Source organism: Brassica napus, chromosome C5 (genome assembly GCF_020379485.1).
Source record: "Brassica napus cultivar Da-Ae chromosome C5, Da-Ae, whole genome shotgun sequence".
Lineage (NCBI taxonomy): Eukaryota > Viridiplantae > Streptophyta > Magnoliopsida > Brassicales > Brassicaceae > Brassica > Brassica napus.
Window position 1 is genome coordinate 14,894,101 of NC_063448.1, and position 131,711 is coordinate 15,025,811.

General features: G+C 36.7%; 11 protein-coding genes across 14 annotated transcripts; 8 read left to right on the forward strand and 3 right to left on the reverse strand.

Annotated features, from left to right (window-relative positions):
- The first annotated feature begins 6,165 nt into the window (after positions 1-6,165).
- Positions 6,166-10,620, forward strand: LOC106401925 (multicopper oxidase LPR1). Its single transcript, XM_013842540.3, has 4 exons — positions 6,166-6,637; positions 8,206-9,330; positions 9,896-10,231; positions 10,322-10,620. Exons 1-4 carry the CDS (start codon positions 6,407-6,409, stop codon positions 10,373-10,375), a joined length of 1,746 nt encoding a protein of 581 aa, XP_013697994.3. The 5' UTR covers positions 6,166-6,406; the 3' UTR covers positions 10,376-10,620.
- A 13,089-nt stretch (positions 10,621-23,709) lies between these two features.
- LOC106401083 (U-box domain-containing protein 11-like) lies at positions 23,710-26,402 on the forward strand. Its single transcript, XM_013841522.3, has 4 exons — positions 23,710-24,238; positions 24,407-24,523; positions 24,623-25,003; positions 25,077-26,402. The coding sequence occupies exons 1-4, from the start codon at positions 23,957-23,959 to the stop codon at positions 26,121-26,123; spliced, it is 1,827 nt and encodes a 608-aa protein (XP_013696976.2). The 5' UTR covers positions 23,710-23,956; the 3' UTR covers positions 26,124-26,402.
- A 1,368-nt stretch (positions 26,403-27,770) lies between these two features.
- Positions 27,771-29,078, forward strand: LOC106401085 (glyceraldehyde-3-phosphate dehydrogenase, testis-specific-like). Its single transcript, XM_048758961.1, has one exon. The coding sequence runs from the start codon at positions 28,337-28,339 to the stop codon at positions 28,769-28,771; it is 435 nt and encodes a 144-aa protein (XP_048614918.1). The 5' UTR covers positions 27,771-28,336; the 3' UTR covers positions 28,772-29,078.
- A 13,337-nt stretch (positions 29,079-42,415) lies between these two features.
- On the reverse strand, positions 42,416-48,191 carry LOC106401441 (probable sulfate transporter 3.3). Of its 3 annotated transcripts, none has more exons than XM_048758963.1 (12): positions 47,786-48,191; positions 47,594-47,642; positions 47,279-47,486; positions 46,352-46,523; positions 46,201-46,266; positions 45,689-45,802; positions 45,482-45,598; positions 44,775-45,379; positions 44,304-44,389; positions 44,121-44,197; positions 43,841-44,044; positions 42,416-43,097 (listed from the first exon to the last, which is right to left on the reverse strand). In XM_048758963.1, exons 1-11 carry the CDS (start codon positions 48,032-48,034, stop codon positions 43,889-43,891), a joined length of 1,899 nt encoding a protein of 632 aa, XP_048614920.1. In that variant the 5' UTR covers positions 48,035-48,191; the 3' UTR covers positions 42,416-43,097; positions 43,841-43,888. The 3 variants fall into 3 exon arrangements, with proteins under 3 accessions (XP_048614920.1, XP_048614921.1, XP_048614919.1); XM_048758964.1 differs by lacking the exon at positions 42,416-43,097 and adding an exon at positions 43,611-43,715; XM_048758962.1 differs by lacking the exon at positions 42,416-43,097 and having other exon boundaries at positions 43,695-44,044.
- Positions 42,622-43,217, forward strand: LOC106401442 (nematocyst expressed protein 4). Its single transcript, XM_013841959.3, has one exon. It carries the CDS (start codon positions 42,622-42,624, stop codon positions 43,111-43,113), a length of 492 nt encoding a protein of 163 aa, XP_013697413.2. The 3' UTR covers positions 43,114-43,217.
- Positions 48,192-71,997: 23,806 nt separating the features above from the next.
- LOC106448429 lies at positions 71,998-73,173 on the reverse strand. Its single transcript, XM_048757247.1, has 2 exons — positions 72,550-73,173; positions 71,998-72,501 (listed from the first exon to the last, which is right to left on the reverse strand). The coding sequence occupies exons 1-2, from the start codon at positions 73,171-73,173 to the stop codon at positions 71,998-72,000; spliced, it is 1,128 nt and encodes a 375-aa protein (XP_048613204.1).
- Positions 73,174-77,663: 4,490 nt separating this feature from the next.
- Positions 77,664-78,322, forward strand: LOC106399810 (10 kDa chaperonin, mitochondrial). The gene is made up of 3 exons (XM_013840262.3): positions 77,664-77,836; positions 77,907-78,046; positions 78,131-78,322. Exons 1-3 carry the CDS (start codon positions 77,732-77,734, stop codon positions 78,177-78,179), a joined length of 294 nt encoding a protein of 97 aa, XP_013695716.2. The 5' UTR covers positions 77,664-77,731; the 3' UTR covers positions 78,180-78,322.
- Positions 78,323-99,887: 21,565 nt separating this feature from the next.
- Positions 99,888-100,949, forward strand: LOC106401579 (MLP-like protein 31). The gene is made up of 3 exons (XM_048758965.1): positions 99,888-100,313; positions 100,493-100,617; positions 100,703-100,949. The coding sequence occupies exons 1-2, from the start codon at positions 100,043-100,045 to the stop codon at positions 100,603-100,605; spliced, it is 384 nt and encodes a 127-aa protein (XP_048614922.1). The 5' UTR covers positions 99,888-100,042; the 3' UTR covers positions 100,606-100,617; positions 100,703-100,949.
- A 1,165-nt stretch (positions 100,950-102,114) lies between these two features.
- Positions 102,115-103,179, reverse strand: LOC106401580 (protein C2-DOMAIN ABA-RELATED 8). 2 transcript variants are annotated; one of them, XM_013842118.3, is made up of 3 exons: positions 102,834-103,172; positions 102,651-102,746; positions 102,115-102,576 (listed from the first exon to the last, which is right to left on the reverse strand). In XM_013842118.3, the coding sequence occupies exons 1-3, from the start codon at positions 102,942-102,944 to the stop codon at positions 102,301-102,303; spliced, it is 483 nt and encodes a 160-aa protein (XP_013697572.2). In that variant the 5' UTR covers positions 102,945-103,172; the 3' UTR covers positions 102,115-102,300. The 2 variants fall into 2 exon arrangements, with proteins under 2 accessions (XP_013697572.2, XP_022559365.1); XM_022703644.2 differs by lacking the exon at positions 102,651-102,746 and having other exon boundaries at positions 102,834-103,179.
- A 1,291-nt stretch (positions 103,180-104,470) lies between these two features.
- Positions 104,471-105,600, forward strand: BNAC05G50380D (uncharacterized protein At4g22758). Its single transcript, XM_013842120.3, has 2 exons — positions 104,471-105,174; positions 105,270-105,600. The coding sequence occupies exons 1-2, from the start codon at positions 104,946-104,948 to the stop codon at positions 105,455-105,457; spliced, it is 417 nt and encodes a 138-aa protein (XP_013697574.2). The 5' UTR covers positions 104,471-104,945; the 3' UTR covers positions 105,458-105,600.
- An 18,754-nt stretch (positions 105,601-124,354) lies between these two features.
- On the forward strand, positions 124,355-127,643 carry BNAC05G18480D. The gene is made up of 10 exons (XM_013842590.3): positions 124,355-124,987; positions 125,063-125,200; positions 125,346-125,534; positions 125,735-125,872; positions 125,961-126,079; positions 126,166-126,298; positions 126,385-126,514; positions 126,588-126,667; positions 126,763-126,903; positions 126,996-127,643. Exons 1-10 carry the CDS (start codon positions 124,361-124,363, stop codon positions 127,260-127,262), a joined length of 1,962 nt encoding a protein of 653 aa, XP_013698044.2. The 5' UTR covers positions 124,355-124,360; the 3' UTR covers positions 127,263-127,643.
- The last annotated feature ends 4,068 nt before the right edge of the window (positions 127,644-131,711 follow it).

A 131,711-nucleotide genomic window follows, 5' to 3' on the forward strand; every position in this document is an offset into this window, starting at 1 on the left:
TTTGAACTTCTAAATCACATTCCTGAGTCTGAGGATCTTGCCAAGATAAGGATGTTTGATTCCATGTAATCTTTTTTTACCAGCTTATTGCTATCTCCCCCTAATGTTGGATGTTCGGATTCATCAAAGTGACAATCCGCATACCTGGCCTTAAATAAATCACCCATAGTTGGCTCATAATCATTGGAGAATTATATTCAACATATATCCCCATCCTCCTTTGAGGTCCCATCTTTGTTCTCTGTGGTGGAGCAATTGGTACATAGACGGCACAGCCAAATATCTTAAGATGGGATATGTCTGGCTCATGACCCATAAGCAATTGTGATGGGAATATTTATGTTCACTAGACGGTCTGATACGAATCCGTTCGGCCACGTGCAAGACCGCGTGTCCCCAAGCTGTGGTCGAATGCTTAGACCTCATAAGCAATGGTCTAGCTATTAGTTGAATTTGTTTTATGAATGATTCGGCCAAGCCGTTTTGTGTATGTACATGTGCCACGGAGTGTTCCACACTTACCCCCATGGACATACAGTAATCATTAAACGCTTGGGACGTGAACTCACCAGCATTGGTCTCTATCATTCCGACCTTCGCATAGTAAAAGGCCAGTAGAGAGCGCATGTATAGACTCTAAGACTTTCTTATAGCCTTGGCCGATCTCTATGATCTGAAGGAACTCTTTGTTTCCTTCTCCCTTAGTCTCAATATGAAAGCCATTCATTCGAATGTCTTTAAAGCTCAATAGGCTTCTCTTAGAGCTGGGTGAATACAATGCATCAGATATCTCTAGATGCGTACCCTTAGGCAACAGGATGTTAGCCTGGCCGCGCCCTCTATGAGACTGGCTATACCCGGAATGATACTTTAGAGACTTCACATAAAAACTTTCATTCATTAATAAAATAAGTTCAAAGCAATCAAAACATAGAAAACATAAAGCAAAGAACACGAAAACATAGATGTCGAATTCAACTTCATTCTTTTAAACAATCTGAAGTTTCATTATCCATAAGATTGTCTCGTTCATGATTAAAATCATCTTCACCATCTTGATAAGTCATATGAGCTTCAGGATTCTTCCCTTTCAAACTCTCTTGGTAGAGGTCAACGAGATGTTTCGGAGTCCTACATGTCTTAGCCCAATGATTATCCATACCACATCTATGGCACACGGATTTGGTCGAGTTTTGTGGCTTGAAAGATGTACCACGGCCTCGGCCATGTCCACGGCCTCCATAGGAGCCACGGCCATATGAGTTGTCTTCCCCTCGACCAAACGAGTTTTGGTCTCGACCACCACGTCTATGCCATTTTCCACGACCACGGTTGTGTTGGCTATCACTCTGGACATGGTTCGACTCTTTCTTAGCCTCTACGGTCGCATGTGCCTCAGGTAATGGTGTTGTTCCAGGAGGTCTCAATTCACTGTTCCTCATCAACAGTTCATTGTTCTCCTCGGCGAGCAAGATACAAGAGATCAGATTAACATAAGTAGAGAAGCCTTTCTCACGGTACTGTTGTTGTAACAACACATTGCTTGTGTGGAAGGTGGAAAAGGTTTTCTCAAGCATATCTTTATCCGTTATATCCTCACCACACAGGTTCAATTTTGAAACTATTTTAAACAGGGCCGAGTTATACTCGTCCACGGACTTGAAGTCCTGGATTCTGGGATTCCTCCAATTATACATAGCCTTTGGTAATAACACCGTTCTCTGGTGATCATATCTCGTTTTCAACTCTGTCCAAAGGTCTAGAGGATAGATTCTCAATAGTCAAAAACTGATCTTTGAGACTCTCAATAAGATGATGGCGTATAATCAATATAGCTCTATATCTATCTTTCTCACTTTCATTATTGCCCTCGGTGATACATTCACCGAGTCCCTTGGATTTCAGGATGATCTTAGCATCAAGTGTCCATTGCAAGTATTTATCTCCAGAGAGATTTAGGGCAGCAAAATCCAAGTTGTTGATTTTCGACATCTAAAATTATAAGTTTCATTCTTAGAATTTATAATGTTCTTATGATGCATACTAGACAATCAGATATGCAAATTGGTCACACGACCAAACGGATATGATGCATTCAGTTCATACGATTATGCATGCATGTTATGTTAACAAGTCGCACGGCCAAACAATCTGAACATGCATGATGCAAGGCATGCCGCACGACCAAGGGTATGATCAATCTTATCAAACGGTTTCTATATGTTCATAATGCAATCGTTTATACATCTTAGCAAACTGGTTTCTAAGTGATCATGAAACATGAAACCTCAATCAAACAATCAAGCAATGCATCAAAAAGTTAATTACTATCATCCTAACGGATCATATTCAAGATTAATCAGTCAATGCAATTAGGGTTTCAATATGAACAAGCCGGTCAGGTTAAGTCTTTAAACAAGATGAGATCAACTTAAACCTAGGCGATTTCTTTAACCTTAATTCATTCAATTGGATCATCAATTCAAACAACCAAATTCAAGTATGAGATTAATCAATCCTAGCAATCGGTTATATGTGATCAAATTCAGATTCAAAATATTCAATCACATAAACAATCAAATTCAATTTCGATTTTAGGGTTTGCATGGTATGCAATCTGCATACGAGCGGCTAGGCTTTAGGGTATTAGGGTTTCGATTTTAGATCAAGCAATAAGATTCAATTTTGGCTATTAGGGATCGGATATATTGCCTTAGGGTTTTGGTTATTAGGTTTAATAATACCTTAACCTCAAGACGGGTTGAATAGACCACCGAATAAAGAAGAGCCGCGAACGGATTGTTGGCTGATCGTCGCGGGCTGGAACTGATCGTTGCGGGCTGGAACTGATCGTTGCTGAGATCGCGAGCTGAGATCGTCGAGTCGCGAATGGGTTGTTGTCTGTCGCGAACGGATTGACGCTGAGACGGGTCGCGAACGTGCTGGCTATCGAGCTTAGTATCGAGATGAGTCGCGAACGGTATCAGGTCGCGAACAGGCTGTGTGTCAAGCTAAGACGGTCTCTGTCGAGAGCTGGAACAGACTGAGGTCTCGAGCTGGGATCGGGAACGCTTTAGATATGGGGTTTTAGGTTCTCGATCGGATTAGGGTTCGTCGTCGAGTTAAGGGTTTATCGCCGTTAGGGTTTAGGGTTTCTGAGTCGGGATTTAGCTTAGGATTCTTAGAGTAATCGTGCTGATAACGTGTTGTGAAACTAGAGAATAGAATCTGTAAGTTTCTGTTTCTATCTTATTCATAAACATAAGGAGTCCTTTATATATAGGGAGTTACATCATCATAGAATAATGGAAAGACTAAAGAAAGAAAATACAAATATGGAAAGAGTACAAATCATAAACCAATAGATAAAAGGAAACTAGGGTTTGGCGACTCTCTCTCTAGCATTGGGCCGGTTATGGACCGGGCCGGTTATGGACATCCACTATATGATTTATAACATGTTTATATATTTCGATAACCACACAAGATTCCTTAACCAGGTGACAAAAACATGCAAACAAAATCGCAAAGAGATGTATCATACTCTGTTTATTTTTGTGATAGAGTGGGGAGAAGATTTATCATTTACTTACGCTTTAGAGATGTACCCTAAGCTCTGGGGTTTAATGTTAATACTGATTTTGATCTATCTAGGCTAGCTACCACATTCCCACATTTTTGTTCACTAATCAAACTTCAGTGTGGCTATTCAGTATCGGCCAAGCAGCTGTTTTAGGCGCCATACTAGACTAAATATTAAAGGACGCCATGATTTGTAAAATATGCATGTATCCCAGTGGTTGTACATCATTCTATTGACCGGTAGGTACCGGGTTCGAATAAGGATGGGCCGGGTCTGTGGCTATTCAATATATCACCATACCAAACACAGAAATAAGTGGTTGTGTTTTTTCTTTTGATAAGAATTGGTTGTGTTTCATGCTTTGATCGTTCGTGATTACGTTTGAGTTAAGAGTATATCTTGTTCCAAATGGGTTAACAAATAACAACTTTAGCCTTTTGAAATTCCATAAAAGCTCACTTCTATTCACAGCCACAACCACAACATCCATTGAACCAGATTTGATTTGCCCATCATGATCGCACGTCGAGTGAATAGAAGAAAGTAAACAAACTATTTTTTTGTAAAAGAATTAGTCTTAACTAAGAGCTAAATGCAAATGGTATAGAACCTACAATTTGTGTGTTGAATTAATTGATTCCTTAATTACGACAACAATCTAAGACTTTAGAGTCCGAATGGTAACGTGCATGATAACTACAGAACAACTGCGGTGCAGTGCGTTTTTAATAGTGACAAAAACATGTAGAAATTTTTGTTACTATTAACGACATAGCGGGTCAGTGCAGTCCGTCACCGGTCACCATTCAAAGTCTTAATCTACACACCAAATAGTCATAGTTGAATGGTCCAATCACTTTCAGATTCGGTGATAAGTTGATATATCTCACTTTATTGGGTCTACTTTCTATTAGAAAAAGTAAACATGGATTAAATAAGTATTAGCCAGAGAATTCTCCTTAATGCGTCGATATATGTTTTAGACAAAATCTCTCACAAATGGTTTGAAATAAAATGCCTAATCGATATATGAAAACCAAAAACTTTTAGCGAGGCAGGACTTTACAAGTCTACAACAAAGTATCAAAGAAACATTTGGTAGGTGCAATAACTTTACTTGATGTTCGGTCTTTTTGCTTGCTAATGTTAATATTATAATGTGGTTTGTGCATTATTGTGGATTACCAAATACTTACATGAGATGAAGAATCCACGTAAGAAATTAGGATAGTGGACCCATTTCTCAAATTCCTTTCACACTTCAGCTCCTACCTTTTGCGACACACCAGCCGTGACATGTTCACCTTTATTTTCTTATCATCCGATTTTGTTTTATGAATTTTCAAAGTCATCGACGACCTACTTCTCTGCTTGTGTGTTAGTTTCTTATAAAATATTTATTAAGATCATTTCATGTGTTGGAACGACCCGCATCAATATTTAAGTAACTGCAGAATGCGTATTCTTTCTTTTTTTGACATGGCAGATTCATATTCAATGAGCCACTACTATATAATGTTATGAGAAAATATGAAAAATGATTATGTAGGTGACTCCAGCAAAAAAATGTTAGCTAAAGTCCTCTGAGCATAAATATACGTTTGAACAATTTTGTGTAAATTATACCTTTTCATGATGAAACCTAATTTTCAAACACTTTTTGTAATAGTCTATAGTTTGTAGATAGATATAAAAACGGATTTAGTATAGCTTCCGGTCCCTTGATGCAATTAGGTGCTTTGCTAACAGGTCTGGGATACTTTTTTCAAACGCTTTAATTGAATAATGGAGGATACAAAATAACGAAAGAAAGGAGGATACAAAACACGCCTGGGATACTATAACTTTTGAATTCATAAAATAAAATAAAATTTAAGAGATGTTAGTGTGCCATTGTTTCATTATTTTAAAAGGTTTATGATACTCTAAGTCTCTAACCAAGTAATAATCTTAGTTATGTCCCAAATTTTAGCAAAAAAACAAAAATCTTAGTTATGTTTGCCACGTCATGTTCTAAATGAAATTTGCTTATACTTATTGCTACTTTTTGCATGTTCTCATCAATGTTCCCTCGCTTTCTATGTTCTTATAACAATGCCAATCCTCATGCCATTGTATTTGTAATTGTATATACGTCGCCTAGTAGCTTTTTCACCTGTGAACCCCACATGAACATAAATATCAGTATTATAAAATAAAATATATTTATATATCTATTTAAAATCACAATCTGATTTCTTACAAACTAATTGCTAATTGCTAACCGACAAACAAATTAAGGAGTTTAAGATCTATCGTCGATTACAAGACTCATAGTTATACATACTAATCAACCTATCTACCTACCTCGAAGAGTATGCCAAGCTATAAAGACGAGTCTTCGAGTTAGGCTCTCATTTGTCTTCGAGCTTCTTTTTATATCTCACTAGTCATTAAGCTCTGCATATTATACGCAATTCTCATTAAATGTATACTTCTAAAAATCCGGTATTAAATACTAAAAGAGTGTGAAATGAAATCTCATAAAGACAGACAAGAAAACCCAAAATAAACATATTGAAAAGAAAGGTAATTGAATAATTAAAAATGAAATGCCATCTGCACATCATGCAAAAAAGTTACACAAAACTAGATTGATTGTTGTATAAAATGAAAGATCCTATACTGTTTAAAAAGACTCTCAGGGGTGTGAACCAAAGCCCACCACGTTCTCTCAAAAACACACACACTCCTATATATATCTATGTAATCTAATGATAAAAAGTTAGTTTCTCTGTCTCGAAGTTAATAATTCACTCACACAATTAACTTGAGTTGTCAGAAATGGACTCTATGTTGTGTCGGAGGGGGATGAACATAGCCATGGTGCTAATACTAACGTTGACGTGGCTCGGTGGCAGTTGCGGGGAGTTCGAGGAACAATTATTCGAAGTTGGGAAGCTAAAGATGTTCGTTGATGAGCTCCCAGATATGCCAAGGCTCCACGGCTTTCACTCTGTTTATGGCGTCCTCAAACCCATTTCTCTTCAAATCGGCATGTTCTACACCAAATGGGTATTCTTCTTTTTCTCATTCAGTATCTTTTTTTCCATAGTAGAATAATCGAATTAGATTCTTCTGGATTGGTGGTAGAATCATCATAGTCACCTGTTTACGGGCTAGTCGTTGGTAAAATGATACTGAAGTAAAATTTTCTAGAATATGCACGTTTATTAAGAATTTAATAAATATTTATAATTTAATTTATTTTTTACTTTATTATACACTTTCCAATAACTTTCCACTAATGAAATTTAATCAATTCAAATATTCTCAATTAATGTTCCTCAAAAGTATAAAAAAATATCTTAACAATATAGAAAATCTATCTTTGTGGAACAACAAAAAAATCTAAAACATTTTACTTTCAGGAACGGAGGCAGTAAAGATTCTTTTACTTGTATACTCTTGTCCTCAATTATTATCTCTCTTTATACCTTTATTGGCAATAAAAAGACATAATGAGCGTCGACCTACTTCTCACGAAACCACATATGTATTTTTATTGAATAAAACTTAGTTTCACCCCTAGGATGAACTTTTAAATTCACTCTATTCTTAATGATCAATTATAATGTCATATAGATTAGTAATTAAAAAACATTAAAATAAATAAAAAATAGCTAAAAAAATAAATATGCTAATTTTAACGACGCTAACGCCGCTACCGAAACCCTAAACCATAAATTTTAAATTTTAAACCGTATACCCTAAATTCTAAACTCAAATCCAAACTCCTAAACCTAAACCCTATATCCTAAACTCTAATCCTAAACCCTAAACCCAAATTATATACCTTAAACCAACAAATAAGACTATAAACCTAAACCCTATACCCTAAACCAAAGTCTTAGACCCTAAACTCAAACCGTAAACCTTAACCCAAACCCTATAACATCTAAGTTTGGGGTTTGGGTTTAGGGTTTACCGTTTGGGTTTTAGGTCTAGGATTTGGGTTTAGGGTATAGAGTTTGGGTTTGGGATTTACGGTTTGGGTTTAGGATTTACCGTTTGGATAAGGTTTTGGGTTTAGGGTATATAATTTGGGTTTAAGGTTTACGGTTTGGGTTTAGGGTCTAGGACTTGGGTTTAGGGTATAAAGTTTAGGTTTATAGTCTAGTTTTTGGGTTTAGGGTATATAATTTGGGTTTAGGGTATAGGATTAGGGTTTAGCGTATAGGGTTTGGGTTTAGGGGTTTGGATTTGGGTTTAGAATTTAGGGTATAAGGTTTCGAATTTAAGATTTAGGGTTTAGGGTTTAGCTGGAAGCGTTAGCGTCGTTAAAATTAGCATTTTTATTTTTTGTAGCTATTTTTTATTTAATTTAATATTTTTTAATTAATAATCTATGTGTCACTTTGATTGGTTCTAAAGGATGAGGTGAATTTAAAGGTGCCCTGTCCATTTTTATTTACTAAAACATTTATTTTTAACAAAAAAAATAGAGAAACTTAAGAAACTAAATAATGTAAATCATATGGCTACGAGCCTACGAGTACAATGAAACGTAATTTGATAACTAATTAAAAACAATTGAAGGCACTATGTAAATTGTTCTAAATTTTATATTTTTATGAAAACAGAAATTCCACAGAGATTTGCCTCCCACACCTGTATTTGCATACGGTACATCGCGAAGAAGTGCAACAGTCCCTGGTCCCACGATCGAAGCTGTCTATGGAGTAGACACGTACGTGACATGGCGAAACCACCTCCCTTCATCTCACATCCTCCCTCTGGATCTCACAATCTCCCCGGCTGCCCCGAAACACGGCGGAATCCCCACGGTGGTTCACTTACACGGCGGAATCCACGAACCATCAAGCGATGGAAACGCTGACGCATGGTTCACTGCCGGTTTCAGAGAAACAGGACCCAAATGGACCAAAACGACTATGCATTACGAGAACATGCAGCAGCCTGGTAACATGTGGTACCACGACCACGCCATGGGTTTGACCCGAGTCAACCTTCTCGCTGGTTTGGTAGGCGCGTACATTCTCCGCCACGACACCGTCGAAGCTCCTCTCCGGCTACCCACCGGCAACGAGTTTGACCGGCCGTTGGTCGTTTTCGACCGTAGCTTCCGTAAGGACGGTTCCATTTACATGAACGCCACCGGGAACAACCCGTCGATACATCCGCAATGGCAACCGGAATACTTCGGCGACGCAATCATCGTTAACGGAAAGGCATGGCCGGGATTATCCGTCCGGCGCCGGAGATACAGGTTCCGCATCATTAATGCCAGCAACGCTAGGTTTTTCAGGTTCTTCTTCTCCAACGGTCTCGACTTCGTGGTCGTTGGTTCCGACTCGGCGTATTTGTTTAAACCGGTCACGACCAAGTGGGTTCTCTTGTCCCCGTCGGAAATAGTAGATGTTGTCGTCGATTTTTCGAGATCACCGTCGCGTACGGCGGTGCTCGCCAACGACGCGCCGTATCCTTACCCTGGTGGTGATCCGGTCAACGAAGAAAGCGGAAAGGTTATGAAATTTATAATCAGCGATGAGTATGAGGCTGACACGTGGACTATTCCGAAGAAGCTCATTAACTATCCGTCAGCTGACGTGTTAAATGCCGTGCTGACTCGGTCTATATCTATGTACGAATACGTTAGTGACTCGGACGAGCCAACTCATTTGTACGTCAACGGCTTACCCTACGATGCTCCGGTGACGGAAACTCCAAAAGCAGGAACCACCGAGGTACTACTGATTAACTTATATATTCCCCTAAAAAATGTTGTAAGAAAACTATTTCACAAAATACTAAGTAGTAATAAAAATTATAAACTTCAAAAATTGAATTGAATTTATTAAATTATATTAGTTTAGTATTATTCCCTTTATTTCAAAATAGTTGATCTTTTGGTTCATTGCGCAAGAATTAAAACATACATTTTTAATTAGAAAATATCATTAAAAATATAAATAAAAACTAATTCAACCAATAATAAAAAAAAAGTATAAAACATAATTGATCACATAGTTTTCAACAACACTAAAATTAATATAGATATACCACCAAGACATCATGTATTTTAAAACATCAAAAACTTTTCAAAACATCATCTATTTTGGAACAGGGAGAGTATTGATTATAGAAAATAATGTATTTATGAGAAAATATTATTGTGTGTTTTTAATATATGTAAAAGATAAAAAAAAATATCAATACGAAACATAGAGAGTGATTAATAGTCCTATTTAAAATTTACTACGTAAGATTAATAGTCTTTTTATTTTAATACTAATATTTGTGAAACTCAAGGTGTGGGAAGTGATTAACTTGACGGAGGATAACCATCCGTTACACATTCATCTTGGACTGTTTAAAGTGGTGGAGCAAACGGCGTTACTAGCGACAGGATTGGAGGAGTTTAAGGGGTGTATGACAAAATACAATGACGCCGTCAGGTGCCAAATTAGCAAATACGCACGTGGAAAAAAGACGGCGGTGACGGCGCACGAGAGGGGTTGGAAGAACGTGTTCAAGATGATGCCAGGACATGTTACGAGGATACTGGTTCGGTTCTCTTATATCCACAGTAACGCATCTTACCCGTTCGACCCGACCCAAGAACCCGGCTACGTCTACCATTGTCACGTAAGTGGGAGTTTTGAATCGTTATTGCCAAATTGGTAATCGTTATTAGAAAATTGGTTTTAAGAAACAACATAATGTTTTGCATTGTAGATATTGGACCATGAGGACAATATGATGATGAGGCCGCTTAAAGTCATCAAGTGATATATGTCAACAAAGTCTAATGGACTCACCACGAGGTTTTTGTGGTGCAGTGTAACTCTTCAGAAGACAAAAACAAAACATACATGATATGGGACTAAATCATAAAAAGAAACCCATTGATAATGTAATATAATATTTACTTTTACTAATCCTTGTGTAATATTTCTCGTGTCTCCGTTTGAGTTCTTAAATAAGCTTTCTTTGAAACAGCTAAGTTCCAATAAAAATATCAACTTTAAGAAGTATATGCGAGACCAATGAGCAATGAGGCAAAAACAACTCTATAGTCTTTATACAACTCTTAAGCTGAGAGGAGATTTGATAGCGCTAAGTACGAAAGACTAACCAGAAAATAGATTTAAAAGCCTAAACCAAAACCAATTTTAAAAGCCCAAGTTATAACGCACCAATATAATCCGAAGTCAGAGCCATGATTTCAAGTTATGTACGACCTAAAACAAAATTAACTTGAAATCAACACTAAAGTAGCTCGAACACACACACGATTATAAAGAACTTGCTCTCTTTATTGAATGCCTTAGAAAATATGCTCAAAACTAAAACACTCCTCTATCGTTATATCAATACCACAACTCGGTATGTATATATATATTAGAGTAGATTTCCTTTTCCTAATAGTTATAGATAACTCCTAAGACTACTAGGTTTATCTTAAGCTTGTCTTATCCTTATCCAACTTGATAAAGGATATCTTGAGCTTCAAGCTATCAAAGCTTACCCAACATTCTCCTTCTTGAGCTTTGAATCCTTCTTAGACAAGTCTTGAACTCCTATCAAGTCTCTCATCTCAACGAACATGATTCTTGCCAAAGCTTTCGTGAGGATGTCGGCCTTTTGTAATGTTCCTGGTACATGCTCGACGTCGACGAGCTCTCTCTCAATGCATTCTCGAATGAAATGGTACCGTTTATGTATGTGCTTGCTCTTGCCGTGAAAAACAGGGTTCTTGGTAAGCTCTATAGCCGACTTGTTATCAATCTTGATAAGGACTCTTTCTACCTTCCAGCCCGTGATCTCGCTTAGAAGGTCTTGGAGCCATATGGCCTGGCGTGCTGCTTCAGTTGCGGCCATAAACTCTGCCTCGCACGATGAGAGTGCAACTGTGTTCTGTTTCTGTGAACACCAAGTGATCGGTGAGGTTCCAAAGTAAAACATGTGACCCGTGGTGCTTCTTCCATCGTCTTGGTCTATGTTGTGACTGCTATCACTATAGCCAGTCAGTTTCTTTGTCCCTTCTCGTTTGTATTTTAGCCCATATGCAGAAGTTCCTTGTAGATATCTCATAATTTGCTTCATGATGTCGCCATGTGACTTTCGAGGCCTTTGCATGTAACGACTAGCCACACTGACTGAGAACGCAAGGTCCGGTCGTGTGTGAAGTAAATATCGTAAACATCCCACGTTTCTTCTGTATTTCGTTGCGTCTATCTCTTCTTCTTCTTCAGCTTTTGAAACCTTCAGACCAAACTCCATTGGTATCTTGGTCGCATTACATGTTTCTAAGCCGACTTCTTGTAGAACCTTTCTTGCGTATGCTTCTTGCTTAAGTTCTATTCCATCATTACCTTGATGAACTTCTATCCCAAGATAATAGGTGAGCTTCCCTAGGTCAGACATCTCAAACTTCGATGACATCCCTTTCTTGAACTCATTTATAGTATTGATGCTGTTTCCGGTTATAAAAAGATCGTCTACGTATATCGCAACGATAAGGATCGCATCCTTTTGTTCTTTGCGGTACACGGCATTCTCCTTTGAGCATCGAGTGAACTTCATTCCTTTTAGCACTTGATCTAGCTTAGTATTCCAAGCTCGTGGAGCTTGTTTTAACCCATATAAAGCTTTTGATAACTTGTAGACCTTCTTCTCCTTGCCTTTAGTTTCAAAACCTTCAGGCTGTTCAACGTACACATCTTCCTTTAGCTCACCGTATAGGAAAGCTGTCTTGACGTCTAAGTGATGGATTTGCCACCCGTGTGACGCTGCTAGAGCACTTAGAAGTCTTATGGTTTCAAGTCTTGCAACCGGTGCGAAAACTTCATCGTAGTCGAGGCCTGATTCTTGTACGTACCCTTTAGCTACAAGCCTAGCTTTAAACTTCTTGATAGTACCATCAGCATTCCTTTTGATTTTGAAAATCCACTTGAGACCAATTACCTTAGCTCCTATCGGTCTATCAACAAGATACCATGTCTTGTTCTTGTTGATTGAGTCTATTTCTTCTCCACAAGCATCAGTCCACTTTGACCACCCTTTTGCTTCTCGGTAGGTCCTTGGTTCGTCGTTTATGGACAGAAGAAGACTCTCGATGTCTAGTTCTGCTTGTAGAACATAATCATCTAGGTACCGAGGTTTGTTGCTTTGTCGTGTTGATTGCCGTGTTGGTTGTTGTTGAGGTTGAGGTTGAACATCTTGATCAATATCGTTCTCTTGATCTTCGTTTTGTTCATTGTGCTGATCGTTGTTCTCTTGTTGTTGATCTTCACCATCGTTGATCACAACCGGTCCTTGTCCTGCATCAATGACTTCTCCCCACTTCATCTGGAACATGCCTGGATCTCGCGTTGCCCCAGTGTCTTTATTCCAATTCCAGCCTTTCTTTTCATCAAACACGACATCACGGTTTACTACAATTCTTCGTGTTTCCGGATTGTAAAGCCTATAAGCTTTGGATCCTGGCTCTGTTCCAAGATGAACCAAAACCAACGATCTGTCGTCTAGCTTCTTGAGCATTGCACTGTCTATCTTTGCATATGCTAAGCAACCGAAAACCCTTATATGGTTTAGGTTTGGTTTCTTTATCCGCAAGCTTTCGTATGGCGTCATGTTCTTAAGAGCTCTCGTTGGTACTCTGTTGATAATATAGGTTGAATGTCGAACTGCTTCGCCCCATAGGTAGTTTGGTACCTTCATTGCCTTAAGGATGCTCCGTGTCATCTCCATCAACGTCCTGTTCCTCCTTTCCACCACACCGTTTTGCTGTGGTGTGTATGGTGCCGTAAGGTGTCTTTTGATGCCGTTGTTGTCGCAGAAATCTTTGAACTCTAATGACGTGAACTCACCTCCTCGATCAGTTCTTAGAGTCATGATTCTTGTGTTTAGATCTCTCTCCACTAGCTCTTTAAACGCCTTGAATCTACTGAATGCATCGCTCTTTTCTTTCATCAAGATAGACCACATGTATCTCGAGAAGTCGTCTATTATCACAAATATGTATTTGTTATTTGCGATGGTAGATGGCGTAATAGGGCCACACAGATCAGCATGTAGTAGTTCCAATGGTTTTGAAGCTCGGAATGTAGCTGATTTTGGGAAGGTTTGTCGAGTTTGCTTGCCCACCAAGCAAGACTCGCAAAGTCTTTTCTCGTCTTCTATCTTAGGTAAACCTTGCACCATCTCTTGTTGGGACATCAACTTTATTGTTTTAAAGCTTACATGTCCTAACCTTGCATGCCACTTCCACGTTTCATCTTCTAGCTTTAGATTTAGGCACATAGGCTTGCCGATCTTGAGTTTTATCTTGTACAATCTGTTTAGTGATCTGGTTACTTTAACCAATAATCTCCCGTTTGGATCGTGTACCGTTAGGTAGTCTAGTCTCATCCTTACGTCGCATCCCACTTCCGTAGCTTGTCCTAGACTTAGGATGTTGCTCTTGAGATGTCCTAGACGTAGCGAATCATCTCCAAATTTCACTTTGCCTTTGATATTGCGATTAAGTTCTGAAAAATATGACACATTCCCTGTCATATGATTACTGGCTCCGTTGTCTAAGTACCAAATATCTTCTTCTCCTTTCTTGGTTTCGTATTTCTTTGGCACCAAGTTTTCTTCGTTTAAAAATACAATCTCGTGCATGTAAAGGGATGGATCAGCTTCTTCTGTCTCCACTTTGTTTGCCTCTTGTATCTTTTGGAGTCTCTCAGGACATACGGATGCAAAGTGGCCATTCTTATCACATCGGAAACAAACAATCTTTGATCTGTCCTTCTTCTCCTTTTCTTGACTTTGAGTTTGATTATTTGTTGTGTCTTGTGAGTTTCCTCTGCCCCTTCCTCGTCCTCTGTATCCTCTTCCTCCACGACCACGGCCTCTTCCTCGAGCTCCATTGTTTTGATATGAATCTGAATATAAGAGCTTTCCTTGTGTATCTTGATCGTCATCAAGAATTCTTTCTTCATAAGCTTTCAATCTCCCGATTATATCTTCAAACGGAGTAGTATTTAAATCCAAAACTTGCTCGAGAGATGCTGTGATCTGTATGTACTTGCTCCTTGGTAGACTATTTAAGAATTTCTTCACTAGAATATTTTCTTCAATGATCTTTCCAAGTGCCGCTGATTTAGACGCCATCTCTGATAACTTCCCCGAGAAGCTATCTATTGTGTCTGAATCTTTCATCTTGATCCTGTCGAACTCAGTCATGAGGGTTTGTAGACGTGCTTCTTTGACACGATCAGCTCCTACGTTGCGTGCTTTGACCGCGTCCCATATCCCTTTGGAAGTCTCTTGCTCGCCAACTTGCAGTATCATAGACTCCGGGATTGCTTGAAACAATAAGCCAATTGCGATATTGTTCTTGTCTATATCCTCCATACCAGGTTCGATGGTTTCCCAAACCTTATAGATCTTCAATAAGACTTTCATCCTCATGCTCCATACCGTATAGTTTGTAGCGTTCAGTATGGGGCATTGGATTGTTGGTGGTGTAAATTCCTTAGTGCGTATAATGGTGTTGTCGTCTCCCATGATTGTAACCTAACGCTCTGATACCAAATAAAGTAGCTCGAACACACACACGATTATAAAGAACTTGCTCTCTTTATTGAATGCCTTAGAAAATATGCTCAAAACTAAAACACTCCTCTATCGTTATATCAATACCACAACTCGGTATGTATATATATATTAGAGTAGATTTCCTTTTCCTAATAGTTATAGATAACTCCTAAGACTACTAGGTTTATCTTAAGCTTGTCTTATCCTTATCCAACTTGATAAAGGATATCTTGAGCTTCAAGCTATCAAAGCTTACCCAACAAACACGTCTCATTAGCACAGAAACTTATACATATTGATCTACTACAGTATACAAACTAAAATATTAAATAAGTAGAGGACATGGTATGTTCGAGTTGGCAAGTAGGACTGTAGGGTCTATTGCAAGTTGTTCACCGTGCTTCATGGAATATCTATGTGCTGGAGCAGACACAACGCATTCTTATGTGTCTAACCTAGATATTTTCCAGCTTCATTAAATATTTCTTGTTGTCATTTGTCCATTATTGGTTCTTTCTGTGTGTCTTTGATAGCTTTTGGGACGTGAGTTTATTATTGCATTTAATATGGTCTGTCATCGGGGAGAGGAAGTGATCATGGATTCTTCCCGAACTGCTTGATGAGTGACTCGTTGTTGTTTTAAGCGACTGTACATATTTGTACGAAGTTGAGTACTACTATTTATATAGTCAGTTGAGTACTACTATTTATATAGTCATCTGGGTTTTATGTTTAACAAAATATGAACCCGTTGCGTTAACAAGATATGAACCCGTAGCGTTGCAACGGTTTTGTTTGATATTTTAATTTAATAAAAACCATAAAATAATAAATCATTTTATTATAGTATTATGATTTTTTTTTGCATACGTTGTTTGAGATTTATAATATAATTTTATACATAAAACTCGTTTTCACACAAAAGTTCAAGTTAATATTTGTATTTTATAATCATGGTGCATAGATGAGTTGTTATAAACTTTATATTAAGGATTAGAAAAAAATACTATACATAAACATTTAAATTGAACACAATCCGAAATAAAAAAATGTAAAGTAAAAAGAAATGAAAGTTAAATACACCAATCGAATCAATGACAACATTATACATGTTCTTCTTATCTACTAATTTAATGTTTTATTAAATAAGTCATTAAAATTTTATTTTGCTAGGATTTAAAAAAAAAGAAAACAATCTATTTTATAAATATTCTTTTACAATTTTGTTTTAGATTTTAGAAAAGGTAAATTATTGTCATATAACCTATTACAATTATTTTCTCTTTAGAATTTCAGAAAAAATATATTGCTATAAAATAATTATTATAAAATAAATTGCTATTTTTACAATTCGTATCAATACTAATTTTACACTTCTTTTGTTAACTAAATAATTTTTAGTATCATGTTTATCATCAAACACTCCCTTAAAAATATTATCAAATAAATTTTTACAATTCTCTTTTGGTTAGGACTTAAAAATATTATACAAATTTATTTTGGTTAGGATTTTTTTTATAAAAAGAAAAACAGCTATCAAATATTATTTTACAGTTTTGTATGATTTTAGAAAAGGAAATTAATATTACATAATCTTTTACAATTATATTTTGTCTAGGATTTAAAAAAAAATAAAATTTCTATCAAATCACTATTTCCAGTTAATATTAACTATTTTCAAAAGTTGCAATTTTCAAAATTCGTTTTTTTCAATATCACTAATATTTTTACAATTTTTCTTGTTAATTAAATAATTGTTACTGTCATGTTTATCATTAAATTTTTGAAGTAAAAATTACTATTAAATAAAATTTTGCAATTCTCTCTGGTCACGATTTAAAAAAAATCTTAATTGATTAAGATTATAAAATAATTTTCTTTTAGAAATCTATTTTATTTAAGAATTTAGGAAAATAAGAAGTTATTTTCACATAATGGAAGTTTTTATTGACACATTCACAATCTAATTTTTTAATTGACACATATCACAACCATATCAGGTGAAATATTTGAAGTTAATTTTGGTTTATATTTTTTAACACAAAATTATTAAAAAGTAAAGTCAGTTAATTATAAGAAAAATAAGATTACTTTTACATTTTTCATTTTATTTAGACTTTTAAAAAGGAAATTAATTATTTTATTTCTTTTAAATTTTTATACAACTATTTTATTTTTAACAGAAAAATAATGTTTAATTATTTTTATATTTTGTCTTATAAATGCAAACACATATTTATCATATTCACATATACTCATGTACGATAATAACATCAAAATTAAAAGTTATGCTAATATCATAAGATGTAGTAAGGATAATAAAAAGTTGAGTTGTATCAAGAAATGAAAAGAAAATACTCAGGTAATAATTTTCATGTAAATACTATTGTGTTTTGTAAAAATAATATGTGTAAGCTTAAACCTAAATATAGATGTGAAATATTTGTAGCTATTTTTTCTCATAATTTTTTTACATACAATTATCTATTAAAAAGAAAGTTATTTACTTATAAGAAAATATTAAGAGTACTTTTACAATTCTCTTTTGATTAGGAATTAAAAAAATATGATACAAATCTCTTTTGTATAGGATTTTTTTTTTTTTTAAGAGAAAGAACTATCAAATTTTTTTTTACAGTTTTTACGGTGTTAGAAAAGAAAATTAAAATTACATAATACTTTATAATTATTTTTTTCTAGGATTTAGAAAATAAAATTACTATCAAATAATTATTTCCAGCAAATATTAACAATTTTTAAAAGTTGATATTTTCAAAAAACAATTTTCTCAAAATCACTAATATTTTTAATTAAATATTTTTAGTATCGTGTTTATCATTAAATTTTAAAAATAAAAATACTTTTACAATTCTCTTTGGTGAGGATTTAAAAGGAAAAAAAAAATCTTATTTGGTTAAGATTAAAAAAGGAAAAAAAATATTTTTCAAATTTCTTTTATTTAGGATTTTAGGAAAAAAAATTATTTTCACATAATGATAGATTTTATTAATACATACACAATTTAATTTTTTTTTTACAAATGTCACAATCATATCGGGTGAAATATTTGAAGGTATTTTTGGTTTATAGTTTTTTAACACAAAATTATCTATTAATAAAGTTAGTTATTTATAAGAATTAAGATTACTTTTAATTTTTTTAAGAAAGGAAAATTGCAACTATAATTCGTTTTTGTTTAAAATTTTTATACAACTAATATATTTTCAATAAAACATTTATGTTTAGTTAATTATATATTGTGTCTTATACATACAAATATATATTCCTCATATTCACACATACTTTTGTACGACAAAATATCATAATTAAAAAAACTTATGTTAGCATCATAAGATGTAATAAGGATGATAAAAAATTGAGTTGTTTAAAGAAATTAAAAGAAAATACTCAGATAATATTTTTCTTGTAATACTATTTTTGTGAAAATAATATGAGGAAACTTCAACCTAAATATAGATGTGAAAATAATATTTATTTTGGTTTATATTTTTGTAGCATACATTTATCTGTTAAAAAGGAAAGTTAGTTACTTACATGAAAATAATAAGAGTACTTTTACATTTTTATGTTCTTAGGTTTTAAAAAAGGAATATCACTTATTTTATAGTTAGTTTTTCTATTTGATTTTTATTAAATAATTTCTTGTACTTTTAGGATTTTATAATTCGTTTTTATTTATGATTTTTTTTAAAAGTAATATTTTCTCTTATAATCTCTTATAAAATATTTTTAAAAGACTATAAAAAGAACCATAAAAATATAATTGTAAAAGACTTTGTAATAATAATTTTCTTTTTCTAAACTCCTAAAAAGAACAATAAACTATATTTTTGTAATAATTTTCCTTTTCTAATGTCCAAAAAAATGTAATAATAATTTTCTTTTTAAAAATATTTTTAAATCCTAATAAAAGAGAATTGTAACATATATTTGACATATGTCACAATCTTAATAAATTAATTGACATATGTCGCGATCATGTTGATTAGCAACTTTGAAAAACCAAGATTTATATAATAAGATTCTTGTAAAAGCATCAAATTCATGTAATATTTTTCCAATTCTTATATATGTGAACTTTTGTATTATAGGGTACTTTTAAGAGTACTTAAGAGTTCCGTTTCGGTTTCCAAATCTTTCTTATTAACATATAAGCGATGAAGTAGACTATGTAAACATTTGTTTTGGGTGAACAATTTATTTCTCCACGAAAATTACCTTATAGCATCAGATCCCCACCAAATTATATCATTGTGTCAAATCTTTATGGATTTAAAATTATAAATTTATTTATCCCCAAATTATGTTGTAAATTGATTTCTCCCCAAACTGATAGTTCGAAATTTAATTGTCCATAAACCATAGTTTTAATCGGTTTACTATTAACCGATCAATTAAAGCAATGAAAATCTCAAACTAATTTTTATTTAAAAAAAAAACTGATTCACAGACAAAAAAAAGTGATTCCCACCATTTTTTTTTTGATTATCAACATATGTACATATGTTGATAAAAGCTGTGTACTTTTGTTTTCTAAACAAAATATCACTACTCTTTTAAGCTTATGTGAACTGTGGGAGGAGGTGAATTTGAAAGCGGTGGATGAGTGGCGAACTGCTATAAATGAGTTATTCCTCGCAGATTGTGGAGGGAAGAGGGCTAGTGCCTAGTGGTGACTGGTGAGAAAGTAAGAAGTCGTTGGTGTTGTCCGGAAGCTATGGCTGATTGGTGTTGAGAGAGAGATGGACGTACAATATATAAAAACAATTTTTTGGCAATTTTAATTCATTTTTTTCTGATGAATCTGCTTTAAAAAAATAGGCTTTCTTGTGTTTAATTGGTTTAAAATTAGTGGGTTAATAGAAAACCAATTAAAACCATGGTCTATGGACAATTAAGTTTTGAACTATCGATTTGGGGAGAAATCAATTTTCAATTTATAATTTGGAGAGAAATACGTTTACAATTTAAAATTCATGGAGTTTTAGGATGAGGTCATAGTTTGGTGGGGATCTGATGCTATACGATTTTCGTTGACAAATAGATCGTTCACCTTTTTTTTGCATCAATAGTAGATAATGTTATCTAATACTCCATCCGTTTCAAAATAATACATGTTTTAGAATTTCAACATTTTTTAATAAAACATATTAAAGCTTAGTTATAAATGCATAATTTTTTGTAATTTTATATTTCCTATATTTTTTAACCAATAAGATTTTAAAAAGTGCAATTAATATTTTTGAACTTTACAATTTTTCATTATTAGTTGACAAAAATTGTATCGGAAATATAAAAAATGTATTTTTTTAAACAATTTTTTTTTAAAATATGTAACTTTTTGAAACGAAGGGAATAATATTAAAAAGTAAGTAAACCTTAATAGAAAGAAGTAGTATTGTCCAGGACTACACATCAATTAGTAGTACTAACAAATGTTGTAAAATTATATAGGACTAGTGTGGTATTGGTTTTAAGGTAAAAACTAGATTTGGACCCGCGTAACCGCGCAGATGTTTGTTTTCACTTTTCTATACATAAATTATTGTTTTAGAACATAAGTGTATATATTTTTAACGTTAACCGTATACTTAAATATTTATATAACTATTTCAAATACAATAATTTTATAATTTACATGTTATAATTAATCAATTGTTTAAAACCGTATGTATTTGTCACTTCTTATTATATTTTTATCTTATTGTATTTGCATTTAATTATTAAATAAATTAATATATTCATGAGAAAACATATTTGAAAATTATTTTGTATTTAATTTATGCTAAATTATGACCCGTCTTTCAAAGCTGGATTTCTTTTTACAAATATTTTTTATGCTTATTCATTTTAGATAATATATTATTGTATATACAAAAGTCTAAATGTGTTAATTTTTAGACATGTATTATATAATTTGCTAATTTTAAGTCGTTCTATCGTCAATATTATATTTTTGCATGTGAATTATTTTCAACCAAATATATAAGATTCCTGAAATATGAAATAACAAATGCTTATAAAAAAAGATGAAATAATAATATACCAGAAGATATATACGGATGTACCTGTCACTAGTGTTGTCGATATATTACCATTCATATATTGACTTGAATATTTCATGTTGTTAACGAGAAACATATAATAAATAAAAACAGAGATTCAACAGAAGTGATTAGAGTTCAAACCCCGGGGTTCAACCAACGTTGCTAAAAAGTCGTGACACCCGATTTGATCTGTCCCCAAATCCTTATTAATAATGAACAATGAGAAATAGTAATAATGAAGGGTGTTGCTGGCGTGCGATAAATTCTTGAACGTCAAAGTTTGCCAAACCCATTAAGATCGAATCCGTTTGGAAACAAATCAAAGCGATTTTCAGGAAAAAAAAATCAAAGCGAGATAACAAAGTTCATGAATCTATTTTAAAATTACGTATTCTTAAGTTTTTATTTTGCTCAGCAAATAAACTAATAAAGAGTTTCCCCCTCAGAATCGAAGAACTTATCAACGTATTCTTGAGTTTACACCTTTTATACGAAAATAGAGATACATTTCTAAAAAAAAGGATGAATTAGAATTTAAAGAATCTCGAAAAGAAAACATACCATTCAATGATCGATAACAACATAATCTTTTAATATTTCATGATGGCTTCCGGCCAGAACAAACAGTTAACTAATTTGTGACATATTCAAGGTCCATGTATTTATTAGATTGACCCATTCTGTTTATATATTATTAAAACCCCATTAGAATTTAATATTTATATATAAAAATACAGATGATAATATATAGTCGGCTTTACAACGAAGCATGAAAAGAAAATGTTATGGTGCTCGATCACTCTTATGTATAATTAAAGCGTGTGGTTCATTTCCATTATATGTTTTGGTTGCATTACAAACCATAATATTCCAAAGCCAACTGTATCCTCCTCCTTGTCGTCTTCTTCTCCTACATCTCCCACCGCCAATCTCGCTTTCTTTAATTCTTTTTCAACATTTATTTATCTACTGATCATTTCTTTTCACGTAATAATAAATAGAGTTTTTGCATGGAATAATGATGAGAATATGAATAAATAAGAAAATAACAAAGCAAGTTCTTATCCAAAAGAGTGAATATCGAAAAACTGGACGATTTTATCAGCATTATCTACGTTGTCATTAATTTTTTTGAACGTGTTATTACAAATAAGTAGTTATCTAAAAATACATTCAATAAAATAAAGAGTTAAAGCTCCGAGGTTTTTTCATCTCAGTTTTTAACCAAATACATTTTTAATACAAATTTTAACTGTCATTTTACTTTTATCATGTAACTAAATTTGATTTAAGCTGAACAAAATATAGAATAAAAATGTGTGGAATAAAAAAATGTACTTGATTATATGAAAATACCAGTTCTAATAATAGAACAATCATAAATTATTCTTAAAATTCTTTTAGAATAAATGGGAAGAAAGCATTTTTATAAAACTTTGAGCAAAAATGTAGAAGAATGAGTGATATGAGTGGAATACTTAATTTTATTTTATTTTAATTAGTAAATATATTTTATTTATATTCTATTTATTTTATCCTAACTACTCCTATTTTTTTTTTGTCGTCTATAATTTTATTAAACAAAATCAATATACACAGAAGGCCTAAAGAAAGGACAAAATAAAACAAACAACACAAAGTTCATAGAAAGGGCAAACATAAAAAGACCACGAAGCCAGCAAAAAAAAACCCAATGGGAAGTAGATGGATCAGCTCGACCTAATCCACACGTTGCAAGTTTAGCGTGTGAGGAACACGTGCCCGACGGTCGAGGCGCCACCAAACTTCGCCGGCCGGAAAGTCATCAGCGGAGTCTCTAATCGACATGTTTCACCGGAAACGTACCGGAAACATGAACCCGGAGTCAAAGACAGCGCCAATAACGAGAAGAAAGGTTGCACATCATCGACATAACATACCTTCGCCGGAAGCTCACAAACCACCAGAAACTGGAGGCAAGCTTCGCTTAAATGAACCTCTTAATCCCGAGACCATTGATTGTTGTCGATTTAGAAGGACAGATGTTTGCTTTATAAAAGAGATTCAATTGCATGTCTTCAATCACATGAGGATTGGTGACAAAATGAATCAAAAAACCTCAGCGAAGATCAGAAAACTTGAAAATAAATCCGGGATGAACCCGGAGCCAAGCCGGCCGAAACCACCGGAGAAAAAGGTGGCTCGCCAGAGTCAAAAACCGGTGACTACATCCTGAAAAAGGTTGAGCCCCAGAGTCGAAAGCCGACCAACCATCCCTGACGAAGCTGACAGCTGTCGGAAAAGGTCCCGACGGATGGGAAGTCGATCGCCGTAACGAACCGGCTGTCAAAACAAAGTCACCGACTCTCATTTCAATCTCTCTGTGAAAGATATGAAAGAGAGAACAGAGAGAGGAGAGAGAGTCACTCAACTACTCCTGTTTCATTCCTTTTCATATTATTTATTTCCTTTCATTTTATTCAGCATATTTGTATTTTCTATAATGTTACAAAAAAATATATTGTATTTTCTATAAAAAAATGGTTTCCAGTTAGATATAGACCTAGGCCCAGCAAAACGGTGCCGTAATAGCGACATCTCTCCTTCACAAATGGTCGCATGGATACATAAGAGCGACGTGAGTCGCTTCTCTGAGTAGAGAGCGAATCCCCAAGTTGATTTATTATCATTATTATTATATTTATTTCCCGTTAGACGGAGGCTTAACGGCGTAATGGCCGGAGTAAACGTCTCACCCGCCTCTCTGCTCGAGCTTATAGCCGAGATTGCTGAGATTCCAATCAACGCCGGCGTGTTCAAGAAGGATTGCGCGGATCTCACTCGGCGAGTCTGTCTCTTGACGCATTTGGTAGAAGAGATCAGAGACTCCAAGCCGATCGATTCCGCCGCTGCTTCTTCGTCGGAGAATGACTGGTGGTCTGATCTTGTCGTGGGGCTTCAAGCCGCGAAGCGTCTTCTCTCCTCCGCCACTCGATTCCAAGCTCGAGACTCCTCTGTAAGCATAATCTAACGATTCATGGAATCAAGCTATTAATTCTCAGATTCAAATGTTCAAATCGTTAGTTCGATGTAGCTTACTTGGTTTAGTATCGGTTTAAATTAAATTTAAATCACTGGTTATCTCTGGTTTGGCTAAACGGTTATTTTTATTCGGTTTAAAAAGGATGGTGCTGTGAAGAGAATCTCATTCCAGCTCCAATGCATTACATGGAAGCTGGAGAAAGCGTTAAGCAATCTACCTTACGACCTATATGACATCTCTGACGAAGTTGGAGAACAGGTGAACAAACATTCATTGAAAGAGATGATTTTTTTTTTTTTTGCTAGTGATTATGGAATGCTTCAAGGTTGTTTTTTTGTGTGTCTGTGTATCCATCAGGTGGAGCTAGCGAGATCGCAGCTGAGAAGAGCTATGCAGAGATATGGTTCATTGAACTCTAACAAGTTCTTGACTGGCTTATCTGAGCCCATGGAGAGAGATGCGTTTAGCAATGTAAAGATCAAAGCTGAGGAAGAAAAGCTTGAGGGTATTTCGGAAACAGTTCCTTTTGGTGAGGCGAAGAAGCAGCTGAGGAAAAGCTCTTCCATTTCTTTGGCGTTTTACTTGTCCAAAGATGCTGATACGGATAGGTTAGACAAAATGGTCACCAAGAACACTGATGAGTCGAAGAAGTCTGATAAACTCACGATTCCGGTTGATTTTCTGTGTCCTGTGTCTCTGGAACTGATGAAGGATCCTGTTATTGTCGCCACAGGACAGGTCTGGTTTCAAGATTTATTGTACTTTACTTACTTTTGTTTGGTTATTGATAGTTTTGTCTCTTCAATGGCAGACTTACGAGAGGGCGTACATACAGAGATGGATCGACTGTGGGAACTTAACATGTCCAAAGACTCAGCAGAAACTCGAGAACTTTACGCTTACTCCAAACTACGTTCTCAGAAGCTTGATCTCTCGCTGGTGCACTGAACACAACATTGAGCAACCCGCAGGTTACATCAACGGCAGGTCAAGAAACAGAGGAGACATGTCAGTGATCAAGGCATTGGTTCACAAACTCTCGAGCCGGTCAGTAGAGGAACGCAGGAACGCTGTTTCTGAAATCAGGTGTCTGTCCAAGAGAAGCACAGACAATCGCATTCTGATCGCTGAAGCAGGAGCAATCCCTGTTTTGGTGAACCTTTTAACCTCAGAAGACGTCGCCACGCAGGAGAACGCAATCACTTGCGTTCTCAACCTCTCTATCTATGACAACAACAAGGAGCTGATAATGTTTGCTGGTGCAGTTACTTCAATAGTTCAAGTCCTTAGAGCCGGAACCATGGAAGCTAGAGAAAATGCTGCAGCTACACTCTTTAGCCTTTCGTTAGCCGATGAGAACAAGATCATAATAGGCGGATCCGGTGCGATACCTGCCTTGGTTGATCTGCTTGAGAACGGGACTCCTAGAGGGAAGAAAGACGCAGCGACCGCATTGTTCAACCTCTGCATTTATCAGGGAAACAAAGGCAGAGCGGTAAGAGCCGGTATAGTGCCTGCATTGGTTAAAATGCTAAGTGACTCGAGCAGCCACAGGATGGTTGATGAAGCTCTGACTATACTCTCGGTCCTTGCAAGTAACCTAGACGCTAAAGCAGCGATTGTAAAAGCGAATACTTTGCCTGCATTGATAGGTATTCTCCAGACGGGTCAAGCTAGAAACAGAGAGAACGCAGCGGCGATATTGCTTTCGCTGTGTAAGAGAGACACTGAGAAGCTGGTGTCGATAGGTAGACTCGGTGCAGTTGTGCCATTGATGGATCTATCGAACAACGGAACAGAGAGAGGCAAGAGGAAAGCTACGTCATTGTTAGAGCTTCTTCGTAAAGCTTGCCAATAATAATTAGTGGGTCTGATAAAAAAAAATAAAAAAGGTTCGTCAAGCTCTCATTTTTTCATGAAAAGTTTGCTGGCTATTTATTCAATTATTATGTTAATATTTTGTTTCATTTGATTTGATTTTTTGGATATTAATTCCATTTGTGGAATCGAATCTGGAGATGGTGAGCTAAAAGGGTTTTCGAGAATCGAACTCTTTTTTTGCTTGTTGTGTATTTATTTGGTTATATTTGTAATAAAATTTGGGAATAATAACTAATAAGCATTGAATTGATTGTTATTTGTGTTTCTGGTTCATGAATTTCCATTTTTGGTTGCTCTTTAAATTCAACGTGAGTTGGGTTGTTGCCCTTCTGGACCAGCTTACTTGGGACAGAAGCAACAGTTGTAAATAGATTATTTAACTTAATTATTGGTTCAATGCCAAAGTTGGTTGATTGCTTCGGTAGGCAAGTAGAGGACCACATGTGCATGTCCTAATAAACCGGCGTGCTTACTGGAAGCTCTGGAGGTACCAAAACTTTCAAACAACATTACCTCATAAATTTCTATATTTAACAAAAACGTTCATGAAAATTCAATGATTGTTGTGACATTAGATTTGACTTATTTGGATTTCTTAAAACAAGATAACTTAAAGATATGGACCCAACTCTAAAGATATGATCTCTACCCCTTACTTTAGTTGACTACATCTGAACTATCATATGATAGTATTCATTTGAGGAGAATATAAACAGTTCAGAATTACCTCTACACTCACAACACATACACAAGACATCAATTCCAACATACTCAATGACTCAAGAGGCAAGAAACTGCATACTTGTCAAGATGTTTCAGCAGTTTGTAAAGGAGCTTCTTTATGCAAACAAGTTTAATGACATAAACTTCTATACGAGACCGGTTTACATACAAACAACAACTTCTGTACAAAACCGGTCTACAGACGACATTAAACCAACGTAAATGTCGGCTCAGTGATGCCCCAATAATAGTTCTTCTGTTCTTCGCATTATAAACTTATTAGCTACGGTTACGACATTTTTTAATCTAATGTCCATATTACATAGGCCCGCCATTTTGATTCAATAATTAAACTTATAGGACTTCTATTACCGGCTAAGCCTAATAACGCTATATGCATAACCGAGATCCGGTTAGAACAGCTCTTACTTTTCGCCTTTGGAATCCAACTTTGTCAAATTGTAATGTATTCTTTGAACCGGCATCTAAATAATGTATCCATTCAGAATGATTGCTGATCTTTTTAATCAAATCTTTGGACTAATAGACTCATCAGATTCTCCTTTGCATGTTCCACGGCCACCAAAACGAGTTTACTCCTGTAATATATATACGCTGTTAAATTTCCTGTCACGAATTATTCTTCAATCATACGAAAGCATTTATCCAACCTTTCTCCTTCTTACGAAAATATTTTCTGCTATCTTCTCTTTATGTAAATGAACAACTAAAGCTAAGTTCCACTGAAAAGCTACACTTACGCTTTAAGCAACTACACGCACTCGCATATTTCATATATGCTTCCATTTAACGTTTATTCATTTTTTTGACTAAACGTTTATTCATTTCAATATATGTTAAAAAGACATTGATATTACAAACTTCTTTCAAGATAACTAATTACGAATAACAATCGTATAAGGAAATTATACTATGATACATACCTTGAACATTTATCTCAAACATGAATAGATTATTCGGTTGTTTGAGACTTTTGAGTATTCGACGGTGGGATTCAAATCACTAATAATTCTACAAATTGAGATTTCTTGAATATGAAAACTAAAAATTGCTAGTGTGGACCCCACTCACATGAAAAGTCCAGTTTCAAGTGGACCGACGAGTATGCCTTAACCAACCACACTAGAGTATTTTAAATTTAATTATAATTTCGTTAAAAAGGACGATAAGCTTATAGAAATAGTCAGACCATGATTAACCCGAAATTTTCTTAGCTGCTAAGAACCTCATTCTAAGAACCCGGGTTAATCATGCTCTTAGTATGCACTATTTAACAAGGTCTATGAGTCCCATGCACTTGGCTTACGTAGAACGCATTCATCATCACCTCTCATTTTCACGTCTCCTCTTCACTCTTTAGCCTATAACTATCATTCAGCGTAATCTACACAAACTCTTCTTTTTATTTTCTCTTTGATCTAAACCAAAAAACTCGTCGATCATATCATGCCGGGACGTTATCACCGCCGGGGATCCGACGAGTCAGTCATCATCTTCACGGTGATGATCACGTTGCTAACGTGCCCAGTAATCATCAACGCTTCATCATCATCAGAGTCAGTCAACACGAGGAAGCTCGACGAGGTAGATCCCATAAAGTGCTCTCCAAGCTGCGTCCAAAACCCTCCTCCGCCATCTCCTCCACCACCATCTCCACCGCCTCCGGCATGTCCTCCTCCGCCGGCTCTCCCTCCACCGCCGAAGAAAGTCTCACCCAACTGTCCACCGCCTCCCCCGGCTAATTTCTTGTACATAACGGGTCCGCCGGGAAATCTCTACCCCGTTGATGAGCAATTCGGAGCGGCCGCCGGAAAAAGTTCTACGGTGGTGAAGCTCTCCGGTCTAATCGGGTTTGGGCTTATGGGGTTGTTGGTTCTTTGAAGCATGAACGGATCAAAAGAAAAGTTGAAGATTTGTTGGTATGTTGGAATACTTTTTAATTAGTTTTTTTTTTTATCGAAAATGTTATTGATGGTTAGTTAATAATAAATTTTCTAGCTAGGATTATATATATATGTTTCATCATATTTTCCTATATCCAAATTTTCTAATGGGTTTGTTAAACCAAATTAATAAGGTGCGAATATGTAAATCTAGAATGTAATCTCTTTATGGGATATGTTCCTCTCTTTGTCAACTTGCCGTTCGAATTTATTCTTGGAATTGGAAAATTGTACTTTATGCGGAATAATTTTTATGCAAAAGCAATTTATACTTATCAAAGTTAAGAGATGTAAAGTTAATTTTATCCAAAAATGTAAACTGAAAAGGTTAAAACTTAAAAGGCGAAATTGGCGACAATATTGTTGGTTCTTTTTCGTTTATTTTTCATTAAATTAGATAACTTTGATTGTATACTTTGTTTGTTACAAATCATGAAAACAATAAAAATAGAAATGTTGTGAGCTCACACCATTTTTCCTTACTGCTATTCTCGACTGTTTTTAATTGTTCTGATAAACTTGTGCAGTTTTTTTCCTGTAAATGTTATTGTTTCATGTGATACAAAACGGACCAGTCTGTCTTAAGTAAAGTTACTTTAAATGTTGACAACAAAATATTTGAGATGAAGTTAAACACGTGTCAATGAAATGTCTGCTCTGGTGTGAGAATGGAGATCAACTTGGGTTTCAGCGAAAACGGGCCCTAGACGGCCGAGCTCAGACATGACATGTGCATCTGTTTCGCCTAACGCTAAATTCTCTACCAAATCAAAATATCACCTACGTTTCTACTTCTTCATACATACCCGAATATTTACGTAAATCGTATAAATAGTTAAATACATTACTAAACCAGGTGTGGTCAGACTGGGTGTGGTATTATTTTTCTAATAAAATTTGATTCGAAAAGACGAAGACCGTGTATATTTAGATTAACATAAGAAAACTACTTCGTCCAAAAAAAAAAAGAAAACTACCAATATGGATTATATATTATCTTAACTTTGATTTTTTCTTTGTTAAGTTTCGACCTATAATTTATCTTCCGAAAGAATATACATTTACATTTTCTTTTCTGTATTTATTTTAAAATAAAATCTTCTACTGTGAGATATATGTATTCGACTTGAAACCAAACAACCAATCTCCTTTTCATTTTTCTTGCCTTTCTAGAAAAAAATAATAAAGGAAGGTAAAATCAATTCCAAATTAGCAACGAAGTAAAAGTCATGAATCAATAATGAAAGGAGTTATTAGCTCAAAAATTCCAGTTGTAGATTGCAATAGCTAAAGACTTATTTGCTGAAATAATTGAGCACCAAGCTCTGTGTTTTTTACTTTTATTGCCTAATAAATGTAATACAACACCTTTTTCAGAGAAAATTGTCAAATATGACTCACAACTTGATTTCAAATATAAAAGTAAACTCAAACTTGAATCAAATGCAAAAGTAACCTAAAAGACTATTGAAATTACAACCAGCCCTTTGTGAACAAACAAAAAAACCGATTTTTTTTTACGTTTCTAACCCCTGTAAGTCGCCTGGTCTATTTCTACTTAGAAATAATTTAAATTTTTTGTAAAAAATATTTTGATAAGTGAAAAATTGAAATCATGTAATTAACGTATGTTTTAAGAGATATAAATTAAGATATAACAAAATTTAATTGTTTTCAACATAGATGAGTGAAAGTATTGAGTCATGATATTCTTTGCTTTAGGTTTTGCCAACATATGTTGTAGTATTGTATGTGTTCTTAGGGTTAGATTTTGGAATGCATAAATGTTTTTTTGAAAACTTTAAAATTTACCTAATTGTGTTTATTTCTTTGTATAGTAAACACTATTTAAGTATAACTACAGCTTTATAACGTAGTTAGTTAGTTAATTTAGTCAATTTAGTTTATGGGTTAAACTTAGGGTCTGGGACGACTTACTAGTAAGTCGTCTGATGTACAGTATTCAACAGACGACTTACTAGTAAGTCGTCCAAACCGGACCAAACCTTTAATTTTATAGTGTACTTTTAAACCTAACCGGATTATTTACCGGCCATATATAATGTGTTTTTTTTATTCACTGTTTCACGAAAATCAGAAAACCCTAACGCCGTTTCTCTCAAAGGCGATTTCGAAGGCGATTTCCGTCGATTCTCTCTAATCCATCGTTCTCACCACCGGTTATCTCTCCGCTGTTATCACCGTCGTTCTCACCACCGTTCTCACAGCAGCTTCCTCTATTTAAGATCTGAGAGGAAACCCTAGCGCTCATTCTCTCAGAGGCGTCTCGTTGAACTCTGCCGCCGGTAAGTTATATCTCTTACTGTCGAGTGATTGATTGACGAAAAGATGAACATAAAACTGGAAGTCTTGGCCAAACGACTTAATTATAAGTCTTTCAGCTGGAAAACTTGCCATGCGACTTAATTATAAGTCATTGATTGTTTGAGATGGTTGTCTTTGATTGTTTTACAGGCAAAAAAGTGGAGATGCCAGAACTCCCCCGTAGGATACATACATTAGGGGAAGAGCCCTCCGCAGTGCATAGCATTTCGTATCATACTTGTTGGACGTTGCATGCTGCTTTAAAGAAAGCTCTTCATGATGACGAATATGAAGAGCTGAAGGAGTCGAATTGGGAGTTTTCATCAAGTTCCAAGATCTAGGATTTGATTGGGCTTCAAGGCTGGTTCACTACATGCTCGGTTTTCAGCTGTACATAAAGAAGAAGTATGAGTTGTGGAGTCTCGTTGGTCCAGAACTTGTGAAGTTTTCACTGTTAGAGTTTGAAAACCTCACTGGTCTAAACTGCGAGTACATCGAGGACCTTGAGAGACCTCACTATGTTGTTACAAAGGAGTTGACTTCTTTCTGGGAGATGTTGGGAGTTCATGTCGAAGCTGGGCCATCTACTCAGGAGATAATAACATCATTTGAGAGATGCGAAGGGTGGTCTCGGGATGATCGCAAGCAGCTCGCGTACCTTGCCATCTTCAGTGGATACATTGAAGGGAGAAGGTATTCAACCCCTACACGGGTTAGTCTGGCAAGGCTAGTGATGGAGACGGTTTGAGAATTATCCATGGGGGAGAGTCGCGTTTAAGGTGCTGATGGACTCTGTGAAGGGCAGAGATATTTCGGGTTGTTACACTATTAATGGGTTTGCGCAAGCTCTCCAGGTCTGGGTGTACACAGCTCTTCTGGAATTGGGTGCTACTTATGGTAATCCTCTCCCAAACAATCCGTCTCCACCGATACTGGCTTACAAGGGTCGCAAAGGACGCATACATTTTAAAGAGGCTATCCTCAGTCATGTATTTACTTCAATCTGGACGACTTCGCAGAAAACTTATAATTAAGTCGTCTGATAAGTCTTCCAACTAGACGACTTAGTAGAAGACTTATAATTAAGTCGTCTGGAAAGTCTTCCAGCTGGATAACTTAGTAGAAGACTTATCAGTAAGTCGTCTGGGAAGACTATCCAAACTACTTAATTATAAGTCTTCTACTAAGTCTTCCTGCTGGAAAACTTTCCAGACGACTTAATTATAAGTCATCTACTAAGTCGTCCAGCTGGAAGACTTTCCAGACGACTTAATTATAAGTCGTCTGCGAAGTCTTTTTTTTCCATCTTTCTTAATCCGTCAAATATCTAAGTTCATATCTTCTATTTACTGCAGACTAGGGTGATCAACTTTGTTCAGAAGGACATTGCTGAAATGTTTCCAAAATGGGAGTTCGATGTTGAGGACACGCCCGCGGAGAACATAATTAAACTCATGGTTGTGAAGAAACCGTGGAAGTGGACCATGGATTGCTGGGAAGTCACCGGTACCTGGGTCAATATAAAGCCGGCGGTTGTGAGTCCAGCGAAGAAAAAAGTAGTGAAGGAAGACAGTCCAAGACCTCGGAAGAAAGGTCGTAAAGAGGCACCTGCAGAGGCTAGTGAAGAGGCAGCTGCAGAGGCTAGTGAAGAGGTGACTATGACTGTTGGTGGGTTGACCAAAGAGGATATTAAAACCATGTTCAAGGACATAGTTGATGCCATGAGGGAAGGGTTTGGGACGTTCCTTAAGGAGATCAAGTATCTGTCGGAAAGGGTGGAAGCTGTGGAGAAGAAGGTTGGTATCACCACAAAACGGAAAGGGACATCATCTCAAAACACTACCTCTCCACTTAAACCGACGCTCGAACCCGGGGTTAGTAACGAATCCTCTCCCAACAAAAGATTGACTAGACAAAATCTTAAGAATAAGAACTGAAAAGTTGCATTTGCTTTGTTTCTTGTATGTCAGAACATGTGTGCTTTGTTTATAGTGTATGGATTTTATATAAGTATTTGGTTTCATGTTTGAAGACACTCATTGGTTATTATTGTTCGAAATGGATCTTTGGTTATTATTGTATAAACCCATCTTGTATATTGCAGAGTGAAAGTGTTAATGGGACGAACGCGGGAAGGAAGAGCTTGGCGGAGGATAAACGTCCAGATGTGCCCGCAGCTGTGCCCGCAGCTGTGCCCGCAGATGCTAGTTCCTCGAAAGATAAAGCTCCAGAACCGATCCTTGTTCTATTGGACAAATATCAACCTACTGTTTCGGATTTACAGAAGGAGGATGCTAGATATCAGGAAAAGAGGGATGCTGCTTTGGCACTTTGCCGTGCAAAGAGTGATCGAACAAGGAAACTTGCTGCCTCACAGCAATCTCCTTATACGACAAACAGCACGGCCAGAGTGATCATTCCAAACAAAAAGCTTTATCCAGGCTATAATCCTTTTGTACCAATTGACAAGAAGAAGTTGAAGGAGCTCGTTGATTGGTTGAAAACTTGTCTGTAAGTGTTTGCTTTTCCCATAATAGCTTGCTTTTCCCATAATAGCTTGCTTTAGTCTACAAAAACTGATTGCTTTTCAACATTTTGTGTTTGCAGTCATTATAGAACACCTCTCGATAAAAAACCACGTACAAGTAGAACTTGGTGGTATCAAATCCTCCGAACCTCCTTAGAGTGACTGGAGGACTGTGTAAGTCTTCTGCTATGACTTAGATGACTTACTGATAAGTCTTCTTTGTAGATGGTAAGTCGTCTACGAATTACTTGTAAGTCGTCTGGTAAGTCTTTTACGTAGACGACTTACCAAACGACTTAAGTAAGTCGTATGGTAAGTCGTCTACGTAGAAGACTTACCAGTAAGTCGTCTGATATCTTCTGACTTGTACCCTATTTTATATGCAGCATATTGATGCTTGGATTAATGTGCTGAGGAAGAGGTACGACGCTAACCCACAACATTTCAGGAGAGAGAGAATGTGCTTCCTTGATCATCTCTTTGCTCAACAATGGAGATTCAACTTCAAGGATTTTAAGGACTCGGAGCCCGATCAAAACAGTTTAGGAAGAAAACTCCCTGGTGGGGTGTGTGATTATTATGCAGGCACTATACCATCATTTTGCCAATCGAACAAGGTTTGGGGGACGGATATTGATGATATCTATGCACCAGTGAACTACGCCGACACTTATTGGATTGTTATGTGGATATCGATCCCTAAGAGGCACATAGTCGTCTTTGACAGCATTTGTTCCAGTATCTCCTCAGAAGAACTCGATGTGGTAATGGAGCCTTTTCTCTACATGGTCCCTTATCTGCTTGTTGAGTGCGCTTCCTCAGACGAACAACATGCCCAATACTGTCTGGAGCCATTCACATATGAGAGACCGACCAATATACCTCCGGCCCGAGCTGGTGATTGTGGCGTGTACACTCTAAAGTACATTGAATGTCATGCTCTTGGGATAAAGTTTAGTAAAAAAAACTTTGCTAAGGCCAACGGGAAGACTATGAGGGATAAGATGGCGGTGGATATATTTCAAGAGCTTCCTGACGCGCATGAATTTGAAAACAAGGACAGTGATGCCAACCTGGGTGCGTATGAGGGGTGATAAATAGGCTACGTTAGATTATTTTGTATGATAGATTAGGCTGATGTGTGTATTTGAACTTGATCCCTATTTTGTATTTGAACTTGATCCCTATTTTGTAACTATATTTCAGATAATATAAAGGGCAAGACCATGTCAAATTTGTTTGGTAGTGCAATTTGACAAAGAAGTTGACACAAATAAGTTCATAACACAAATTTTTAATAAATAGACTAAACACTGGACGACTAACTAGACTACCTTCTGGACGACTTAATTGAAGGTCTTCTGGAAGACTAAACACTGGACGACTATCTTGAAGGTCTTCTGGAAGAAAAAACCATGGATGACTAACTTTAAGGTCTTCTGGACGACTTATTTGAAGGTCTTTTGGAAGACTAAACACTGGACGACTAACTTGAAGGTCTTCTGGAAGAAAAAAACCCTGGACGACTAACTGGACGACCTTCTGGACGACTTACCTGAAGGTCGTCCACGTCATTTCTTACATTGTGGATTTGTATGGCCAGTTTCCTTGCATTTTAAGCATCTATTAACCCTGTGTTGCTTCCGGGGTGTGCATCCTCTCATCCTGGATAGCTCCAACCAAGATTACCATCTTGATTTCTTCTATCTTCCTGGACCACGCTTTACATCCGGAGGAAAACATGTGCATTCCTCAACTTGTTGTCCAATGCAATGATATATATTCTCTGAGTATCCTGCAAACAGAAAATCTTTTGAGTACACTGGACATACAAGTGTGGAGATATGCAAACCAACAGATGTTGCAGCAGCTATAGCATGAGAGCAAGATATTTTCTCCACTGCATAGACACCACAATCACACTTTCCATGTTCCAAATCAACCACACAGTCCATTTTGCCACCTTTCACAAAGAATCGCCATCCATCAATTGGTTGTACCGTCATGAGAGCAAGATATTTTCTCCACTACATAGACACCACAATCACCCCGACAATGTTGAGTTGGGAGACTCAAAGCATCTTCTCTCCTTTTCCAAAACCACTTTCCTAGCTTCTCCCTTATGAACTCCAACAGGAACTGAACCGGAAATCCTCTAGTTCGCTTCAGAGCGGAATTAATAGATTCAGCGATGTTGCTTGTCTTTATGTTGTACCTGTCCCCCTGACAATAAACCCTTGACCATAGGCTAACGTTGGCATTCTCCAAATACGTTGCAAGGTCCGGGTTTGCACTCCGTATCTCAGCCATGTACCGGTCAAATCTGAAATCGTATGAGCATAAGCAGCACCTTTCACCAAGTACAAGAGATGTTTCCTTTTATACTTTTTGACAATGTTATCTTGAAGGTGATAATAACATATTCCTCGGGTTGCCCAAGGAAACACCTTATCACACACACTTTTAATGGCTGCGTGCCGGTCAGAGACTATCACCAAAGGCTGCTCATCAGATACACAACTAGCCAATTTTGTGAAAAACCATTCCCAAGAAGGTTCATCTTCAGCATCTACGATCCCAAAAGCCAATGGAAATATTTGAAATTTTCCATCTTGTGCGGCTGCAAATAACATAACACCTCCATACTTCCCACTTAGGTGAATCTCATCCACCACAATGACTCTTCTCTGATACTTAAAACGTTTGATAGAAGCTCAAAAAGAGAGAAATAGATACTTAAATCTATTGATAGAATCAAGTTATATAGCCGTGATAGAATCGGGATTTGCTAAGGAGATTTGCTCGAGATATGATGGCAGACGCGAATACCCATCTTCTGATGATCCTCTCACCAATGTTTGTGCATATAAAAGTGCTCTGTATGAAGTGGTGTAATCAAGCGTCATGCCAAACATGTTCTTCATTGCATCAGTGATATGCTGCGGATTCAAACCATCAATGATCCCAACACGATCAATGAAAAGCCTACCAACATACTTCGGAGTACAGTGTCTCCGCTGAGCGAGTTGGTCTCCCACTTAGCATGTATGTTTTTCCACATACTTTGTTACCCAAAACGTGTTTGTCCCATGTTTCACACTCGCTCTGACCTTCCATTGACAACCACTAACTGGACATGTTGTCACAAGGAGAGTTTTCGTTGACTTGTATATTCTGAAGGAGAACCTAAACCTCACTGCTGTCAACCGCAGCTCTGAAAGCAGTGCATCCTTGCTAACAAAACTCTGGTTGACATAGATACTGTTACCATTCGATCTTCCTCCTTTAATCTTTTTGATATCTTCAAAACACATATCATCATCTTCCTCATCCTCATCTTCAACCTTTCCATAAACACTGTAATCCTCACCATTCTCGTCCGCTTCAGCAACAATAGAGATACCAGCATCCTCCTCCCCATCGTCCTCCTCCCAATCATCCTCCTCCCCATCATGATTTTCATCTTCAACCAAATCATCATCATCATCTTCAAAACATTCATCAGCTTCATCATCTTCTTCCCTGAACTCTGAAACCGTTTCCACCTTGCTACGGCTTGATACACAAAGCCGTACTCCATGCGTTTTGGTTATCTCGAGCAAGTTTCGAACTTGTCTATCACTTGTAACATGAATAGGAGGGGTGTCTGGAGCCTGCATCATTTATGCTGGTAATGAGTAGGTTATCTCCACAGATTCTGTGCTCATGTCCAGGTTATAATCTTTTTGAGCCATTACAAGAAGTTCAGCCTGTGTCGAACCTTCCCCCAAAAAAATGATTCTCGCTCCTTTGAAATTATCAACCACTAAATCCCAACGGCAATCTTTCAACAACCATTCTCCATACACTGCATGTAACTAACGCATCATCTATAAAAATTCAAAATAAAACACATTAGTAAACATAGAAAAAATGAAAGTTTACTAAACATTGACGCAGACGACATACCAGTAAGTCGTCTGGATGACTTACCAGTAAGTCGTCTGGAAGACTTACCAGTAAGTCGTCTGGAAGACTTACCAGTAAGTCGTCTGGAAGACTTACCAGTAAGTCGTCTGGAAGACTTACGAGTAAGTCGTCTGGAAGACTTACCAGTAAGTCGTCCATACAGGTCATTTTTGCAATTGAATTTTAAATAGGACGACTTACAAGTAAGTTGTCTAGCTTTGTTTGTTAAAAAAAAAAACCCTAGACGACTTACTGGTAAGTCGTCTCCGGGAAAACAAAAATTTCAATATTGTGTTAGATATTTGACTTTTCCTGGATGACTTACCAGTAAGTCGTCTCCGGGAAAACAAAAATTTCAATATTTTATTAAAGCTAGACGACTTATTTGTAAGTCTTCTCAGGTTAGTTTGCAATTCGAAAAAAAAACTTTAATATTTAACTTTACCCAGACGGCTTACTTGAAAGTCGTCCAGGTAGACGACGTACGAGAAAGTCGTCCGAGATAAGCAAGGTTTGACCAGAATCTAGGAAATAAATCTGGACGACTTTGCTTATCCTGGACGACTTTCAAGTAAGTCGTCTTATTTGACGACTTCTACGTAAGTCGTCTGGGAAAAGTTAAATATTTAAGTTTTATTTTCCAATTGCAAAAGTAACCTGAGACGACTTACAGATAAGTCGTCCAACTTTAATAAAATATTAAATTTTTGTTTTCCCGGAGATGATTTACTGGTATGTCGTCCAGGAAAAGTCAAATATCTGATACAATTCGGTCAAATGCAAAACTAACCCGTTTTATCCTAGACGACTTATCAGTAAGTCGTCTAGGGTATTCTCTTGATTTTTTTTTTAACAAACAAAGATGACGACTTACAAGTAAGTCTTCCGTTTGACCAGAAGACTTACCCGTAAGTCTTCTACAGCCAGACTACTTACGGATAAGTCTTCTACGCGAACAGATCTGGAAAAAATTTCAATTTCATACCTTAAACTAGTGAGATGACTTCCTTAGCACACAGAGTCTTCTCCAACCACCCATAATCTCAAACGAAAGTAACCCATCAAGAATAGTATGCTTGAATGGCTCTATAAACCATAAAAAATTTTGAATCAAAAGCTTGAGTTTTTTGGATGAATATGAAGGCAAAGTGAAAGAGATGTTGTTTTTAGTTCATAACAAGTGAGAAAGAGAGAGTGTAAATCGATTTTAGGTGCATTAAGAGTTTCAAATTGGTTGTTCATGGTGGTTGGAGTATTGATGACAATGTCAATCTTGTAATTGCTTGAAGATGATGAGGGTGAGAGAGTAAAAATGTCATTTTCGGAAAAAGAAAAAAAAATTGATGGCATTTTCGTGAATTATATGAGCTTGTGGGGTGAATAGGACAAAAGAAAAAACCAAAAAACGCATAAGTTAGTTTTATATTTGACTTTGAGTTTTGAATCAAATCTGCAAAAAGAACACCTTTTTATGCTAAAAAAACGTAACAGAACTATCCTTTACAGTGTTCAAAAAAAAAAAAAAAACTATCCTTTACAGTTTCATGAAAGCTCCCTCAGTATGTATAACGCAATTTTTTTTTTGACAATATTTTATTATTTTTAGGTATAGCTTTTTATGAACTTCCCATTGTCATTATCACTTCCGACTTCATTTGGTAAGAGAAAAGTCGCGACTTGTTGTGGTAGCTATAGCTAACGCACCGACTTGTTTTCCTATTTTTATTGACTAATATCTCCCTTATGTTCTACTCCTTTCCTTTCACATAATATTTTTATTTAGAGATAAATACTATAATTTTAGTGTAACTTTTGGAAGTATATCGTTTACTTAAAATAAAAATTAGTGACATAAAAATAATAAATTTTAAGAGCAAACCTCTTTTTTAAGAGTATGCAAAAATATGTAATTGATTTATCAACTGCTATTAAAAATATAAATATTATATATACTATTGTTAAAGAAGTAAATTTGTTTACTTGTCTTATTCTCCATGATTTTAGTGAATTTGCTTACTTGTTATATTTTCCATGATTTTAGGGTAAATCATTAGCGTAATTAATACTATTATTTAAAATTTTATTATTATATATATATATATATATATATATATATTTATCATGATATATAAGATAATTAATAAACATTAACATATTCTACTGATATATATATATATTATTTAAAAAATATATTTTAATATATAATTATCATGATATTTAGGACATTTAATTAATAAATAAATATTAACAATATCTACCGATAGTATCGTATTTACGTTTACTTATATTTGTTTAAGATTTTAATGACTAATATTATAGCCATTTTCTCTTATTTTTATTAGAAATATTGATCCAAATATAAATTACTATAAAATTTATATATAATTAAACTAATATATTTTAATTAATCGATTTCTTCGGTTTATTCGGTTGGATCAGATAATATACTAAACCATATCCATATATTGTCTGTTTCTTAAAAATAACATCCATTCAGTTTATTTGATACTACAAAATCCAAACTATTTTCTATATTTTGGTTGGACTCGGTTTAAAATGGTTTGGTTTAACCAGATTGAAACCTAAGCTATTGTTATTTTGTTGATGTTTTTTGAGTTTTGATTGTTTATAATCCTTTCAGTGTCATTGAATTTCTTTTCAGTCGAAATATAATAAGTGTGTAATTTCAAATCCAAATTTCTTAGTTTGATTATTACTATAGAAAAGATTTTAATTCATAATCTACATTCCATAAATAAAAATATGAAACAAAATAACATTATTAATACATTTATTACCAATACAAATAAATATTGAATTTTTATAACTTATAATATTAATTTAAAAATTTGTATCTAATTAAATAAATTTTAAATAAAATAAATATTAAATTTTAAATTATTATATAAAAAATCACTTACTGATACCAACCTCGAAACTATATGTAACATAGCTAGATATGATGTACCTTTTCATACCTTCAAGCTCACTCAAAGCGCAACATTTTCTTATAATTTGATTAAAGTTTTATTATTTGATTTGATTAACTAATTAATGATGAATTTTTGTTCGAGCTTTGAAGCACAATAAACTCTCTTTAAAATGAGCTACCAGCAATTTTTAGCCGTTCGGTCATATTTTACTTCAGTAGATGCATACGCACAATGCGGTAGACATTCGTTCACTACAGTTTGTTTACTTAGGAAAATCGCTTCGTTTGCTAACTAACACATCGGGGAAAGAAATATTACCCACATGGCCACATGAATACATGCATAAGCATGAATACTGTTATGCTTACTTACCTGACCAAAAAGTATTAGTCTCCATCCATTTTTCTTTCGAATGGTGAAATTATTATACATCCATCTACCAATTTAAGCATCAATGACGCCTTGATTCTTTAGAGGACATAGTTAATTAGGTCATCGCAATGGTTGACGTGTCGAATATTCATGTAAAATTTGTCGTATACACGAAACGGTTTTTATATGTCTCGTTTTTAATACCAAACATGCATGTTCTTCGAAACTTTTCTGGGTTAATAATATACAAATGATTATGTATAATAATTGATCGATCCAGTACTATTACATAAAGTGTAATGATTTTCTACGTTATATCTGTAACTGTCAGTTATCGACAATTTTATAAACATATCATTATGCATACTGATCTAACTTAAATCAAGTATTTTACATGTATAACTATAATATTAACTAACGAAGTCAATACTAACAACATCATAATAATAAGTTTTCAATACAGATCCACAATTAAAAAAATCCATTAACTAACGATGAGTAAGACAACCACGTAGTGGTAACTTAGTAGTGATATTTTGTGTGTATTTGTATCAGTTTTGGGTTTGAGTCTTTCTAGAAACTTGAATTATTACTGTTTGGCTAGTCTTGATTTGAGGTTTGACTTAACTGGTTAACATTGTGGAATGTAACCGACGATTAGTTCATCCATGGCAATAGTCGGAAGGCATTCGAATCTTTCTGAGAACTAAATTATCATTCTTTGGCTAGATTGGGTTTGAACTTCGACCCAAATGATTAATATGATGGACTGTAACAAACGAGTGGTTCACCCCTATCATTAATCGGAAGGTACTCTAAATTTGGATTAAGGCAGTCATTTCACTCTTCATCAATTGGTGCATTTTCTCGGAAACTGAGCGTATCAACCAATAAGGTATTATAAAAGAAAAACGTTAAGAGTAAGACTTACTGAAATCGAATAGTGATATATTAACAAAGAGATTAGACTCGATTCAGTGAGTGTGTTTTTTCTTTCACAAAGGACTCTAGGCGAAAGAGTGAAACAGTGAAAGACCAATAAAACCTACAAAGAAAGTGTAAGAAATTCAAGGGATAGGAGTAAACTAAATGATGAAAATAGGGGTTGTGGTGGTCGAAAAGGTCACTTACAACTATTTTAGGAAGTTTTTAAGAGACATCTCAAAATCTTCCTTTTCTTTATGTCTGATATATTTGTTAAAAATGTGGAACTTTTTAACTATAAGATTTTGTCCAACGATTATAAAACAAAAACAAAATGTTAACATGATAAGGAGCTTGGATGCTATCATAATTGAAGGCACGAAGCAGAAGCAGAGGATAACTGTAGATCATTCTCTGTTGCAAGATATCAGAATATTTTCGTCCAATAAGAAATTTACTTTCCATTATGCTCCTAGGATGCTTTTAAGTGTTGTTGATCAGTTAGCAAAACAATCCCGGATAAGTAATCAAAAATATGTAATATCCTGGCAAATCACTAAAACTCTGTAATCCAAAGGTTTAAATAATGAGAATCAAATAGGTTGACAAAAAAAATGTTAACACGATTGAGGACGTATGGCTAGCGACAATGTCAGAACAAGTCACATAACAAGTGTCATCTAACTAGACTCCAGACCTTCCAACTAAGCTTTCTCCCAAAACTTATCTTTACTTTCTCGCGGTTTCTCTTACACGAAAATGTGCTTACCATTTCAATTTAATAGAACCATTCGTTCATCAAGAAAGGTAAAGAAAAACATGAACACAAACGATCATGGCCTTACCCTCTTGAGATTAGTCTTCATATTTTCTCTTCTTTACTTCCCTTACTTAGCCATATCTGAAACGCCGTGCCCGTATCCGTGTTATCCGCCGCCCATGGGCGGTGGCTCCTCCACGACTCAACCACCACCATATCCTCCTCCAGCCTTTAACTATCCTTATCCAGCTGGAAATTTACCAAATTACCCTTCGCCACCATACATCGGGGGAGGCGGTAGTGGCAGCTTCTATGGTCCTCCACCGCCGGATGCTATCTTGCCTTACTTCCCCTACTACTTTAGAAAACCTCCTCACCAGACGGATCAAACATCCTCGTCTCCACTTGTGGCTGTTTCAGGAAAATTGACGGTGGGGATCATAGCCATGGGAAATCTTGTGGTAGTTGGAGTTCTCTGTAATATTTGGTAATCAAGTTAATTACTAAGTAACTATTGCTAAAACCTTATATGTGTATGAAAATATATTATAATATATACTTCAGAGGTCTAAAGCAGAAAAAGAAGTTGGCTTAAGAGGCTGTGCAGACTATTCGTTAGTAGTTCTTTTATTATCACGGTAATAGTGTAATACAAGTTAATGATGCATCATATCAATTAGTCGCGATCCTTGAATTAGGATAGGCACGAACCCTGCCAATAACGTCACTTTTCGTTGGTGACTCCGTAGTGGACAACAATGGATGTTAACGATTGAAAAGGACTAATTAACAATATTAGTTAATATCTCTTTTATTTTGTGGAAACTAGCGCAAGCAGAAAAGGATAACTAGGCCGCCTCGACAAAAATCAAATCAACACTAATTAAATTTTATGCCAAGAGGAAAATCGAATTGAATTTCGTATACATACTTAAAAAATTTGTTTCACAAAGCTTGCCACTTAAGAGTTACTATTTTGCTTCGAAAATAATTGTCGCTTCATATCGAATATGAAACGAAATCCAATAGAATACGGGAGAGTTGATTAGTCTGATGGGTTAATACTCCTGAATGTCACCAGACGCAACACCAGCTAAACTCTCATAAAAAAAACATACATCTTGAGATTCTTGAGAAAAATCAATGATGGAGAAAGCTGAGAAATGAACATAGCATGATACAACTGTACTGAATATAGAGAAAAGGAAAAACGTTAACCATCTGCCAGATATCATATTTTGGACCGATAAAACAAAATCTTTATAGTCAAACGTTATTGAGATATGGGCCTCCTTTAAGAGAGAGCGACGCAACGGCCTCAGAAACAGTCAAGAAGAGAAACTCAGGCCTCATGAACTCTTCTTCTTCGTCAGCTCTTTGTAGCTTCTCCATCACTTCACTTAATGGGTTCACAAACACAAGCTGCACAAATATCCGGTTTAGATCTAATTACAATTCTTGGTTAAAAGACGAAACCTGGTTTCCAAAACAACTTTACCTCGATGCTCTTCTTTGCTGTGGTTTTCTTTAATTCCTTAAAGAACGAGACTCCGTTTGTGTCCACCCCATTCACAGCTTTAACAAAATAAAATTAAAAAGAATTAGCTACGAAAATCAAGTTTAAGAAAAACATTCAGGTATGATGATATGGTTAAAATAGATCGGTTTGATTAATACTAACCTGACATTTCAAGAATCAAGAACCGAAGGCTGGAATGCTTCTCCTGAGCTTCCTCTTCTTCGCATTCTTCTATCCAACGAGATGTTCTACAATATTTTTACGCAATCCAGGTCAAGAGACACAAATATTGTCAATCAACGTGACATAACTAACTATAAAAAAATGTGGTTTATGTAAACCGTAATGATAGCTCAACGGGTAAAACTACAAAACACAAGAATATGTCCGAATACAACTAACTTAACATGGCGGTTTGTCGACACTCTAGAGATCAAAGTCTAAAGGATCCAAAGCATAGTTTATATCAGTGTTCTAAATAGGTCTAGACTGCGCCTACACAACAAAATCTGATCATAAGCAAAACTGCGAAACGATTTTTCTAGAAAATTTGGTCTAGGCGCGCATTTTCCAATGTTCTAAACATCTAATTACAGCCTAACAATTTATTGAACATTGGTTTATATAACTAACCTTTCGGTGAGGTAATTAGAATTGGCAAAATTGACAGGAGATTCGATGCTTAGGACAAGGAACCCTGGGATCCTCTGTGCTTCTTTGTAATGATGAAGATTCCGGTACACATCGGTCCCCGGAATATTCCCCATAACAACCGTCTTGGGCCTCGTCACTTGCATCAATAACTTGAACAACGATAGTCCCACCGCTATAGCCAAACCGTTCTGGACCGACAAGAAAACGACACCAAAGAACGCACATAACATCACCAAGAAATCAAACTTATCAATCCTCCATATATGACGAGCCGCGGGAAGGTCTATGAGACCTATGACCGCGGTCACAATGATAGCACCAAGGACCACGTTGGGAGTGTATTCGAAAAGAGGCATTAGGAATAGGAGGGTGACCATAACGGTGACAGACATCACGATGTTTGAAACCGCGGTTTTACATCCGGCGTTGTTGTTAACGGCTGATCTAGAGAAAGCTCCGGTTGTGACGTAGCAAGAAGTGGCGGAGCCGACAACGTTCATTAGACCTATGGCGATCATCTCTTTGTTACCGTCTACGTGGTAGTTTTTTACCGCTGCGAATGTTCGTCCTACTGCGATGCCTTCCTGTCCCATGACAAAGGCACAAAAACACGACCGAGTTAAACACAAACTAAGTAAACAAGAACAAGAATATGTTAGGTTAAGCTGAGTTGAAAGAAGCGTTACGGTGAGGGAGACGATTCCGGTGATGAGTCCTGTTTTGGCAACGAGTCCGAGATGGCTTCCGTGAAACTGAAGCATGTCCCAAGACGGCGGATTCAAACCTTCTTGTAGTTTTCCGATCTGTACGTCCACCAGGTTATAATTTTCTTAAGTTCTGCCTAAAAAAAGACAGAGGAGATTGGTTATGTAAGAAGGAAGAGGGAAGCTTACGACGCTAATGCCATGACGATCGGCTCTTGAAACAAAGACGATAAGCGTAGAGACGATAACTGAGAGTAGCGGAGCTCCAGCTGAGACCCAGAACAGCTTCGGCTTCTTCATGCTCTGCATTCGATTTATCATTAATTCATTATACTTTTAGGTTATTTTTGATTGGATGTTTCATTTAGACATTTTTTATATTTTTCTTTTCTATCAGTGTTGTGTTTAAATGCGATTTTTTTGTTTGTTTGTGATTTTCAGATTTTGTAAGAAAGTTTGGATGAAAAAAAGGATAACCTTTTAATGATTGAAATAACTAAGTTATTATCAACATTAACTTTTTTATTAGATAATTACTTTTTTTTTCCTATTCAAAAACCATTCGGTCGTTATTTATGGCGGGAAGAAGGTTAAAAAAAAACAATGGCGGTCCATTGTAAAAGTAAGTGTAACAAATGTTCCACATGCATACTGGAGAAGATTTAAAATGGGAACGAATAGTGAGAGATGTGCAAACATACGAGGTGACGTGTGGCGAGCAAGAACAGCAAGAAGCAGACTCCCATCACAATCGTTTGCCATGACCACTGCACAGTACGTACGTTTGAATATCAAATATTTAAAGAATCAATCCTTATGTTAATTGTGAATAACCATAAGAGAGAAATTAACCTCGTTGGTGTGGTGGAAAACAGAGGAGAGAACAGGGATTACACTCATTTGCTTAGTGAAATGAGTGATCCCAAGCAGAGCCTTAAGCTGTTGCAATGATACTATTATGGCTGCGCCCGCCATAAAGCCTATTAGTGTTGCTTTTGATAGAAAGTCTATTATAAATCCCAGCCTACATGTTTGAAATTAAATTAGTTACTCCATCCATCATTGATTCCAATAAACGAATGTCGAAAAAAACAAACAAATAGTAGTCGTCTAATTGGCATGCGTAAAATATAACATTATATTATGAACGCATATACGTGCACACCGTTCACCTAAATCTATTATATAAGATGCTTAAGAAATTCTTTTGTTTAATTTTATTTGATTTTGTGTTTATTTGTATTTGAGACTTTTTATTAGTTAGAAGTTAATGATACTGTAAAAAGATACAAAATAGTGATTTTGTTTAGTCTTTCATTCTCCACTTACTAATCTAATACATATGGAATATATTAGATACCCGACCAATTATAGAATAATCATGAATGATATGAAATTGTGCACTAATTAAATATTACTCTGAATATAATATAAACTGATTTATTATTTAATTTATATAAGTGAATCTATATATTTTTGTAATGGAATCTATGTTAAATATATTCTCAAGGATAAAAAAAAGTAAATCAGTTGCAAAAAAAAGGATAAAAAAAGTAGTTTAAAAGATGAGGTGAGTAATATAAGTGTAGATCAATTACTTTTGTAACAAGCATAATATATAATAACCCTACAGATTAATAGTAAACCCTAGCCCAGGCCCAGTATATTGACCTCAGAAGTTTTCAACAGGCAACAAGTGGTTCACGCAACGCTACAAAACTTTCAGGAGAAAATAGATACGTACGTATACGATAATAGTACATAGTATACATTTATAACCTGAGGATTCCAAGAGAGGCTTGAAAGAGACCAGCAAAGAAGGTAGAAGTGAAAGCGAGCTGTAAAAAGAGAAGAGAATTGTCTACGGGAGATACTTGTTGCCTTAGCATGGACCCTAAGATCAACGACGCTATGGAGACTGGTCCCACCGCAAGATCTCTTGAGCTTCCCAACACCGCATAAACCAACGGTGGCACAAAGCTTGAGTCTACATACATCAACATACACACGTGAGTATATTTACATTAGTTACTAGTTACTACTATAACTCATTATTAAAGAATAATTCAATACAATTTCACTTTAGATACTTACATAGACCCACGATTGGAGGCAAATTCGCTAGCTTCGCGTAACTTATCCCCTGTTTTTGAAAAAGACCAAAAAGAAAGAAAAGAAGTTTCAAGTTAAGAATTTGATTAAAGGGTAAGATCGTGGTTGTTTGGAGACTGACATGGGTCATCGTCGGATTTTACAAACTCTCTCACCGGAAAAAGAGTTGCGTACCTGAGGAATAGCTAAACTGGCGATGGTGAGACCTGAAACGGCGTCAGATTTGAGGAGTCTGAAGCTGTACTCAGGACACCATTGGAGGATTGGGAAAATGTATTGAGCGGCTCGTATGAGTTTGGTACGGTTCGGTTGTCCTCTGAACTGTCTTAGAGGATCGTCAGGGAAAAACGTCTCCTTCAGTCTTGTCTTCAGCTTTGCCGCCGTACTCCTACGCGGTGGAGCAACCACCTTGTGCACCTCCATTAAGTTATATGTATGTGAATCTGCGTGTTTTGTTTCTTTTCTTGCCTCTTTGTTGATAATGTAATCTCGTGTATTCTTGTTTTGGGTCGGTCCTGACCATTTTATAATGGTACGCTTGGCCACTCTTTTTCTGGTTTTAAAATAAAGAATTATTTTGAAAAACTTACACGTACTGTTGTTTTTGAAAAGAGTAATAATTTGTAATTTGTTCCAATATTCTGTTTTGTTTGTCTTTTCAGCGTTTGCTCTGTGAATATTTATAAGTTGTTTCTGTATGCTCCAAATCTTCAACAATTCTACATGCGATAAATTACAAAAATAGTTGTATAAAACATTAATCGCCAACTTGAGAATTTGTAATAATGCATATACTGATATACAATACATACCTTTTTTTTTGTCACTGATACAATACATACCTAACAGCATGAATGATAACAAAATAACAAGAAAAAATAAGCAGTATATTATGTATATATCTGTTCTATTGCCTGTTAATATCGCTAACAAACAGAGAAAACACCAAGTAGCCTACTAGGAATTGTTACATTAATCCGGACAAATAGAAAAAGTTGATGAGAGTTTAGACTTATCGTCTTTGCGTCAATGAGTCGAGCCCACACTACAGTTAAAAAATATATGAATTATCTATAGAATATTTGTAGCTACTTACGGATACACTGTTTGGTGTTTGCATCAGTAATTATCCAAGATTATTGATTAAAATTGAAATGCGGATAAAAAAAACCATAAACTGTTAAAAAATATATGAATTGTCTATAGAATATTTGTAGCTACTTAAGGATACACTGTTTGGTGTTGCATCAGTAATTATCCAAGATTATTGATTAAAATTGAAATGCGGATAAAAAAATCCATAAACCCAGCCTACATAACTCGTAATTAGCCAATGGTCTAATACTTCGTCATGGAATTGAAAAACTAGTTTTGAATTATTAAACTGCAACTTTAATCATGGTCACAAGTCAAACGTTTTATGTAATAAAAATAAGTTTTCAATAGCACATTTACATATTCTTTTGGTTATCTATTAGAATTTACGCTTAACTAGAAATAAAATATCTTTTGCTTACATTTCAGACTTCTTTTTTTTTTGAAACACAACATGCATTTAATAGAAATAGAAATTAGTTGGAGGCCGTAAATGCCTCAGCTACAATCAGATTATATTATGTAACAATTTATCACTGAACTGTTTCTTTCATGCTATCAGTCTTTGAAAATAATGTCCACTAGACCTGGCGCGCGGATATGAATTTTCAGTTTTTAATTATTTATTTTATTAAATGATGTATTTTTAATATTCGTTCATATTATATTCATTAAATAAATATTTTTTTTTTGCATCTTAAACTATCAATTTTTTTACGAATGTGTGATATCATATAAAAAATATAAAAAAATGAGTATAAAGTTAATTAGATAATTTTAAAAACAAAAAATTTTCTTTCGTGTGCGATATCATATAAATAATGATCCGCCCAGTTAACAAAAATCATGATTATTTTATGTGTAATTTTTTTTATTTTGACCATTTCCTTAAAACTATATTAAATTTTACATATTTTAATTAGAATATTTTTAATATCTTTACCTTTTTATTTGAAATGCAACTCAATATTTTTTTAACAATTATAACAAAATATTTAAAAAATATTTTTAGAATTTGTTTGAAAAATATGAAAATTACATTTTAAATTAAAATTATCCTAAAATATGATAAGTTTTGATGTAAACAAAAACTCAAATTATGTCAAAAATAATGATATTCAATGATAATAACAATTTTAATTGATTATTTTTTAAAAAATACATTTAAAAAAATATTGTTTGAAAGAAAATTCATTTATCTTTCAAATATAAAATGAAAATATTATAATTAAATAATAAAAAATATAAATAAAAACCATAAATTTAGCAAATGACAACTGAGTTATATTATGCTAAAATTTTCTTTCTAACAATTTATCAAATGACAAATAAGTTATGAGCAAATAATACCATATAATTTTTAAGAACATAGCCATTCTTAAATATTTTTTGAATAAATAATTATTTTTAAATTTAATCAACTGAAAATAATATCCGTACAATTGTGTGAGTCAAATTCTAGTTTTATTGATGCATGTTATATATTAGTGCTGCATGTTTTAGGTAACATTATAATGATGCACGTTTTTTAAAATCTCCATTATTAAAATTATGCACGTAAGGATAACTCATGAGTTTTTTTGGTTGATTAAATGACATTATGTCCAAATTTATTTAAGGCTATTTCATTAAGGTAACTGAAAAAGACAAACAATAAAATAGGAAGTTTAAATTCATTTAAGCATATTTCATTAATGTAAATGAAAAGACAAATAATAAATTAGACAGTTTTATTCGTTTTAGGATATTTCATAAATGCAACTGAAAAAGACAAGTAAAAAAAGAAAAGACTTTAATTAATGAAGTAAAAGAACATTTTCAAATGGGTACTTCTCTTTTAATAATACATATGCGAAGAAAATAGTTCACAGTTTCATTGCCAAAAAAGGTAAAAGTAGTTTAACTACCCTATTAGTTTAAGTAATGTGATGATATGTCAATTAATAGTACGATACTCGAAGATTGTCTTCTCGTGTGAATCAGATCGAGTTTATATTATTTTAATCAGTCAATCAATCTCTGACATTCCTTGTTTCCGGTGAAAGAAACGAAAGGGACCAAAATGAAAAGAAAATTTTGAAAATGTTAATATAAAAAAATTGGCTACTTTCTCTCTCTCTACGTGCGAGAGATTTGGCGACTCCCCACAGCAACAGTGCTTATGCTTCCGGCGTCTCACCGGCGTCTCATCCGACGACGGTTACTCAGGGACCTATCTGCTCCGTCTCTGCCGAAGCAGATGAAGAAGAAGAAACCGAAGAAATCGCCGGCGAAACCCTTTCTGAAATCCTCCCCTCCGGCGAAATCGAATTCGTCACCGACGAAATCGAATTCTCCTCCGACGAAATCCAACCCAGCCGCGATTGATCCGCTCCTCGAGGATACTATGGATGGCTCTGATGCCCAAATCGGCGGCCCTGCCGCTGCGGTTGCTCACCATTCAATGGATGCCTCAGATCCCCACCCCGTCTCTGATGAGGTCAAGATCTGCAAGACAGTGATCGTTGCGCCGCCGACGGATCCTTCTTCAGTTTGTGACAAGGAAGTCATGAAAGTGGTGCCAGAGTCGAGCTCCGAAGCTCCTTTGGCCCCCACCACCGTGGAATCTGAAGGTTCACCAAACGCCTTAATCATTATGTCTGAGTTGAGCTCCGCAGCTCCTCTAGACTTCTCCAAAATGGATTCAGAAAGTGTAAAAGCTTCTAAAGATGTGGTGAACACAAGTGTATCTCCCCTTCTAGCTACTGCTGATGCCAAGACTGGTTCTTTGAGATCGCAGTCAGCTATTGATTCGAAAGATGCCACAAATGTAGTCAAAATCCACGACTCAGGTGCTCTGTCTGTTTCCAGTGATCGGCTCGTCTCAGACACGATTACTATTCTGGAAGCTCATGAAAATGATCTGCAGAAGCTGCAAGCTCTGGTTAATGCTCAACAAGAAGCGGTCCTGAACTCGGGTTCTGAGGCTACAGAGACTATGACGGCTAAAGGGACTTTGGTAGTCCCCTTGAAGCATAGTAGAGACCCTGCCCCGGCTGATGACTGGTGTGCTCGAGCAAAAGGAATTGGCAAGCGTCTATCGAAGAAGGGAGAAGCATTTACGCTACCTTCCGGTGAAGCTTGCATTAAGATTCCAAATTTTGTGATAGAGAAAAACAGGAAATCTTGGGAGCCTTTTGTATTGGGACAGTTCTATTCTGACCCCCCACCACAAGGCACTCTGCATAACATCGTTAATGGCATTTGGAGCAAGCACTATAGGGACATTGCGGTCTCGAAGCTGGAGGGTTTTGCTTTCCTTTTCCGCATTCCTAACGCAGCAACGAGACACCGAGTCATTACGCAGGGCCTCTGGCAGATTGAAGGTCAGACCATGTTCGTTGATAAATGGGAACCGGGGGTGATCCCAGCCAAACCCGAGCTCACCTCTGCCCCCATTTGGTTGGAGCTCAGAAACGTCCCTTTTCAGTTCTTCAACGAAGATGGTTTGGAGCGAATTGCGGGCTTAGTAGGTCATCCTAAGTTCCTCCACCCCGCAACTGCGAATAAAACTAACTTGGAGGTGGCCAAAGTCTTCACAGTCATTGACCCTAGGAAGCCGCTCCCTGAAGCTGTGAACGTCCAGTTTGACTCTGGTGATATCAGCAGAGTCCTTCTCTCCAGCCCTTGGATGCCTCCGGTGTGTGGTTTCTGTAAGGAGGTCGGGCACGTCACCAAGCGCTGCCCAACTGCTCCTAAAGCCTGCTCTTTCTGTAACTCCCTCTCTCATGTGTCAGGGAAATGCCCACAGAAGCCCCAACAGGAGCCTTCAAAGAAGAAAACTAGGAGAGGAAGATCTAAGGATAACCAACATTGGCGAGTGGTTGATCCTCCTGCAGTCACGCAAAAATCACTTCCCTCCTCCGCTCCCACTAATGGGGGGCAGATTCATATTGAGATGGCGCATGAGTCGAAGCTGGGAACCCACGCTGATAAAGAGAGAGGGGAGATAAGTGGCTCTGCTCTGCACCTTAGATCAGTTCGTCCAATGAGTGGCTCAGGTACGTCTAGATCCTCTCACTCCGATGTTCAACCAGATTCTTCTGATGTGGTATCTTCTGACTCTGAGTTAGAAGAGGGAGAGTTCAGTCAGCATGAGCTAGATTTTGAACTTGTGTGTAATAGGAAAAAGTTCTCAGGCTTGAAAAGAAACAGGGGAAATGGCCCCAAAATCAATTAGTTTTTATGTCGACAGACATTTTTTGCTGGAATGTTCGCGGTCTCAATAAATTTAATCACCGCAGCGGATTAAGTAAATGGTACAGGAAAAACTCACCTCTTTTTGGCGGCATTCTTGAGACTCACGTGAAGCCTCTCAAGAAAAATGAATTTGTTTCAGATATTTTTCCCGGTTGGTTTTCTAAAGACAATTATGGTTTTTCTCCTCTCGGTAAAATTTGGCTAGTTTGGCACCCTTCTCTGATTGTTTCTATCATCTCCAAGTTGCTTCAGATGATCACCGTCGAGGTGACCTGGCGTTCCACTCAGACCAATGCCTTCATCTCTGTCATCTATGCGGCTAATGATGTTGCTGATAGGTCTGCTCTATGGTCTGAGATTAATACACTAGCTGTTTCGCACAGATTGGACTCGAAACCGTGGCTGGTCATAGGTGATTTCAACCAGATCAGAGGTCCCGCCGAACACTCTAAGCTGCCTACTTTGAATATGGACAAGAAGATTAGGGACTTTAATAAGTGTCTTCTGGATGCAAGCTTAGATGATCTTAATTATAGAGGTACTACTTTCACCTGGTGGAACAAGCGCAAACTCTCTCCACTGGCAAAAAAGCTTGACGGAGCTTTGGTTAATGATGAATGGTATTATATGTTCTCAGCTTCTGTTGCTTTCTTTGGAAGTCCAGACTTCTCAGATCATGCGGTCATCACAATCATCTTGGAGCCGACAAAGGTTAGACTGAAGAAGCCCTTCAAGTTCTACAACTTCCTCATCAAGAATCAGGACTTCCTCGCCACAGTATTCACTAGTTGGTTCTCCTTTAATATCACTGGCTCCACTATGTATAGAGTTTCGAAGAAGCTCAAGCTACTGAAGAATGTGATCAGAGAATTAAGCAGGCAAAATTACTCTGGTATCGAGAAACAGACTGCTCAGGCTCACGAAAAGATGCTACATGCTCAAACTGTCATGCTATCTTCGCCGTATGTCCTGAATGCTACATATGAGCTTCAGGCAGTGCATTATTGGGAAGAGTTATCAGTTACTGAGGCAACTTTCTTTTTTCAGAGATCGCACATAAATTGGATTTCTTTTGGCGATGGTAACACAAGGCTCTTCCACAGGTACGCGGCTTCCAGACAGGCTGTAAATCATATCCACTTCCTCATCTCAGACACATGGGAAAGGATCGAATCTCAGTTCGGTATTCAGGAGCTGTGTATTAAGTACTTTGCGGACCTTCTTGGGAGTCCTGTCTCCCAACCAATGTTCATTCAAAGCGACTTGGATCTTCTCTTCGATTTCAAATGCTCAGCTGAGCAGGTAGCTGGTTTTGAAAAAGCATTCACGGCTGATGATATTAGGAATGATTTCTTCTCCCTGCCAAAGAATAAAAATGGTGGACCAGATGGGTACTCTTCTAAATTTTTCCCTGCTACATGGTCTATTGGCCCTGAGGTTACCAAAGCTATCTTGGAATTCTTCAATTATGGCTGCCTGATGAAGCAATGGAACTCAGCTAACCTGGTCCTTATTCCGAAGAAGCTAAACGCCTCCCTTGCAACGGACTTTAGACCCATCTCTTGCTTAAACACGGTCTATAAGGTGATATTTAAGTTGTTGGCATCTAGGCTGAAGGAGATTCTCCCTCTGATGGTGTCTAAGTCCCAATCTGCCTTTCTCCCAGGGCGTCTCCTAGCGGAGAATGTGCTTCTAGCGACGGATCTTGTGAAAGGTTATAATACTCAGGCTCTCTCTCCTCGTGGTATGTTGAAAGTAGACTTGAGGAAAGCCTTTGATTGTGTTAGGTGGGATTTTATTTTAGCTTTTCTCCGAGCCTTGGATATTCCTGAGTCATATATCAGGTTGATCTCAGAATGTATATCTACTGCGTCATTCTCAGTTTCGGTTAACGGAGTCTCGGGGGGCTTCTTCACCAGCACTAAAGGAATTCGACAGGGGGACCCGTTGTCCCCATATCTTTTTGTACTAGCCATGGAATGTCTGTCTCGCTTGCTCTTGTCACGCTATGAGGCTGGTAGCATCGGGTATCATTCCAGAACTGCTCATTTAAAGATCTCTCACCTCATGTTTGCGGACGACGTCATGGTTTTCTTTGATGGAACTAGTAACAGTCTCCATGGTATTGCTGAGTGTCTGGATGACTTTGCCTCTTGGTCAGACTTGCACATGAACACGACCAAAACCGAGCTCTTCACCTCGGGAATAGACCAAAGTGAATCCACCGCCATTGTTAGCTATGGATTCCCTTCTGGTAAATTTCCAATCAGGTATCTAGGGCCACCTTTAATGAGTCGAAAACTGAAGATCTCCGAGTACTCTCCTTTGATGACCAAGAGCTTTCAGTCTTGGTCAGCAAAGCTTCTCTTCTTCGCCGGTAGATTGCAGCTGCTTAAGACGGTTATCTTTGGCACGATTAACTTTTGGGTCTCGGCCTTCATCCAACCTAAAGGCTGTATTAAGGACATTGAATCTCTTTGTTCTCGGTTTTTATGGTCAGGTAACATTGAAAACAGAGGCATAGCTAAAGTGGCTTGGTCAACGGTTTGCCTCCCTAAAGAGGAAGGAGAGCTAGGTTTGAGAAGTTTCACTGTCTGGAACCAAGTGCTTTGCCTTAAATTCATCTGGTTGTTGCTTTCTAAGTCTCCCTCATTGTGGGTTGACTGGCACTGGTACACTAACTTAGCGGATAAATCTTTTTGGTTAATTGAGGCCTCACCAAGTGACTCTTGGGCGTGGAGGAAGCTCCTGGATCTCTGTCCGCTTGCACTTCGGTTCTGCAAAATGTCTCTAGGGAATGGCCTCTCCACGAGTTTCTGGTATGATGTTTGGACCCCGTTGGGTCAGCTCTCCACGGTTATAGGTCCGGCTGGGCCTCGTGTATTGAGAATCAGGGAGAATGCAATGGTGTCTGACGCTATCTCAGGATCTTCATGGTCATTACCGCATCCAAGATAACAGCAGGAAGTGGACCTTCATGCTTACTTAACTACTCTTACTCTTCCCTTATCTCATGAGAAGGATGATGTATTTGAATGGGTTGCTGGTGATTCTCCTTTGTGTGTTTTTAGGTCGTCCACTACGTGGGAAGTGCTTAGACCACGACAAGAGAAAAAGGATTAGGTGGACGTAGTGTGATTCAAGGGGGGCTGTCCCCAAGCACAGCTTCACAATGTGGGTGGCGAACTACGACAAACTACCAACAAGATCACGGCTCGCTGGCTGGGGAATGTTCGTTTCTGCGGAATGCGCCTTCTGTTCTAGATTTGATGAAACCAGAGACCACCTTATGCTAACCTGCGAATATACCACTCAAGTCTGGAAGGAGGTGCTTCTCAGGTGCCAATCGACTTCGACATTGCTCACCAACTGGTTTGAGCTGTTGTCTTGGATCAGATCATCACAGTCCAAGAAACTCACTTTGATACGAAAGTTGGCTACTCAAACCACTATCTTCCATCTTTGGAAACAAAGAAACAACCTAATGCATAACCAGACATCGACCTCACCAGAATCTGTCTTCTATAGCATTGATAAAGACATGAGAAACATTATATCAGCTAGGAGAGTTAGTAAGCATTTTCATTCGATCATGGCGATGTGGCTGAGATAAGGTTCTTCCTTGTAGTTTGTAATCTCTATGGTCCATCTTGTTTTTTCTCTCTTTTTTGTAAAATCATTATATGATATTTACATTTTAGCAAAAAAAAAAAAAACATGAAGAATCTAACCAAACTGGTAAAAGAAACATAATATTTTCCAACCAAACCTATCTACGTCGATAATATGGATGAAAAAAATCTACAACTTTAACCTACAAATATATATTTGGAGTCCAGACCTAACTATATGAATGTAAATGACACTTGAGACATAATTATTGCGATTTACACTATTATATTATCAGTTTGGAGTGAGTGCTAGCTAAATATAGTTTGGTTTTTAGAGTTAAGTTATTTATATCAGTTTGGAGTGAGTGCTGGAGTGAGTGCTAGCTAAATCTAGTTTGGTTTCTAGAGTTAAGTTACTTATGATAGATTTTGATCAATTATTTAACTAAACTTTTCTCTGTACGGAACCAAGTTAAAAATGGTAAGATGAACTAATCAAAATAACTAATGCTATTTGTTCACAGTTGGGTTCTTTTGTACAAACTGAGTCAATATACCGAACTGTTTTTGATAAGCTAGAACCCAAACTGGAGGATTATTGACCAACTAATAGTTCTTGGATCCATGTAAAAATGGTGGAATGAAAAAGTAAGAATTGGTGTATAATCAAAAGGGATCCTATTCAGTATTGTATATATACATATATATATATACGGCTTATGGTTCTGTTTTTAACTAATTATGTTAATGGTCAGGGGCGGAGCTAGAAATTACTTTTATCTGGGGCAAAACTATTAAGCACTACTAAACATTTTTACAAAATTGAATTTTTAACAGGGGCATTCATAAAAATCTTGACAAATTTACATTAGCTTAAAAAGTGTATGGTAGGCAAGTGCCCCACCCAAACTCTATGTACATCCGCCACTGTTAATGGTTTATAGTTCTGTTTTTAACAAATTATGTCCATGGGTTTTGTTCTTAGATTAAACGTGATTTTAGTTAGCTGCGATAGCAAAAGAAATCATTGTGTAGAGAGAATGATCTATGAAAACATGTGCCACGTAACATGGATGGGCAGTGAACACGAGATCAAATAATACAAGTATATACTATTATAATGGGTATTGGTAGGCCAAATCGAATTAAAATAAAGAAAAAGAATATGAGAAGATAGAAACAAAAGGGAAAACTAACGGGACGTGAATGGAGTTACTCATGAAAAAAAGAATCTGATGCCCAGCTCTTTTGGAATGAAGGGCAATGTGAATGCACTATGCACATTGCACACTTGAGAATGTATGTATTCGCGTGACTATTACTTGGTCCATCTATCCACAGTCTTAGTTTAAATCTCTTCTAGGTACATGAACTACGCATAGGCTATAAGTCATTTCTTTCTAGAACTATTTATTATATAATGTTGACAAAATATTAATATAAATGACAGAACGAATCACTACTTTACAAATAAGAATCACTACTTATATCCTGAGAGGTTGAACAATAATTGATTCATCAATAAGATTTATTTTATATCTTTTTTTCATTTATCGTTATATCTTTCTTTGGCTATATGCTTATATATGTACATTAATAAAATCTTTGACAGAAATAATCGTTGCATTTAACGACCTAATTTCAGACATGACACTGAAAATATTGGATTCCTCCACTGAACAAACTCGTCGACTTCTTTAATCTTCAGGAATCTTTAGTGTTCGCACTAGTTATTTATATTATCATAAAAATAATTGCTACAGATTCACTCTAGATAAGACTTAACGAAAAAAGTATTTATCATTCAAAAAAGATCCATACTGACAACAACAACAAATAATGATTGTTTCCACAAAAATAAAAGGGCAATTTTCGTAAATTGTTATAAATTGGATGTCCATAACCGGCCAAATGCTAGAGAGAGAGCTGGCGGCTGGAAACTCTAGTTTCACTTTTCCTTATTAGTTTATAATTTGTACTCTTTCCATATTTGTATTTCTTTTCTCTAGTCTTTCCATTATTCTATGACGGTGTAATTCCCTATATATAAAGGGCTCCTTATGTTTATGATTAATACAGAAACATAAAAATTCTATTCTCTTGTGTTACAACACGTTATCAGCACGATCACGATCTAAACCCTAAGCTAAACAAACCCTAGTCGACAAATCCATAATCCCCTCGACGATGAACCCTAACCGTTGAGAACTCCCGATCACGAACCCTAAACCTAATTCTCATCTTGTTCCCGTTCGTGACACGATCCCAGCTCGCGACCTCAGTCCGTCTCAGCTCGATCCCGAGACACGATCTCAGGCAGCTCGCGATAGACGACTCGATACCGCTCGCGATAGCAGCTTGTTTCCCGCTCGCAATCAGACTTCTCAGCCTCAGTTCGCGACAGACGATAGCAAGCTCAATACTTGACGCGATCAGCTCCAGCTCACGACGATCAGCTTCAATCCGTTCGCAACTCGATCAGCAAACGTCCAGCTCGCGGTTCTTCTCATTGGAGGTCCATTCAACCCTACTTAAGGTTGAGGTAACTTGAAACCCTAATGAGTAATCATTAAGAACCCATAATCAAATATTGATTGCTTGATATGAATTGAAACGATAAAACCCTAATCGAAAACCTAGGGTAATAGATAAAAACCCCAATGAGTAAATTGAAGCTCATAATCATAAGTCTGATTCCCTAAACTCTAATGATCCAATGATCAAATCAAAACCATAAGGTAATAGATCCAAACCCTAATCGAGATTGATTGTTTGATCAATTAAAATCGAAACCTTAATGGTTTTGAATCTCAAAACCCCAATGAGTAAACTGAAGGTCATAATCATAAGTTCGATTCCCTAAACCCCATTGATCTAATGATCAAAATCGAAACCCTAAATTCCTTATACCCTAGCCGCATACATGCATAATGCATGTCATGCATAATGCATGTCATGCATAATGCATGTCATGCATGAAATCGATTAAAGCCCTAAAGCTAATGCATAATCGATTTTATCCAAACCCTAATTGATCTTTGAAGTTGAAATTGATTGTTAGAATGATTATATGTTTGGATATAGTATGCTAAGCCTTGATTAATTGAAACCGTATACTAGATTAAAATTAAACCCTAAATTGAAATCGATTGATTGCTTGAATGTTATTGAGATTGTATATGATCACATAGAAGTCATTTTGTTAGGATTGAGAAATTCATACTTGAATCTGATTGATTGATTAAATTAAAATTGATTGAATGTTTCCAATTTGAAATCGTATTGCAAGCATTGATTGTTTAATTGAAACCGAATGATAGATTAATATCGAAACCCTAATGTCTTGAAATTAAAATCGAATGCTATCTTGTCTAATTGATTAAAACCGAATGCTTGAATTGAAATTGAAATCGACTGCTAGGTTAATTATTCTCATCATGTTTTAGACTTGATTAAAATTCGACCTCATGTTTTATATTAAAACCCTAATCGCATAGATTGATTGAATATGATGCATGCTCGACTGTTTGATTGCAATTACACATTGAACACTTAGAAGACTGTTTGCTAAGATTGAAAACGAATGAACATTGTTTGATCTTTGCTCGGCCGTGAGGCTTATCTTGTAGCCGTGCGGCTTGTTTGCATCATGCATGCATAATCGTATGAACTGATTGCATATAGAATCTGAATGCTAAGATTGAACATGGATGCATCATATACGAATGACCTGTTTGCATCATACCTAAAAACCAAATTGCTTGAACATATTGATTGCATTCACATGAACACTTTTAAAATCTAAATTTATAAAACATATGATTTCAGGTGTCGAAAATCAATAACTTGGATTTTGCTGCCCTAAATCTTTCTGGAGATAATTACTTGCAATGGGCACTTGATACTAAGATCATCTTGAAATCCAATGGACTCAGTGAAAGTATCACCGAGGGCAATAATGCAAGTGAGAAAGATAGATACAATGCTATATTGATTATACGCCATCATCTTATTGAGAGTCTCAAAGATCTGTATTTGACTATAAAGAATCCTCTAGACCTTTGGACATAATTGAAAACGAGATATGATCACCAGAGAACGGTGTTATTACCAAAAGCTAGATATGATTGGAGGAATCTCAGAATCCAGGATTTTAAGTCCGTGGACGAGTATAACTCGGCCCTGTTTAAAATAGTTTCAAAGTTGAAACTGTGTGGTGAGGATATAATGGATAAGGATATGCTTGAGAAAACCTTTTCCACCTTCCACACAAGCAATGTGTTGTTACAACAACAGTACCGTTAGAAGGGCTTCTCTACTTATGCTAATTTGATCTCTTATCTTTTGCTTGCTGAGCAAAACAATGAGCTGTTGATGAGGAACAGTGAATTGAGACCTCCTGGAACAAACCCATTACCTGAGGCACATGCGACTGTAGAGGATAAGAAAGAGTCGAACCATGTCCAGAGTGATAGCCAACACGGACGTGGTCGTGGAAAATGGGATGGACGTGGTGGTCGAGGCCGGAAATCGTTTGGTCGAGGGCGAGGCAACTCATATGGTTGTGGCTCCTATGGACATGGCCGAAGCCGTGTTACATAATTCAAGCCACAAAACTCGACCAATTCCGTGTGTCATAGATGTGGTATGGATAATCATTGGGCTAAGATATGTAGGACTCCCAAACATCTCGTTGACCTCTACCAAGAGAGTTTGAAAGGGAAGAATCCTGAAGCCCACATGACATATCAAGATGGTGAAGATGATTTTAATCATGAACAAGACGATCTCATGGAGTATGAAACGTCTAATTGTTTAAAAGATCAAAGTTGATTTCGGCCATCTATGTTTTTGTGTTCTTTGCTTTATGTTTTCTATGTTTTGATTGCTTTGAACTTGTTTTCTTATTTAAAGATTAATGAATGAATGTTTTTGATATAAAAGTCTTGATTATAACGGCTTAGCCGAATCATTCATAAAACGAATTCAACCAATAGCTAGACCATTACTTATGAGGTCTAAGCTTCCGGTCTCAGCTTGGGGACACGCGGTCTTGCACGCGGCCGAACTGATTCGTATAAGACTTTCTAGTGAACATAAATATTCCCCATTACAATTGCTTATGGGTCATGAGTCAGACATATCCCATCTTAAGACATTCAGCTGTGCCGTTTATGTTTCGATTGCTCCACCACAGAGAACAAAGATGGGGCCTCAAAGGAGGATGAGGATATATGTTGTATTTGATTCTCCCACGATTATAAAAAACCTTTAGCCAAGTACGAGTGATTTGTTTAAGGTCAGGTATGCGGATTGTCATTTTAATGAATCCAAACATCCAACATTAGGGGGAGAAAGCAGTAAGCTGGTTAAAGAAATTACATGGAATCAAACATCCTTATCTTGGTAAGATCCTCGAACTCAAGAATGTGATCTAGAAGTTCAAAATATTATACATTTACAAAAGCTAGCTAATCAATTGCCAGATTCCTTTGCTGACCCGAAAAGAGTGACTAAGTCTACCAGCTGCTAATGCCACCAATATGAATTGATGTTCAAGAGGGACACAATCAAGTTGCTACAGAGTCTAGACAACGTTTGAAACGTGGTAGACCAATAGGTTTCAAAGATAAGAACCCTTGGAAATCTAAGAAATGTGCAGAAAATGAAACCGAGGTTGTTAAAATCCTAGACACGACCGCGGCCATTCCTAAATCCCAGGATTTAGCCGCGGCCGATCATTAGATCTTACATGCGGCCGGCCCTGATTTACCTAATACTGATTCTTGGGACGCCAAGATTCAAGGTACTGAAGGCCCTGATAATAATGAGATCTCAATAAATTATCTCTTGTCTGGGATACAATGGAACATAAAGAATGTCGACATTGATGATATATTTTCATACAAGGTAGCTCTTGAACTTATAGATTTAAACGAGGATCAAGAACCCACGTCCATTTATGAGTGCACTCAACGATCAGATTGGATCAAATGGAAAGAAGCTATAAACGTGGGATTAAACTCTTTAAAGAAGAGATGTGTTTTCGGTCCTATAATACGAATACCATATGATGTAAAACCAGTGGGATACAAATGGGTATTTTTGAGAAAAATAAATGAACACGGCGAGGTCGTGAGATATAAAGCACGACATGTTGCACAAAGATTCTCACAGAGACCAAGAATCAATTATGAGGAAACATATTCCCCTGTGGTGGATGCTACTACTTTTAGATTCCTGATAAGTCTGGCTGTAAGAGAAAAATTAGACTTTCGGTTAATGGATGTAGTAACTTCATACTTATATGGTCCACTGGATAATGAGATATATATGAAAGTCCCAGAGGGTATTGAATTGAAAAGCAAAGAGAGTTCTCGAGAACAATATTGTATAAAGTTGAATAAATCACTTTATGGATTGAAACAATCAGGTCGAATGTGGTACAATAGACTAAGTGAGTACCTAGTGAAAGAGGGCTATAAAAACGACCCGATCAGTCCATGTATTTTTATAAAGAAATTCGATAATAAAGGATTTGTGATCATAGCAGTGTATGTTGATGATCTGAATATCTTAGGAACCTCTGGAGAGATTTCCCAAACAGTTGAATATCTTAAGAAAGAATTCGAAATGAAAGATCTTGGAAAAACAAAATTCTGTTTGGGATTACAGCTTGAGTACACAAGAGATGGAATCCTTGTGCATCAAATGGCATAAACAGAAAATGTACTCAAGAGGTTTAACATAGCCGAGTCTCACCCTTTGTCCAGCCCCATGGTCGTGAGATCCCTCGGCCTGGACACTGGTCCATTTCGTCCCAAGATGGACAATGAAGATGTCCTAGGTCCCGAAGTGCCATATCTCAGTGCCATAGGAGCTTTAATGTATTTGACAAGTCACACACGGCCTGATATATGTTTTGCCATGAATCTATTGTCTAGATTTAGCTCTTGTCTGACCCAAAGGCACTTGAACGGGATTAAACATGTTCTTCGTTACCTGCAAGGAACGAAAGACTTGGGTCTATTTTATACTAACCAAAACAAAGAAGGTTTAGTTGGTTTTGCAGATGCAGGTTATCTATCGGATCCACACAATGCTCGATCACAGACAGGTTATGTTTTTACACATGGAGGCACATCCATCTCATGGCGTTCCATGAAGCAGACGATTGCGGCCACTTCATCAAACCACTCGGAGATCTTGGCTATTCACGAGGCCAGCTGCGAGTCTGTGTGGTTACGGTCCATGACCAACCACATACGAGTTGATTGGATGACCGAAGGCAAGGACGCACCAAATGTGATGTATGAGGACAATGCAGCTTGCATTGCTTAGCTCAAGGACGGTTACATCAAAGGAGACATGACGAAGCACATATTGCCTAAGTTCTTCTTCATGCATGATCTTCAGAAAGCCGGCGAGGTCCAAGTCGTCCAAGTGCGTTCCAGTGACAACTCAGTCGACTTGTTCACCAAATCACTTCCTACCTGCACATTGAGAAAGCTCACGCATCAGATTGAGATGCGTAGACTGAAAGACCTTCAGTGATGTTCAGAACATGGGGAGTAATACATGTTGTACTCTTTTTTCTTCACCATGGTTTTGTCCCACTGGGTTTTCCTGGTAAGGTTTTAATGAGGCAACATCTAAAGCGTATTACAATCCCTGTATGGTTATGGCATCCAAGGGGCAGTGTTATAAATCATATTGTGGATGTCCATAACCGGTCCGGTCTATAACCGGCCCAATGCTAGAGAGAGAGAGAGAGAGCCGGCGGCTGGAAACCCTAGTTTCCCTTTTCATTATTAGTTTATGATTTGTACTCTTTCCATATTTGTATTTCATTTCTCTATTATTTCCATTATTCTATGATGGTGTAATTCCCTATATATAAAGGACTCCTTATGTTTATGATTAATACAGAAACATACATATTATATTCTCTTGTTTCACAACATAAATAGACTTTTTTTAAGTTTTGGTCACAAAAATAGACCACAAGGAGGAAAATGACCAAAATGTTTCATTTAATAGGTAAAAGGACACTAATACCTAGATATATAAAAAAATTAAAAAAATAATTTTTTTATAGTTTTAGATAATATGTTTTCAAATTCGAACTTTTTTATAAATTTTTCTTTTTTTGAATTTTTTTTTATTTTTTTTGATTTTTTTTTCAAATTTTCTTTTTGTAATTTGAAAATACTTTTTGAAACTATTTTTAAAATTTTTATTTTCAAATTTTTAATATTTATTTTCTATTTTATAAAATTTTAAACCTCAATCTCAAATCTCCACTCCTTAACTCTAAACCCTAAGGTTTAGATTAGTTAACCCTAGGGATATAAGTGTATATTTATATCTTTAATGAAAAATTTTGGTTATTTTGATTCTTAGAGTCTATATTTGTGACATAAATTTTTTTAGTGCTATCATAGAATATTTCTCGAAATAAAGGTGAGTTGGAAAATATGTAGTTGCTTCGAAATCCCAAAACCTGGTCTTGTTAGCGCTCTTGTTCTTCTGAAACTGTTAATTAATATAACAGTCGATGAGTCGTTAACGCATAAATGAGTACAATACCTTTAAATGAAAGTCGCGGTGGGTATTATTCAAAATTCCGTGGGAGGAAATTTTATCATGACTATAGTAAATTGATAGGTATTGAACCAAAGCGGGCCTCACTTCTATTTATGGAGAATTGCCACTATCATATTTGTATAGTCGTTATCTCTTCAATGGACTAGTATATAATTTTTGTTTACTACATTATCATCACATGTTATATTTAAATTTATGATCAACAATGATATATCACCACGTCAACACAAGCCGAATCCAAAAAATGCTAGAAAATTAGAGGGCTTTTAGCAAGATTGACTCAAAACTCAAAGTCAAACCTAAAACTAACTCATGCTTTTCTTGGATTTTTCTTTTGTCCTATCAACCCACAAGTTCATGATATTCACGAAAATGCTATCAATTTTTTTTTATTTTTTTTTCCGTAAATGACATTTTTACTCTCTCACCCTCATCATCTTCAAGTAATTACAAGATTGCCATTGTCATCAATACCCCAACCACCATGAACAACCAATTTGAAGCTTTTAATGCACCTAAAATCGATTTACACTCTCTCTTTCTCACTTGTTATAAACTAAAAACAACATCTCTTTCACTTTGCCTCCATATTCATCCAAAAAACTCAAGCTTTTGATTCAAAATTTTTATGGTTTATAGAGCCATTCAAGCATACTATTCTTGGTGGGTTACTTTCGTTTGAGATTCTGGGTGGTTGGAGAAGATTCTGTGTGCTAAGGAAGTCATCTCACTAGTTTAAGGTATGAAATTGAATTTTTTTCCAGATCTGTTTGTGTAGAAGACTTACCCGTAAGTAGTCTGGCTGTAGAAGACTTACGGGTAAGTCTTCTGGTCAAACGGACGACTTACTTTTAAGTCGTCATCTTTGTTTGTTATAAAAAAATCTAGAGAATACCCTAGACGACTTACTGATAAGTCGTCTAGGATAAATAGGTTAGTTTTGCATTTGACCGAATTGTGTCTGATATTTGACTTTTCCTGGACGACTTACCAGTAAGTCGTCTCCGGGAAAAAACAAATTTCAATATTTTATTAAATCTGGACGACTTATCTGTAAGTCGTCTCATGTTACTTTTGCAATTGGAAAATAAAACTTAAATATTTAACTTTTCCCAGACGACTTACGCGGAAGTCGTCAAGTAAGACGACTTACTTGAAAGTCGTCCAGGATAAGCAAAGTCGTCCAGATTTATTTCCTAGATTATGGTCAAACCTTGCTTATCTCGGACGACTTTCTTGTACGTCGTCTGCCTGGACGACTTTCAAGTAAGTCGTCTGGGTAAAGTTAAATATATAAGTTTCTTTTTCGAATTGCAAACTAACCTGAGAAAACTTACAAATAAGTCGTCTAGCTTTCATAAAATATTGAAATTTTTGTTTTCCCTGAGACGACTTACTGGTAAGTCGTCCAGGAAAAGTCAAATATCTGATACAATTCGGTCAAAAGCAAAGTTAACCCATTTATCCTAGACGACTTACTGGTAAGTCGTCTAGGTTTTTTTTTTTTCAACAAACAAAGCTGGACGACTTACTTGTAAGTCGTCTTATTTAAAATTCAATTGCAAAAATGACCTGTTTGGACGACTTACTGGTAAGTCTTCCAGACGACTTACTGGTATGTCGTCTGCGTCAATGTTTAGTAAACTTTCATTTTCTCTATGTTTACTAATGTGTTTTATTTTTAATTTTTGTACATGATGCGTCAGTTACATGCAGTGTACGGAGAATGGTTGTTGAATGATTGCCGTTGGGATTTTGTGGTTGATAATGTCAAAGGAGCGATAATCATTTTTTTGGGGGAAGGTTCGACACATGCTGAACTTCTTGCAATGGCTCAAGAAGATTATAACCTGGACATGAGCACAAAATCTGTGAAGATAACCTACTCATTACCAGCATAAATGATGCAGGCTCCAGACACCCCTCCTATTCATGTTACAAGTGATAGACAAGTTCAAAACTTGCTCGAGATAACCAAAACGCTTGGAGTACAGCTTTGTGTATCAAGCCGTAGCAAGGTGGAAACGGTTTCAGAGTTCAGGGAAGATGATGAAGCTGATGAATGTTTTGAAGATGATGATGATGATTTGGTTGAAGATGAAAATCATGATGGGGAGGAGGACGATGGGGAGGAGGATGCTGGTATCTCTATTGTTGCTGAAGCGGACGAGAATGGTGAGGATTACAGTGTTTATGGAAAGGTTGAAGATGAGGATGAGGAAGATGATGATATGTGTTTTGAAGATATCGAAAAGATTGAAGGAGGAAGATCGAATGGTAACAGTATCTATGTCAACCAGAGTTTTGTTAGCAAGGATGCACTGCTTTCAGAGCTGCGGTTGACAGCATTGAGGTTTAAGTTGTCCTTCAGAATATACAAGTCAACGAAAACTCTCTTTGTGAAAACATGTCCGGTTAGTGGTTGTCAATGGAAGGTCAGAGCGAGTGTGAAACATGGGACAAACACGTTTTGGGTAACAAAGTATGTGGAAAAACATACATGCTCAGCGGGAGACCGACTCGCTCAGCGGAGACACTGTACTCCGAAGTATTTTGCTAGGATTTTCATTGATCGTGTTGGAATCATTGATGGGTTGAATCCGCAGCATATCACTGATGCAATGAAGAACATGTTTGGCATGACGCTTGATTACACCACTTCATACAGAGCACTTTTATATGCACAAACATTGGTGAGATGATCAACAGAAGATGGGTATTCGCGTCTGCCATCATATCTCGAGCAAATCTCCTTAGCAAATCCCGATTCTATCACGGCTATAGAACTTGATTCTATCAATAGATTTAAGTATCTATTTCTCTCTTTTGGAGCTTCTATCAAAGGTTTTAAGTATCAGAGAAGGGTCATTGTGGTGGATGAGACTCACCTAAGTGGGAAATATGGAGGTGTTATGTTAGTTGCAGCCGCATAAGATGTGAATTTTCAGATATTTCCATTGGCTTTTGGGATCGTAGATGCTGAAGATGAACCTTCTTGGGAATGGTTTTTCACAAAATTGGCTAGTTGTGTATCTGATGAGCAGCCTCTGGTGATAGTCTCTGACCGGCACGCAGTCATTAAAAGTGCGTGTGATAAGGTGTTTCCTTGGGCAACCCGAGGAATATGTTATTATCACCTTCAAGATAACATTGTCAAAAAGTATAAAGGGAAACATCTCTTGTACTTGGTGAAAGGTGCTGCTTATGCTCATACGGTTTCAGATTTTGACCGGTACATGGCTGAGATACGGAGTGCAAACCCGGACCTTGCAACGTATTTGGAGAATGCCGACGTCAGCCTATGGTCAAGGGTTTATTGTCAGGGGGACATGTACAACATAAAGACAAGCAACATCACTGAATCTATTAATTCCGCTCTGAAGTGAGCTAGAGGATTTCCGGTTCAGTTCCTGTTGGAGTTCATAAGGGAGAAGCTAGGAAAGTGGTTTTGGAAAAGGAGAGAAGATGCTTTGAGTCTCCCAACTCAACATAGTCGAGGTGTTGAATACTTGCTTGCTGTTCGATCGGAGATAGCGGATACGATGACGGTACAACCAATTGATGGATGGCGATTCTTTGTGAAAGGTGGGAAAATGGACTGTGTGGTTGATTTGGAACATGGAAAGTGTGATTGTGGTGTCTATGCAGTGGAGAAAATACCTTGCTCTCATGCTATAGCTGCTGGAACATCTGTTGGTTTGCATATCTCCACACTTGTATGTCCAGTGTACTCAAAGGATTTTCTGTTTGCAGGATACTCAGAGAATATATATCCTTGTGTTGGACAACAAGTTGAGGAACGCACATGCTTTCCTCCGGAAGTAAAACGTGGTCCGGGAAGACAGAAGAAACCAAGATGGCAATCTTGGTTGGAGCTATCCAGGATGAGAGGACGCAAACCCCGGAAGCAACACAGGGTTTATAGATGCTCAAAATACAAGGAAACTGGCCATACGAAACCACAATGTAAGTCGTCCAGTGATTAGTCTTCCAGAAGACTTTCCATTAAGTCGTCCAGGGTTTTTTCTTCCAGAAGACCTTCAAGTTAGTCGTCCAGTGATTAGTCTTCCAGAAGACCTTCAATTAAGTCGTCCAGAAGGTCGTCCAGAAGGTCGTCCAGTTAGTCGTCCAAGGTTTTTTCTTCCAGAAGACCTTCAAGTTAGTCGTCCAGTGTTTAGTCTTCCAGAAGACCTTCAATTAAGTCGTCCAGAAGGTCGTCCAGTTAGCCGTCCAGGGTTTTTTCTTCCAGAAGACCTTCAAGTTAGTCGTCCAGTGATTAGTCTTCCATAAGACCTTCAATGAAGTCGTCCAGAAGGTCGTCCAGGGTTTTTTCTTCCAGAAGACCTTCAAGTTAGTCGTCCAGTGTTCAGTCTATGTACTAAAAATTTGTGTTATGAACTTATCTGTGTCAACTTCTTTGTCAAATTGCACTACCAAACAAATTTGAGATGGTCTTGCCCTTTATATTATCCGAAATATAGTTACAAAAGGTCACTGCTCAAAAGACTTTCCAGACTACTTATAGTTAAGTCGTCCAACATTCCATACGACTTAACTGTAAGTCTTCTGCGCAGAATATAGTTACAAAATAGGGATCAAGTTCAAATACAAAATAGGGATCAAGTTCAATTACACACATCAGCCTAATCTATCATACAAAATAATCTAAAGTGGCCTGTTTATCACCCGTCATACCCACCCAGGATGTCATCCATGTCCTTGTTTTCGAACTCATGCGCGTCAGGAAGCTCTTGAAATATATCCACCGCCATCTTATCCCTCATACTTTTCCCGTTGGGCTTAGCAAAGTCTTTTTTACTAAACTTTATCCCAAGAGCATGACATTCAATGTACTTTAGAGTGTACACGCCACAATCACCAGCTCGGGCCGGAGGTATATTGGTCGGTCTCTCATATGTGAATGGCTCCATGTTGTATTGGGCACGTAGTTCGTCTGAGGAAGCGCACTAAACAAGCAGATAAGGGACCATGTAGAGAAAAGGCTCCATTACCACATCGAGTTCTTCTGGGGAGATACTGGAACAAATGCTGTCAAAGACGACTATGTGCCTCTTAGGGATCGATATCCACATAGCAATCCAATGACTGTCGGCGAAGTTTACTGGCACATAGATATCATCAATATCCGTCCCCCAAACCTTGTTATATTGGGAAATGATGGTATAGTGCCTGCATAATAATTTCACGCCCCACCAGGGAGTCTTCTTCCTAAACCGTTGTGATCGGGCTTCGAGTCCTTAAAATCCTTGAAGTTGATTCTCTATTTCTGAGCAAAGAGATGATCAAGGAAGCACATTCTCTCGCTCCTGAAATGTTGTGGGTTAGCGTCGTACCTCTTCCTCAGCACATTAATCCAAGCATCAATATGCTGCATATAAAATAGAGTACAAGTAAGAAGATATCAGACGACTTAGTGGTAAGTCTTCTACGTAGACGACTTACAAGACGACTTACAAGTAAGTCGTAGACGAATTAAGTCATCTGATAAGTCGTCTACGTAGAAGACTTACCAGACGACTTACAAGTCGTCTACGTCATAGCAGAAGACTTACACAGTCCTCTAGCCACTCTAGGGAGGTTCGGAGGATTTGATACCACCAAGTTCTACTTTTAGGTGGTTTTTTATCGAGAGCTGTTCTATAATGACTGCAAACACAAAATGTTGAAAAGTAATCAGGTTTTATGGGAAAAGCAAGCTATTATGTGAAAAGCAAGCTATTATGGGAAAAGCAAACACTTACGGACAAGATTTCAACCAATCAGCGAGCTCCTTCAACTTCTTCTTGTCAATTGGTGCAAAAGGATTATAGCTTGGATAAAGCTTTCTGTTTGAAATGATCACTCTGGCCGTGCTGTTTGCCGTATAAGGAGATTTCTGTGAGGCAGCAAGTTTCCTTGTTCGATCACTCTTTGCACGGCAAAGTGCCAAAGCAGCATCCCTCTTTTCTAGATATCTAGCATCCTCCTTCTGTAAATCTGAAACAGTGGATTGATGATGTTAGGAGTTTTCAAGGCTTCTAAGACAAATATTGTAGTATAAATGATTGTCGAACCAATTCTAAGGGATTTCAAGCACTGAGAATGCAAGTACTTACTTAATCTAAGTGCAACCGATGATTTAAAGGGTTTTCTAAACTAATGATTAATACTAATGCAGTTTCAAAATAATAAAAACGGTAAATGAGTTGACTTTCTTAACTAAGGAAAATGAGAACTCATGGGCATAGGAATTAGACCTTGGGTGATCAAGTTTCGAACTAAGGATGGCAGACGAACTATCACCAAACCCTGCAAGTTCCTTCATCTCGCATACCTCTAACATTGCAGCAAAATCCATAAAAGATGCAGGACCCCTTTTCAGACCTCCAATCTTCTCACCATTATGTAGAATTTCGTTGAAATCACCAACCAAACCCCAGCACTTCTTTCTTCCTACTCCCAACCTCATTATTCTCTCCCATACTTTCCCTTTTCCTTGCTGACCCGGCTCCCCATACACAAAGGTTACAAAGAGAATCTGACCTCTGTAACTTATCTGGCAATCAACGATATTCTTGTCAGCAAACTTCACCTCTACGATCACATCTCGTTTCCACATCAAAGCCAAACCTCCGGATAGACCAATAGGATCCACTACCATCACCGTATCATATCCCAAAACCACTTTCAAATCGACCACCATATTTTTCTTTTGCTTAGTTTCCATCAAGAACACAATCTCAGGGAAATATATTTTACGTATCTCCTTGAGACGGGGAATTGTCGAGTCCTGAGACCGTTCCAAGCCTCGGCAATTCCAACTCAGTATCCGCATTATTGATTGGGCAGTCCCCCATTTGGGACCACCTCTGATTTTGACATTCTCGCAACTCTAGCAAATTCCCCCGCCACAGCCTCAGCTCTTCTCTTGAAAGCACTTTTTATCTCAGTATCGTCAATACTCTTCTCCTTGGCCCCATCTCCCTCCGAAGCCGGAGATTTCGGCTTAAACTTCCTCATCCTCTTTGGTGGCCTATAGCGCTTGCCTCCCTTTTGTCGTGAAGTCCCGGAAGAGTTAGCGTCTGAGAATCCAGAGCTAAAACCCGTCGAACATTCAAAAAAGATAGGAGAAAGGGCATGATCTCCAGTTTTTCCCCTGAGCAAGTCAGGTACTAATGGTTGGGGATCCCTGATCACCAAGCTTTTGTTTACATTCCCCTTAGACCTTCGCAGTACAACTTGGTTCTCCACATTCTTCAGAGCATAGTCAGAGACTACTCCTTTGCCTTTGTCTAAATCACAGATAACCAAAGGCGGGGACTCCAGTCTCAGAAAGTTCTTTTAACCATTCGGATCATCACTCAAACCCAAGACAGAATTTCTCACACGTTCCTCCCGCACACGCTTTTCTCCACCTTCAGCTGCTAAGAGATATTCACGCATATTTTGTAAAACCTCGGGATTAATTTTACGTTTCCCAGTAGCAGGATCCAGACCCACTTGCTCATCACTCAAGACTCCAAAGAGAGGATCGTCTCGATGAATCATCAGCTCTCTTTTCTGCTTCTCGGCCAAAACCTTCTTCCTATGCTCAAAAGCTTTATCCTTCCTCTCCTGAATTAGCAGTGGGCATTTGTCCTTCTCATGAGTTAGGCGTTGACAGTGATAGCATATCTTCTGTATCCTCTCAAAGTCGTACCGTAGGGTTACCGTACCCCCACCCGGTAGATTGATAACTTTCGTTTTCCTAACAAGTCTCGAAACATCAAAAAAGACCCGTACCCTAACGTAGTCATGACTTTGTGCTTTGTTTGGATCAAAAGCAACCACATCTACCTTACCAATAAAATCACCAAAAGTTCCAATAGCTTCTTTCGTGTAGTGGTTCACCGGAATGTTTCGAATCTGAACCCAAACCAACAAATACTTCAAATAGTCATCTGGTGGCTTCTCCACCCACCGATCAATCACAATGCTCCACTCATTAAACGTCCAAACCCGTTTACGCATCACTTCCTCTAGGTCATGTTCATATTTAAATATGAACTGGAACATGGTTGACGATAAAGCCACTTCACGGACTCTATCATAAACTGGTTAGTATTATGAAAAATGTGAAAGAGTTAAATATTCATGAAGATTTTAGGGGAAATTCTACTTTAACCATAATTTGCATATCAATTTTTAAATTTACCTTCGAAAGATATCCACTTTTTAAAAATACTTTAAATTTACAAATAAAATTTTCATATTAACTGCACTTTTTATAAAATTTGAAACTTATAACTCTATATCTTTAGAGTATCTCTATCTCTATTTCATAATTTACTCCAAAAATAGAGTATGAACAAAAAAATATAAGATTACTCTATAAATGAATTTCATACTCCATTATTAAGGTAAATTAAGAAGTGAAGATCGAGATGCCTTTATGCACACCGTTCCATTTAAAGAAAATTATTATTACTCTGCTGTGAGAAATTTTCATAGAAACAAAAACATATAGAAACAAAAACATATGCTATTGGGTACGAAATAAAAAACAGATAATAGTTTAGCAGATATTTTTGTCGAACTATGTATTATAGCAATTATAAAGGCAAACAAATTTAATGATTCATAAAATATATATTTTCTTACTAAGAAAAACATAAAAGGGTGGTGTTGTGATGGTATAAACAATTTTGACAGGTAAAAAAGTTAAGCACCAGCCTGTTACTGCAATGTCATTTGCTCTCTATATCACAAACCTAAAATATAATTAATTAACAAATAATCAATTGTTATATAAGAACTGAAATTTTATTATATCGCAGGAATTTAAATAAGGGCAAAATTTTATACCCGTACGAAGAAGATAACACTGATAAGAAGAGAGGATGTGTTATTAAAGGAGAAGGGATAGTGTAATCGTGTTTTTACAAATGATCGAAAACTCCGTATTTATAGAAGAAAAATTATTGTGCAAATAGTGACAGTGAGACCCACATCTTTAATTATTTCAACATTTTCCACGTTGGAAATGTTTTACTTTCATAACATCAATCATATTTTGGAATGAAAAAAGAGGTCAACGTCCATCTCCTTGCAAGTTGCAACCATATAATCTGACCGATGACCCAATCGTCCAAAATTAAAATAATAATGCGACTTGAGACTGTGACGAAATCTGTCCATTGGTATTTTTCCCTTTTTCAACCTTCTTTCAACCCGAATTCTGATGTTTTGTTTTTGATATGTTTTTTTCTCTCCATGAAGATATACGTGAATGTGACTAAAGGAGCTGTACAAGTTTTCTAGAAGAAAGACGTCTATAATTTAAGTTTTTTTTTTTTGCAAACGGATAATTTAAGTATTTTCATAAGATGTTGTAACAGTCGATGTATTTCTTGCAAACTACAAGAAAATGGGACTAGCAGTGAAAAATAACGTTTTTTGGCTTTCTGCTATGGTTGACATACCCGCTAGTTTTAGATAGCGTTTGTATATTTAGAAACACTATGATAGAACTGTATATTTAAAAATGCTATGATAGCGTATTTTTAATAGCGCATTATTAAAATTGCTATCTTTGACTTTTTAAATCTCTAAACCCTTAACAAGTTTTAAACCCTAAACTTTAAACATAACTTCAAAATCTAATTATTTTAATATCAAATCTTAAATTTAACCTCAAATATTAAATACAAACTCAAAAACTATTTCTTTTTCAATAATTAATCTTAAATCCCAATACCCTAAACCTTTAACCCCGAAACCCTATACTCAAACCTTTATTCTAAACTCATAACTTTAAATCTAAAATCTAAATTCAAAACAAAAAAAAAATCAAACTTAAACTTAATTCTTTAAATAAATTCAAATTTATTTTCGAATTTTAACTTAAAATTTTAACCTTGAACTCTAAACCTTATATAGTCAAATCTTATATATCATAATAAACCTCAAAACTTCAATTTACACATTTAGTTATTAAACTAAATCATAAATCACAAATCTAATATTCTCAAAGTTAAACACCAAACAGTTTTTTTTTTGTATTTTTGTAAACCAATTTAATTATAGATAAATTTAAGTAATAAAGAAAATTTGATTCTATGAATAATTTTAATTTTAATTAAGTTTTTATTTTTAAATAATTAAATAATAAATAATTCTAAAATAAATAATTCTAAAATAAATAAATTTTAATGTAAATAACAACAAAAATTCATGCTATTAAAGATTCTTTAATTGCATATAAAAAAACGCTATAATATATGACAATAAGATAGCATCGCAAAAAACCGCTATCTAAAATACTTGACCTATTATGACGGGCGATGATACAGCGCTTCATAAACCGTTATCGAATTGATAGATAGCGTTTTTTCGTCCGCTAATAAAAGCCATTTTTTTTTGTAGTGAAAATGCAAAAGTGCTAACGATTTCTTTTAATATTTTACTTATCCGAGTATTTAACAAGAACAAAAAGAATATCACAACATATATATGAATTCATGGGAATAGCATAACTTTTGATAAAAAGTCAACGTGAAATCCAGTGAATCAGCAGCATAACTTTGCATATGCACTATAATTTAGATAAAACATCGTTTAATAAATTGAAATCAATAGTATTATTTTAACTTCTTTCATCAGCTAATGTTAAAAAAAAATTACATCCGTTGCCAGAAAGCTTACATCTCGCAACATGCAGTTAATGAGAATCAACAGTTCAGACTTGACATTCAAGCCACTAAACAACACACTTTACTTGTCGTTCGAATTAACAACCATGGGAGCAATTGACAATAAGAAAAGAAGAATATAGCACTCGTGAAAATTAAAACATAAAAATATTTATACATAAAATATGTGTGCCATTCATATAGTGGCTATATTTCGATCTATTGTTTCCTAATCAAACATCAATATGAACACAATTCCCTTCTTTTTTTTTGTTAACTAACCAGGGATGTCTGGAATTTAGGTACAAATATTCTCTTAGGCGGAGAAATTGTTCTTTCTTATAACAAGATATAGTATAAGCTTCTCTCCCACCGAATTCGAACCAGAATTGCGTAACAACAGCAATGCTTTCGCTTAAACCAACTGGTTTACCACGTCCGGTGGCAAAATCCATAATTCTTTTTTTCAATACCATTTCTGAATTATAATTTAAATGTTTACAAGGCACATGTTTGAACATGAAAATGGCAGAAAATAAAATATTGGAAGCTTTTATGAAACTCTATAAAGCAAAATGTTTTTGAGCTTTTTATGAAACTCTATAAACCAAAATCCCTTATTCTTGTCTAAGAAAACTTTATAATAACGTGGCACATCAAGAAAGAACGTCAAACCCACTAATGGTTGAAACTTGGCCCTTGTCTTATTAGGTTTCGTGATTCTTTTCCTAACCTTCCCAAATGGTCGGTGCACTATGCAAGGCTTGTAATGTTCTCTTTTTTTTTTAATGTATGGTGGCTTTGGCCGGAACGGCGGAACACTAGTAAGAGATGTTGATGAGACTCAATACGATGTTAATGTCAAGATCCTCTTTTTTTTCTTTACACTCTAGGATGATGAGGTGAATCTATATGCTATAGTGCCTATCCATTTCTTCATCATTGTCATGATATCTAAAACCCATACTTAATTATACTCTTGGGACCTCCTAAAAGACACACTGAATTTTTGATAGCGTGTTGCTTTGTTATCTTCTTTGCCCACTTTAGGGACATCCATGTGTCAGTTTTCCCTCTTTTCTTTTTATCCTAATTTTTAAACGTTGAATAGTTTGTTAACGACATCCAATACAATTAGTTGTTCAATTTTTGGTTAAGCATTTGGTTGTGAAAAATTGAGAAGAATTAAAGTTGAATCTAGTTTTGGAAAAGTTTAACGCGGTTTGGTTTTTCTTTGAATTCAATACTTGTAATTTAGTCTTTTTCTTTTTGCTATCATTTCATATAATTTTGAACAGAATTGTTAGACATCGCATGTGCAAAGTATGCTACATTCAAGATTGTTCGCTCGAACCATTGTGGTCTAGTTCTAAAATGTATTACACACGTGCATGGTGCCTTTCTGCAAATTTACTTCGATTTAGACACTGATTGTCTATTTACAATTTTGCTTATCAAACACATCATCAATCTTAACAGTGGTAAACTGTTACAGATGAAATTTTATAAGAAAGTTCTAGAAAAGTAATAGTAGTATATGCTACTCTTTCTGTTTTTACCCTTCTTTTCAACTTTTCCATGAATAATACATCTACTAAATTTTTTTCATTTCTTTTTCTGTAATTGGTGAGAACACAGACGAATCCAAAGTAAAAAAATCACCCTCTGTATCTATATAGGTTTGACGTTTGCATAAGAACTAATTTTGTAAGTGGGTGAAAATAAACTGATGAGATTTTTTCTTGAGAGAGTTGAACAAGTACAAAACTAAACTCTAATGGGCCTGGGCTGCTTAAAGGCCCAAGAAATCGTAAAACCCCCAACACAAGCTTCAGCTTAAACCCTGGAGACTAAAATCTTACGGAGCTTGATTCCATCTCCGTCGTCGTAAGAGAAAAATGGCGAAGCGATTGATCCCGACGTTAAACCGTGTGTTGGTTGAGAAGATTCTTCAACCGTCGAAGACCGTCTCCGGCATTCTCCTACCGGAAACATCTTCTCAGGTAAAGAGCCTCTCTTGATCCGATCCGCTCATTGAAAAACATAAAATTTGATGGATTTGAATGAACGCAGTTGAATTCGGGGAGGGTGATAGCAGTTGGTCCTGGAGCGAGAGACAGAACCGGGAATCTGATTCCGGTTTCGGTTAAGGAAGGAGACAGTGTTCTTTTGCCTAAGTTCGGTGGTACTCAAGTGAAGCTCGGAGAGAAAGAGTATATGTTCTTAACCTGTTCGATGTTATTCCTCTGAGAGTTTAGTTTTAATGATTTTCACTGTGTGTTTCGTCTCGTTTGCAGGTTTCTTTTGTATAGGGATGAAGATCTCATGGCTACTCTTCATGATTGATGTGTTGAGACTAGAGAGAGAGAGATTTGAGTTGATGATTGCTCTCTGTTATGTTTTCTGCAATTTTTCATCGGTTTCGACTTTTGGATCAATTTTATGAATTGATGAATCAATGTTGGCAAATAATTTTCATTTCATGATCATACAATATCCATCTAGTTCTTACGTAGGACATAACCGTCTACAATGCTTCTAGTAATGTCGGCTGATTAGGAGTAATAGATAAACTATTTGGTCTGTTCCGAAAATGGAAAGGTTCCTTGGAACATTTGGAAATCTAATCCAGTAGTCAAGAAGCTTTTTACATGTTCCAACTCCAATGGCTTCCACGAGGTGCCAACCAGCGTGAAGAAATCTTCAGCTATGAACAGAGCACCTCCTATCAAAGAAGACATCATGTGTACGTTATGATCTGTGTTGAGATCTGGATCCTTTAAGCTTCTTTTAGCCATTCATAACTTTGGTTTTCAATTCCCAGATCCCTTTAGAGACACTTGACAAACCATAACTGAATCTAACTGGATAAATTTTCTGAAGAAGACGAATATGGAGATGAGTTAATAGAAAGGTGGAACCTAGCTGTCGTTGTGGCGATCATTGTGTAATCTACCCAGGGCCAGCTCAAGAATTTCACGGACCCTTAGGGCAACATTATAGGTGGTCCCTTAAGCTGGGCCCTTAAGCGTAGGGTCCCTTAACTTTTAACTAAAAACGCTAAGGGACTTCTCTAAAGTCCCTTATTTAAGGGCCGTTCCTTAGCGTTTTTAGTTAAAAGCTAAGGGACCCTACACTTAAGGACCCAGCCTAAGGGACCACCTATAATGTTGCCCTTAGTGCAAATGTTTTTTTGGACCCTTAAACATAACTAGATCTCGACCGTGCGGGTGATTATTTTATTTTTACACACATAATTATTTCTTTTACATGATTAATTGTAATATTTACCATATTACTAATTGTTTAATATAACATTTTAATACACAACAATTTTATAGTCCGCATGTAATAATTTAATTTATTTGTTTTAAATTTTTCATATTTTAAATAATGTGATACAAAATTTTAAATTGAAAAATTTTACTGGTGAAAGATCAAAAAAATTATTGAAAAAAATTATATTAAATTAATATCGCAGATTAATACAAAAATGTACATGTGTTTAGTTATAATTAGAATATTAGTTAGATATTTTAAAATTTCGTTTTAGTTAAAATAAATATAAATTTAATTTTAAAATAAACACGACATTAACTAAATATTTAAAAGTTTTTTTTAAGTGAAAAATGAATATACATCTATGTTAAACAAACACGAAATTACTTAAATATTTAAAAGGTTTATTTTAATAAAAAATGTTATATATATTTATATTTATATTGTAAATAAAAAATATAAAAAGATTTTATTCAGATATAATTTTAGAGTAAATATAGGAATATCTATTTGATTTGTTTGTCTTAGAATAATTCAAATAATTTAAATATTTATACAAAAATTAATTTTAACATCTTTCTAAGGAGTGGTCCAAATTAAAAAATCACACATGAATTAAGTCATGACTTCTCTTTTAATATAATAGATATCGATTTACAGTTTTCATAATTATTTTTTAAAAAACAAGTATAATAAGTAACATTTGATAATTTTTCTGATGGAAACAAATATACATATATATATATATATATATATATATATAATACTTTTACGGCCTTTATATTTATTTTAAAATAGAACTACATATATATATTTCTTAAACCGTGTCCTTAGCTATTAAGAAATATGAGGACATTGGATTAAATCTGGGGCGGTCGCACCGTTTGTCCCCCACTTAGCCGTCTTTGAATCTACCTATCCCTGGTACTTCTTCAACTTTCCCCTAGAGGTATGTATAGATGCGATGCGATTTCACCTCCAGCTAGAGAGTTTGCATACACCTTTGTGTTCAGATTTTTTTCTAGAGTGATTTACACTATAGGACAGTTTATGAGTTTTTATTACATTTTAAGACAGTTTTTGCTCCTAAAGTAGTTTCCTAACTACAAGCTAACTAATCTTATTCTTCTAACAAAATGGGTCCCATAGTTTTTAATCTTATTTTCTTTCTCTCTTTAATGACAGCAAAACTTGAAGAAAGATACGAAAATAAAGCTTTAATGGCAAAAGTGGATGAAGAAGCTGAAGATAAAAAAGTTTTGTTGCATTTCTTTTTATTTAATTCATCACCTTCTTCGGCAACAAAGTGTAACGATAACAAAATTTATTGTCGTCTTCGAATCACTAGCCGCTAAATTAGGGCCAGATCTACACTGCGAGCACCAAACGGCCACACCCTCTGTCATTGCTCGAGCTCTCATGTGTGAAGCGGCTGTAAATCAAAAATGACCACATCCTCTGTAGGCGAGCTCCTACGGCGAATCACCACTCCGCTGCCTCATTTAGTCATCGAAGAATCACCTCCGCTGCGCTCATATCTACCGATGTGGCCGTCTGGAATCCTTGTGGGTCGTCCTCTCCGTCACAGAGTGAAAGCTTCAGAACAACAATGGTCAAGGTTCTAGTTTTTGCACGTTTGGTCCTTCAAGATTTTCTTTTTCATTTTTGACTTTAGACTTTTGGATTTGCAAAAATGACCTTTGATTTTACCCCAAACTTATTTATGTCAATTTTAACCTTTGTTATATGCAAATAAGCACACCAATGTTTTTCCATGGGGTATTATTTATTTATTGTGTACGCAGTTGTAACGATATATGTATGTAATCATATGTAATCATTATGTACACAAAATTTCACTATCCACACGTTCATCGTTCATATGTACACCATGTAACTTGTGCAATGATTAATATGTACACACTGTACAAAATATTTATTTTAGCTAAAATTACAAACTACTCTCTCCATTTCCGAAAGAAGGATTTTCTCAAATATATACGCATATTAAGGCAAAAGACAAGTAATCACTTGTAAAAATATCACAAACATATTACTAAGGTTTTACAAAATGCACAAAAGAAATGAAACTATAACTTTTGAAGTCATTTGATGTGTATACTATACCACGTACACAATTTTTTTATTGTCCACATGTACATTGATTCACATGTATGAATTTTTTTATTATCCACATGTACATTGATTCACATGTACGCAAATTAACTTCTTTTTTTGTACGCAATTTAACTTGTACAATAGTACATTGATTCATAGACCTCTCATGTAATGATGCAGCATGTATATTTTCAGGCAATAGACAAGTAATCACCTGTAAAAATATCATAAACATATTACTAAAGTTTTACAAAATGCACAAAACAAATGAAATTATAACTTTTGAAGCCATTTGATGTGTACACTATACCATATACACAATTTTATTATTATCCACATGTACATTGATTCACATGTACACAAATTAACTTGTACAACAATACATGAACACCATATAATTTCACTATCCTCGTACACATAAACATGAAACATGTAGGTCTTCCAACTTAGAGCAAAAAATATGTACATCGATTTATTTATACATTGATCAAGTTATGATGATGATTTTAATAGTTTTTAGTATAGTTGCTCAGAAAAATAAATAAGATAAATCACATGTGTACATGTAGACATTGCTCAAGTATATAGGATAAAAATGAAACTTTATTTAAATCATTTATACCGGTCATCTATAATATAGCTAGTGTCCACATGGACACCCAAAATCATTGATATTCTTTTGGAGTTTTATGTTTGCTTCTATTATGGACAACATCAATGATATTTTGTGTACAAAGTAGCATAGACAATTTATCAGTGTGAACATATGAATTATGGGACCAAATCAAAAGGATTTATTTTCCAATCAGAAACATCTGAGGCATCAACGAAATGAAGCAAAATGGCATGGACCAATGTTGCAAAATCAGAATATTTGCTTGGTCTGGATTTCACAATTAAAAGTTTTGGGAAATATTCGTGAACATAATAGAATTTTGAGCCAAATTTGAGAATAAACAAGATTTGGAGGACCATATGTGTAAATAACCAAAACTTGACCATTGTTTCTCCAGTGAAGCTTTCTCTTCGATCTGCGACTAAAGTGACGACGATTCCAACGTCCACAACTCTGGTCCCGAGCATGATGACCACGGCGAGGAGGAGACGATTTGATCTTGACGTGGATAGCGGTAGAGCTATGTCGGAATGGAGCTTAGGGTTTGAGGTCGCCGACAATGGAGTTTCAGTTGGAGAAGAAACGACGGTTGTTCATTGGAGAAGAAACCACAAGGTTTTTTACCACTCCAAAAATGATCTTGTTTCTCTTTTTGTTCTATTTTCATGAACGGTTGTTCATCATAGAAGAAATTCTTGTTTGAAATCATGGGAGGAATTGTCTATATTTTGTTACTAAAGATCAATTCTTTTCACGTGATAAACTCGCTCTGCAAATTTCAATTTTTTATTTGATTTGTGAAAAAAAAAATTAATTTTGAGAAAAGAGAAAACATGGAAAGGAGTGCGAAGAAGTGGGACCTAGTAGTTATAGCTTGTTTTGGTTTCAATTAGTAAACGTAACGAAAAAAAAAAGTTAGACAAAAGTGGAGTGTTTTACACTATAGGACAGTTTCCAAGTTTTTATTACATCATAGGACAGTTTCAGCTACTAGGGTAGTTTATTTTGGTTGTTTACCTTGATGTACTCAACTAAGACCAAACCAAAGTTACATTTTTCTAACCAGTAAGACCTATCATTTTCTCTCTCCTGACTTTCTTCTCTGTTAATCACGTTCTTTCTTTCCTTTCTAACAGAAAATTGATTTTAGAAACTCGTTCTTCAACTCCTCCAAAACATAAATCTTAGATCTTTTGATTTTTTTTCCATCGGTTTTCTTCTCCCAACCTAGATAAGTCAATTATTAAAAAAAATCCAGTAAATTATGAGTCACACAGTTCCGCTAGAATTTCCGTCCAATCCTTAGATTCTTAAAACTCATTACCATCCCTAAGGTGAATCATGTATATGTCTCCTCTGCTTTTCATGTCTCTGGTTCTTTTTTGCTCAACTATATCTCTAGTTCTTTCTGATTGATGAATCATGCTTTCTTTCTTCCTAAGTAATTAAAGGTGATTCATTTATCTTAACTTCACATGGCTATTTCAAAATTAACTATTCATTGATTTGAATATTAAAACTTGTTTTTTCTGGGTTTTGGGCTCATAACCGTGGCTTTCTGATTGATGAATCATGCTTTCTTTCTTTCTATGTAGATTTAGTGTACATGTAAACATCATAACTCTGGAAAACATATGAATTTAGAGTGTGAATGGGGAAGCAGGAGAGAGACGGACCATCTGCAACTGCTTTTTAAAGATATTTAATTGCCAATCACGATTTTTTATACTCCAAACTTAAAAAGCAGGACAACTGCATGGATACAGCTTTTTTGTCTTTTTCTGCTTAAATGCAGGTCTCCTGCATGTCCTGCAGTTCACTCTGTTTTTGGAGCTGATCAATGATTGCTTCTTTTTCTAACCCAATACTTTCTTTTCTGATTTATTAAATTAACTGAAAATTTTTATTTTACTTCTATAAATAACAACATCTGTTTTCATTATTCTCACTACAATCACGATACCATTATCAAAGAATAAAACTCTCCTCTAATTTTTTTTTTTTTACACTAGGGCTAACACTCTTTTTTAGTTTATATTTAAATTAATGTGTCCACTATAAATTATTTTTAGACTTGGTAGAACATCAGATAATAATTAAAATAGTAAGAGGTAGATATTGTATAAATATTTTTATAGTTGTACGTCAAATATTTCAGTTAGCATGTTTTGTAACCGAGAACGGGTATTTATTGAGTTGTACGATCGAGCAATTGTCGTGGGTGATTACCGTTTCAAAGATCCTACACCCGCTGGTAGAGAGTTTCTCATTCATAAGTTCAACCAAACGTTTAATTGTAACGTAAACTACCGGTTCTTCAAAGAAAAACTTGATCAACTAAAAAAAAATACAAGAAGTACAAGCATCTTATGAAAAATTCTACGGGCATTTCGGTTGATCCCATTACATCTGTGATATCCGCATCTGATTCATGGTGGAAAGATTGTGAAGTAAGTACATACAATATTTCTTACACCCAAAATATATTAATAACTAATATAGCTATAATATTTGTAGGCTAAAAATTACATAATCTTATTAACAGGTAGATAGGATCGTAAAATCATTTAAACGAAAGCCGCCGGAGCTTTGGGATGTGATGCAACGATGTTTCATATTATATGACGTCCAATCACAGTCTCAATACTCTTTGCACCAAAGAAGAGAAGTGTGGCAATGTTTTTGAGAATTTGTGGGCACAATGAAGTTCAAAGAGATGTTGGATTACGATTTGGACGGACACAAGAGATAGTGAATAGAATTTTTTTTGAAGTTCTTAGGGCGACAGAGTTACTTGCTTGTGATTATGTTAAGACTCCAACAAGACGAGTACTACTTCGAATTCCTGAAAGGCTGCAAATGGACAGAAGATATTGGCCATATTTTAGTGGATTTGTAGGAGCTATGGATGTAGTTCATGTATGTGTTAAAGTGAAGCCTGAACTACAAGGAATGTATTGGAATCGACATGATAGGACATCATTTAACATCATGGCGATATGTGATCTCAATATATTGTTTACATATGTTTGGAATGGAGCACCCGGATCATGTCACGATACAGCAGTTCTCACGATGGCACAAGACGGTGATTCTGACTTTCCTTTGCCTCCAGGAGACAAGTATTATGTAGTTGATTCTGGGTATCCAAATAAGCAAGGTTTTTTGGCTCCCTATAGATCTTCTCGGAATGGGGTTATTAGGTATCACATGTCTCATTTCAACAATGGTCCTCCTCCTAAGAATAAACAAGAACTGTTTAATCGATGTCATGCATCTCTGAGTTTCGTTATTGAAAGGACATTTGGAGTTTGGAAGAAGAAATTGAGGATTTTGAGTGATTTTCCGAGATATGATATTGCAGTCCAGAAAAGAGTGGTAACTGCTACAATGGGATTGCATAGTTTTATCAGAATTTTAAATTACTTTGATGAAGATTTCGTTGAAGAAATGAGACATACAAATACTAGCAACGAAGATTCTGAAAGTGATATAAGTGACATGGAGACAACAAATATGGCTGATGGAGATCGTATGACAAATATTAGAGACAATATTGCAGATATGTTATGGGCAAATCATTAAATTATTTTAACTTTGTTTATGTATTTTTCATTATGTGTTTTGATATTTTGGTGTAATTTTTATTTTTTAAATATATGATCTGCATCTTTGAACTGTTTTTGCCATTCATAACTTCAAAAGTAACTTGTTCAGCTTGATCTGCATCTCTCCAGCTTGATCTGCATCTCTCCAGCATGATCTGCTTGATCTGCACTTGTTATGCTTGATTTGCATGATCTACTTGATCTGCACCGCTTGAACTGCTTTTACCATTCAAAACCTTAATGTACATGTGTACAACATAGGTTTGTGGACACCGAAACAAAATAACCCAAAAACATGTCCACATATATGTAGATTTAGTGTACATGTAAACATCATAACTGTGGACAACATGTACATGTGTACAACCTACGTTCCTGGACACCGAAACAAAATAATGTTTCTTTCTATATTTAGAAAACCATTTAGAAAACCATTTAAAATGTAGTTATACACTAGAACACATATTTAATTGATGGAGTGTGATGGATACACTGAAACTAAACAAGGTCATGGGGTTGCGTGATGTGTACATATGAGGCTATACGACTTGGTTCTGTACACAATCTGAGGTGTACATGTGTACATCTAAGTGAATCAAAAGAATAGTAGTTGTATGTGAGATATGAACAACACATCAATGTTTGTGGTGAGTTTGTACACATGTGGGTGGAATGATAAATTTTTGTAGAAGATGCTTTATAATTTGAGAAGTCTTTGTTTATACATGTATCAAGCTAACAATGGATCAAGGTATTTACATGTGTAAAGCTATACATGTATCAAGATATATACATGTACATCACAATTCATCTCAAAACACTAGAGTACAATATCCACATGTCCACCAAGATTCAATATCCACATGTACATCATAGTTCAATGTCCACATGTACACCGGAGTTCGATATCAGATAACGAAGAATGGTTGTTGAGATGACGAAGAATGGTGGTTGAGATGGCAGAGATCAGTGGGTGAAACACAACAGAGAACAAAGCATAATGCCACACATGAGAAAGGTGTGTGACGTTAATTGTATCTCCACTGTTGGATGATGGGTCTTCCACATCGTCTTTGCCAACGTCTCCACCATCTTCTACGTCTCCACTGTAGCAACGCTAAAGTCGATTACGTCTCTACCATTGATGTTGTTATCATATAATGTCACTATTACACCGTCATCAGAAGATACGTCTTGACATATCTTAAAAGATAGATTAAGAAACATAGACAATAATTATATGCAAGTTCTTTTGAAAAAATAATGCGAAGAATCAGATTTTAATTTAGAAAAAAATAGAAAGTTTGGAAGAAGAAAGAGGAAGAAGAGAGAGAGAGAGAAGAACACAAAATAATAACAAAGTTAATATTTTATTATTTAGTTAGACTTTAGTTAGATTTCAATTGATTCATTAATTGGGAAGAGTGAAACGTGTGCTGGAAGAAGAAAAAATGTCTAAGGAGAATAAACTCTCTTATAGTGTTATTAAAAGCCTAAAACTGTTTTGCAGTGTAATTCTTTCAAAAAGTGTTCTGGTAGTTGAAAGTGACTTATTGTGTTATAAGAAAATTAAAATTGCCTCTTGGTATAACTCAAGAATTATTAACACTCAGAGGCAGTTTCTATGTTTTTACTACAATATAAGTCAGTTTCAGCTATTGAGGTAGTTTTTTGTAACTAAAACCAAAAAGTTGTTGAGTGATTTACACTATAGGACAGTTTATGAGTTTTTATTACATTTTAAGACAGCTTTTGCTCCTAAAGTAGTTTCCTAACTACAAGCTAACTAATCTTATTCTTCTAACAAAATGGGTCTCATAGTTTTAATCTTATTTTCTTTCTCTCTTTAATGACAGCAAAACTTGAGGAAAGATACGAAAATAATGGCTTTAATGGCAAAAGTGGATGAAGAAGCTGAAGATAAAAAAGTTTTGTTGCGTTTCTTTTTATTTAATTCATCACCTTCTTCGGCAACAAAGTGTAACGATAACAAAATTTATTGTCGTCTTCGAATCACTAGCCGCTAAATTAGGGCCAGATCTATACTGCGAGCACCAAACGGCCACACCCTCTGTCATTGTTCGAGCTCTCATGTGTGAAGCGGCTGTAAATCAAAAACGACCACATCCTCTGTAGGCGAGATCCTACAGCGAATCACCACTCTGCTGCCTCATTTAGTCATCGAAGAATCACCTCCGCTGCGCTCATATCTACCGCTGTGGCCGTCTGGAATCCTTGTGGGTCGTCCTCTCCGTCACAGAGTGAAAGCTTCAGAACAACAATGGTCAAGGTTCTAGTTTTTGCACGTTTGGTCCTTCAAAAAAAAATTTCATTTTTGACTTTAGACTTTCGGATTTGCAAAAATGACCTTTGATTTTACTCCAAAGTTATTAATGTGCATTTTAACCTTTGTTATATGCAAATAAGCGCACCAATGTTTTTCCATGGGGTATTATTCATTTATTGTGTATGCAGTTGTAACGATATATGTATGTAATCATATGTAATCATTATGTACACAAAATTTCACTATCCACGCGTACATCGTTCATATGTTCACCATGTAACTTGTGCAATGATTAATATGTACACACTGTACAAAATATTAATTTAGCTAAAATTGCAAAATACTCTCTCCATTTCCGAAAGAAGGATTTTCTCAAATATTTACGCATATTAAGGCAAAAGACAAGTAATCACTTGTAAAAATATCACAAACATATTACTAAAGTTTTACAAAATGCACAAAAGAAATGAAACTATAACTTTTGAAGCCATTTGATGTTAAAAGCCAAATAGAAACTTGCAGAAGTTCAAGGACTCGTTCGTGTAATCATGGAAGGTTTGGTCGGTACAATTAAAGAGTGAGGAGTCAATTTGAAAGGCATACATTTGCAAATCAGAAACTTTTGGGGCAAAAATGAATATACTCAAAAATCAAGGGACCAAATGTGAAATAAAACCAAAAGTGGCCATTGTTGCTCATCGACTTTCGCGATGAACGAGAGCTGCGACGGAGAAGCTCGAATCGGAACGAGTATTCTTGCAGCTCCGAGAAGGTGATCTGATGGTGATGATAAAAGAAGATCCACTGTATCCGATGTATCTCCGCTTCATCACATATCTGGAAAGCGAAAAGAGAGAAATCAGATAAGTTTGCATTGATTTTTTTAGATCTGTAGATCTACAATAAAAAAAGGTTTGTTGATGATAAAGAAAATAAAAGAGAAGATGAAATTATGATGATAAAAAGGAATGATTTGCAGAAAGGACTCTGATTTACAAAGTAAAAAAAAAAGCCAAAAATTTTTTTTAAAAGGAAGAAGAAAAACGAGATGATAATCAGATAGAGAGAGGAGATAGATAATGCAAGTTGCCAAGTGTGGGACCATTTTAGTCACATGATTTAACTTAGTTAACAACTTTGAGTTATTAACACTGAGAGGCAGTTTCTATGTTTTTATTACAACATAAGGCAGTTTCAGCTATTGAGGTAGTTTTTTGTAACTAAAACCAAAAAGTTGTTAACTAAGTTAAATCATGTGACTAAAATGGTCTCACACTTGGCAACTTGCATTATCTATCTCCTCTCTCTATCTGATTATCATCTCGTTTTTCTTCTTCCTTTTAAAAAAATTTATTTGGGTTTTTTTTTTCTTTTACTTTGTAAATCAGAGTCCTTTCTGCAAATCATTCATTTTTATCATCATAATTTCATCTTCTCTTTTATTTTCTTTATCATCAACAAACTTTTTTTTATTGTAGATCTACAGATCTAAAAAATCAATGCAAACTTATCTGATTTCTCTCTTTTCGCTTCCCAGATATGTGATGAAGCGGAGATACATCGGATACAGTGGATCTTCTTTTATCATCACCATCAGATCACCTTCTCGGAGCTGCAAGAATACTCGTTCCGATTCGAGCTTCTCCGGCGCAGCTCTCGTTCATCGCGAAAGTCAATGAGCAACAATGGCCACTTTTGGTTTTATTTCACATTTGGTCCCTTGATTTTTGAGTATATTCATTTTTGCCCCAAAAGTTTCTGATTTGCAAATGTATCCCTTTCAAATTGACTCCTCACTTTTTAATTGTACCGACCAAACCTTCCATGATTACACAAACGAGTCCTTGAACTTCTGGAAGTTTCTATTTGGCTTTTAACTTTGCAAATTGCAGAAATAACCTCTTAATTTAGTGTACACTACCATATTTGTTGAACACATGTACACTACCATATTTGTTGTACACATGTACGTCACCAATCTTTAATGTACACATATACACTAACGAATGTACACAACTTTACAATATGTTAGACATCTAAAATGTATCTCAAACATATGTGTACGTGTAAATATCAGATAAAATATAATATGTATATTGTACACGTTAGGTCTTGTCATTAAAGAACATATGTAAATATACACGTGTACATTTTGAAGTTAATGTACACATGTACACTGAGCAGAATAAATAGGTTGTGCCTTTAATTGGAACCGAGCTTGGACATTTACTAGAGGTTTGAGGACAAAAAAATTGGTGTCTATATTTATTTTGTTGCAGTGTAATGTGTATGACATTTTGAGATGTTTTTGAATGTTTTTAGTATGTAATGTGAACAAGTAGAAATGACTCTTTATTTCTAAGTTAAACTTTTTGTATTGAAAATGTGATTTTCTTTGTGAACATATAAAACATGGTGATAGCAGTATAGTTATTTAACTAGTTGAATTCGTTGGCATTTTACTAATAAATAATTAAATGCTATATAACATTAGATTGTCTATATCATGGTCGTGTACATGAGGACATTGGGTAGTTAAGTTGATGTGTACACAAGTACATTGGGTGACTAAGTTGATGTGTACATAATTTCAGTGTGCATTTGTACATGGGATGGCGAAAAGAATCCAAATGTACATCGTGCAAACAATGTATACATTGTGCTAACACTATCTATATTTTTGTTAATATTATCGTGAATTTCAAAAGTCGTAGAAGCTTAATTCTTTAGATGGAAAACCTACAAAAAAGATGTATGTCAGAATCATCAACGTGTACACATATATTCATTGTTCACATGTACACTGTTTTATAAAAAGTTACATGTACATTGTTCATTTGTACACTAACTAGGTTTTAACATACTCAGTGGTTTGAATATTAGAACGGTCATATTGTCTAATAGAAACTGAAATCGTTTAGCATAAACATGAGCGATTCATTTGGGATTCCTGTGAAAAGTAAGTAATTCAAGACCTACAATATTTTATGATTTTAGTAGTTTTGAATATCTTGTTTTTGTTCATTTTAGTCATTTTAAATTACATTTTAGGTGAATATATTATATTTGTGTATTTATTTGCATATCATAGGAGGAAAATGCAGATTTAGAATTTTGGTAGTGAAATTAAGGAGAAATTTACGTTTAAATAATATTGGGGTCAAACTGAAATAGGACAAAAGTTGAAGGGTTGGACGTGCAAAAACACCAAAGTTAGCCATTGTTGCTCTTAAGCTTTTTGTGCCAGTTGGAGGACGCAATAAAAAGGAACGAAGGTTACAGCACAACGGAAAAAAAAGAGCTGAGATACAACAAAGATGACTGAGGCAAAGTGAGAACGTGACGAACCGAATTCAATCGTCGTGTGACACCACGAGGAAGATGAACACGGCAGCCTGGAGATCGAGTTTCGTTGAGGGCGGCCTGCGGTTTTCACTACAAGAAAACATAACCTTAACGAGGGCGGTTTTCCTCGTTATTTTGTCGTAAAAGAGGCTTTACGACGAAATAGCGAGGAAGCGCGTTTGCTCGTTACTCGTCCGTCGTAACACATATTTCCTCGCTAATTCGTCGTAACTTAGCGAGGAATATATTTCGTCGTAAAGACGAAGTAGGGCGATTCGTCGTAAAGACCACGTCAATATTCCACGCAAGGACGTCGCTACAATTCCTCGTAAATACCTCGAAATGAGTTCCTCGTAACCTACACGTAAATACCTTGAAAGAGTTTCCTCGCAAATACACGTAACAACCACGAAACGATTTCCTCGTTAAATACTCGTAAACTTTTCCTCGTTATTTCCTCGCAAATGTTTCCTCGTAAAATAGTCGTTAATTGTTTCTCGTCATTTCCTCGTAAGGTTTCCACGTAAAGAGGTCGTACATTAGCTACGAATTTACTTCGTTTTTATTATTTTTACAGAATTTAAAAATATAATTAAAAAATAATTAAAATTATTTAATTTAATAATAAATTAAAATTTAAAATAAAAATAAATCAATATGAAAATATTTTATATATAAATAAGTTTTGAATTTATATAATACAACAACCAAAAAAAAAACTAAGGGTCGTTCATCGCCCGGTAGAATTCATCACTCCTCCTCGTAACATCCGCCTCGTTATGTACATCGGATGACTCGCCTTGAATGGGATGTTGTTGTCGCATGTTCCTCAACATGGACTCCCATTCCGGATTTGTGGCCGCAATAACGTCCAAGAAACCCTCGACTCCACCCATACGAGATTTTGTCGCGGTCAACTCGTTACGCAGCTGAGCGGACTCTCTACGCAGCTCAGTGACTTCATCATCCCGTCGCTGACCATAAGACGATGTCGCTCTCGGAACATCGTTGACGGAACCAATACCCAACGTCCGTCCCTTTTTTTTAGGGACAACCTTAAAAACAAAAAATAAATATTGTAAGTAAAAATTTAAAGTTAAATTAAATGAATAATAAAAAATTAATTTTTTTGAAAATTTACCTCCTCGTAAATCTTATCCACGTCAAGTGTGGATAAGGTGACGGGTAATCCGTCGGTAGACTGCTGGGTCAGCTGAGTCTGGCGGTCTTCAACCCGAGCAACTACGTCGTTGTAGATTTGCTCGGACTTGCCATCTACAAATACGCCCGCCTTGTTCTTGTGGGTCCTCTCGTAAAGTTCCATAAGAGACGGGAGATGTCCCGTCTCTTTGGCCTAAAAAACAGTTAAGAAAGTTAGAATAAATTAATATATATATTAAAAAATTATTTAATAAAATATTTAATTACCATTTCCAAACGGACACCGGCGTGGGGTTTTTGGCCCGTAGTGTGAAGCATCGGCCCGTTCCCGTGCTCATCGACCGTGTTACGGGAGTTAGAGCAAGCCTGGGCGATTCTAATGGAATCAGGAAGGCGCCAATAACGGATGAGGCCATCCCACACATCCGTGGTGAGCTCAGCGGGTTTGCCACGCTCATACCCCTTCACGATCCAGTCACCCTTCCAGTTGGAGACCGTGTCCAACAAGCGAACTTTCGCCTTCGCGTTAAACTTCTTCCTCACCCTCTCAGTGATCCCCAAGGCCCAAGTATATTTTTGCTGTTGGAAAAATAAATTAACAATTAGTTTTTTAGAAAGTATATATATAAATCATGAAAAAATTAAAGTATATATAATTAATTAATAGAAACTTACAGCTTAAATTTTGAACCACGTATTTCTGACGTAGTGAGGCGTCTTACTCCAGTTTGGATGTGGCATGGAGAAGTAACCCTTGATCGTGTCGGTTACGTCCGATGCAAGACATCCGTCAACCCCCCACCTGGAAAATACAAATTTAAAATATAAATTATTTTTTAATGTTATAAAAGAAATTTAAACGAATTAAAAAAAATTAATGCAACATACCACAAAGTTCCGTCTGGTCGGTCTGGGTCGATGACTGGTAAACCTTATCTGCCTGGCAGACTGAGAATGTCCTCTACAGTGTACTGCGAGTAAGGAGCACTCGGAGGCACCATCAAATCAGGATGAATATCGGCGGCCATCGGAGGAGGCATCGGAGGAGGCACATGAGGAGCCGATGGTGCAGTAGAAGAAGTAGACCCAGAGACTCTCTGAGTGTACTGAGTCTCGGGGACAGTCTCCTGGCCCAAAGAACTGGGAGTGGAAGAAGAGGCCGGGTCTAAACGACTACCCGGCTCACCGAAGATCTCTCTGTAATGGGCAGTAAGTCTTCCTTTTCGAACCTGGGAAAAAAATTAAATTTTTAAAATTAACATCAACAATATATTTCCCAACATTATCCACATAATCAACACTAAACAACATAAAATCCGCAAACCTATCTAAATTCCCTATACTAACCACCTAATCTATCATAAACTAACCAAATTAGAGAGGAATCAGAGAGGCTTACCATTGCTACGAAATGGAGAGGAAGTAGAGAGGAAAGAAAGAGTGAGCGCTCGGGTGTATAAATAAGATTACATATCGTCGCAAATTCCTCGTAAGTTTACGACGAAATAGCGAGCAGTTACAAAGGCCCGTCTTTTTTTTACGAGGAAATTGCGAGGAATCACAAAGGCCCGTGTTTTTTTATACGAGGTATTAACGACGATTTACCTTACGAGGAATTAACGAGGCTTGCTTTCCTATAAATATACCCACAACTCTCACTCTCAAACCACACACAAACTCCCAAATCACACCTTATCTCAAATCACAATCCTCAAAAAAATCCTATTCAAATTATAAATATTTGAAAAAAATAGGAAAAGGAGAAGATATTAGAATTCATGTGGGCGAGACTTACGTATTATAATTGCTGGAAGTCTTGCCACATGTTAATCTGGTATTTCTCTCCTTTTCCTTTTTTTTTCAAGTTTGTACACTACGAGATATTTACGACGATTTGTACTTACGTGGAATTAACGGGTTTATGTATAAATCCGTATACGTGGTCTTTACTACGATTTCTGCTTACGTGGAATTAACGAGTGTTTTGTTTAAATCATTTTACGTGGTAGTTACGACGATTTCATCCTACGAGGACTTTACGACGATTTGTGCTTACGTGGAATTAACGAGTGTTATGTTTAAATCCCTAGAATCCGAAACCCGAAACCCGAAACCCAAACCCGAAACCCGAAACCCCAACCCCCAAACCCGAAACCCGAAACCCAAACCCCCATCTTTAATTTTCTACTTCATATATTCCAAACCCCATATTTAATTTTAAGTTTCGTCGTTATTTTTAACGAGTGTTATGGTTAAATCCCTAGAACCCGAAACCCGAAACCCGAAACCCAAAACCCGAAACCCGAAACCCGAAACCCGAAATCCAAAACCCGAAACCCCAAACCCCGAACCCCTAAACCCGAAACCCCAAACCCGAAACCAAAAACCCGAAACCCGAAACCCGAAATCCAAAACCCGGAACCCCAAAACCCGAAACCCCAAACCCCAAACCCGAAACCCGAAACCCGAAACCCGAAACCCGAAACCCGAAACCCGAAATCCAAAACCCAAAACCCCAAACCCCGAACCCCTAAACCCGAAACCCCAAACCCAAAACCTGAAACCCGAAATCCAAAACCCGGAACCCCAAAACCCGAAACCCCAAACCCCAAACCCCAAACCCCATATTCCTTATTTTCTACTTCATATATTCCAAACCCCATATTTATTTTTAGGTTTCGTCGTTATTTCCTCGTTGTATTACGTTATATTTACGAAGATTTCATCCTACGTGGTTTTTACGACGAATTCATCATACGTGGTATTTACTACGATTTAGTCCTACGTGGAATTAACGAGTCCTTCGTCGTTATTTACTCGTTGGAATACGAGGACTTTACGACGATTTAAGCTTACGTGGAATTAACGAGTGTTATGTTTAAATCCCTAGAATGCAAAACCCGAAACCCGAAACCCCAAACCCCATATTCCTTGTTTTCTACTTCATATATTTCAAACCCCATCTTTATTTCCATTCCAAACCACAATTCCCACATTTGCTTATTCATAAAACAAACTCCCACATTACCTTATTCATAAAACAAACCCCACATTATCTTATTCATAAAACAAACTCCCTCATCTTATTCATAAAACAAATACATCAATCGGATACATCGACATTCTCGTCATCACTAGAAACATCATCATTTTCATTAAACTCGTCTTCAACAGCTTCGTCTGTGGCATCATCGGTAAGATCTTCGTACTCGTGATTATGCGGATCAATGAGAAGGATATCATCAATTTCTTGTTCAGGTTCCTCAACTTCATTTATCTGTTCTTCTTGCAATGGTGGTTCTTCTCCACTGATGATTCGTCCTCGAGGTGTAACTTTGATTACTGCTAACCAATTTATACCTGAATCTCTCATCCGAGGGTATGGAAGGAAGCTAACTTGGTCTGCTTGTGAAGCTAAGATGAAAGGCTCGAATTTGTTGTACCTTCGTCCACCGTTGACATCAACTACACCGAATTTGTTAGACCGAACACCTCTGTTGACGACGGGGTCGAACCATTCACATTTGAAGAGGACGCATTTCAGCTTCAGTATCCCTGGAAATTCGACTTCAATAATCTCCGTCAAGATCCCGTAGAAATCTGTTTCCCCTTTCACACATATTCCATAGTTACTGGTCGCCCGTTGTCTACCATAGTCATATGTATGAAAAGTATAGCCTCGTGTGAAATACATCTGTGATGTGGTGACCTTTACAAGTGGAGATTGAATTACTTCGTGTAACCACTTAGGATAATCTGCATCGTCGTCGTCATAATCAACCTGCAAAAATAAAGAGAATGTTAATGAAATACAGATAATGTATGAAAAAAATTTTAGTTAATACCTGATTCCGCAACCACTTAATGAAGTGTTGATCTTTCCTTTTGTCTACGTCACTTGTGGATATACCAGGAAATGTTTCTTCGACTTGAGAAACAAATAGGCTGTAAAATCACATTTTATAGGAATGAATCTCTCGCAATTATACAATTAATTATACTTATATGTGTTTCGAAGTGTCAATATATGTTACCTTTCAAAATAACGAATCAATGGATCTTCGCAATTGAGTAGAATATAGGTGTGTGCACTATGAGCGTCTTGTTCACTCGACCACCAAACCTCTTTAGACTTCCCACCGAGTCGCCCAATCTGGCTAAAGATGTCTGGAACACCAGCAACTGCATATGTTGGCGCAACACCACCATCATCATATCTTCTTGGAGCTCTTCTCCGTGTACGTACTTTTGACGCAAAGTAGTACGATGTGAAGTGAGAAACTTCTTCCGTCAAACTTCCAGCAATTATAGAACCTTCAACTTTGGCGAGGTTCTTTGCTTTTCCCTTCAAATATTTCATGGCTCGCTCATACTGATACATCCATCCGTAATGTACAGGTCCACGAAGCAATGCCTCATATGGGAGGTGGACAGCTAGATGCTCCATGACGTCAAAAAATCCGGGAGGAAATATCTTCTCCAAGTTGCACAATAAGATGGGAATGTTCTCCTGAAGCTGTTCCACAACTTCTTCTTTAAGAGTGCGTGTGCTCAGATCCCTGAAAAATGCTCCAATGCCTTTTATATTCAAAAAAAAATTAAACACATTGTTAGTCATATATTATTTTGTAAATTATTGTGATATAATACACTACGTACCTGCAAGTGCTTCATGTACGTTTGTTGGAAGTAGCTCCGCAAATGCAAAGGGCAGTAGTCGTTGCATAAATACATGACAATCATGACTCTTCATCCCGGAGAACTTTTGACCCTTTTCAACACATCTAGAGAGATTCGAAACATACCCATCGGGGAACTTCACTTCTGATGCCACCCAGTTGAACAACACCGACTTTTTTTCTGAAGATAATCTGAATATCGGAACGGGAACTTGTCCATTGCTTTTAATATGTAACTCGCTTCTTGAGCAAATATCCGGCAAGTCCAACCTCGATTTTATGTTGTCTTTTGTCTTCCCTGGGACATTCAATATTGTATTCATGATGTTCTCAAAGAAATTCTTCTCTATATGCATCACATCGAGGTTGTGGCGCAGAAGAAGATCCTTCCAATATGGCAACTCCCAAAATATACTCTTCTTGTGCCAGTTGTGATGAACACCGTAAGAATCTGGCATATTACGAGGGACATGCCAATTACCACCCCAACGAACTGTTTCGTTAGCTCCGTAGTAGTCGATTTGCGCTTCAATTTGTTCTCCAGTTAGATATGGAGGAGGAGTGTCTCTCACAACCCTTTTGTGCCTAAACAAATTCTTGTTTCTTCGGTAAGGATGGCCAATGGGAAGAAATCGACGGTGACAATCAAACCAACTTGTCTTCCTACCATTCTTCAGTTGAAACGCATCTGTCGTTCCATTACAATATGGACAAGCTAATCTCCCATGTGTAGTCCATCCAGACAACATCCCATAGGCAGGAAAATCACTTATGGTCCACAAAAGCATCGCTCGCATCGTAAAATTCGTCTTCGTTGAACAGTCATACGTCCTCACCCCTGTTGACCACAAATCCTTCAACTCTTTTATCAGTGGTTGTAGGAAAACATCCAGGGACCTTTTTGGATGGTTCGGACCAGGTATTAATATGGTCAAGAATAGTAACTCCCGTTGCATGCACATCTCCGGTGGCAGGTTGTATGGAGTAAGAAAGACTGGCCACAATGAATATTGTCTCCCTGACATTCCGAACGGACTAAATCCATCTGTGCATAATCCGAGATACACATTCCGGATATTGCTAGCGAAATCTGGATGTACTTTGTTGAAATGTTTCCAGGCTCTTGCATCTGATGGATGAGTCATCTCACCATCCGTCTGAGTATGCTCGGCATGCCATCTCATCTTTCCAGCAGTCTGCTCTGATTGATACAATCTTTTCAATCTGTCTGTAATTGGTAGGTTCCTTTGGTACGGTACCCTATTACGTCCCCGTCCTTGCGGCTTGAATCGTGGCTTCTTGCAGAATCGACATTCTTCTAGCTTCTCATCATCTCCCCAATAGATCATGCAGTTGTCGATGCAAACATCTATCATCTCCGAAGGCAACCCAAGACTATAAACCAGTTTCTGAATCTCATAATAAGAATCAGCAGACACATTGTCTTCCGGCAAGTACTCTTTAAACAAGTCCGCCCATTCGTTCATGCAACTTTCAGGTAGATTGTGATCAGTTTTAATATTCATCATTCTAGCAGCTAACGACAATTTAGAGAGACCTTCTCTACAACCACTGTAAAGTGGTTGATTCGCCGCGTTTAACATTTCGTAAAACTTTTTTGCATCTATATTAGGTTCTTCATCTTCATCATGAGCTACGAATGCATCAGCTACCATATCATGAACCCTATCATAATCTACCATCTCCTCCTGATGGTAACTATGTTCATTATGCAAATGATGATCAACCGGTTCTTTTTCCTGAAAATTGCTATTACTACTACTAGCTTCATTCTGATCATAATTAAAACCTTCTCCATGTTGAAACCAGATATAGTAATTTGCCGTGAAACCTCTATTTATTAAATGCTTCCAAACATTTTCACGATTTGCCAGTTTCGAATTGTTGCATTTCCGACAAGAACAGAACATCTTACCACTTTCTTGGGCGAGCGGTGTTGAATCTGCTTGATGCATAAATATCTCCAGACCCGCAAGGTATTCTTTCGTCACTCTCCCGTTAGCATCTCTATGCATATACATCCACTTCCGCAACTCGTAAATAGTCCCGGAACCAGCCATTTTTTTTCTTTCACGTTTTTTGTTGTTGGTGTGTTTAAAATGATGTTCAAACATCCATATTTATAGGAAATTCGAATCTGGTAGTTGTAATTTTGATATGAAATTACGACGAAAATTAATTAGGTGGGCAAAAAAAACGTGTAACACCTATAAAGTTGGTGGATTCAAAAATTTCCTCGCTAAATACACATAAACTATTCCCTCGTAAATACCACGCAAAGTTTACGTCGTATTTACGAGGAAATAGTTTTTCCTCGTAAAATACTCGTAAAATTACATCCACTTTACGACGAAACAGTTTTGTCGTTACGTTACGAGGAAATAACGATGACTTTAGTTTTTCACGTAAATTCGTCGTAAACTCGACGCAAATTTACGAGGATTGTTTTTCCTCGTTAATTTTCGTCGTTAAGCATGTGTTTTCTTGTAGTATTTGAAGCAAGAACAGAGTACAAAGATGCGAGAAAACGTAAACGCCATGGTTGAAGCTTTAATTGATTACGTTGTTAACATACATCATCGATTATACCACCATCAGAGATATAGCTTGACATATCTCAAAAGATAGATTGAATCATGAAGATATTGATTAAATACATATTCTTTTTAAAAAAGATTCTGAAAAAACATGATTTATTTTACAAAAAAAAAGTAAAGAACTCAATAAGAGGAAAACGAAGAAGAAAGATATATGGGACCCACTTTATTTTTCTTGTTTGTTATGAAGATTTATGATTAAATCTTGTAGTTAGTCAGCGAGTAGTTATAAAATAAAACTAGTTAGTTTAGACAAAAAGAAGCTATTAGAATAAACTGTTTTGGTAGAAGAAAGTGTCTTATTTTATTATAGAAAACTCAAAACTGCCTTATAGTGTAATTATTTCAGCAAAATGAACCTAGTCTCATGTGTCTTCTTCTATTACAATAATTGCTCCCTTTTTTTCTCTCTATAAAAACAGCTATATTATATGGATTGTAAAGGCATTCACTCACACCATTCAGAAGTAACCTAGAGAAGCAAATCATTCGTAGAAAATGGCAGAGGTAGAAACGAAGCAAGAGACAAATGCTGCGACTGAGCCAGAGACACAGGCTGCGACTGAGCTAGAGACAAAGGCTGATAGTATGGTTGGAGAGATTTGGATAGGTGTTGATATCAAAGCTTCTGCAGAGAAGTTCCACCATATGTTCGCTAAAAGGCCACACCACGTGTCCAATGCCACCCCTCGCCACATTGGGGGAGTTGAGCTGCACGAGGGAGAGTGGGACAAAGTCGGAAGCATAGTCTTGTGGAACTACATTCATGGTAATTAATGACAAAATATTTTATATGTAAAGATATCTTCACGAAGATACAAATATTAGTTTTAACGTCAGCGATGAATGCAAGAAAACAATATTTTACTGTTTCACACCAAGCATATGGGTATGTCTTTGATGATAAAAACATTTAACATTTCATCTGTGAACGATTTTTGGGTGCAGAAGGAAAGCCAAAAGTAGCAAAAGATAGGATCGAAGCGGTGGATCCGGAGAAAAATCTGAGAAAGTTCAGGGTCTTAGAGGGAGATGTGTTGAAGGAGTACAAAACCTTCTAGATAACACTCCAAGTAATACTAAATTTTGTGACTCCTATTTCGATCGAGTTTTATTTTGGTTTTTCATCTGAGTCAATATTCTGAAATCTCTTAACAGGTAACACCAAAGCAAGGAGGATCCGGAAGTGTGGCGAGGTGGCACTTGGAGTATGAGAGGATTGATGAGAAGGTAGCTCATCCTGAAACTCTAATTCCATTCTTGGAATCAATGTCCAAAGAGATCGATGAACACCTACTGTCCACAGAGTAGAACGAAGACGTCCTTCTGCTTGTTTTTTTTTTGTAACATACTTCGGTTTGTTTAAAACCCTATATATGTATGTGGTACATGCATGTATATTCAGATTTCTGTATTATATGGAGTAGTAACGTATATGCTATGTTTTATCAAGTTTTTTTTTTTTTTTTTTTTAAAAGAATGTTTTATCAAGTTACAAGTTAGTTACATGTATCTTTCCCTTTTTTGTATGTTGTGTGACAAAATAAATAAAAATCATACTTATGCAGATTTTTTGGGTTTAAATCATACTTATGCTGTAATGCATACATTTTTTTTTGTTATGACTATATACATGGCATTTACAATAGACTGTGTCTCAGGATCTATTTTATTTCATTGAGAGACAAAATATTATAAGGGGAATTAATAATGTCGGAAGTATAATAATTTATTAATTTATAGAATTTACGAATTTATGTTTTTAGATTTTTATATTAGTTAAAACTTATAGATTTGAATTTTTTTCTCTTTTCATTAAATTATTTGATATGTTTTATGTGTGTTGATTCCGTATGATAAAATACAAATGTAATTTTATATTTAATTCAATGAATTAACAACAAAATAATGAAATAAAATAAAATTAAAGATGAAATCATTTAAAAAATAAAGTATTTTGTTATGTTTATATAAATATATATATATATATATATTAATTAATAATTATTAATTTAGTCATATTTTACACTATTCCGATTTGAAACATAAAAAAATATTAATTTATCAAATTATTAATTTATAATTTTAGTGAAATTATATATGTACCTAATATATTAAAATATTCTATGTCATATTTTACATTAGTCTAATTTGAAATATAAAAATTTATTAATTTATAGAGTTTTTAATGTAAACTTTAGAAGCGTTTGAATATCTTATAATGTCGTGATCGGTTAGATAAAATATTGATCAAATTTTACAAAAAAAAAATTGTTTGTTTTTGTTTACCGGTTTTGGAATAAATCTAAATTGTCTCTCAAATGGTTTTTTTTTATCGAAGAAAAACATTATTTCATCAGAGATTATATTTCTCGAGTATATCATTTATAAAATTTATTATAAAACTTGATCTAAACACAATTTCGACTGATCAAATGCATGTAATGCAAAAGCAAGAAGTGTTTGCAAGTGTTGTGAACTGAGACATGTTGAGTATAAAGACGATTGATGAGACGAATGCGGCTTACCCTAAAACTCTGTTTCAGTTTTTTGAATAATTACTATCCAAATAGATCAAATGAACACCTCTTGTCCAAGGAATAAATAGATTTGTACTGTTTCTTTTTGCATATGCAATTTCTAACCTTTTGAGTTAGCTACGAGCATATCGACACTGTCACCACATTTATTAAACTCAATACAAATCAGTTAACAGTTATGCTTATTTCATGTCTTCTTTCAACGATCCCTTGACCCTATGGAACACTGATCCACTCAATTTGAATCTCAACCTCACCGCTTTCGACATTTCTCAGCTTGAGAACCATGTCTTGGACGATCTTTCCATTACTGAACGCGATCCTGCTCTCTTGAGCCAGGCAATTGTCTGTGCTCGGCTTCACTCTCTTGACCTCGGTTCCATCAGGGAGGTCTTGAAGACCCATTGCTTGAATCTCAAGAAACGGCCTGATGTCTATTTCCGCATCTCCCATCTTGTCATGGGAAGTGAACGTATCTTTATCATAAACTTCCTGTAAGGGAAATACAAAAGAAACCATTCAGAAACTAATAAATTATATTTCAACACGATAAAGAAGTAACTCACGAGAATCACAGGTTGATTATGATCATTGAATGCAAGCGTCAGTTCATCGTTCCACTCAGGGTTACAGTTATTTTCCACACGATGAGTATTTAATGTCTGAACCAGATTCACAAAGAAAACAAGATATAACAAGAGTTCCTGACTGTTGTATGTAAGAGAGAAACAGAGTGTATTTGTGTGTACCTGAGAACCCATGGTTACAACGACGAAAGGGTCGCTGCTCTGAGAATCTCGACTAACAAGATTCATCCCTCTTTTCACTCGGATCCTAAGAAGTCCCACAAGATCCTCCATGTCTCCTCTGACAGAGCTTTCTCTTCCTCTGATCTGTTTCTTAAAAGAGCACGAGTTGCGGAAGAACGGTTAGGAGCAAGTTATGTTTGTGGCCTCTAAAGTCTGTGACTTTTTCTTTAACCTATGTCTTAGCAAGCATCTTCTGGAGCATCTTTTTGTCCTATACGGATCTTGTTAGTAGTAGTTGAATAGGCTTTCCTTTTGATGTAACATTTCAAAAAGGTATTTTGTATAAAGATAGAAAGTAATCTCATTTATATAAATCTAAAAGATATCAACTTCTATTTTGCATCTTCATGGTCCCTCCCAGGCCGACACTTTCTTAGGTAAGACATGTGTTAGTTTAGTCTATTGGTGGTATTCATGCTATCTTCGTGGATCATAAAAGAGTACAAGAGATAAAGCACCAAAAATATATAGAATCAATGTAGGCTTTCAGAGCCCCACAAGAATTATTCATCAAAACAATGTTCTGCCGAAAATAAAAGAGCATGATTAATGAGAGGTTCTTAGGGTGAAATTCTTGGCAGAATATAAGAACCCGTCTCTTAACTTTAAACTAAAAATGCTAAGAGCCGGCTCTTAAATAGGAGATTTAAGAGCCGGCTCTTAAATAGGAGATTTAAGAGCCGGCTCTTAGTTTTTTTTAGTTAAAAGTTAAGAGACAGATTCTTATATTCCGCTAAGAACCTCACCCTAAGAACCCCCCATTAATCATGCTCTAAAAAACCCAATTAAGTCAGAACATAACAAAAAAAAAGTGAGGGTTTAGATCATAAAAAATATCCCTCCAGGTCTATATATATACTCCTTCCGTTTTTTAATGTAAGTCGTTTTAGAATTGTGCACATAGATTAAGAAAATCATTAATTTTTTTATATTTTCTAAACAAAAACATCATTAATTATTTATCTAACCACAAATCAACCAATAATAAAATAGAAGGTATATTATCATTGGTCATATAACATTAAGTGTTAATAAATTTTACATAAAAAACCGAATACGTCATATAATTTGGAACATAAAAAATTTCTCTAAAATAATTTATATTAAAAAAACGGAGGGAGTATATATATGACTAAGAGTCTACAACAAGCGTGTCGCCAATGGTTGTGAAGTTACAACGATCCCAATCATTCTAGTTGATACGCACCCTAATACGTGAGGTTAAATTAATATATAAGAACAGATTACCTTAGGGTATACGGAAACTTATATAAGACTAGTGCGAATTGTGATACTAGACCAGTGACCTGAATTAATATATCATTTTGCTTCAATTTTATCAATTTAGTTATATCTTCCAATAATTTTTTAAAAACATTATCTTATCAATGGTTTCAAATTGCTAATTAATTAATTTTAAAAAAAATAATACCTTCATCCAGAAAATTGTCAACTTTCACGTACGTATATTACGCGTCTGCATGCAAAAGTATGCACAGAAGATGCTTAAAATATACCTGAACACGCGTTCAAGAGAAAAAAAGAAAGAAAAAAAAACGAATGACTCCAAAAATAACCGAAGCGACAACAGAACATAACAGTTATCTCTTAACATTAATCTCTTGATTTATATACACACCTCTCCTCTGACCAAGAATCACAAATTCGATTTTACTTTTTTTTCATCTTCTTCTTCATCCTCGGCTCCTCCTCTCAGATTCCTGCTTCTCGTTGCGATCGACGAATACCTAAATCTCTTTTCCTCGCTGATTTTGTTTCCATCTCTCTCTCTCTCTCTCTTTTTCTACGTTAAAATATTTTTCTTCGGTGAAGTTTTGTGAATGGTGGAACCTAATCCGATCTGCGATAACTCTAGGCTCTCCCTTCCAATCCAAAGGGCAAGCTTCTTCGTCCCTCTTTCTTCAGACTCTGTTTTCGCATTCGGATCTTGCAAAGAAGGCTGGTACTACCGTTGCCTTGGCATCGACCCGTGAAATTCTCCTTCCCGTTTGACATATATTTTTCTAGCGATTTTTTAATTACTTTTGAAAGATGTTGTACAAGCTGAAGAAGAGAGAGGTGGTTAAGGGAAACCGGATCTTGATCAGCGTTACGTTTCTTGGTAGCCCCGGTCCGATCCGGTTCGTTGCTAACGAAGGAGATCTGGTTGCTGCTGTGATCGACACTGCTCTTAAATGTTACGCTCGAGAAGGTCGGCTTCCCATTCTCGGATCCGACTTCAACGATTTTATTTTCTATTGTCCCATGGTTGGACCAGAAGGTGAGATCAATCTCATCCATTTACATATCCAATTGTTTTTTTTTTTTTTGTGATAGTGTTGAGTTTTTTTTTGTTTTTTTTAAATGTTTGTGCAGCTCTGAGTCCATGGGAAGCGATTGGGTCGTTGGGAGCGAGGAACTTCATGCTGTGTGAGAAGCCAGGGGAAAAGAAGAGGGTGGAGGAAGAAAATGGAAGATCGAGTTTTCCCATTAATGGAGCTAGAAAAAGAAGCTTTAGGGCTTGGATTAACAAATCTTTCAGTCTTAAAGTCACTACTCATTAGACTTCATCGTCTTATGTGTAACCTTGAATGCTCAAGATTATTGGTTTGTGTTTTTGTTATTTGATTTCTTGTTTTGAAAGAACGTTTTGTTGTTAATTCAAGTTTGAAACATTTGTCTTTAATTTGAATTCTAGTTTTGAACTTTTGATTGGTTTCTTGCATATGCCTCAGGAATACAATTTTTCAAGTTCTTTCTTTTGACCTTCTGAAAAATTAGTTTATATTACCGAAAATGTGAAGAAAACAAAAATTCAAAACTTTGGTTTAGGCGAAAATTATGGACTTGTCGGTGGTTACAATGTCATTATCTTATATTTTTTCATATCCAGCAGTTGACTGATTTATACATAGTATAATATCAATCAATGAATCGAAAATGTTAGTTGGTACATACTATATATGAAGAAATCAATCAACTATGTTATGTACTTTCATTTTTCAGTATTTTATAAAGACATTGTTATTCTAGTATTATATACTTCATCATCGAGATGTATCCTAATTTCAATAATTATAAACATATAATTTCCCCTTTAAATAGTCCGATTGATTCTTCTAATATAAACACCTAGTATTCATATTTTATGGGATTTAAGAGTCCCCGTCTCATATAAAAATGTAAAAACTGTTGGCAAATAATATCAAGTCAGACGTGTCCTTATGTGAATACATTTATCCAGTAGGTTTGGTCGGCCGATGGGTTAGGAAGTCGATCCTTCTTGACTCTTGCAAACACCTTGGGGCCATCTTAATATGACTTATTTCTAATGTTTTAATTTAGAAACGGGTTTTGTTTGATAATTTAATTTAATAAAAATCATAAAAGAATAAATCATTTTATTATAGTTTTATGATTGTTTTTTGCATATGTTTTTTGAGATTTATTTTATAATTAAAACTTGTTTTCAAATATAAGTTCAAGTTAATATTTGTATTTTATAATCATGGTGCATAGATGAATTGTTATAAGCTTTGTACATAGGATTAGAGAAAATATTATACCTAAACATTTAAACTGAAGACAACCTGAAATAAGAAATTGAATGAAAAGTAAAAAAGAAATGAAAGTCAAATTCACCAATCGAGTCAATGATAACATTATACATGTTTTATGTACTAATTTAATGTTTTATTAAATAAGTCTTTAATGTTTTATTTTGCTAGGATTTTTGTTTTAAAAAGAAAAGGTTCTATTTTATAAATCTCTTTTTATTTACAATAAAAAAATAATATTAAATACTCTTTTACAGTTTTGTTTAAAATTTTAGAAAAGAAAAATTACTTTCATATAACCTATTACGATTATCTTCTCTTTAGAATTTTAGAAAAAAAATGCTATCAAATAATTATTTTTAGTTATTAATATATAATTTTAAAATTCGTATTAATACTAATTTTATATTTTTTTGTTAATTAAAGAATTTTTAGTATCATGTTCATCATCAAATACTCTTTAAAAATATTATCAAATAAATTTTTACAATTCTCTTTTGGTTAGGACTTAAAAATATGATATAAATTTCTTTTGTTTAGGATTTTTTTTATAAAAAACAAAAACAACTATCAAATATTCTTTTACAGTTTTTAAGATATTAGAAAAGAAAATTAATATGAAATAATCTTTTACAATTATATTTTGTCTAGGATTTAGAAAAATAAAATTTCTATCAAATAATTATTTCCATTAAATATATATATACTTTTAAAAAGTTTCCAATTTCGAAATTCATTTTTTTTCAATATCATTAATATTTTTACAATTTTTCTTGTTAATTAAATAATTTTACTATCATGTTTATCATTTTTTAAAGTAAAAATTATTATTAAATAAAATTTTACAATTCTCTCTGGTCATGCTTATCATTTTTTATCATTTAAAATCTAATTTTTTTAGTTGACACATGTCACAATCATATCAGGTGAAATATTTGAAATTAATTTTGGTTTATATATTTTTGTAATACAAAATTATTAAAAAGTAAAGTTAGGTAATTATAAAAAAATAAGGTTAATTGTATATTTTTATTTTATTATACTTTTAAAAGGGAAACTAAGTATTTGATAATTATTTTTTCTTTTATATTTTTTTACAGCTATTTTAGTTTTAATAAAAAAATTCTATTAAATTATATATATATTTATTCTTATATAGACGAAGACATCTCACAATATTATCAAATAATCTTTTGCAATTATTTTTTGATTAGAATTTTAAAAAAGGAAAATTACTATTAAATAATATTTATAATTACTTTTTAATAAAATTCGTTTTTGTTAATATGTTAGTATATATATTTTTAATTATGAGATAGATTAACACGTATCACAATCTTAAATATATAATTGCCATGTGTCACGATCATGTTAATTAACAAGTTTGAAGAACCAAGCTTTATATAACAAGATGGTCGAATTTTTTTTTCAAGTTAAATTAGCCGCTGTTTTCTTCTTTGGTCCACAATTTTTTTTGTCAATATTATTGTTTTTCACAACGGTTTATTTGTTATTTTTTTTTTAATTTAGTATTATAGAGTTCTGAAGAAGAGTGATGCCTCGAGAGTTCGACGAGAGGTCACACCCAAAACGGACCAACATATTAAGAAAACAAATACAAAAATTAGTAGGTTGAAGTAAAGGTAGGTAACCAAACGATTATTTTTTTTTTGTCAGCTGATATTTTATTGATAGAGTTTGAAAACATACACAACGCCCAACAGAAACAGAAAGACCAACAAACAACAAACCCAAATCATAAACTAAGAAACATAAGCCCAACACTGGCCCAACCTAACACACGGGACCAAGAGACAAACGGTGCCGATACATCGAAACGTGTTAAAAACGAACATGGAAAGAGGAAAACATGTTGAAAACGAGCCTCCACCATCTTCACCGACCGAAAGTCATCACCGGACCAACCTAAGCTGCTAACCACTAGAATCAACCGGGAACATGACCACGACCAACGAAAGTTCCAACTGATATGCATGTTGGGCTTCGCTCTAGACACCCTCCGATCATTAAAAAAATTGAAGTAAAATTAAAAAATTCATTCATTAATCAACTGATATGCATGTCAGTTTGAGCCGGGAGGAAGATAGTAAATGATTTAAGCAAAATAAATGTTCGAAGATACGTCCACACATTCAGCTACATCATCAGAGGTAGCGAGGAAGATACATAAATGATATGCAAATAAATGTTTGAAGATACCTCCACACATTTAGCTATAAGAATATACTATGCTAAGACCGGCGTCTTGCGCGGAATGAATATTATATATAAAAATATTATATATATTAAATATATTTACATATTATGAAATAATAAATATATATTAAATAATTAAAAGTCAGTAACTATTAAATATTTAATTAAATTAGTATGAACATATAAATCAATTTTATTAATCCAAAAAATATGTTCTTATATTTGATAGAATATGTAATTAAATTTAAATGATACTAACATACATAGTATATTTTAGTATATTTTTAATATTAATGTCTATTAAATGATGATTTATACTCATATAGTTTTTTGATCATTTGTATCTTTTATAGAAAAAAATTTAAATTACTGATAACAAAATTTTCATTGTGGGATTAATAGTTTTAGTAACTTATAATTTTTAAAAAAAATAAGTTGTCAATGTTCGTTCAAAATTTTTATCAAAACAATTGTTCAAAGTAAATTTTGAAACTAAAATATCTATGTATTTTATATGGTTTATAGTTTAATTTAAAATGATATATATATATATATATTAATTTTAATAATTAATTAAATTAGGATTTTTACTTATATAATTTTGTAATCATTTGTATTTTGACATGACAAAAATTTTAAACCATGAATCACAAAAATTTAAATTTCAGACTTTTAACAGTTTTAGTAATTTATATGCGTTTTTAAAAATTCAAAATATAACATATACAGAAAAATCTAAATTTTCATTATATGGTTATTGTGGTTGTTTAATTTATTTAATAGTTTAAAATTAAACAAATATGATAGAAGATACACTATTTTTTATCAAATATTTATTATTCAAAATCATTAATTGCTATATATACTTTAGCCACATTAGGCAATTCCATAAATTTTATTTAAGGAAATAATAAAATACATTAATGATGAATTTATTGTTAGTTTAATAAATAGCTTATTATATAATTATGGACCGACATATTTCTCTAATGATTCTAGAATCATCCTAGTGATGACAAGTGGTTACAAAAAGAAGTTGTAATGCTTCTCAAATAATATATAGGGGATTAATACTCCTTCCATTCCCGAAATTAAGATTTTCTAGAATTTATTTTTGTTCCACAAAAATAATTTTTGTATATTTTTAAAGTACTTTTGTATACTTTTGAAAAATATTATTGTGAATATTTGAACTGATTAAATTTATTGGTGAATAGTTATTGGAAAGTGAATTGAAAAATAAATTGTAAATTAAAGTGTAAACATTTATTATATTCTTAATAAACATAAAAACTCTAGAAAATCTTACTTTCGGGAACGAAGAAAACATAGTATATCTTAAGTATTCTGTAACTTTGGAAGATTTGAAAACTTCTTAGTTAAAAAACCTTGCCCAAAAAGAGTTCTTCAAGGTTCAACGAACATGAAAAATATTTTAGTAGCCTAAGATCTTTCCACTTGTTTCAACGTTTTCCCATTAGGTCTGACATGTTTAAACTATCAAATGTGCTTTACAAACTATCAAATGTGCTGTCAGCCTGTCAATCATTTTCTCTCTCTATTTGTAGATAGATGAGTGCTTAATAAGATTTGCGCTTTGTTTCTAGTCGTTATGTTTTGTTTCACATTTTCTTTTGTGATGTTTGTTATGTATTGTATTTTTGATTAATGATATTTCTCACTGAGTTAGTTTTTATTTTGTGGTTAAAATTTTTAGGCGTTTCGTATATATCACGTATATGTCAGTTACGATCACAACATCCTCACAATCTAAATCATGATGAAAGAATTGAGTTATGTAATTTAGAAAATGAGCAATTCGAAGCGTTAATAATTCAACCATCATTGAGTTATTACAATCGTTATTTTGAAAGAGAACCAGTTCAAACCGATGGTGGTTTAGGATGGAGAAATATTTGGCGTCGACTACAAGAAGATGATGTTGCGTGTCTTCAGTTACTACGAATGTCTCTTGGTGTTTTCAGATTTTTGTGTGACATATTGCAATCAAAATATGGTTTACATCCCACTCTAAATGTAAGCATTGAAGAGAGTGTGGTAATGTTTTTGCGAATTTGTGGGCACAATGAAGTTCAAAGAGATGTTGGATTACGGTTTGGACGGACACAAGAGACTAGTGAATATAATTTTTTTGAAATTCTTAGGGCGACAGAGTTACTTGCTTGTGATTATGTTAAGACTCCAATAAGACGAGAACTAAATCAAATTCCTGAAAGGCTGCAAATGGATAGAAGATATTGGTCATATTTTAGTGGATTTGTAGGAGCTACGGATGGAGTTCATGTATGTGTTAAAATGAAGTATGAACTACAAGGAATGTACTGGAATCGACATGATAGGACATCATTTAACATCATGGTGATATGTGATCTCAATATGTTGTTTACATATGTTTGGAATGGAGCACCCGGATCATGTCACGATACATCAGTTCTCACGAAGGCACAAGACGGTGATTCTGACTTTCCTTTGCCTCCAGGAGACAATTATTATGTAGTTGATTCTGGATATTCTAATAAGCAAGGTTTTTTGGCTCCCTATAGATCTTCTCGGAATGGGGTTATTAGATATCACATGTCTCATTTCAACAATGGTCTTCCTCCTAAGAATAAACATGAACTGTTTAATCGATGTCATGCATCTCTACGTTCCGTTATTGAAAGGACATTTGGAGTTTGAAAGAAGAAATTGAGGATTTTGAGTGATTTTCCAAGATATGATATTGCAGTTCAAAAAAGAGTGATAACTACTACAATGAGATTACATAATTTTATCAAAATTTCAAATTATTTTGATGAAGATTTTGTTCAAAAAATGGGACATATAAATATCAGCAACGAAGATTCTGAAAGTGATATAAGCGACATGGAGAAAACAAATATGGCTGATGGAGATTGTGGGAACCGAAATTCGCATTGTCGATTTCCGTTTAAATAAGGAAACTAGGAAAACCCTAATTTCCCAGAGGACCCGGATATCTGCTAATTACCACACGTCAAGCAATCAGAACACGAGAATAACAACGATAAGAATAAGAAATCGAAAAAGAGAGCAAAGTAGATCTTATTCCGAATCTGCGTATGAGCATTTACAACAAGGTATAAGCCTGGGCTCGAGAGCTGTCGGCGAGATTCCTAGTTCTAGCAACCCTAAGACGGCTAAACCTAATTGAGTCGCAGCTCGAAATAACAAAAACGGAAAATTGCCTAAATTGCTCTAAGTGCTAAGTTTGCTCTGAAAAGTCCTCTCCCATGGTCCTCGCCTAGGACTCCTTATATACTAGCTCCAAAGTCGGTTTACGATTTTACTCTTCTGCCCTTAAGCCGTCATAGCATAAAAATGGAGATATTCCATTTTTCCCGATCTTCCAATTATCTTCAAAACTTCCGTATTAATCCACGGAAACTTGACATTTATCGTTCCTTGTGGACCAAGCGTAAACCGTGCTGCGGTTTACGGGCTTTTGGTTAAGAAATCGTAGGATGGGCCTCGAGTCGTGTTTGAGATCCCTTTGGGCCGTCTTCCGACTCGACACGTTTACTACGAATTCTTTTTGATAAAGAACGAACTTTCCGCGGTTTCTAATCCGCGAAGTTTGATCGATGAATTTGAATAGTGGAAAACATGGACTGAGCTTGCTATGGTCTTCGGGAGAAAGCATTCGAAGGTTTGACGAGAATGCATGGATTGATGTCGTATCGATGTTCGGAAGGGTCCAATCGCTACACAGCGACTGAACTTCAGCTCGATCCCGGTTTCTATGTAGCGACCGAGCTTTAGCTCGAGCTCAGTCGCTACGTAGCGACCGAGCTTTGACTCGATCTCGGTCGCTTCGTAGCGACCGAGCTTTGGCTCGGACTTGGTTGCTATGCAGCGACCGGACAGCGTGTATGCGTGGTAATTACGCAACAGTCAAGCTTGGTTAGTTTGGTTTGAATCTTCAAGGATACTTCTTCGTAAAAACTTCGTGTTTGGTTATATTTTACGAAAGTTACATCTTCCTTTTTACTATCTCTTTCGGAAATACGATCTCCGAGGATTTTCGGGTGGTAATTCCGTCGTAACCGTTTTTAACCCCAACAGTTAGCCCCCCAGCCCGTTAGGATCATGCATCGTAGGATCCTAGCATGCGGTTAGGCATGTTCGGCAAGTTAGGCGTGATGGATGGAATTAATATCCGAAAGTCCTAGCTTGAACAGTAAATCCACATGCTTATAAGAAGGGAGGTAACTTGTTTCATAATTTTTTCACTTTCTTGTCTTTCTCTAAGATCTTTCTTAAGAAAAATTTTTCTTTCTTTCTCTCCACCCATTTCCTCTATTTTCTTAGGAGAAGTTTAAAGATGTCGAGCAAGAAAAAGATTGCGAAAAAATTGTCTTCATCCGCGAGTGCTTACGAAGAGCTCATTGTTCCGAAGATGGAGTTCGTGCCTCACTCGGTACATCCTGCCGAGAACGAGGCATGGTGGGTTGCTCATTATGGCTCGTTGACCCCTCCCAAGGAGAAGTTGTTCCCGGTCCTGACCCATCGTGGAGTCGAGAAAGGAGATGCAAGCAGGAGTACCGACGAGTTTCTCGCGATCATGCGATCGTTCTACCATATCCCGGATTCTGTGGAGTTCCGGGTTCCTCGCCGTGGGGAATGTGCTAACAGCCCCCCAGAGGGTTACTTCACTTGCTACGAGGCGTTCGTAGTGCGTTGTCGCCTATGGTTCCCAATACCCGAAATTCTCGTCCGAGTGTTGGACCGTTTCGAAGTTGCGATAAGCCAGTTGACTCCCCTTGCCATTCAGCATCTTATTGGGATCCTGATCCTAAGCTACGAGCATGGCCTTTCCCTTTCCGTCGATCATTATGAAGCGCTTTTGAGGCTTGAACTTGTCACAGATACGGATAAGCATAGGTTGGTCCCTCGGAAATTTATGTCAGTGGTTAAGAAGTTCATTTCGAACTTCAACTCGTGGAAGAAGTTCTTTTTCTTTGTTCGTATAGACGCTGCGTCCGTCAAAGAGAGTTGCATTCCACTGTTCCGGAGGTTGCCGAATGATCGTCCCTTCATCAACCCTCTTGCTCCGTTCCCTGAGGACATCATTGCGGTGAGGGATCTTCTCAGGAATGGTCCCTTCTTCTGGACTTCTTTTACGCCGAAGAGGGTTTGGAAGGCACTGAGATTCGTGCAACCCGGTCCTGCTTTGGCTGCGGACACGGGAAGCGACTCCGAATCTGACGACCAGAATCCCGTCGAAGCTCCAACAGCTGTGCCGGAGTCGAGCTCTCGGAAGGGAAAAGATGTCAGTCTTGGCGACATAGAATATTCGATGGATGACTCTATGCTTCCAGGATGGGATCCGAACCTTGCTTACGGCGATGGGAGTGGTTCGAGCGAGGTCCCTATTCCGGATTTTGATGATTTCTTTGCTGATCTGCCACCGGGTTTCGATGCCCCTCCTCCTACGAAAGAATCGGCGAGGCCGAGAGTCGTTGCGGAAGGATCTCGCATCATCAATGGGGTTAGTTTTTCGAGAATTTTTTGGTGATTTTCCTATGTATATATATATTTATAACATGTCAGTTGATTTTGCAGGGCCTGAGCTTGCTGGGTTCGGCCATTGAGGCGGGCCATAGAGAAGCCATGGTCTACCGCTTCAAAGCAGAGAAAGCGGAGCGGGATCTCGCTCGCGTGCAAGGCGAGATGTTGGAGCGAGAGGCGCAACTTACTCGTGATCATGCGCGGGCCATCCGCAAAGCGGAAAGGAAAGGCAAGAGGGAAATCGTCAAGGTGATGAAGACTCGTGCCTCTCAATTCCAGGTTGAGTATGGGAACCTCAAGAATGCCTTTACCTTGGTGGGTGACTTTCGTGAGTGCCGCGGTTCGGTCGGAAGTCTTTGGAGGACGCGAGCCGATGACTATGCGTTTGAGGAGGAAATGAGCTTGATGAAGAGTGGGATGAATGAACATGCCCACGCTGAGGCGCTTATCCCTCCGATCGACGAGCGGATTCAAGGGTTCTGGGATTCCATCCCGGTTTCCCCTGATACCGAGGAGGTTTACTGGGTTTCCCGATGATGGCGAGGAAGTGGATCGTCCCGCGGATGCGTTCGGTGCTTCGTTGTCCGGGGACTCTGACTTTGGATTATGAGAGGTAGAATAGTTATCGAAAGAGAGATGCTCGTCTTTCTGTTTCATGTTAATGGCCGATTGTGGCCGAGAGATTTGTACGGGCCTGTTTCGGCCGTTTTTATCGTTTATCGGGATTGGCCGTTGGTGGCTTTGAATCCCCTTACCGCTTTACGCGGTTATTTATAAAATGATTGTTTTCGTTTTCGAGTTTTCCTGAGTAGGTTTGAAGTAAATATGAGTTGTCGTCTCATATTTAATTCCGATGAGACGTTCAATCTGTTGGTTCGTTCGTGATTTTCGTAAAAATTATTTATCTTTACGATTTTCGAGAACATTGAGATACGAACGGAGAGACATGGTTTAGGATCTCGTATCTTTTAGATATCATGCCTTGAGATGTTTGAGACCAGAGCGTTGGGTTTAGGGCAAGACCTAGGTTTACTTTCGGTTAAGGTTTATGCGGTGACTAGCCGGCTATCGTTTTTCCTGTTGCGATTTCTTCCTGATTCGCACCGATTTAAAGTCCGCGATATGTTCTCGGCTTATATGACTTGTATGGTACGAATCGAGCATCTTCTCAGAATTAACTGGAAGTGCTAAACCAAAATTTTGGATTTTTGTTGTAGCGCGCTTTTGTCCTTGTGCTGGACGTTTTTAAAGATCAAAAGAGTGATCGAATTGCGTTTGTTTAAGACGGCTGGCGTGTTCGTCGGGGCCAATCGACGAACGGGGTGTAAGGTTTTGGTGGTCGCGTTCGGACAATTTGTTCGTATTATCTTCGAATTTTAACTTTGCGACGTCTCGCAGTTGTTTCGAGGATTATACGTGTATCTTTGTGCGTTTGAAGGATGATGATTTTTTTACGATTTTTGGGCCGGATGAGGCTGCAGACAAGAGTCTTAATGTTTCCAGGCGTGTCCTGAAAATTTTTTGTGTTTAACTGAAGCGTAAACGTTTTCCGATAAAAAGGACAACGTATATTGTAGTAAAAGTTTTTGAAGTTTCTTAAAAACTCGATTACAATAATGGCGATTTTTTAAGTGGGAGTATACGAGTATACGCACCCACTCCCCCCCCCTTTTTAGAGAGGGGGATAGCTGAACTCGTCTTTTGACGAGCTGCCTACGTACCCCTTTCGAGGATCAAGCCATCTCGTAGTTCTGTTTCATGCCGCGAGTGTTCTTACTCGGCGGTAGATGTCGCGATGTCCGCCTTGACCTTGTCGATCGTGGCTGGGTCAACGCTATTTTCCGGATGTTCCGGTTGAGTTGTAGCGTGGGCTTCAGACTTGTGTCGAGCTTCGACGTCCGATGCGTTTGCGTTGGTAGACGTTTTTAATTCATTTTTTCCCGGGGTGCTTTTGGCCGAAGATTGGTCTATCTTCGTGCGCTTGCCGTTTACAGCTGCAGAAGTCGTGATTTGCCTTAACTTGTGCTCTGCGAGGAAGCATAGCCGCGACTGTTTTTGGCACCCCCAGATGGCCGCGACTCCGCTTGGGGTTGGGAATTTGAGACCCAGGTGGAAGGTTGACGGAACTGCCTGCATGGCGTAGAGCCATGGGGTTCCAATGATCACGTTGTAGATAGCGGGATGATCGACCACCGCGAACTCGACGATTTTTCGTGATCTCCTTGGCCATGACTGGCAATTGGATCGATCCAAGAGTCATCGATACTTCGCCTGAATTACTTCTCCGAGTTTGATGCTCATCCGTTTGAGAGTGTCGCGGAAGATTACGTTGACCGTGCTTCCCGTGTCGACGAGTACCCTTCCGACTTCTAAGTCTCGTATAACGAGATCTATGACGAGCGGGTCGCAGTGAGGTTGATCGATGCCACCGGCCTCTTCCTTTGTGAAGGTGATCGAGCAATTTTGGCCATCTCGGGGAGGAGATCATGTAGACCAATTTGCGCTTGACTCCGCCTTCCGTTGGTAAGCCTTGATGGCCGACACAGTGTCGCCGCAGTATTGTGATCCTCCGATGATCATATTGACTATGCGGCGATTGTTATCGTTCCCTTTGTCGTCTGGCCTCCTGCCGCGTTTATCCCCAGGCTGGTTTTGTTGAGGGGATTTTTCAGCGGACGGATTTTGTCCGTCTTTGGAGGGCGATCAGAATCGAGGATCAGATCCTTGACGCTAGTTACTTCCGAGAGCTCTCCAGCGAGTAGCTTCGCGGCCAGTCTTGCTCCCAAGACTTTGCAGTTGGTTGTGGAATGTCCTCGGGATTGGTGGAACTCGCAGAAGGTGTTTTCGTCATACCCTTGATTGCGAGTCCATGTGTTGCCCGTGGTCCGACCCTGATCCGAGTTGATCGCATAGTTATGCGCCCCCTGGAGATCTTCCCCCTCGTGATGGACGTACTTGCCGTTACGAGAGTTCTTCTTTTTCCCTTTCGGGTCCACGTCTTTCGAGGATGGTCTTACCGCCTTATGTTTTTGCGATAAGACTTTAGTTTCCTCCTCTACTATGATGTAGTCCGTTGCTTTGTGGAGGGCGTCCTGGATCGTTCGTGGTTTGTCGAGAGTTATCCACTTTCTGAATTTTGACTTGTACCAGAGCGTCTTTCTCAGCGCGTCGATGGCCACTTTGTCGCTTATCCCACTGACCCTTGACATTATCAGCTTGAACCGACTGATAAACTCGCGGAGGGGTTCGTCTTCCCTCTGGGAGAGACTCCAGAGGTCAACATCGGAAGTTTCTCTGTCTATGAATACAGAGTATTGCTTGAGAAATTCCGATGCGAGCTGTCGGAAACTCCCGATGGTGTTACGACGAAGGCGTGCGAACCATTCAAGTGCTGCTCCTTCCAGGTTTTCAACGAACAGGCGGCAGTAGCCGGCATCCTTTTCGCCGTCCTTCAGTCTAGCTCTTCCCATCGCGATGTGGAAAGCCTGAAGGTGCGCTTTTGGATCGGCCGTACCATCGTACTTCGGTACTTTGATTTTTCCCGGATCGGACACCCTCATGTCCGAAATGCGATTGGTAAAAGGGGTCTTCCGAGCTCCTTCCAACAGTCGATCGATTTCGGGGGCAGCACTAGTAGCATGATGGATTTGAGACTTTACGGCCCTCACTTCTGCCGCAGTCTTGGTGATGTAGTCGCGAAGATCGCGGATATCCGATGTCTCGTCAGTAGATTTTCGAGCCTGTCGGCGTTTACTGCGAGTGAGCTCGGTTTATCTTTCAGCCAGCTCCTCCTGTTCGTTCCAATAGGCGATTTCTTCCTCTTCCGTCATTGGTTTTTCGAACGAGGAGCCTTCCCGAGCAGATTGACTTCTGGTCCTTCTCGGATGTCTGTCGACGTCCTCGTCGGTGTTGTTGGAAACATCGCTAGGATCCAGGTCAATGTGTTCGGCTTCGTTATCCTCCGAGTCCTTTGCAGGGGGCGGAAGACTTTCAGGCTTCTCCTTTTCGATGGGAGATTTCTCGCTAGGGTTTTGACCGGAAGGTCGTCCCCGTGCGACTCCTGATCTGTCGAGTGGGGTAGCGAAGTCGAGCCTGTTCCCGCGGATTTTGATGGTTCCGCGGGGGCGGATTGCTTGGGTCCTTGCCGTTAAGGTTTCAACCTTTTGGGTCAAGGTATTCACGAGCTTATCCTGTTCTTCCGACCTTTTCTCATAGGTGGCGAACATCTTTTTAAACTCCTCGAGCGTCGCGGCGTTGGCTTGTGCGTTGGCCGCGGATACGTCCGCTACTGGAGTGTGGAGATCGGTGCCGCTGCCTCCGTTAAGAGGAGTTTGCACGTTATCCGCGTCGTTAGTTGACATGTCTGATCGAGAGTGATGTGGCTTTTGCGGGTTAGATTGATCCGTACCCCCCCCCCCTCATTCTAGCGCCAAACTGTGAGAACCAAAATTCGCACTGTCGATTTCCGTTTAAATAAGGAAACTAGAAAAACCCTAATTTCCGAGAGGACCCGGATATCTGCTAATTACCACACGTCAAGCAATCAGAACACGAGAATAACAACGATAAGAATAAGAAATCGAAAAAGAGAGCAAAGTAGATCTTATTCCGAATCTGCGTATGAGCGTTTACAACATGGTATAAGCCTTGGCTCGAGAGCTGTCGGCGAGATTCCTAGTTCTAGGAACCCTAAGACGGCTAAACCTAATTGAGTCACAGCTCGAAATAACAAAAACGAAAAATTGCCTAAATTTCTCTAAGTGCTAAGTTTGCTCTGAAAAGTCCTCTCCCATGCTCCTCGCCTAGGACTCCTTATATACTAGCTCCAAGGTCGGTTTACGCTTTTACTCTTCTGCCTTTAAGCCGTCATAGCATAAAAATGGAGATATTTCATTTTTTCCGATCTTCCAATTATCTTCAAAACTTCCGTATTTATCCGCGGAAACTTGACATTTATCCTTCCTTGTGGACCAAGCGTAAACCGTGCTGCGGTTTACGGGCTTTTGGTTAAGAAATCGTAGGATGGGCCTCGAGTCGTGTTTTAGATCCCTTTGGGCCGTCTTCCGACTCGACACGTTTACTACGAATTCTTTTTGATAAAGAACGAACTTTCCGCGGTTTCTAATCTGCGAAGTTTGATCGATGAATTTGAATAGCGGAAAACATGGACTGAGCTTGCTACGGTCTTCGGGAGATAGCATTCGAAGGTTTGACGAGAATGCATGGATTGATGTCGTATCGATGTTCGGAAGGGTTCAATCACTACAGAGCGACTGAACTTCGGCTCGAGCCCGTGGCGACCGAGCGGGACGATCGCTACGTAGCGACCGAGCGGGACGAGCGCTCGGTCGCTACGTAGCGACCGAGCGGGATGATCGCTCGGTCGCTACGTAGCGACCGAGCTTTGGCTCGAGCTCGGTCGCTACGTAGCCACCGAGCTTTGACTCGAGCTCGGTCGCTTTGGCTCGGACTTGGTTGCTATGCAGCGACCGGACAGCGTGTATGCGTGGTAATTACGCAACGGTCGAGCTTGGTTAGTTTGGTTTGAATCTTCAAGGATAATTCTTCGTAAAAACTTCGTGTTTAGTTATATTTTACGAAAGTTACATCTTCCTTTTTACTATCTCTTTCGGAAATACGATCTCCGAAGATTTTTGGGTGGTAATTCCGTCGTAACCGTTTTTGACCCCAACAGAGATCATATGACAAACATTAGAAATAATATTGCAGATATGTTATGAGCAAATCATTAAATTATTTTACCTTTGTTTATGTATTTTTTCATTTTGTGTTTTGATATTTTGGTGTAATTTTTATTGTTTAAAAAATACGATATGTATTTTTGAACTGCTTTTACAATTCATAACTTCTAAAAATAACTTGTCATGTTTGATCTGCATCTCTCCTGCATGATCCGCTTGACTTGCATTTGTTCCGCTTGATCTGCACCGCTTGAACTACTTTTACCATTCGGAACCTAAATCAATATCACTGGCCGGAGGTTGTTCTTTCTTCACAGGGTGTTTTCATTGGTCAATACAAGACTCCGAGGTGCATTACTAGATCTGGAAAAGTTGTAGAGGTATTGAAAAATGTGGTAGCTACATTTACTGGATAATGTTTCTTATACGTACGATTGGTGGAGATCAGTACAATAAATATGCATGTGCGTAGCGTATGGTAGGTCATAGATGCATATTAGTTCTCTTAATTGTTGGATTTTTTTTCAAGTTTTCAATAATTATCGTTTTAAGTAGATCTCGCATCGTTTTATGCTTAGTCATGGACACGTTTTTCGTATTATACAGCATAATTAATGAGTTTGTGGTCGTGATTTGTAAAACGTAAAAGTAATGGATACGAGTCATACGATGTGATTAAATGTTTAAACGAGCCATGCTGTTACCGGTATATTCTTCTATGGGCTTAAAGTCTCGAATCTCGATAATGGGTAATAGGAGACTACCAATGAGACCACGCCTCAAAGACTCGACAGAATTATACAAGATGTTTTACGAGGTTTATGTTGTTTCAAAATATAATATATTTTAAAGTTTTAAGGTTAATTTTAATTTTATTGGAAACTATTCAACTAATTAGCTTTTACAGTATTTTTTAAAAAATTATATCTTTAAAAGTATTTTATAGAGAAAAGTAAGTTTCTTAATTTTTGTGCATTAACCCAAAATATCGTATATATGTGAAACGGAAGGAGTATTTTTTTTCACGAGCGACAAAAAAATCTCGCTTTCCAACATCAACATGCAAACATGTACGTGTGATCGCATAGCGCAAGCATTGTTCTTGTCACGTAACGTCCACGTACTAAAGATTTAATTAATTTGTCAGAAAACGTATATGTGTAGTGATGAAAAACTAAAGACAATCAACCACACATCCACATGCCTGATTTTGTTATTTTGGTCGTTTGCTTACGTTGACTTTATAAGAAAGTACGTGTTTTTGACTTCGTGTTACATTATTGCACGAACGTCTCCACCAATCACTATCGGCACCACTTTCCATTATCTCTTTTATCGACAAGCCATATAGGAAAAAAATAATTAAAAAAATACTATTACTTCTTTAAATTATGTATTTTGATCATTTGATGATATATTATAGAAAATAAACTTCTAGCTGGACCAGTGAATTTTGTACCTGGACATTGAAAAGCTTTAAGTCTTAAGATCTGGGTAAGGAGGAAGCAGGTACCTATAATGATTTGTATGAACTACATTTACCAAATACGATATGTCGAACTCATTGACAAATGTTAGAGAGGCGGAAGTATCCAAAGAAACTACTTTTTTGTTTAATAACATTTATTTATTAATCAACCCGAATGGGAATTCAAGTTTCGGTTTATAAACTCGGATCAAACACAATGATCTAAATCAAAAACGAAATTCACTAGCTTAGCTCAACCACCACACCGGTGTGTTCCGCTAGTGAACTCCGTGAATCTTAGACTATCAATCTTCGTTCTCTACCGTTGATGGTAATCACGAGAAGTGGCGTTTACCTCGTTTCCTCGGTTACCGGAACATCCCATATCATCACGGAAGTAGCTAATTCTTAACGATCTCTCCGAGCTTTTCACCTCCACTGATATTGAAAAACTTAATGCCAAGAAGGAAGAGAGGAATATGAAACATACCCGAAGAGCAGCAACCGGAACCTCTGAAACCCCACCAGCTCGAGACATGAAACGGGTGAGAAAGAGGCAAGCAAAGTCGAGTTCTTCGGTACCTGCGAATAAGAAGAGAAATTGCCTACGAGGAAGGCACTGGGATGACCATTCCTCAAGAAAGTCTCCACTTCGACATGAGACGACCCGACTGACCCAATTAGATACTCGGATCGAACCTTACTCCAGCATCACAGAACATGAGCCGGTCTCATCTGCGCAATACTGTCGAAACCCGTTTGAGAAACGAGAGAACAACTAGCGATGCGGTACTGAAATGCTCATGAACACACACAGCCATAGCAACACCACCTTGCAGCGACGGGGATAGGACAAAGGGTAAGCAATACCTGAGAAGAGGACGAGGAGCCATAGACGACAACTCTTTGAACCCTTAACATGCAAACGCAAACCACAGTGACAAAACAACCTCACAGCTGTTTCATCCTCCGTGCACATTCAGACGAATCTACTTCTATTCATCTTAACTTTTACTAGTCAATCTTTTAGTAGCAAAATATGATATTTTGTGTGGCTAGTTAACGTTTAATTACGAGCAATAATCATTTAATCTTCAAACATATTCTGGTAGAAGATTGGACAATCGTTATTGTTTTAACCAATATTGGGCAATGGTATCACATCTAAACTCTAAATTAAACCTAAGAATATCACTGCAGGTTGAAGTAGTTGAGATAAATATAATGTCAACAACTCCTTTTTTTTTTGCATACATGTAATTTATGTAGCAAGAGGTGAATATATAACAAAAGGATTTGAGTAAATTTAAAAAACCCCGAGATTTGAGTAAATTCAAGAAAATTTGAGATTTGAGTAAATCTAAAAAATATCTTAAAAATTTACTACAAATTTCAAGGTTTTTGAAAAAAATTCAAAGTTTCTGAAAAAAACCTTTTACATTTAAAATATTTATTAAAATAATATTTTGATTTTTAAATTACTAGAATTTGATATTTTATCTTTTTATGAAATATATAAAATATATAAAAGTTTTTAAAAAATTGTTTTTCAAAAAAAAATTTAATCTTTTTTATTTCAAACAGTTTGATTTTATTTTTAAAAATGTGAAGTAATTATTTTTTAAGTTTCAAATACCATCATAGCATGTATTATTTGAATTCATTGTTTTTTTCATCATAGAATATCATCCAAACGCCACAAAAACAATTTTTTAAAACTTTTTTTATTTCAAACAGTTTGATTTTATTTTTAAAAATGTGAAGTAATTATTTTTTAAGTTTCAAATACCATCATAGCATGTATTATTTGAATTCATTGTTTTTTCATCCAAACGCCACGAAATCCATTTGATAGATTTTATTGATAAAATTCATATTTTCCGATAAACTGGAATTAGGGAGAACTTATACAAATATCTAATCTAATAATTTTGGATTTCATATAGAATTTATAAATGTTAATTAGAGATTTGAAAAAAAAAATGAAATTACCTCAAATCCTTGATACAATAAGTTTTTTACCTCTTTTAAAAAAAAAATTCTTTTAATCATTTTGTTTTGTTTTTTCAAATATCTCCCCACCTCTAACCTATTTATAAGTACATCTCCCTTAACGGAACAAACTTCTCACTAGAAAACTTCAATCACCATCGTCGATCGGTAGCCGGTGGCTCTCGCTGCCGGTTACCATATTTTATCTTTTTGTTTTTTGTATGTAAATATTCGATCTGTTGATCGAACTTCTGTTCCGGTTGCGGCACTTTCGCTAGGCGATCTTTTGGTGTGTTTTTGTTCAACCAAATCAGAACTGTTCACGAATCTATTTCTTTCTCTGATTTGCTTGGACACTTTCTCTTCATGCAAGATCTAACCATAAATCCCGGAACTTGTGTTTGTCTTCTGGTACTAGCCGAGTGCCAGATCTCATCCGAGGGGGCGTAATCGTTTCTTCCTAAAGAGAAAGATAGGAAGATGCTCCCTTTTGGTTGAAGAATCGAAGGTGTTGGATTTGTCTGGTTGATTTTGAAGCAGATTAAGTAAAGTCAGGGTTTCTTTGAAACGTCCTGACAGATGATCTGTCTTTAGATCCATCAGTTTTCCCAGGAATTAAGGATCGGTGACCACTCGGAGATCAAACTACAAGAACCGGCAAGCTTTGTATGAAGAGTTCAAGGTAGATTCGAAGGAAGCGGTAAAGCTTATGCGTCTCATCCGAGAAGTTTACCGGAGAGATGATCGGAAGATAGACCGCCGGTGAGAACATTGAAGTCAAGTCGATATTCTTCTCGCCATTTCATCAGCCAACCCAATAGTCAACACGTGTTTCCACGTTTTTCTTTAATATTGTAGTTATCATCTTTTGTTGAAATCAGTTTATGAATTGGGTTGTAATGGGTCTTCGGTTTACCTTGTTTGGGCTTTAAGCCTTTAATAATATCAATGTTGACAAAAAAAAAAAAGTACATCTCCCTCATGACAAAAAAAAAAAAAAAAAGTACATCTCCCTCCGGTCAATCCGTCTTCTTCTACTCCTTGTCGTCACTCGTCAGTTTCTCTTTCTTCTCGCCGGAGAGAAATCAAAGTCAGAATCAATTTCGAAATCTCAACCCGAAAATGGATCAGATCGAGTCCGTGGAGTACAATGCCTTGGAAACCGCCAACGGAAACTCTCACACCGACCACGGATGGAAGAAAGTAGTCTACCCGAAACGCAACCGGAAGCAGAAACCGGCGGATCATACGACGGCGAACGGTACCCACTTTCCCAACGGTGCATTATCTAACGGAGACAATGTCTTCCGCTCCTTCGAGGAGCAAGCCGAAGATCGCCGTCGACGGATCCTCGCCGCGAAGAAGGCCGCCGACGCCGCGGACGATTCCGATCTGACGAGATCTAAACGCCGATCCAACGGTTACGGCGACGATGGGTATGGTTTCGACGACAGCGAGGGTGAGATCGGTGCTGGGAAGGAGAATGCGAAGGTGGAGGTAGCTAAGAAACCCAAGGTTAAGAAGGAGAAGAAGCCTAAGGTGACTTTAGCTGAAGCTGCTGCGAAGATCGACTCGTCGAATCTCCAAGCTTTCCTCGTCGAAGCTTCGGTATGTGTAGATTTAGTTGAAATTCTGATTTGATTGGTAAGTTAAAAATCGAATCTTTTGATCGTTTGTTTATAGGAATCGTATGCGAGTCAGCCAGAGATTCAGCTAATGAGATTTGCTGATTACTTCGGGAGAGCTCTCTCTGGAGTCTCCTCATCTCATTTCCCGTGGGTGAAGACGTTCAAGGAGTCTCCTTTGTCTAAGCTTATCGATGTGAGCTGTTAAAAATATAGACTTCACAAAATGTCGTCACTGTTTTTTTTTTTTATTGCGTCTTGTCTAAATCATAGTCCTATAGTTTTCTGTTGGGTTCTGTCTTTTTTGTTTCTTAAAGTTGGAATCTTGTTGTTTCATACAGATTCCTCTCTCTCATATCCCTGAAGCTGTTTATAAGACATCAGCGGATTGGATCAACCAACGGCCTATCCAGGCACTTGGATCGTTTGTATTGTGGGCCTTGGATTGCATTCTTGCAGACTTGGCTGTACAGCAAGGAGGCGCCAAGGGTGGTAAGAAGGGCGCACAACATGCTACTTCAAAGTCTCAGGTAGGTAGCTGTCTCTTTTATCTAAATTATACCAGTTAATTTGTGTTTGTTTTGTGGATGCATGTATCGACTTTACTTTATGATTTTCAGTCATTTTACTCACGTCTTTTATCAGTTTATTAATGCTGGTTTGGTTGAAGTAGTTCTCAGTGATCATTGCGTTACTAACTTCATCATTTCTGGAATCATTTGATGGATAGGTTGCGATATTTGTGACGGTGGCAATGGTATTGCGCAGGAAACCTGACGCTCTAACTAATGTATTGCCAACTTTGAGGGAGAATCCCAAGTATCAAGGACAGGATAAGCTTCCAGTTACAGTTTGGATGATGGCTCAGGTGTGTTGAGATTTATTCTTACTACAATCTTTATTTTTTTTGTTAAAAGATTTAATTTCGCATTAATTTAACTGGTAACTATGCACAGGCCTCCCAAGGTGATCTATCCGTAGGCTTGTTGTCGTGGGCACACAACTTGTTACCGGTTGTCAGTAGCAAGAGTTGCAATCCTCAGTCAAGAGATCTCATCCTTCAGTTGGTTGAGAGGTGAGTAGTAACGATTCTGTAACGATGTCTAGTTTATGTGTGCTGATTATCTAATCTTTGTTATTGTGTTTTTTTTTATCATTCAGGATCGTGTCCAACCCGAAGGCGCGGACCATTCTTGTTAGCGGGGCTGTTAGGAAGGGGGAAAGATTGATTCCACCTCCTTCGTTTGAGATCTTGATGAGACTTGCATTCCCAGCATCATCAGCAAGAGTGAAGGTAAAGTAATACTGGAATTTCAATTCAATATTGTGATGCATGGGAGGGTTGATTTTTGAAGTCTAGTCTGGTTTTGACATTTACAGGCTACAGAGAGGTTTGAGGCAATATATCCCTTGTTGAAGGATGTGTCTCTTGCTGGTGCTCCTGGGAGCAAGGCAATGAAGCAAACCACTCAGCAAATATTCACTTTTGCTCTGAAAGCAGCCGGGGAAGGTAATTAAAAATGCCTACCTACACGTCCTCTACAAGACGGTACAATTAAAATGTGTAATGTGTGCCTCTACAGGGAATCCCGTATTAGCCAAGGAAGCGGCTGCAGTCGCTATCTGGGCCATAACCCAAAATGTTGACTGCTGCAAGCACTGGGTAGGATTCATTATTCTTCTTATCCCACATATGAGTTAGTTGTGGCTGAATGTTTTACTTACTGGTGTTTCTGGTTTGTGGGTGGGGTTTAACAGGAAAATCTATATAGCGACAATCTGGAAGCTAGTGTTACTATTTTCAAAAAGCTCATAGACGAGTGGAAGCAGCGTTCTGTCAAGCTGTCTCCTAGTGAAACCCTCACTTTCAACAAAACAATGAAGAGCCTGAGGCTAAAGGTTTGAAACTAGTTTTCTATCTTTTATATCTATGTGCCGATTTTTACTGTTAAAAACAAGTCTGATCCAGTGATGTTTTACTTAAACTGCAGAACGAAGAAGCTCTTGCTGAGGGAGGAGCCAATGGTGCAAGCCAGTCCCTTTACAAAGATGCAGACAGATGCTGCAAGGTGATCTCCGGGAAACTCTCCAGTGGTAGTGGCTACTTCAAAGGTGTAGCTATCGCTGCAGTTCTGGCTGCTGCAGGTGCTGCTGCTCTGTCTGCCAACCCCGAGGTTATAGAGGAGCTGAAGAGCCAGGTGGAGTCATTGGACCTCAGCAAATTGACTGAGTCAGTAATGACAGCTTTTAAGAACTAAAGTGAAAACAGGTGGGGGAGGGAGCGATAAGCAAAGAGAAAGTAATTCTCTATTTATCGTTCTAGGTGTAGAGAAATGTTTGAAAAGCTCTGCCTTTTTTATGCTCTCTGATGACTTTGAAACCTGAGCAGAAGAATTAGGAGGAGGATAGGGCGATGAGGTTCTGAGTTGTAGAAAGGGGGGGGGGGGGAGAGTTTGTTCAAGTTGATGTTGTTTCTAATTTGAGATAATTGCGGTTTTTATGTTCTTTGTTTTTCTTTTCCGGAAACAATAAAGTTATATTTCAGTTTTGCTCTTATGTTAAGGTACCAAGTCATGAAATATGGTCGCTATTTTCAAAAAAAAAATCCGAAAGATCAATTCAAAGTATTTTTACTGGAAGCATATTCTTGAGACAAAAGATTAACATAGATAGTTTCAGTTATTTCATAGAGGAAAGGAACGAGAAGTATGTTGAGGCGAGTTTGTCATTATTTTATAACCTAAGCATGGGCAGTGAGAACCAAACAGTCATTTTAAGACCAGGACCTGTTCCAGTGTTAAGACCGATTGTTGCGTCTCATAGCTGTTGGGGTCAAAATCGGTCACGACGGAATCAATGTCTGAAAATCCGTAAAAATTGGTATGAACGTTTTTACGAAAAATAAATCTTAGAAAAAGATTTATTTTTACGAAGAATCTTGCGGACAAAACACATTCACGAAAAATCGGAGAAAGATTCGAACAAGGTTGCCGCGTAGCAACCAGCGCAAAAGCTGGTCGCTACGTAGCGACCGAGCTCGCACCGAAGCTCGGTTGCTACATAGCGACCGAGCACGTACACGGCTCGGTCGCTACGTAGCGACCGAGCTCTCACCAAAGCTCGGTCGCTACGTAGCGACCGAGCTCTCACCAAAGCTCGGTCGCTACGTAGCGACCGAGCTCTCACCAAAGCTCGGTCGCTACGTAGCGACCGAGCTCTCACCAAAGCTCGGTTGCTACGTAGCGACCTACTTAGCGACCGTGCTTTCTTAAAAATCGATACGACACGAATCCATGCATTCTCGTCTACTCTTTAATGCTATCTCTCGAAGACCGTAGCCAACCCATTTCGTGTTTCTCGTCATTTGAATTCATCAATCGAACTTTACGATAAAAACCCGTAGAAAGTTCGTTTTTATCGAAAGAAGCCGTAATAAACGTTTCGAGTCAAACCAAGGCCCAAAGAGACCTAAGACGTGACTCAAAACCTACTGACGATTTCTTAACCAAAAGCCCATAAACCGTAGGACGGTTTATTCTTTGTTCGCAAGAAAAGATAAATGTCAAGTTTCCGCGGATAAATACGAAGTATTCGAAGATAATTAGAAAAATCGGGAAAAACGGAATATCTTCATTTTTAAGTTATGACGGCTTAAGGGCAGAAGAGGAAAAAGCGTAAACCAACCTAAGAGCGAGTATATAAGGAGTCCTAGGCGAGAGGCACGGGGGACAACTTTTTAGACTCAGAACTCTCGGCACTTAGAAACTCTGAGGCATTATTCTCGACATGCTCTGTTTCCATGACTGGCACCCGATTACCAGACAAACGCGCACAAGCAGTTCGATCTCTTGGTTCACTCTTGAACTACATTCAGCTTGATCCTCGAAAGGGGTACGTAGGCAGCTTTTCATAAGGTTCAGTCCGAAATCAATCAAAAACCTTTTCTGTATTTTCTTCGTCTTTTGTTATCGAGCTGAGACTCAACTAGGTTTGAGCTTTTAGGCCTCTAGAACTAGGTTACTCGCTGACAGCATTTGCGGCCAAAGCTTTTATGATCTCTTGTAATGATCACAACGCTCTTGCACGGACTCGAAATAAGATCTACTGTTTTCTCTAAACTCATTTGTTATCTTTTCACGATTTTCGCGTATATTTGGTCACTTGTCGTTGGCTCTCGCAGAGATCCGGGACCTAGAAGGAGGGGAGGTACGGATTACTCTAACTCATACCCGCAAAACGCTTGATCAAAACAATGTCTGGAAATGCGAAAGAAAAAATCGCAGTTCGCAACAACGCTGGTAAGAAAACTCCAGCCGCCACTGCGCCTATGGCCAACGCCTACGCAAACGCCACAGTTCTTGAGAAAATCGATAACCTTGCTGTGACTTTTCGTCACAGGAAGTGCAATGAAACGAGCTCGCGATTTCTCTTTTTAAACATAAAGGGAAACGATAAATCTTATCAAACTCCGTAAGTTTAGCTCATTACCGAGCAAAATAAATCTCAATGCGTAAGGGTTTACCAAAACACGTTTTCCGAAAACATTTCGGAAGGGTAAAACTTGTTCTCCCAAAAATCGCAGAAAACCCCTAGGTTAATCACAGAAAAAGGAAGCGCAACAAATCGATTACACAGCTCGGTCGCTACGTAGCGACCGAGCAAGCACACGGCTCGGTTCCTACGTAGTGACCAAGCTCAAGCCAAGCTCGGTCGCTATGTAGCGACCGAGCGCGCACACAGCGACCGAGCTCCAGCCAAGCTCGGTCGCTACGTAGCGACCGAGCACGCACACAGCTCGGTCGCTACGTAGCGACCGAGCACGCACACAGCTCGGTCGCTACGTAGCGACCGAGCTCAAGCCAGCACTCCACTCGCTATGTAGCGACCTGTCAGGCCTAAAAAGGGTCCTCCTTTGCGTTCTCTTTTGAATCCTCATCGTAACGCTTTTCGTTTCGTCTCAATCAGAGTTTTCGTTGAGATTTTACGACGAAAACAAGTAGGACTCTTCTTGGCTTGCTTCCACTCGCTACGTAGCGACCTGTCAGAAATACACTCGCTACATAGTGACCTGTCAGGCCTCAGAAAAGTCCTCCTTTGCGTTCTCTTTTGAATCCTCATCGTAACGCTTTTCGTTTCGTCTCAATCGGAGTTTCCGTTGAGATTTTACGACGAAAACAAGTAGGACTCTTCTTGGCTTGCTTCCACTCACTACGTAGCGACCTGTCAGACCTCCAGCTCGCTATATAGCAACCTGTCAGGCCTCAAAAAGCTCCTCCTTTGTGTTCTCTTTTGAATCCCGATCGAAACGCTTTTCGTTTCGTCTCAATCGGAGTTTCCGTTGATATTTTACGACGAAAACCAGTAAGACTCGTCTAAACTCCTTCGCTTGCTCCTACTCGCTCTTACCTCCATCTTTGTGTTCTCCTTCAAATCTCGATCGAAACGTCTCTTGTTTCGTCTCGATTGGAGTTACCATTGAAACTTTACGATAAAAAAAAACTCCGCGAAGACTAGTTTTCTCGCGTGGATTCAGATTAATCGTATAATACGGCAAAGGTTAACTTAACACCTTAGCCGCTTCAACTATACGATTATGTTGAACCTTTTTATTGACTTCGTATCAGTCAAGTTCGGAAGATAAATGTCAAGTTTCAAAGGATAAACACCAATATCGAAAAAAGGCGAACGTACACGAGAAGAGGAAGGGGAAATGAGCAAGCAAAACTGAGAAGAGACAAAACTGCATCTTCGAGAGAACTAAGGTATTTGCGATTTGAAACTTTTGAAATCAGACTTGGAGTTTTCGTAGGAAATTGCTAAGAAATAAAAACACCTTTGAGACTGCCATAGAGCTTTAGGGAACGTAAAACCTAGGTGGATAGTCTAGCTAACTAAGTCTTAGGTGATTTATCCTGTCTCGATATATTATCCCATAACTGTTCATCCAGATCTTGCAAACCGATCTAAACTATCCGAAAATCGAGAAAGGATCGCCACGCATATCAAGCTCGCTTCCTACGGAGAGAAAAAACTATAAGACATGAACGTTGTCTTAAAACCGATTCGTTTCTGGCAATTCTCTCGGAACCGACATATTCCAAGTCTTCAACCTGGAAACAACCAAATCACAGTCCAAGCGTCGTCTTCAAACCGACTCGGACTGTCGATCATTCTATTCCTCGAGAAAAAAGGGACGGACTAGGTGCGTATACCATACTCGTATACTCTCATACTTCAAAAACATATTCAAACAATGTGACGTCTCGTCAAGATCAAGAAAACGCTTTGGACAAAGCGAAATCTCGTAGAAATATGCGGAAAAATATTCATACAATGCAGTGTCTCATCAAGATCATCCTAAAAGCAAACGACAATCTGAGATTCTTCTAAACGCTAGGAACTGATCCAAACCATCTTGGAAAAATTCTAAAATACTATACAACATCTATCATCGCAATCATTCGTTTAGAAAACCTCTGCCAAACTTCATAATGAAAGTCGATGATTTGCTGAAGTCATAAAGATTTTTTCCGATTTGATAAAACGAGTTTCGTATAAGAATCATTATACGAGAAATCTTCAGGCATCAAAGCATCACTCTCATTTTCCGTCGAACCAACCGACTCACGGAAAAACATCAAAAACATTTGCGACAAAGCAAAATCAAGAACAAAAGTAACAGAAAATACGACAAAGAGACCACGTCC

Coding starts and splice junctions, on each gene's coding strand:
- LOC106401085 (XM_048758961.1), top strand. CDS start 28,337: ATGCCGGGACGTTATCACCGCCGGGGATCCGACGAGTCAGTCATCATC.
- BNAC05G50380D (XM_013842120.3), top strand. CDS start 104,946: ATGTTGTACAAGCTGAAGAAGAGAGAGGTGGTTAAGGGAAACCGGATC. Junction 105,175..105,269: donor TCCCATGGTTGGACCAGAAG/GTGAGATCAATC, acceptor ATGTTTGTGCAG/CTCTGAGTCCATGGGAAGCG.
- LOC106401579 (XM_048758965.1), top strand. CDS start 100,043: ATGGCAGAGGTAGAAACGAAGCAAGAGACAAATGCTGCGACTGAGCCA. Junction 100,314..100,492: donor CTTGTGGAACTACATTCATG/GTAATTAATGAC, acceptor TTTTGGGTGCAG/AAGGAAAGCCAAAAGTAGCA.
- LOC106401925 (XM_013842540.3), top strand. CDS start 6,407: ATGGACTCTATGTTGTGTCGGAGGGGGATGAACATAGCCATGGTGCTA. Junction 9,331..9,895: donor CAAAAGCAGGAACCACCGAG/GTACTACTGATT, acceptor GTGAAACTCAAG/GTGTGGGAAGTGATTAACTT. Junction 10,232..10,321: donor GCTACGTCTACCATTGTCAC/GTAAGTGGGAGT, acceptor TTTGCATTGTAG/ATATTGGACCATGAGGACAA.
- LOC106401083 (XM_013841522.3), top strand. CDS start 23,957: ATGGCCGGAGTAAACGTCTCACCCGCCTCTCTGCTCGAGCTTATAGCC. Junction 24,239..24,406: donor TCCAAGCTCGAGACTCCTCT/GTAAGCATAATC, acceptor CGGTTTAAAAAG/GATGGTGCTGTGAAGAGAAT. Junction 24,524..24,622: donor CTGACGAAGTTGGAGAACAG/GTGAACAAACAT, acceptor TGTATCCATCAG/GTGGAGCTAGCGAGATCGCA.
- LOC106401442 (XM_013841959.3), top strand. CDS start 42,622: ATGTGCTTACCATTTCAATTTAATAGAACCATTCGTTCATCAAGAAAG.
- BNAC05G18480D (XM_013842590.3), top strand. CDS start 124,361: ATGACAAAAAAAAAAAAAAAAAGTACATCTCCCTCCGGTCAATCCGTC. Junction 125,201..125,345: donor CTTTGTCTAAGCTTATCGAT/GTGAGCTGTTAA, acceptor TGTTTCATACAG/ATTCCTCTCTCTCATATCCC. Junction 125,873..125,960: donor CAGTTTGGATGATGGCTCAG/GTGTGTTGAGAT, acceptor AACTATGCACAG/GCCTCCCAAGGTGATCTATC.
- LOC106448429 (XM_048757247.1), bottom strand. CDS start 73,173: ATGCGTAAACGGGTTTGGACGTTTAATGAGTGGAGCATTGTGATTGAT. Junction 72,502..72,549: donor AGCGTGTGCGGGAGGAACGT/GTGAGAAATTCT, acceptor AATGGTTAAAAG/AACTTTCTGAGACTGGAGTC.
- LOC106401580 (XM_013842118.3), bottom strand. CDS start 102,944: ATGGAGGATCTTGTGGGACTTCTTAGGATCCGAGTGAAAAGAGGGATG. Junction 102,747..102,833: donor TTGTAACCATGGGTTCTCAG/GTACACACAAAT, acceptor AATCTGGTTCAG/ACATTAAATACTCATCGTGT. Junction 102,577..102,650: donor ATAATCAACCTGTGATTCTC/GTGAGTTACTTC, acceptor TTTCCCTTACAG/GAAGTTTATGATAAAGATAC.
- LOC106399810 (XM_013840262.3), top strand. CDS start 77,732: ATGGCGAAGCGATTGATCCCGACGTTAAACCGTGTGTTGGTTGAGAAG. Junction 77,837..77,906: donor TACCGGAAACATCTTCTCAG/GTAAAGAGCCTC, acceptor GAATGAACGCAG/TTGAATTCGGGGAGGGTGAT. Junction 78,047..78,130: donor GTGAAGCTCGGAGAGAAAGA/GTATATGTTCTT, acceptor TCTCGTTTGCAG/GTTTCTTTTGTATAGGGATG.
- LOC106401441 (XM_048758963.1), bottom strand. CDS start 48,034: ATGGAGGTGCACAAGGTGGTTGCTCCACCGCGTAGGAGTACGGCGGCA. Junction 44,390..44,774: donor TCTAATTACCTCACCGAAAG/GTTAGTTATATA, acceptor AAAATATTGTAG/AACATCTCGTTGGATAGAAG. Junction 44,045..44,120: donor CAGCAAAGAAGAGCATCGAG/GTAAAGTTGTTT, acceptor ATATTTGTGCAG/CTTGTGTTTGTGAACCCATT.